At 48.1% G+C, this 121896-nt stretch overlaps 3 protein-coding genes across 5 annotated transcripts in view; all 3 read left to right on the plus strand.

Moving 5' to 3' along the window:
- Nucleotides 1–2826, plus strand: part of TNNC2 (troponin C2, fast skeletal type) — a 16581-nt gene extending 13755 nt beyond the window's left edge. For both annotated transcript variants that reach the window (XM_078877811.1, XM_078877810.1), the window contains one exon: nt 2572–2826. In XM_078877811.1, coding sequence (XP_078733937.1) covers nt 2572–2609 — 38 coding nt within the window. In that variant the 3' untranslated portion in view covers nt 2610–2826. The remainder of the gene's footprint in view (nt 1–2571) is intronic.
- Nucleotides 2827–39098: 36272 nt separating this feature from the next.
- TMEM141 (transmembrane protein 141) lies at nt 39099–84449 on the plus strand. Its single transcript, XM_078877812.1, has 5 exons — nt 39099–39317; nt 44450–44516; nt 50901–50984; nt 82564–82671; nt 83024–84449. The coding sequence occupies exons 1-5, from the start codon at nt 39264–39266 to the stop codon at nt 83113–83115; spliced, it is 405 nt and encodes a 134-aa protein (XP_078733938.1). The 5' UTR covers nt 39099–39263; the 3' UTR covers nt 83116–84449.
- A 4839-nt stretch (nt 84450–89288) lies between these two features.
- LOC144948528 (uncharacterized) lies at nt 89289–118617 on the plus strand. Of its 2 annotated transcripts, XM_078878102.1 has the most exons (11): nt 89289–89476; nt 90494–90613; nt 93385–95086; nt 96552–96643; nt 97375–97515; nt 97745–97831; nt 100329–100483; nt 105564–105718; nt 108750–108880; nt 111353–111436; nt 117598–118615. In XM_078878102.1, the coding sequence occupies exons 1-11, from the start codon at nt 89318–89320 to the stop codon at nt 117643–117645; spliced, it is 2874 nt and encodes a 957-aa protein (XP_078734228.1). In that variant the 5' UTR covers nt 89289–89317; the 3' UTR covers nt 117646–118615. The 2 variants fall into 2 exon arrangements, with proteins under 2 accessions (XP_078734228.1, XP_078734229.1); XM_078878103.1 differs by lacking the exon at nt 108750–108880 and having other exon boundaries at nt 117598–118617.
- The last annotated feature ends 3279 nt before the right edge of the window (nt 118618–121896 follow it).

Genomic DNA, 121896 nt, shown 5'->3' on the forward strand with positions numbered 1-121896 from the left:
GGAGTTATGGGGACCCCTGGGGGTTACATGGAAATGTCCCAGGGGGTACGTGAGGTGATTTATAAATGTGTGAAATATCATACATGAGAGTCATTGGTGAATAATCACGTTGTATGATTCTGCCGAAATAAAATAACTACGATAACATTAAAATCCATATGGAAAACCTAGAACGATATAATAACTCGTTGATCGTAACCAATGTGGTTTCCATGAGTAACCGGCGAACGCGAATGACGTGCAAAGCGTCCGTTGAATCTTGTATTCGATTGCAGTTATTTGCTAGTTAGGATACGTCACAAAATAGGCAATTGGTAAAAATATTGATGTTCATTATTCATACATGTATTTCTTAGAACCATATTGGGTCAGGCAAGGGAGGTACACCCGGTTGAAACAACAAGGGGGGGGGGGTACAAATGTAGCCAAACAATGTTGTGAAGCACCGCTTGAGATGAAGAGCTACTGATAGGGGCTCTCCACTACTGTCACCAGCTGCTGGGCCACAGGAAGTGGTTGTAGGGACTCCGCACGAAATCCTCGGGTCCCAATGAAATTTACAGAGACTCCTCTACTTACAAACAGTCGACTTACGAACTTTCAGAGATACGGACAAACTTGTCCGTATGTCCAGTTGCCTGTTCAGACCGAGAGTCGTAAGCCCAACCGCCATGCAATAGATGGCAGTGGTTGCTCGGTGTCAAGCACACTGAAAGGTTTACTAAGGTGTCGGCAGCTATTCACGATGCTATTGCCTGTTACAAGTTGATTTATGAAGAGAAGAAGAGAGCAACTGTGTAAACATATCTGGGTACGTTTTTCAAGAGAGGAAACACGACCACCAAAGGGAATTAGCATCTACATCTGCAGAACATAAAGAGCCAGTGCATTCTACATCTGCAGAACGTGAAGGACCAGTGGCATCTGCATCTGCAGAACGTGAAAAACCAGTGCATTCTACATCTGCAGAACGTGAAGAACCAGTGGCATCTACATCTGCAGAACGTGAAGAACCAGTGCATTCTACATCTGCAGAACGTGAAGAACCAGTGGCATCTATATATGCAGAACGTGAAGAACCAGTGGCATCTACATCTGCAGAACGTGAAGAACCAGTGGCATCTACATCTGCAGAACATAAAGAGCCAGTGGCATCTACATCAACAAGAGATGATACAACTTTAAAAGCCATTCACCGTGTTAAATTTACATGCCAAACAACATGCTTGTAATCAACAGGAGTAAAGTTGGACTTACGAACAAATCAGTGACGTGCGGTGAGGTCAATGGCTGGTGAAGCACTGGCGAGTGTCAGAGCCAGATTCAGATACTGAGGGGGCGTGGGCCTCACGGAGGGGGCGTGGCCTCATTGAGGGGCATGTCCTCACTGAGGGGGACGTGTCTAACACGCCCCCCTCAGTGAGGCAGATGTGATAGCTGCCTCCCCTGGTGCTTTTTCATTGCAGTTTCATGACGAGACCAGCGAGCCTAAATATCTTTATACACATACGTGAAATAAGTTGCCTGGAGTATGGAAGACGAGGACATGAAATGAAGGGGTCTACAAACATTACATTGGTGACATACTGAGATAGTAACAGGCACGCGCTTATTGCCCGCGCTCCATCCAGTTACTGAGGGGTTGTGCAATCAGAGGGGGGCTGAGCTCGTCGCTGCCTCACCTCTCGTCTCTTCCTGTGTTTGCAGCGGAGCTCTGCAAATTTGGCGATTTTGACTATAAAAAGAAATTACATTTATAACACAGATCAGTCGAAAAATCTTAATATTTATTTGATTTGATTTTTTTTTTTTTACTTTTAGTCGTAGCTATTTTCATTGGAGTATGACAGGTGAGGCTCTGCCTCCCCTGCCTCCCCTGACCGCATGTCCCTGGAACAAATCGACTTATTAATAGACCTCTGGAACCTACAATCAATAACATTTGACAGGCCTTTAAAGAATATACATTTTAGATATATTTCGCCTAGGAAAAAAATCATTTGAGATGGAACATCTTGATTGCAAGAGTGTCAAGGGTTGTTGATGGACACATGCGATACAAAGACACAACTCCCCCCATATAGCCTTAGCGGACTGTTGGGGCAAGTGAAATTCGCAAGTAGCACCTATGAAGGCCGGCACGGCACACAAAGGGGGTAGGTGGAGAGCACCACGCCCGGCCGCCTTTGTCTCCCCAGTGGCGATGTTTACACATCACATACGATGCAAACACGTGTGACACATACACACAACTTTAGCTGAAAGTTGGCCTCCCCACGCCATGGCCATCGGGAGGAACGTTCGGCTCTGGTCAGTGCGGGTTAACAAAGGGACTCCAGGACAAGTTCACACATCACTTGCCACCAATGTTAGCCACCACTCTACCCAAATTAACCACTTCAATTAAATGTATGTATGTATGTTGAACTTCTTTCGCACCGTGCTAATCGGAGGTTACGGGGGAAAGACAACAAACCAAACACAAAAGACAGTTCTAAATAAATTAGTTTTCAATCGAGATTATTTAAAAGTGCAAATAACGGCGTGTGATGTCGTCCTTGTGTTTTGCAGAGTTCCTCAAGATGATGGAGGGCATCTCGGTACCTTAAGGGAACCACCAGCCGGCACTCCTCCTGCCCACCACCACACCCACTCAGCAGCACCAGTGACTATGGTTCCACAATTTTACCTGCTTTTTCTATATATTTTTTGGGGGATTTTACACGAGTTACATCTCAGCTACTGCTGCTGGTGTCATGGCACAGTTGCGAATGTCCTGTCCTGGCCTCATGTTTCATTGACGACAGATTTCGGAAAAATAAAAACGTTGCACCACCTCCAGTGTCTCTGCCATGTCTTTCTCTTGACTAGACACAGCCACAGGCCTAAACGCCCCAAGCTGTGGAGATGAGCAGTTCACGAGTCATTAGATGCCACACTGTATCATGGTTTTGGTGGGACAGATCAACTCTTCAATCTTGATTTGAAGCTTTTGTGACTGCAGGAATCCATACTCTTTGGTTTTTTGGGTGAAGTCATGTAGGTATAAAAAATAATAGATCACCACGTTTTGATCGCAACACAAGCAACCGTCTTCAGGTGAAATAGAGGGGGAATCTGCTGAAGCAGGCTGTTTATAAAGGTTTAGAGATGGGTGGGGCAGCTAATGTTAATGTAGCAGCGAGCAGGAGCATGCCAGTAGGAGAGAGAAATTTGCTTGTAAATGTAAGCTCGGCAAGGGCCGAGCTCGGCCAGGACCCGGAAATTTGCTTGTAAATGTAAGTGTAAGCTCGGCAAGGGCCGAGCTCGGCCAGGGCCCAAAAATTTGCTTGTAAATGTAAGTGTAAGCTCGGCAAGGGCCGAGCTCGGCCAGGGCCCGGAAACCTGCTTGTAAATGTAAATATAAGCTCGGCAAGGGCCGAGCTCGGCCAGGGCCCGGAAACCTGCTTGTAAATGTAAGTGTAAGCTCGGCAAGGGCCGAGCTCGGCCAGGGCCCGGATATTTGAGAGTCGGCTAATATTGGCAGGTAAGAAGGGAACATCAAAGCAGTTAATACTTTACCTGATTTATCACGTCCTTCCAATGATTGCTTAATTTGTCATTGGTTGAAGGTCTGTGTTTATGAATCTGGATGGCTTCATGGGCAAATCTTTGATGGTAGCCCGAAGGTTTGCAGAGTACCTTGGTCTCGGAAAAGACAATATCGTGTGAGCCCACCGCGTTCAAACAGTGATCAGCCACGGCAGATGGTATTGGTTCTGCCGTGTTTCAAATCTGCCTTGTGTTCACGAACACGGTCCGAGACATGTCGTTTCGTTTCCCCAATGTAACTGCTACTGCAGACACAACTTAGTTTGTAGACACCAGGGTATTGCATGTCAAGAATCACATATTTCACAGATGGGATCAAATCACGGATTTTGTGTACTGTGTTGAATCGAACCTGGATCTTGTGTTTGTTCAAAATTTTGGAAATATTTTTGGTAATCCCTGCTATGTATGGCAAGGTGATGGTTTTGATTGGGTCCTCAGATGGTTCTTTACCCATGGTTGGGGATACAGCTTTGCGGATTGTGCCATCCGAATATCCATTCATCTTGAGGGCTTGGCATACGTGCTCCAGTTCACTGGATAAGTGGTGCTGGTCGGAGATGCAACGGGCCCTATGGTGTAGTGTTTGATGAGGGAATTCTTTTGGGCTGGATGGTGGTGGGAATCAGGCTTTAGATAGGAATCCATGTGGGTGGCTTTCCTGTCGACAGTGTCCCAACGAGCCATCAGGTCTCTTCTCGATCAAAACATCGAGGAATGGTAGCTTGCTATCATTTTCCACTTCCATGGTGAATTTGATTGATGAGTGTATGGAATTGATGTGTTTGAAAAATTGGTTCAGTGCTGGCAGGCCATGTGGCCAGATGACGAACGTGTCATCTACGTATCTCTTCCACAAGGAAGGTGGATGTCAGGATGGCATCTGTCTCAAATTTCTCCATGAAAACATTTGCTACCACTGGCGATAAGGGAGAACCCATTGGAGTACCCTCATTTTGTTTGTAGAATGTACCATTCCAGGTGAAGTAATTGTTGGTAAGGCAATGCCTCACCAAAGTTGGTACATCAGGATTCAGTCCCTGTTGGACCTAGTCTTCAATTATTGCAATGGTGTCAGGTAGACAGCGAGACTACATCGAAACTGACAAGCAAATAATCTGGAGACAGTAAGATGTCCTTGATTAGAGAAACCAAGTGAGCTGAGTTAAGTACAGCTGAGGTGGTCGGGCCAGTGTGTAGGTGGGTGAGTTAATGGTGGAGACGATAGAATGGAGCGGGGTACCTTCTTTATGATTTTTTGGAAGGCCATAAAATCTGGGTAGTCCAGCAGCCGAAGGTTTTAGAGAGAGCTGCTTGGTCGGTTCGGTTAGAGAAGTCGAATTAGTGATGATATTGTTGGTTTTCATAGCCAGATGGTTGATAGGATCTCTATTGATTTTGTTATAGCTGCCATCATTAAGAAGGTCCTGAATGTTGTTGTTGTAAGTGGTTTTATCCATGATGACAGTGGAATTGCACTTGTCGGCTGAGAGGATGACAATGTCATCTCTCTTTTTCAATTGAGCGAGTTCAAAACGCTCATCCTTGCAGATGTTACTAATGGGTTTCTTAGCATTTTTTAGGATAGAAGTGATTTCAGATCTTGCAACGTCTGCCGGGATGTGTCCCAAACCTTTGAGGGATACGTCGACCTGGGCAATGGTATCATCCACTGGGATGTGTTTTGGGGTGACTGCGAAATTTAACCCTTTAACTAGTACAACTTTTAAGCTGTCGGAAATTGGGCTGTTACTCTGATTGATAACAATCTTGTTAACATCTAACTTTTTAATGTTTGGTTCTGGTTTCTTTTTTGACAGGAGGTTGAATTTAGCAATGAGGCTAACTTTGCATTTGGTTGACATTGAAGTAGCTGAGGAAACTGTCATGTTATCTACGTGTTCTCAATCAGATGTGGACATTTTATCTGTTAATGATAAGTATGATTGTAAGAGAGTCTTGTCTAAATTATCAAGTTCAAATCGGTCTTATTCTCTCTGAGATTAAGGCTAGGCTAGCCCTAAGCAAGATCCGATTAGCGTTAGGAGAAGTGACAGCAGCAGCTGTGAGTGTAAAGGCGATCGGTATTATCTTGGTGTCGTGGCATCTCTTCAGATCAGGTGATCCTTCTTGTCTCACAGTCTGTTAAAAGATCTAACAGTTGTGTGGAAACCCTCCCTGTAGAGACTGTTCAATCTTGATTTGAAGCTTTCGTGACAGCAGGAATCCATACTCTTTGGTTCTTTCGGTAAAGTCACGTAGGTAGAAAAAATAATAGATCACCACGTTTCGATCGCAACACAAGCAACCATCTTCAGGTGAAAAAAGGGGGAATCTGCTGAGCCAGGCTGTTTATAAAAGTTTAGAGATGGGCGGGGCAGCTAATGTTAATGTAGGAACGAGCAGGAGAGTGCGAGTAGGAGAGATACAATTTCTTGTAAATATAAGCTCGGCGAGGGCTGAGCTCGGCTAGGGCCCGAAAATGTACTGGTAAATGTAAATGTAAGCTCGGCGAGGGCAGTGCTCAGCCAGGGCCCGGAAATTTGCTTGTAATTGTAATGCGAGCATAAGCGGGGTTTCGCTGCTCGGCTCTGGGCCAATCATACGGCCCGGGGTATTGGGGGCGGGCCCAGTATGGGGGCGTATGTGAAGGTCCGCCGCCCACCTCCGGTCCAATCGGATGCGAGAAGAGCAGGGGCGGAGCCTAAGGGCGGAGCCAGCGGGGCGCTATGCGGAGGTCGGGATCTGGAAGGTTAGGTGAAGGGCGTGGTGAGAGGGTGGAGACAGGATCACGTGGTGAGGGGAATATAGGTGGGATCCGGAAGAGGCTCCAGGTCAGTTGGTGGAGTCATGGAGCAGGACCACGTTGGGTGGCCGAAGGGTACCTGCGCCATCAGCCACGTGGAGACGCTTCTAGCCAACAGTGTGCGGGAGCGGGGAGCGGTGCGACTGATGAAAGGGGCGCGCGGGGCGCGCGCAAGGAGCAGCCGATCCGCTGTTGGGACCAGTGGAGTGCGAGCGTCAAACGAGAATAAAGAGAGAGAGACGGAGACACAGCAGTGTGTCGGCGAAGTCCTTTATTACATAATGATGGCAGCTATACTAAAATCAATAGAGATCCTACCAACCGCCTGGCTATGAAAACCAACAATATCATCAGTAATTCGACTTCTCTAATCGAACCGACCAAGCAGCTTTCTCTAAAACCTTCAGCTGCTAGACCACCCAGATTTTATGGCCTTCCAAAAATCCATAAAGAAGGTACCCTACTCCGTCCTATTATCTCCACCATTAACTCACCCACCTACAAACTGGCCCGATTGCTGTCTGAGACCCTGCTTCCTTTAACGGGCAAGGCTATCTCAGCTGTACTTAAATCAGCTCACTTGGTTTCTCAAATCAAGGACATCTCACTGTCTCCTGATGATTTGCTTGTTAGTTTTGATGTTATCTCCTTGTTCACCAAGGTACCTGTACCTGACACCATTGCAATCATTGAAGACTTGGTCCAACATGGACTGAATCCAGATGTACCAACTTTGGTAAGGCAGTGCCTTACCAACACTTACTTCACCTGGAATGGTACATTCTACAAACAAAATGAGGGTACCCCAATGAGTTCTCCCTTATCGCCAGTAGTAGCAAATGTTTTCATGGATAATTTTGAGACAGATGCCATCCAGACACCCACCCTACGTCCTTTCTTGTGGAACAGATACATAGATGACACGTTCGTCATTTGGCCACATGGCCTGCAAGCACTGAACCAATTTTTCAACCACATCAATTCCATACACCCATCCATCAAATTCACCATGAAAGTGGAAAATTATGGCAAGCTACCATTCCTGGATGTTTTGATCGAGAAGAGACCTGATGGCTCATTGGGACACTGTCTACAAGAAAGCCACCCACACGGATTCCTATCTAAAGCCTGATTCCCACCACCATCCAGCCCAGAAGAATTCCCTCATCAAAACACTACACCATAGGGCCCGTTGCATCTCCGACCAGCACCACTTATCCAGTGAACTGGAGCACGTATGCCAAGCCCTCAAGATGAATGGATATTCGGATCACACAATCCGCAAAGCTGTATCCCCAACCATAGGGAGAGAACCATCTGAGGACCCAATCAAACCATCACCTTGCCATACATAGCAGAGGTTACCAAAAAGATTTCCAAAATCTTGAACAAACACAAGATTCAGGTTCGATCCAACACAGTACACAAAATCCGTGATTTGATCCCATCTGTGAAATATGTGATTCTTGACATGCAATACCCTGGTGTCTACAAACTAAGTTGTGTCTGCGATAGCAGTTACATTGGGGAAATGAAACGACATGTCTCGGACCGTGTTCGCGAACACAAGGCAATTTTGAAACACGGCAGAACTAATACCTCTGCCATGGCTGATCACTGTTTGAACGCGGGGGGCTCACACGATATTGTCTTTTCCAAGACCAAGGTACTCTGAAAACCTTTGGGCTACCATTAAAACATTTGTCCATGAAGCCATCCAAATTTATAAACACAGACATAACTTCAACCGAGAAGATGTATACAAATTAAGCAATCATTGGAAGAACGTGATCAACCCTTCAACGTGACTTTACCGAAAGACCCAAGAATATGAATACCTGCAGTCACGAAATCTTTAAATCGAAATTCAACCAGGTAAAGTTTTAACTGCTTTGATGTTCCCTTCCTACCTGCCCATATTAGCCAACTCTCAAATTTCCGGGCCCTAGCCGAGCTCGGCCCTTGCCTAGCTTACATATACACTTACAAGCAAATTCCCGAGTCCTGGCCGAGCTCGACCCTCGCTGAGCTTAAATTTACATTTACAAGCAGGTTTACGGGCCCTGGCCAAGCTCGGCCTTCGCCGAGCTTACATTTACAAGCAGATTTCTCTCTCCTACTCGCACTCTCCTGCTCGCTCCTACATTAACATTAGCTGACCCACCAATCTCGAAACCATTATAAACAGCCTGCCTCAGCATATTTCCCCTCTATTTCACCTGAAGACGGTTGCGTGTGTTGCGATCGAAACGTCGTGATCTATAATTTTTTCTACCTACGTGACTTTACCAAAATAACCACAGATCAACTCTTGTTTGCATTGTGGGAAACACGTCTTTTGTACGTATGTATGTATGTTGAACTTCTTTCGCACCGTACGTAGCCAACCATGTTAATCGGAGGTGCTGGGGAAGGGCAACAAACTAAATACAAAAAGCAGTTCTAAATAAACGAGTTTCAAATCTAGATTTCAAAGTGCATAGCTCCAGTGGCTTCCTAATTTCAGAAGGAAGAGCGTTCTCGCGCATCCGAAAGCGTGCGATGTAGTGAACATCTTTGTTCGATGGTTAGCCAAAAGCCACTGTTGCGAGGATGACCGGAGTTTGCGTGATGGTTTATGCTCCTTGACGAGATCAGCTAAGAATTGTGGTTACTTTGTGGAAAGCACTTTGTGTGTAATGAATGCGACATTATCTCTTGCTCTTGCGGGTATCCTGTTGCCCGGCTCTCTGACATTGACATGCTAATCTTCTCATTGGCACACCCCCGGTTGCTGGAGCCGTCTCACATTGACGTGCTAATCTCTTACATCTACATTTACGTAAAACATCCTTCTTTAGCTCCTCCCACTTCCCCTTGGGTTGCACCACCAAAAGCTTTATAAACTCTTGTTGCAGCAACTCTTTCTCCTACGACAGCAGTTCTCCTGCTGTGTTTCTTTCACCTGATGACGGTTGCTTGTGTTGCGATCGAAACGTCGTGATCTATTAATTGTCTATCTACGTGACTTTACTGAAAGAACCAAAGAGTATAATATATTTGTTCAGCAACCGGAAGCCAATTCAGCTCAGCGAGCACTGGACTGACATGGTCGGATCTTGCAGTATCCGTCACAACGTGTGCCAAAGTATTTTGTACATGCTGCAGCTTGGTAATGCAGCTTTCACCAGAGAGTCCAGCCGAAACGAATACCGGAATAGTAACCGTGAATCTTATTGAAATGAAACCGAACCCAAATTCATCACGCACTTTCAGATACGCTTCTGTGGCCATCTGGAACGCTCTTCTTTCCGATATTCGGAAATCAATGGAGCTATGCACTTTTAAATCATCATCTCGATTGACAGACTCATTTCTTTAGAACTGCTTTGTGTTTGGTTTGTTGTCCTTTGCCCCGCACGGTGTGAAAGAAGTTTAACGTACATATAAATTTAATTTGTCACGCTAAAATAAAAAAAGATTTTGGTTACCGGTTTAACCCAAAGGTTAATTAAACATATAACATTTTGTAGCTGCAGTCTTAAAAGTAGCAATTTCTGCAATCCCTCAACCATCTTGCCTGAATTGCATGAGGTCCGATCCCGATGCCTGAATATTTGGAGTTTGCATGTCTCTCTCCCCGTGGTCGTGTGGATTTTTCTCAGGGTCCTCCGTGTTTTCCTCAAAATTTAGAATCAATGTGCGTTTTGAGTATTTGGCTGCTATAAGTTTCCACGTGATGATACGCCGCTTCGCTGAGCTATCATATGTGGACAGGTCGCTTGAAAAAAAGTGCTTTAATATAGTTCAGTGGGGACTTACCTGGTAAAATAAAAATTAGTGTGTTAGTGTCACTGATGACACAGTTATAACCAATCACAGTCCCTCAGTCAGACAGGAGCTTTGTGCTCAGCCGTCAGCGGCAGAGAAAAAAGAACACTTTGTTGCAAATGAAAAAATTGCATTTCCGAAAAATACACAGTGTAAAATCCAGTAGCACTACTGCTGCTGGTGTTTGATACTGAACACTAACCAGGATTTTCTGATAACTGACATGCTCATGAAAGCAAGTGCGCACGAAAACTTAACTGTGAGTATTGTGACCTTTAAATCTTTGTATTAATACTGTCAGAGTGAGACTATCTTCTTCTAGGCCCAATGCACGGTGCTACTAATGAGCCAAGAATGTCTGTGTGTCCCGCGCGTGATGTCACTCCATATCGGCCAGCCAGCCCTCATTAATAATCATGAATAGGTGACGTCCTCCACATGAATATCCCCCTAATTAATAATCATGAGCGGGTGACGTCACTTCACATCGAACAGCCCCTCTCATTAATAATCATGAAGAGGTGACGTCTTCCAAATGGACATCCCCCCCCCCATTTATAATACTTATTGGGTGATGTCACTCCACATGGGGGGACAAGACGCCTCGTCCCCCCTCCTCATCGTCAACTTACAACCCTCACTACAAAGGCAGAACCCCCACGTCACGCAATCTCCGTAACGCTATTGAGACATAGAAGTAAAAAGGACGTCATGATGAACAAGGGATTATAACCTTTAAATGAAATAAGTCTGTGTCACCGCGGCCTTACAAATTGCACACGAATTGATGCAATGAATATCACGTCGTGGTCTGCTTTTTGCTTGCAAGTTTCAGATTTACTGAAATACACCCATCCTTGGACGGGCAAAAGGCTAGTATTATATATACAGTATATAGTTATAGCCTACATACATTATTGTCACAGGCGGAGTTTGACTTATATATCTGGGGGGGGGGGGCACGGGGTTCGCTTTGTCCCTCACATTATGAATTGCAGCTGCATATAATTATTTTATTTATTTTCATTATAATTGTAAATTACTGAAAATAAATTGTAAACTACTTATAATAAATTAATAAAGGTGTCCACCCATGATTATTGCATACGAGATTAAAAACGATCCTTAGTAGCTATTTCAGTAAAAGTGAGTCGGGAGAAAGGAGGGTGGGCCGACAGTCACTGTCTTGCATAGACATATTTATATTTATGCGATCTAACCCAAAAACCTCTTACGGATAATATTGGTCGCAGAGCCTCCTACTACTACGTGTTAATGTTGCGTGATAACCTCACCCTGCTCTGTCCATTTGTCACTCACGTCTTTGGACATATCACTCCCGGTCTGGCTCAGTTTCCCTATCTCTGCTGTCTCTCTTCTCCTCGAGAAGCTAGGCCTTTAATCTGAAATATAACTAAAACCTCCAGTCCGGTACTCTGTCGACTCCAGTCCGTTCAGGATGCAGCTGCTCGGCATCTGACCCCGTTGGGGTGCTGAGATGTTATCTCTCTCACCTGGTATGCAAGAAGTCATGGTTTCAATCCCGGACCCTGACGAAGCTCAAGTCCATGGCCAGCGATCTATGGCCCTTTGCCTCCATGGCACCCGCACAGTGGAACTCTCTGCAGAAGGCTGTCAGGGAGTCCAGTTCGTTTGAGATCTTCAAGTCCCACCTGAAGGCATTTCTCTTTTCAAATACATTTTGTCTTTTAACTCAGCCACTTCTTACCCAACCTCATTGTCATTGATGTAAAGCACCTTGAGGTTCTATTATTAAATCATATCAGAATTGGTTTCCTATGACATCGTCATCATCATCATCATCCTGCACCGTTATTAGGAACCGATATTACAATTCGTAAAGGTAGATATATCCTCCATAAGAGAATTCTAGAATCCTGGCCAATGAAAAATACCAATGGGTAATGGCAGTGTAATTTAGATCATGAGGAGCTTGGTGATGAGGGATGTAAAGAGGCGAGGGATATGGGTAGGGGCTGTTATATTCTTGCCTATAGCAAATTGGGAGAGGACACTCCTCAGCCACCTAATCATGGCCAAGAAACACGGATGGCAGCAGTCACGGGTTATAAGCTCATTTTAGATTGGCATAAAAAATGGGCGCCACGAGTTTCCATCGTCGGTGGGAGGGGTCATTGCACCCCAATGGATAGCTACCGCCCGCCTCAAGCTGGGCAGCCCCCAGCCAATAAGGTGCTTTCCCGCCACGGATCACCTGCTCCAATGGGTACTTGGAGCTTATGGTTCATCACCAGACAAGTGGGCTGCAACACCTGCACCAGACAAAAGAAAAACAAAAGGAAATAAGGTTCCAGCCATTCATTTTTCAAGCTGGAATGTACGTACAGTGTGTTCTGGACTCTCCGAAGGTCTATTGCAGATTGAGGACATCCGCAAGACTGCAGTTATCGACAGGGAGCTGGCGAGACTCCATGTGGATATTGCAGCACTGCAGGAGACCCGGTTTGCTGGCAGTGGCGAACCCAACACCGTGTTGGCCAGGCAACACGGTGTTGGGTTCGCCATCAAAAACACACTCCTTGGCATGATAGAACCACCAACCGCAGGCTCCAAACGGATTCTGCTCATGAGACTGCTCACTGCTTCTGGCCATGTAAACATCCTGAGTGTCTTCGCCCCAACACTCTACTCACCTCCGGAGATTCATGACCAGTTCTATGAAGAGCTTAACAATATTATTCGCAAAATCCCCAGCTCTGAGCACATGTTTCTGTTGGGAGACTTCAATGCAAGGGTTGGGCTGACCACGACGCGTGCCCCGCATGCCTTGGCTATCACGGCATCGGAAAGATGAATGCCAGTGGCCAAAGACTACTGGAGCTTTGCTCATACCACAATCTCTGGATCACAAACTCATTATTTTTCACAAAACCATACCATAAAGTATCATGGAGACATTCCAAGGTCTCTTAATTGGCACCAACTGGATCTCGTCATCACCCGACGAGTCCTCCTAAACTCAGTACTCATCACACGCAGCTACCACAGTGCAGTCTGTGACACCGATCACTCGCTGGTATCCAGCAAGGTCCGACTATGCCCCAAAAAGATACACCGCCTCAAACAAAAGCGCTACCTACGCATCAACTCTGCCAAGACCTCCCTCCCGGAGCTCACTCAATTATTCCAACACAGCCTTGAGCAGTCCCTACACGACACACCAGATGGAAGCATGGAGACAAAGTGGCCCTACATCAGAGACGCCATCTTCAATGCAGCCATCAATACCTTTGGCAAGCAGACAAGGCAGAACACAGACTGGTTTGAGGAACACCTGGCTATATTGGAACCCATCCTCCAAGCCAAGCGCATGGCGCTCCTGAAGTACAAGCAAGTCCCAAGTACAGGATCATTAAGGGCTCTGAAAGCTGCCGGCAGTGCTACTCAAATGACTGCCAGATGCTGCGCCAACAACTACTGGCTGAACCTCAGCAGTAGGATCCAACTCTCCTCTGACACTGGTAATATCCATGCCATGTATGAAGGCATCAAGACAGCCTTTGGTCCAAACATCAGGAAGACTGCCTCCCTGAAATCCAGCACAGGGGCCATCATCACTGATAAACAAGAGCAAATGGCCAGGTGGGTAGAGCACTACTGAGAGCTCTACTCACGAGACAACGGTGTTTCAGAAGCTGCCCTTGCTGCTGTAAAGCCCCTACCAATGATACATGAACTGGACAATGTTTCAACCTTGAATGAACTTGACAACGCCATCAACTCACTAGCCAGCAGCTAGTCCCCGGGACAGGACGGCATCACACCTGAGGTACTGAAATGTGCGAAACCCGCCATCGTCACAAACTCCAATAACTTGTCTGCCAGTGCTGGGAAGAAGGAGCAGTGTCTTAAGACATGAGATACTCCAACATCATCACCCTAAATACAAACAAAGGTGACCGTGGGGACTGAAATAACTACCGCGGCATCTCCCTACTGAGCATCGTGGGAAAAACCTTTGCCCGTGTGGTCCTCAGCAGGTTACAGTTACTAGCTGAAAGGACGTATCCTGAGGCTCAGTGTGGCTTCAGAGCAGGAAGGTCCACAAATGACATGCTCTTCTCCTTGCGTCAGCTACAGGAGAAATGTCGAGAACGCCCCTGTACTTGGCATTCATTGATCTTACAAAAGCCTTTGACCTCATCAGTAGGGGAGGCCTCTTCAAACTCCTCAAAGTGATCGGCTGCCCACCGAAGCTGCTGGCAGTCATCTCCTCTTTCCATGACAACATGAAAGGAACAATACAGCACAGCGGCACCACCTCAAAGTAATTTTCCATACTCAGCGGTGTAAAGCAGGGGTGCGTGCTTGCCCCAACACTGTTTGGCATCGTTTTCTCACTTATGCTCACACATGCCTTTGGGACAGCAGAAGAGGGAGTCTTTCTCCATACAAGGCCTGATGGCAAACTCTTCAACCTTGGCCGTCTCAGATCCAAAACCAAAGTCCGCAAAGTCCTCATCAGAGAACTCCTATTCGCTGATGATGCGCGCTGACAGCTCACACAGAATAAGGTCTGCAGACACTCATCGACCTTGCCAATGCCTGTGTAGTGGTGATACGCGCTGGCAGGAGGGATCGTGAAGCAGCGCGTGGTGATTGGTTACATCGAGTGGGTGCTCACATCGCGGTCCGCATAGGCTCCGCCCCCTCGGGAGCGGAGGGCTATGTAAGGCGATGCGCGCGGGCACTCGGGGAGTTGGTAACCGAAGACAGAAGACGGAGGAAGAGATAGGCCCTGGGACCCCTAGCCCCGCTGCCCTTGTAAGGGCCGGGGTTCTGAGAGGCTCAGAGGCGAGGCCTTGGGATTCACGGTCCGACGCCCTTGTAAGGGCTCGGGCTGTGTAGCCCAGTGGTCGAGACCCGTGGTCTGATAAGAGGGGTCTGATAGTTCCCCGTGGGGTGAGCGTAGCCAGAGAGCCTGAGTCGAGGCAGAGTTAGGTGCGCGTACCCCACGGGGAAGACGGAGTGCGTGGCCGAGTCAGGCACGTGTGACATAGGTGTTATCTCGGTTGGGACTGTTACGTGTGCAACCATTGTGAATAAAGAGTGCTGCCCCGTCAACTCGTCTCCCGCCATTATTGAAGATATTACAACTGGCGTCAGAAGTGAACCTGTCTTCAAGTCATGGATACAAGGAAGACTCATCGGACTCATGAGCGTGACCGGGAGGACGACCACGACGATTCGGGGCAGCGAGCATCGGGAGGAGAGGAGGAGGAGATGCCGACGCCGCAGGACCCTTCACGGGCGCCCGACGATCCGCTGGGGTCCAACACCGGACTCCGCGATGCACACTCTCATCTGGCGGAGCTGCTACTTGCCGCGGCGTCCATCCTGGCGGAGATCACCGCGTCAGGAGGAGGAAGGACGTCGACGGACGTCGAGAGGGGTCGCGTGGGAGATTCCCGCCAAAATGTGCTGCGCGCCAAGGACTTTCAAAATGGCGCCATTTTTACCGAGCCGCCGTCATTTGGCGGGAATCGCGAGCAACACGTGACCGGGGACCTCCACTCTCTGCCGCTCACGTCATCAGCGTGCGCTGCGGGCGGCCATCAACCGCCCGTGATAGGGGCCACCATTTCCCATACCGACGGCGTGGCGCGGGAAAATCACCTGTCGGAGGACGACATGGTTTTTCAGCAGCGACTTCCCGCGCTGACGGCCTTCAAAGCCGAAGGGGGTGACTGGGGCGCCTTCCAGCAGAGATTCCTCGCCCATCAGGAAATGTCGGGGTGGTCCGACGCTACGGCGCTACGGGCACTGCCTGCGATGCTGGACGACAATGCGCTCGCGGCCTTCAGGTCCGCCCCGAGGTCGGCCCGCTCCACGCTCAAGGCCGCGCTGGGCCTCATGGCCAAGGTGTATGGTCCACCCTCCGCCTGCCACCACCAATTCTACGGGCGACGGAAGGGGGACACGGAGACAGCGCTCGCATACCGCACAGCGCTGCTGGCTCTCGCGGACGCTGCCTTCCCTCGCATGGACGAGGAGGGGCAGGACGCCATGTTATTGGAACAGCTGCTGACGCTGGCTCAGGACCTGGGGGTCCCCATCAACACGGCGGACGAGGTGGACGTTTGTTCGTTGCGAGTTGCAACGAGCATCCAGGCACATGAGGTCCTAAAACGGAAACAGGTGGTCGTCTGCGCTTCTGCCGCGGTCTCAGCTCCTGCCCCGGTGGACACCGAACCTCAAGTCAGCCGCCCACGGGAGGAGGCATTCGCTACAGCGCGACCGGGGGATTGGAGGTCGGGGGGTCGTTCGCCTCTGCGATCGACCCGCAAGCTGGAGCAACCGAGACCTGTGACGTCCCTTGTCACGTGCTACAACTGCGGCCTTCGCGGCCACGTGGCGTCCGGGTGCCGCGCTCCACGTCAGCGCGCCGCGGGACCTCGACTGGACGACGACCAAGGCCCCAAGTTGTCCCAACTACCCCCGGCAAGTCGCGGCACTACATATGCTCGGTCTGCATACACGTCACACATAGGCCGCCGCTTCGCGGCTGAGGAGGTGCGCATGGGGGCCGGGGGTTCGGTTCGGAAAGGGGGGTTCGTACGCGGGCCGGGAGAAATTGAATGGTCCGAGTTGGGCCACAGGATGGTGGCCGCGTCGGCCGGGGCGTCTGTGGTTACGGGATTTATAGACGGTATCGATGTCAGGGTGCTGGTGGACACGGGCGCATCAGCAACTATCATCTCTGACCTTATTTACAACATTCTCCCCGTCCAATGTCGGCCTCTGCTCCCGGTAGACGCGCCATGTTACGCGGCGAATGGGGGCTCGTTGGGCATTGTCGGCCAGATTCGGGCGAGCAATTGTATAGGGGATATTAAATTATCGGGACCTGTTTTGGTCTCTTCTTCCCTTGCGGTTCCATGTCTGTTGGGTACAGACTTTTTGGCTAAGATGCCCATTAAAATTCTTGTTGATCAAGGTTGTATCGAGCTGCCATCGGGTCGCCGTATTTCCTTTTTGTCTAACCCTACTAAATTGTGGACAGCTTGTGCGACGGTCCAAGCGCTAGCGACCCATACGGTGCACGTACCCCCGGGTTCGCAGATGTTGGTACCCCTCCGGTTGCGGAAGCCATTGGGTAGGGAGACTGCGGGGCAGGGCGTGCTTTTGGGTCCGTCGAACAGAGCTGTGGGGGGTCTGGACTTGGCGGTGGCTCAGACGTTGGTACGGGCTGACGGGGACCCGTTTGTCACGGTTTTGAACGCGGGTTCGCGGCCGGCCGTTATTCCGCAGGGCACCGTGCTTGCTCACGCGGCACCGCTCCCTACGGAAGAGTGGCTTATTGCGCACGTTGATCCCATCCCGGCGCAGAAATCTCAATCAGGGGATGACCTGCAGTGGGTGGACTCGCTGTGTGTGGGCTCCAGTCATTTGTCGAGTGTGCAATTGGGTGCACTGCGCGCTCTGCTGATCGAATTTTCAGATGTGTTCAGCAGGCACAAATATGATATTGGGTGCACGGACCTGTTACGCCACCACATTGAAATGTGTGACGCGTTCAATCGGCCGTCAATGACATGCTAACCGCCGACATCATTTCGCCCTCATCCAGTCCGTGGGGAGCACCCATCGTTCTGGTTAAAAAACAAGACGGGTCCTTGCGGTTTTGCGTTGATTTCCATCGCCTTAATAAGATCTCCGTGGCTGATGCGTATCCGCTCCCCAGAATGGATGAGTCTCTGGATGCGTTAGCTGGGGCGCGGTATTTTTCGACGCTAGACTTACTGTCGGGATTCTGGCAATTGCCACTCGACGAGGAGTCAAAACCTAAGACCGCATTCCGGACTCCTGTGGGCCTGTTCCAGTTTAATCGGTTGCCCATGGGACTCCATTCTGCTCCCGCGATGTTTCAGCGCCTTATGGAATTGGTTCTGTCAGGTCTGCAATGGTGCCACCTGCTTCGGGAATCCGTACGGTACTTAGGCCACATTGTCGACTCTTCGGGGATGTCCACCGATCCCGCGACGACAAACTGCGTCAGTTCATGGCCGACGCCCACGTCGGTTACTGAGGTCTGCAGTTTCATTGGGTTTGCTTCCTACTACCGTCGATTCGTTGAGCATTTTGCCACCATAGCCAAACCCTTGCATGCTCTGATGGCCAAAGGGGTCAGGTTTCGCTGGGGGCCAGAGGAGGAGGCCGCATTCTGCTCCCTTCGGGACGCCTTGGTGGGTGCCCCGCCCTTGTGTTACCCTGATTTTACGAGACCCTTCCTGCTGGATACGGATGCTAGTAACACAGGCATTGGGGGGGTGCTCTCACAGGTGGTCGGGGGAGTCGAACGGGTGGTCGCCTACGGTAGCAGGGTTTTATCGCCAGCTGAACAGCGCTACTGTGTGACCCGTCGCGAGTTACTGGCTATTGTTTTTTTCGTACAACAATTTAGACCGTATCTCTACGGCCGTCATTTTACGGTCCGTACTGACCATGCGGCACTTCAGTACGCATTGCGGGTCGCCCAACCCTCGGGCCAATTGTCACGGTGGTTGGAGGTCCTCCAGGACTATCAATTTACGACCACTTACTGTAAGGGGTTGCGCCACACCAACGCGGATGCCCTGTCGCGATTGTCGCCTCGTTCCGAATGTGCGTGTTTTATGGGGTCGGCGCGCTGTAAACCGCATGTCGCTGTCCCCGAGGGTGAGTTGGTCGCGGCCGCGAATGCACCGCTGGTCGATGTTCCCACTACTCTTGCGGGCGGGGACTCGCTACTTTCACTGTCTCTCGTTGAGTGGGGCCGACTCCAGATGGCTGACAGCTCCCTACTTGCGTTGCGTCATAGGGTGGGGGGTCCCGAGGAGGGTCAGAAGGGAGCCGGCTCCTGGCTGCTTAAACAGGGCCTGCTAATGAGATGGGACAATATGTCCCGGCGGCACGCACTTGTCGTGCCCTCCGCTATGCGGGGCAAAGTTGTTCTGGCCGCACACGAACGCCTCTTGCATCTGGGAGTAAACAAAATGCTCGCTCTGCTCCAGCGGGACTATTATTGGCCGGGCATGGGGAGCGATGTGGTCAACATACTGAAGGGGTGTGTGGGCTGCGCTCAACGGAAACCACCGCCCGTTGCGCCTAATCCGCCGCTACAGTCCATTCAGGTCTCGCGCAGGAACGAGCTCGTTGCGCTAGATATCTTGGGGCCTTTTCCGGTGACGCCTAGGAGTAACAAGTACCTGCTGGTTGGTGTGGAATACTTCACTCGGTGGCCTATGGCGTAGCCACTTGCCAACCAGTCGGCGGCGGCCGTGGTGGACGCCTTTGTCCAGGGCTACGTCTTGGACAAAGGTGCTCCCGAACGCTTGCTGACCGACCAGGGGAATAATTTTTCGAGCAAATTGCTGCATGAGGTGTGCGACCTTTTGGGTACTAAAAAGGTGCGTACCTCCCCGTACCACCCACAGACTGATGGGATGGTGGAGCGACTCCACAGAACTATAACTTCCATGTTGTGCCAGCAGGTGTGCGAGGCACAGGTTGACTGGGGACTTGTAGGTCCCGGGTGTCCTCGCCGCGTACAGGATGGCCCCCCATGCAGCTACGGGATTTTCCCCATTTTATCTGATGTACGGTCGGGAGGCCGATCCGCCCATGGAGACCCAGCTGGGGCTTTCCGTGCCGCGGCCTAATTCCAAGTTGGCCGACTATATTAAATTTAACATTGCGAAACTGGCCGAGGCACGGGAGGCTGCACGGCTGAATTCGAGGTCTCGCCAAATCGCTAACGAGCGTTTGCGTGCACGGAAGGTGTACGTGCACGATTGGAAACCGGGCGATAGGGCCTGGCTGCACTGCCCTCATGCGCCGTTGGCTACGTCTCCTAAATTACTGAGGCCGTGGCGGGGACCCGTGGAGGTCGTGCGGGTTGCACGACCCCAGTGTGTTCAGATAAAATGGGGAAAGCGCCGTTGGTACGTTCACCCCTCCCGGCTGAAACCATTCTCGCCACCATATGGCCTTCCTTTATGTCATGAGGACCGAGCATGTGATGTGACCGGCGACTCGGGGGGGGAAATGTCTCCGCCTGATCCTCACATGTCTTCGCCTGATCCGCTCCCAGGTGTCTCGGAAATGACGGCTGCCGACCGGCGGCGACCGGATCCCCAAGTCACGGGCGGTTCTTCCAGGCCTGCTCCATGCCTCCCGGGGCTGCCGGAGCCACCAGTCGATCGACAACGTCCCGTCCCGTACGACGGACCGGCCAGACGGACTCGCGCTAGGTCGCGCCACTTTTCATGACTGAATAAATGAGGGGGGGGTGCGGGACGGTTCGGCCGGATCGTCTCGTCACAGCATTCCCCGTCCGTCCGACCGCTCTATTGTTCCGTTCAAGGGGCGAGCGGGGGGGGGGGGGAGGACCAGGGGGTCAAGGAGACTCTGGACACGTCGGTCTTACAAAAAAGAAAAAATATATATTTTTATTGAGTTACTCGTCGGTTTGTAAATAGGTTGCTTGTTATTACTGATTAATGTTCGCGGTTATTGTGTTGTGTTGCGTTGTGTTGTGTTACGTTGTGTTCATGTTATGGGGCGCACATGTGGAGTGGGGTTTGTTTAGCAGCCGGGCCGGCTGCGAGCTATGTATGATGTAGTGGTGATACGCGCTGGCAGGAGGGATCGTGAGGCAGCGCGTGGTGATTGGTTACATCGAGTGGGTGCTCACATCGCGGTCCGCATAGGCTCCGCCCCCTCGGGAGCGGAGGGCTATGTAAGGCAATGCGCGCGGGCACTCGGGGAGTTGGTAACCGGTGAAGACAGAAGACGGAGGAAGAGATAGGCCCTGGGACCCCTAGCCCCGCTGCCCTTGTAAGGGCCGGGGTTCTGAGAGGCTCAGAGGCGAGGCCTTGGGATTCACGGTCCGACGCCCTTGTAAGGGCTCAGGCTGTGTAGCCCAGTGGTCGAGACCCGTGGTCTGATAAGAGGGGTCTGATAGTTCCCCGTGGGGAGAGCGTAGCCGGAGAGCCTGAGTCGAGGCAGAGATAGGCACGCGTACCCTACGGGAGAGACTGAGTGCGGCCCGAGCCGAGGGCGCGTAGGGGTCTGATATCTCCCCGTGGGGAGAGCGTAGCCAGAGAGCCTGAGTCGAGGCAGAGTTAGGTGCGCGTACCCCACGGGGAAGACGGAGTGCGTGGCCGAGTCAGGCACGTGTGACATAGGTGTTATCTCGGTTGGGACTGTTACGTGTGCAACCGTTGTGAATAAAGAGTGCTGCCCCGTCAACTTGTCTCCCGCCGTTATTGAAGATATTACACCTGCAACAACTTTGGCCTGGCAATCAGTCTGAAAAAGACCAATGTTATAGGCCAGGATGTCAGAGACACCCTTTCCATAAACATTGGCAGCTACACCCTGGAAGCCGTTCAGGACTTCACCTACTTAAGTTCCACCATCACCTGCAATTTGTCCCTTGTCACAGATTTACAAGCGCATTGAGAAGGCTTCTACAGCTATGTTCAGGTTGACCAAAAGAGTGTGGGAGACAATTCCCTCACGCTCAACACCAAAGTACAGGTGTACCGGGCCTGTGTCCTTAGCACCCTCCTCTATGGGTCTGAGTCTTGGGCAACATACGCCCATCAAGAACATCGGCTAAACACATTCCACCTCTGATGTCTCAGCCACATCCTCGGTATCAGATGGCAAGATCACATTCCCAACACTTCAGTCTTCAACTTGGCCAACATTCCTAGCATGTAGTCTCTACTCAGTCATAGGCGCCTGAGATGGCTTGAACACGTGTGCCACATGCAGGATGGCAGAATACCCAAGGATGTCTTGTACGGTGAACTGGCATCAGGCACACGGGCCACTGGTCGCCCAGTCCTGCGCTTCAAAGATTTTTGTAAACGGGACATGAAGAGCTGCGACATCAACCCAAATGACTGGGAGAAAAGTGCCCGGGACCGGCTCAGCTGGCAGCAGGCTGTGAAAACAGGCCTCATGAGAGGCGAGGAGAAAATACACACTGCTTGGCAGACCAAGAGGGAGCGACGTAAAAAAAAAGCATTAAATATCTCTGGAGCTGCCACCGCATTCACTTGCAATTGCTGTGGCAAGGATTGCCACTCAAGGATTGGCCTACTAAGTCATTCTAGGCCAGGGGTGGGCAAACTTTTTCACTCGCGGGCCACAATGGGTTCTAAAATTTGACAGAGGGACCGGGCCAGGAACAGATGGATGGAGTGTTTGTGTGAACTAATATAAATGACATGTGAAAATCATTACATGAAAGGATTTGGCCTTTAACAGGTAGCAAAGCATTTATTTGCAAGGAAATTTAACAAACTGCACGAAAATGAACAATACAAAAAATGTCGTAACGTGACTGATGAAACATCATAAAAACATCTGAGGCCTGCCCCCAAACCAATTACCTCACTTGAACTTCTTTATTATCTACATTAACAGGTTAGAGCAGCCACGCAGGCTATGTGATGGAGATATGGCTCCAACCTCGCTGCAGCAACAGATAATCACTTTCAGTTTCAGTGGGAACAGTGTTGTTGATCTCCCATTTTTGCCAGTGCATCCAAGTCTGGGGTTATTTTGGTTGTGGCAAATCTCAGGATAGATCTGAGGTGCTGATCCGTTAACTTTGATCTGTGACGGGCTTTGTTGGCGTTCATGACACTGAATGTCTGCTCACACACATAAGTCGAGCCAAACAAAGTCAGTATCTTCTGTGCAGTCCTCCGGAGGTTTGGAAACGTGGCTCTGTTAAGTGAAGCATAAAAGTCATTCAGTTTAACAGAGTTGAACTTCTCCTTTAGGACGGAGTCAGACTGAAGATCTATCAGTTCCATCTGCAGCTCCTGTGGTGCTGTTTCAGGGTCTTGTGACAGGGGACAGGACACCAACTGAAGTGACTGTTCAATGTTTTCGAAATCAGAGAACCTACGGCAGAATTCTCCGTGCAGGTCCTCAAGCGATTTGCTGTATTTTTTTGCGTTTCGCGGTGCCTCTTCCTGCATGGCAAGTGTGGGGAAATGAGCGAAAGATTTGTTCGCAATTTGTCCGGAGAACAAAGTGAGCTTGGATTTGAAGGCTTTCAGATGTTTGTACATGTCGTGAACAAACTGATCTTTCCCCTGCAGTTTCACATTCAGCTCATTCATGTGTAGGGGTGTTAGAGAGAGAGCCCGTTATGCATGGCAGCTTATGGCAAACAAACACAGTGGGCGGGGCTACGTGAGTGCACGGGGAGGTGCTCTCTACGACGTCCGCGCCAGGCACCCCGGGGGGGCCCCACCCCTCAGCGGGGGGTTGGGTATAGAAGGGGATGTATCGGAGGGCTCGGGGTTCTGGTGAAGCTAACCAGTGAAGACTGAAGACGTCTTAGCTAGAGCCCTGGACTCCCCTGGTTCGCCGTCCTTATCAGGGCCGAACAGGACCGAGCCAGCGGCGTGGTCCCGAGATCCAGAGCCGGTGCTCTTGTCAGCGCTGGTCTGGGACTCAGGGTACCGGGCCCGACTTACCAGTGTCGGGCCAGATAGCCTCCCCTAGCCCGTTAGAGGAGGACTAGGAGGCAGGCTAGGAAGTAGCTAGTGCGTGTATCCCCAGCTAGCCGGGTGAGGGGGCCGACACCCCCTCTAGTGTTGTATGCCAGAACCGTGCTGTGTGAATAAAACCCGTGTGCCTCCAGTTCCGGCGTCCAAGAGTCGTGAACTCTATTACATCTGGTGTCAGAAGTAAAGATCTATGAACATGGACACGCGCCGGACAGCTCGAGTCAGGGTACCGGAGGGGGAGGACACCGTTGCAGTCGGGGAGCCCGGGATGGCTGAAGAAAACACGGAGCAGTCGGGGTCGGATGCGTCCACACCGCAGCAACAGGAGAATGGAGAGCCGTCGACAGAGGGGCTGAGGCAGGCGCACGCTAAGCTGGCGGAGCTGCTGTACGCCGCTGCCGCCATGCTGGACCAGATCACACAGTTGGGGGCTGCTGGACCGCCACGGGGCGACGGCAGCTGGCGACCACAGCGCCTTCCCGCCATTTCGACGGAGCACCACTTTGAAAATCCCGCCATCGCCGCAGCTGCTGTTGAGGGCGTGGCCGGGTTGAGCATCGAGTCCAACGGCGGGCATACAGTACCTGCTGCGTCATCACCAACGGACGGCACGTCACCACGGGTGCAACCGGCGATGCCATCGGTTGTTCGAGCCGTGGCACAGCCGGGTGGGGGAGACGGAGCCGCGGCACAGCCGGGTGGGGGAGACGGAGCCGCGGCACAGCCGGGGGAGTGCGACCTGCCGCGGCAGCCGCTGCGTTACATCAGCGGCTACCTCCACTCAAAAAATTTGTGGGCGAGGAAAGCGACTGGGGCGGCTTCCAGCGGCGCTTCCTCGCTCACCAGGAAATGGCGCAGTGGACGGACGCCGAGGCTCTCCGCGCGCTGCCGGCACTCCTCGACAGCGACGCCCTTGCCACTCTAACATCAGCACCGAAGGAGAGGCGCTCCACGCTGCAGATGGCGATGCAGCTGCTGGCTGCGGTCTACGGTCCGCCGTCGGACTGTCGCCAACTCTTTTACGATCGCCAGCAGGGGGCAAAGGAGTCGCCCTGGCGTACCGCACAAGCCTCCTGGCACTGGCGAAGGCGGCCTTTCCACGGATGGACATCGAAGGTGTCGACGCCATGGTCACGGAAAAGATACTCCTGCTGGCGGACGACTTGGATATCGTCATCGTCGCACAAGACGACGCGGAGATGTGCTCCCTCCAAGTGGCACGACTCCTCCACGCAAACCTGCTCGCGCAACGACGGAAGGCCAGCAAGGCGGCGAGCGGGCGTGCCGTGGCTGCAGCCACCCTCCCGGCGGAAGAGATTTGCGCCATCGACCATCAACGGCAGCAGGGAGCGGGAGTACGGGCGGACCGGGGCGGTTCGGGCCATCTCGACCATCCATCGTCTTCGCCAGCGCTCCCGCGCTGTTACAACTGCGGCATCCGGGGCCATGTCGCCTCGGGGTGCCGCTCTCCTCGGCAGCAGGGGACGACACCTCGACGGGACGCCGGCCCTCTTCCCAAGCTCCGTCATCATAACCCGGCGAGTCGCGGCACCCCTCATGTTTGGCCCACGCACACGCCCGTCACACACTCAAACACCGCAGCGAATGGGGGGTCGATATCGCGCACCATCGCACCAACACGCACCACTTTGGGTACTCATATCGAACCCAGCCAGTGGTCCGTGTTGGCCCATCGTATTGTAGCCGCATCATCGGGGTCGTCTGCCGTTGTGGGGCACATCGACGGGGTTGAGGTGCGCATCCTGGTCGATACGGGAGCATCGGCGACCATTATTTCAGAATTGATTTACAATATTCTCCCTGTCCAGAGCCGTCATTTGATGCCCGTTAACGTGCCATTCTATGCTGCTAATGGGGGCTCACTTGGCATCATTGGACAAATTCGAGCCAAAATTTGTATTGGGGATATTAAATTGTCTGGGCCGATTTTTGTTTCCTCCTCGCTGGCGGTTCCGTGCCTGCTGGGGACGGACTTCCTGGCCAAAATGCCGATTAGGATATTAATCGACCAGGGATGCATTGAGCTCCCATCGGGCCGACGCATGGCGTTTCTGCCATCCCCCGTTACGAGTCGGGCGGCGTTCGCGACGGTGCCGGCGTTCGTAGATAGAACGGTGCGCGTTCCTCCGGGGGCACAAATGTTGATTCCTTTGAAACTTCGGCGGCCCTTCGCTAAGGGCATTGGGGCCCAGGGGGTTCTGCTGGGGCCGTCTAGGGCCGGGGTTAGTGGACCTCATTTACTTCCGGCCCAGACCAAAGTAAGAGGGGACGGAGACCCCTTCATCGCGGTCCTCAATGTGGGCTCGCAGACGGTGGTGGTCCCACAGGGGACTGTGCTTGCTCACGCAACGCCGGTGCCCTGTGAGGAACCCGTCGCGAATCACGTGAGCGCTGTCCCTGCGCCGCGACCACATTCGGACAGCGATGAAGGGTGGCTCGAGGCGCTTTGTGCGGGATCGACGGACCTGTCAAATTCAGAGTGTTAACAGCTTAAAACACTACTGCGGGAATTTTCCGACGTTTTCAGTCGGGACAAATACGATTTGGGCTGCACTCATCTGCTGCGTCACCATATTGATACGGGTGACAGCGCGCCAATACGCCAGAATCCTTTTCGGTTAAGTCCCGCCGAAAAGGACCATGTCAAATCGGCTGTTGATGACATGTTAGCCGCCGACATCATTTCTCCTTCCACCAGCCCTTGGGGAGCGCCGATCGTCCTAGTTAAGAAACAGGACGGCTCGTTGCGGTTTTGCGTTGATTTTCGGTGCCTTAACAAAATTTCGGTGGCCGACGCATACCCGCTCCCACGGATGGACGAATCGCTTGACGCCTTGGCGGGAGCGCGATTCTTCTCCACATTGGATTTACTTTCGGGATTCTGGCAGCTTCCTCTGGACGATGATTCAAAGCCTAAAACTGCTTTCCATACACCGCACGGCCTGTTCCAATTCAACCGGTTGCCGATGGGACTCCACTCAGCGCCGGCAACTTTCCAGCGTTTGATGGAATTAGTTTTGGCTGGATTGCAATGGGACTCGTGCTTGATTTATTTGGATGACGTTATCGTCTTTAGTAAAACATTTGACGAACATCTCCAGAGGTTGCGGGCGGTTTTCCAAAAGATGCGGGCTGCTAATTTGAAATTCAAACCCCAAAAATGTCATCTGTTACGCGAATCGGTGCGTTATTTGGGACACATCGTGGGACGCTCAGGTATTGCTACCGATCCCGCCAAAACGCAGTGCGTCAGCTCCTGGCCGACTCCCACCTCGGTGGGAGAGGTCAGGAGTTTCATTGGCTTCGCGTCCTATTACCGACGGTTTGTCGCGGATTTTGCGACGATTGCGAAACCCCTACACGCTTTAACGTCAAAAGGGGTTCGGTTCCACTGGGGACAGGAGGAGGAGGCTGCTTTCCGCTCCCTTCGGGACGCTCTGGTGAAAGCTCCTCCCTTGGTTTACCCCGATTTTTCTAAGCCCTTTTTGCTTGACACCGATGCGAGCAACACGGGTATTGGGGGCGTACTTTCCCAGGTGGTTGACGGCGTGGAACGGGTGGTCGCGTACGGTAGTCGGGTGTTGTCTCCTGCGGAGCAAAGATATTGTGTCACCCGTCGGGAACTGTTGGCAATTGTCTATTTCATCCAACAGTATCGCCCATATCTGTACGGTCGGCATTTTACCGTCCGCACAGATCATGCGGCACTACAGTACGCCCTGCGAGTTCAACAATCATCGGGACAATTGTCTCGATGGTTGGAGATTCTCCAGGACTTTGATTTTGAAACCACCTACCGTAAGGGCGTTCGCCACACCAATGCGGACGCTCTGTCGCGCATGCCAACCACCTTTGAATGTGCATGCCTCCTGGGGTCTGGACGTTGCAGGCCTCCGGGGGACATATCGGTTCCGGTCTTGGCGGCCGCCGACGACGACGAAACATTGATTACTAATTCGATCGCACAACAGGGAAAAGATTCCCTGTTGGGGTTGCCCGTCACTGAATGGGGGCGCCTCCAGATGGAGGATACCTCCCTCCTCGGGTGGCGTCGTCGCGTCGGGGGTGCTGCGCGGGGGAGTGGTGATGCCGATGCATGGGAGATGGTGCAAGGTCTGCTGATGCATTGGGACGGGAAATCCCATCGACACCGGCTGATGGTCCCTTCTGGGTTGCGGGGCAAGGTGGTGTGGGCCGCTCACGAGCGCCTCCTACACCTGGAGACCCAAAAGACCCTCACCTTGCTCCAACTTGATTTTTTTTGGCCAGGCATGACGAGGGATGTCGGGGATTTATTGGGGTCATGCCCTCGGTGCTCGCAACGAAAACCGCCGGCACGGGAGTCTAACCCACCCTTGCAATCAATCAAAGTGTCCAGAATAAATGAGCTTGTCGCGCTGGATATTTTGGGCCCATTCCCCGCCACCCCCAGGGGCAATAGATATTTGTTGACTGGTGTGGAGTATTTTACGCGCTGGCCTATGGCCTGGCCCCTTGCCAATCAGTCGGCAGCAGCCATCGTGGAGGCCTTTGTTCAGGGATATGTCCTGGACAAAGATGCTCCGGAGCGGCTGCTGACCGACCAGGGCAGAAATTTTTCCGGCAAACTACTCCAACAAGTCTGTGAGCTCCTGGGCACGAAGAAAATTCGTACCTCCCCGTATCACCCGCAAACTGACGGGATGGTCGAGCGTCTGCATCGCACCATCACGTCAATGTTGTCACACCAGGTTTTGGACTCACAGACCGATTGGGACCTGCAAATTCAAGGGGTCTTGGCGGCATACCGAATGGCCCCCCATGCAGCTACGGGATTTTCCCCCTTCTACCTCATGTACGGCCGCGAACCTGACCCGCCTGTTCGTGCCCAGCTGCAGATCCCCGCGCCGCAGAGTAAAACTAAATTGGCTGACCATGTAAAATTTAATCTGGCCAAATTAACTGAGGCACGGGATGCTGCCATGCAAAACTCTGACCGCCGTCAGAAAGCGAATGAGCGGCTCAGACTGGGTCGGGCGCACATGCTGCAGTGGAAGCCGGGGGACAAGGCATGGTTGCACTGTCCCCAGGTGCCACTTGCTACCTCCTCTAAGCTGGTGCGGCAGTGGCGGGGCCCTGTGGAGGTGGTCGAGGTTTTGCGACCGCAGTGCGTGCGCATCAAATGGGGGAAGCGGCGGTGGTCCGTGCACCCCTCTAGATTAAAACCCTTCGTTGCGGTACACATCCCCACTTCACACACGCGTGGCCAAACATGTGGGGGGTCGACCGACTCACTGGGTCCGTCTCCGTCGCTCTCACCTAACGCCTTGCCGGCTGTGCCACCTCCAGGTGCATCAGGAGTGACGGGCTCACGCCCGATCACTCCTCCTGGGGATGCCAAGGGTCACGCGGCGTCGGATGAGGACTCACTCCGAGACGGACAGTTGCCACCTGACGGTCCGCCACCCGGGGTCACCCCGTGTGAGGGGCCCGCTGCAAGGACGCGCGCTAAAATACGCAGACTGTTGTGAGGCCGGAAGATGTGTACATAGGTTGTGTTCATTGTGTGTTGTGTGGGTGGTGTGTTCCCGGCTCATTGGATGTACATATGTTGGGTTCGCCATGTGGTGTGTGTGTGGTGGGTTCCCTGCAAATTGTATATAGGCTGTTTTTACGGAATTCGTATTTATTCGGGGGGGGGGGGGTGCGTCGGGTTGTTTTCTCTTCTCGCTGTTGCGTTCTTGTTGTGTTCTTGTTGTTGTTCTTGTTATTGTTGAAAAATAGTGAGGCACACGCACGGTCAGGGGGTAAATGCGCTTTTATTGTCATTTTTTTTTGTATGTTGGCAGCCGGGACGGCTGCAAGCTATGCGGGGGGCGGGTGATGTAGGGGTGTTAGAGAGAGAGCCCGTTATGCATGGCAGCTTATGGCAAACAAACACAGTGGGCGGGGCTACGTGAGTGCACGGGGAGGTGCTCTCTACGACGTCCGCGCCAGGCACCCCGGGGGGGCCCCACCCCTCAGCGGGGGGTTGGGTATAAAAGGGGATGTATCGGAGGGCTCGGGGTTCTGGTGAAGCTAACCAGTGAAGACTGAAGACGTCTTAGCTAGAGCCCTGGACTCCCCTGGTTCGCCGTCCTTATCAGGGCCGAACAGGACCGAGCCAGCGGCGTGGTCCCGAGATCCAGAGCCGGTGCTCTTGTCAGCGCTGGTCTGGGACTCAGGGTACCGGGCCCGACTTACCAGTGTCGGGCCAGATAGCCTCCCCTAGCCCGTTAGAGGAGGACTAGGAGGCAGGCTAGGAAGTAGCTAGCGCGTGTATCCCCAGCTAGCCGGGTGAGGGGGCCGACACCCCCTCTAGTGTTGTATGCCAGAACCGTGCTGTGTGAATAAAACCCGTGTGCCTCCAGCTCCGGCGTCCAAGAGTCGTGAACTCTATTACACATGTGTGAAAATATGTCCACAGCCAGTGGCGGCTCCTGCAAAATCTCTCAGGGGGGGCAAATGTCTGGATGATTGATAAGGATAAGGTCCACCCATGCAATGGATAAATTAACAGCTTAAGCATGTAAAGGCAACTTCACTTCTTTAATATTAATGAAAAATAAAGTGACTCTTACAATACATCTTGTTTGTTTCTATACTCACTATTAAAACAAACCACTCAAGTTTCTTTTATTAAAGATTCCACTAGGTGGCGACAAATTATATTGTTGGATGAAACGTGCTTACGTATGATGACGTAAGCACGTATGATGACGTAAGCACGTTAGGGCGAGCCCTCCCGGAAGCCATAGAGAATGCATTGCAGCGCCCCCGTTCGAAAAAAAACATCTTTGAATGTAAGTCTATGGGACCACTCGGGGCGATTCTCAGCTGGAGGGAAATCGCACAAAAAGAGGCGGTACTCCACAGAACGTAGCATGACGCTGATTGGACTATATCCAGAGGCACAGTGACGGCTAGCGTGACTCTGTGGTTGAATGACATTGGTGGTGCGTCGCCCAATCGCCCTAATGAAGAAACCGCCCCTGTCCACAGCAAATGCAAAGTCACTAGGCCAGTTCTGGTCGCTTTGCTCAGGGAATTCGTCAGATTTCCCCATCAACTCCAAAAATGCGATCATGTCCTCTTTCAGCTCCCACACTCGTTGTAACACTTTCCCCAAACTTAACCAGCGGACACGAGAGTGGTACAGCAAGTCCTGATGATCCGCATCAGTTTCCTCCAGGAACGTAATAAACTGACGGTGCTGAAGTCCCCTTGCCCGTATAAAGTTCATACGATTTACGACTGGATTCACGACATGATTAAGCTGCAATACAGACTTACACAGGGATTCCTGATGGATGATTCAGTGAAGGAAAATAAGATCCTGGACAGGGTTTTCCTCTTTCACTTTATCCTGGATTCTTTTCAGCAGCCCAACATTTTTTCCAGTTAAATTTGGCGATCCATCCGTTGTGACATTGACAAGTTTACTCCGAGGTAGCGTCATTCTTTCGATGACAGCAGATACCTGGTTATACAAGTCCTCTCCCCGCGTTGTTCCTTTCAGGGACTCCATGGTCAAAAACTCCTCTGTTATCGCAAAACTGTCATCAATGCCTCGGATAAAAATAAGGAGCTGAGCAGTGCATTTTACGTCCGTACTTTCATTCAGTGCTAGTGAATATAATTCAAAGGAATCAGACTTTTTGTTTAATTGACTGGCTATATTTTTATCAATCAGTTCCACATGGCGAGTCACAGTCCTGCGTGATAAACTGACTTTTTCAAATTTGCTTTTGATCTCCGGACACAAGATGTCTGCTGTCTGTACCATGTATTCTTTTTCAAACTTGCCTTCGGAGAAAGTGGTAATGAGTGGTAATGTTGGTGAGAAGAAGTTTTAAAGAAAATTTAAATCGAAGTGAAAAAGGAAATAATTGAAAAGTTTGTATAATTAATGATTTTTCAAACTTTAATTATGTTTTCTGTGCTTAAAACTCTTTAAAAAAACTGTGGGGTCTATAACGGACTCGTGAAATTCGGAGAGAACTCGGAGTTAAGTTTTGTTTGTTTTGTTGAATTACACAAAGTGCGCCATCTAATAGGGAGATCTGGGCTTACAGGAGGAAGGTAAAATTTAATTTAATAATAATATTTGGACAAGTTCGGCGGGCCGGATTAAAAAGCCCAATGGGCTGTATACGGCCCGCGGGCCGTATTCTTTCCCAATGTCTGTTCTAGGCGCTGCAAACCCTACAGCTGACCTCGTAAGGTGCAAAACAATTGTCTCTCGAGGCACGCAGGCCAATGGTAGCAGCAGCAATATGTTCAGGAGCTAAACGCCAAGAGGGCTTTAATGAGAGAGTTCATGCTATTTTGCTATTCCTCTATTGAAGAAGCGCAGACAACAGTGGTTTATTATGGTCAAGAAAAATGGCGGCAGCGTGACGGCAGCGTGTGAGTGGCTCTGCATGAGTGTGAATGAGTGTGAACTGTGTGAGAATGTGAGTGTGTGTGGGAGTGGAGACGTGTGTGAGGGTGGGCCGTGTGTGAGAGGGAGACGTGATTTTTTTTTAGATCGCTGTTGTTGTTGAGATCGCTGTTGTCCCGTGTGTGGTGGGGAGCGCGCGTGGTGCGCGCATGTGTGTGTCACCCAGCAGTGTCGACGGCGTCGGTGATGGGTGTGTGTACGTGTGGTGGGTGTGTGTACGTGTGGTGAGTGTGTGTACGTGTGGTGAATGTGTGTACGCGTGGTGAGTGTGTGTGCGTGTGGTGAGTGTGTGTGCACACACACGGCTCAGGGGCGCCGGGCTAAGCGCGGGGACCACCACCACAACCACGGCCACCACCGCAGCAGCACTAACCACAACCACTCACACCACCACCACAACAACAATAACGACCGCAGCCACCCACACCAACAACAGCCGCCCACACCACGTCGGGGCCTGCGTCGAGGCCTGCGTCGGGGCTTCCGTCGCGGGCCCAGGCCTACGTCGAGGCCTACGTCGGGGCCTACGCCGGGGCTTGCGTCGGGGCCTACTTCGACGCCTACGTCGAGGCCTGCCTCGAGGCCTACTTCGAGGCCTACGGCGAGGCCTACTTCGAGGAGGCCTACTTCGAGGGGGTCTACGTCGAGGCCTACGTGGAGGCCTACGTGGAGGGCGCTCGTCAAACGGGAGAGAAACCGTACATGTGCGACGAGTGCGGCAAGACATTACTCACCCTCGGTCTACCTGCACGTTTACACGTGTGTGTTTAACTGTTGTGGTTCTTTGTTATTTTAAAGATGGCAGTTCTGCTGTGTATTTTACTGTTGTCCCTCCCGGCCATATCTAGTGCCAAACACAACTCCACCACTGGCAGTCCTCGTTATTTCGAGTCCATAGTTGATGTTCCATTTGCCACTACACCTGCTAGTGAAACAGCTTATAGCCACTTCTACACTCCATCATTGTATCCTTTTAAACCCTATCTCTGTCCTATTACTTCACCAGCACTCCTTCCTAACTTCATTCTGCTCTTAAAAATGCCACCATACGTAAGCAGCTGCTATTCGTCCAAGGTTCGTCGCTCTTCATTCACAGAAAATATTTGTGCAAACAATTAATTCTACTTTTCTTACTTCTGGGAGGTATTGAGCTTCACCCTGGCCCAAATGTAAATAACTCATTTAATTCTGTAGATTTTTCTGGCAGAAAAGATATTGGTGTTCTACATGTCAACATCAGAGGGCTTGTGATTAAATTAAGTCAACTAAAACTAGAAGTGGCAAATCTGGACCCGGACATTTTCTGCCTTACAGAAACATTTCTCACTCCGGCCATCAATGACTTGCAGATTACGATTGACAACTACAACATTTTTCGACTTGACCGAGGGTCTAAAGGAGGTGGAATTGCCATATATGTTCGTAGTACTATTGCATGTTCACCAACTCATTCCTTGTTAAAGAAACATTGCTTTGAAGGTCTGGCTCTCAGAATGACTCTCCCTAAAAATCAACAGATATTGGTAGTATGCTGCTATAGACCGCCTAGTGGTTAGGATGTTGAAGCTGGGAACGTACTGAGGGAGCTTCTTGGGGGCCTTCCTAAAGGTGAAATCATTTTAATGGGTGATCTCAATTGGAATTGGCTAAACCTGCCGGCCGTGGCCACAGATTTTGCAGATGAATTTAACCTATTTCAATTAATAAATGTCCCCACAAGACCCAACCTAAAAAACCCGGGACAGTCATCTCTGCTTGACGTCCTATTAACAAATGCCCCTCACAATTTCGCGCTGACTGGTGTTCTGGGTAATAACCTTAGTGATCACTCCTTCATATTTGGGGTGAGATCATCAGCCAGACAGAAAGCGCTCCCTAAATTGGTTGAGAAGCACTCCATGAGACACTTCAGCATTCAGGCATTTACTATGATGTGCTTCACTCGGACATTGACAAGGTCTGTGATATCCCCAACCTGACTACGGCTTGGGAGACCTTCAGGTACACGTTTCTCCAAATTCTTAACAAACATGTTGGTTATATTTAAAACTAAAGGCAACTGCCCACCATGGTTTGATCCCTTGATTACTAAGCTCATGAAAACTAGGGACAAGGCTTGGGCATGGGCTCAGAAAAGTAATTTGGTCCATGACTGGCTAGAATACAGGATTTTAAGGAATAGATGCGTCAAAAAAATACGGCATGCAAAAAATGCATACTTTTCCTTCACTCTCCTGGAATCACATGGAAATGCCAGGATCTTCTGGAAAACAATCAAAAGTATCGAAAAGGCATCTAACACAGATAATCTGCCCGTTGAGCTTAACCGAAATGGGGAATATTTTTCAGAGCCCCATAAAATAGTTGACAATTTTAACCTTCATTTTTCTGAAGCTGGTGACCTTTTTGATAATGTATTGGGAGTCACCCCTGCGCATGCAAATTCCTACACCCCTGTCCAAACATTAAACGAATTTAGTTTCCAGCCAATCCACGAAAGTAATGTTCTGAAACAACTGTCCTACCTCAAAGGGTCCTCCTCTACGGGAGCAGATAGTATTTCCGTCTTTGCTCTGCTAACTGTTGGTCACCTAATATACAAACGTACTAGCATAAGTACCCGGCGTTGCCCGGGTGAAAAATATATTTCTTAATAACCTTACATATATACACAGATGGGCTGCTACCCCTGCCCCCCCCCCCCCCCCCAGGCACGATCTCCTCGGCCGCTGTGCAGTAATATGTACGGCCTATAGTGTGGTGGGGTGTCGAGGCCTAGTACCGTGCAGAGCCTCCGGCCTCGCCTAGATTGCCCACCCGGCTGAGGCTGGGTACCGGGGCCGTTACCCTCCCCCCCCCCACGCTACAATAATACTGTCTAATCGCTATAATTTTATAATCTACCGACCCTATAATAGTAATTGCACACATTGTGGTGGGGGGGGAGTGAAGAGGACGTGAAACTTTGATGAATTTACCTCAGAGTCGCGTGTTAATGCGTGCGCATATTTTTCACGGGAATTAAAAATGGCGTCCACCCCGCAGCGAATGCGTCGCTACCCGTTGCCAGGGGCAACCGCCGTCCAATGAAACTGCGTATGGTCCGGCGACACACAGACAGACAGACAGATTTGCGATTTTATATATATAGATAGCCCATATTTTCAACCTGCCCATCAAAGAAGTGTAATAAGAGCCTATGTCAGATTCACGTGGTGATCGGCTTTGCCGGTTCCGCTTTACAGCCAATGGGGGGAGAGCCTGGGAGCATGGCCCCGGCGTGATCACGGGATGTCAGCTAGATGATTGGTTTCGTTGGTCTTGGCCTCAGCCAATGGGAAGACAAGTCGGGGGCGTGGTCCCGGGAGTTGATGGGGGATCTGGAACATTCGGCGCAGGCTATTGAGGATTGGCTGGAGTGTACCACGTGACCCAGGCATTAAATAAGGGGAGAGAGGAGAGACACGGGGTCAGACACGGAACTAAGAGAGGGAGAGGCCACGCGCGAGTGGGGCTCCGGGTGCCACGTGGTGGTGGGTCTCTGGTGACTGCCCGCTTCCCGTTGCCTGCCAGCAACGGGGAGTGTTTGTGAACCGCAAAGGAAGTGAAATAAAAGGACCGATTCTACAAGCCGTCTCCAGCGTGTTATTACAGAAGCATCAATACCTCTAGAATGGAAACATTCCTATGTTCGTCCACTTCACAAAGGGGGCCCTAAAGATGATCCAAATAACTACCGACCTATCTCAATTTTGTCCCCTTTGATGAAAATTTTTGAAAAATTATTGAACTACCAAATCAGCAGTTTCCTGTCCGACAACAATCTATTACATCAAAAACAATCTGGGTTCCGAAAAAAATACAGCACCACATCTGCTGCATTAGACTCTCTGAATCACATTTACAGTAGCCTTGATAATAAGCAGTACTACGCCAGTCTTTTTATTGACTTGTCCAAAGCCTTTGATACAGTCGACCACAACACCCTGCTTAGTAAACTAAGTTGCCTCCGTTTTTCCAAACACGCAGTAGAATGGTTAAAAATGTACCTCTCTTTTCGCACCCAAACTACTCACAGATGGTTGGAGGTCAAACAGTGTTAAGATAACAAAAGGGGTTCCACAGGGTTCAATCCTCGGCCCCCTCTTGTTCTCTCTTTATGTCAATGAATTGGGCACTGACCTGGATCCTTCCAGGGTAAATCTTTTTGCAGATGACACGATACTGATTACTGCTGGCTGCTCTCCGGGTGACGTGATTGCTAAACTCCAGGGTGATTTCAACAAACTACAACATCAGCTAGTTGCTCTTAAACTAGTCCTGAATACCTCCAAAACCAAGGTGCTATGCTTCTCACCGGGACTAAAGCAGGACGTTATTTTTCCCCAATTACATTCCTTAAATAATTATCAAATAGAGCAAGTCAAGATCTGTAAGTATCTTGGGGTCATTCTTGATTCAAAACTGAAATTTGAAGATCACATTGATTATATTGGTAAAAAGACAAAAATAAAAATTGGTTTTCTGTATCGACACAAGCACTGCTTCCCCCCTATGTTCCGTTTGGAATTGATAAAAGCTACCATACTGCCTCTACTTGATTACTGTGACATCGTGTATAAATCAGCCCCAAGTACTGTACTGAAGAAGCTTGACTCAATGTATCATTCGGCCTTAAGATTTGCATTGAACTGCCCATATAGGACTCACCACTGTGATCTCTACATTGGGTCAAACCTAACATCTCTCAATGTTTGACGGCTTGTGCATCAGATCTTATTTATTCATGATGTACTTACAAAAAAATCCGCAGATTACCTGCTGGATCTCCTCTCTGTTTCAAAGAACAAATTTGACCTAAGGTCTTCGCTCATTTACCAGCTTCACATTCCCTATTGCCGTACAAATACTGGAGGAAGGGCCTTTGCTATTGATGCCCCCAGGGTCTGGAATGCTATTGCCAATAAACTGCAACTTGAATCACTACCTATGAGATCTTCACTCAAAACTGCTCTAGAGGAGTTGTACACCCCTAGCTGCCACTGCAATTTAGTGGCCTAAAATACAATGTTTCGCTCCGGTTGATCGCTGCAAAGTATGCAAAGTATGATCTGTGTTTTGATTTAGTGCGCTGATCTTAAAGGTGCATTGAAAAATGTTGATACTCTGACTGATGCTCCTACTGTTGTGGAGTGACTCATGCAGCCAGCTATGGCTGCAGAGTTTGGTAGTACATGTTGTTTACGTCGTTTATTGTGAAAATTCGGTCACAGTTCCTATGACCACTGTTTCATTGCTTTTATGGCTTTATTTTGGTGATTTTCGAAAAAATTTTTGGTTTGGCCATGTTTTTTTGTTGTAGTACAGAGTTAGACTGATGGCCTTAATCTAAGTTGTCTTGTGGTTGTTGTTGTTTGACTTGCATCCCACTGGGATATTTGCACAGGGTTGGTGTACGGTGATTTTTTTCTGCAATATTTTGCTGTCTTTTCTTGGATTTTCTGTTTGCACATAGTCACTTTAAGATGTTTTCATGTTTTTGTTTGTTGCGGTTGCACCCGATTTAAGAGCCGAATGGCTCACAGGGCTATTACCTAATAAATGAACTTTGAACTTTGAATTGCATGGCCACAATCGCACACTGTGACTTGTCTTTAATTTTCCAATCATGAAGGCAATGTGCTCATCCACCTTTTGATGTTCCGATGCAGTCGATGGTTATAGACAATGCTCTTAGAGAAGTAAAGTCATAGCCAGGAGGTGTGATGAATGTTTATAGGTCTTGAATGAGGTGTTTATTCTGGAAATTTGCCTCTTCGCCAGTGTTCTTCCGGGTCTGGCTGAGAGTCAATGACGGTGACGGGACAAGCCGCAGGGTGGGAGATCCGGGGCATGTGTTGGCAGCGAGGAGATACTGTTGAGATCTTCATTGATGGGTAGGAGGTTGTTGTTGTTAATGTAAAAATAAAACGTTTAAACTCCTTTGGAGTCTGCATCTCTCTGGAGAGGCGGCCGTAGAGGATGGCGTTTTCAGTCATTGAGACGAGGTGTCATGAAGGCGGTGGATGATGGCCTCCGCGATAGCTGGAATGAAGGAGATGTCGCACAGATCGAGGTATGGGGACCTGTATATATCAGAGTGAAAGCTCTGGGTAAATGACAGCTACGAGGTTTATCACTCTCTTGTACTGTCAGTGAAATGTCAGAGTTTAAACTTAAACTAAACTATTTTTCTTTTACTAGGTAAGGCCCACTGAGCTATATAGTTATTTTCAGAAGCGACCTGGCCATCACATTTGATAGCTCAACGAAGTGGCTTATCATGTGGAAATGTACAGCAGCCAAATACTCTAAACGCGCGTTGATTTTAAACGTGGAAGGAAACAAATCCACGCGACCACGGGGAGAGAGACACGCAAACTCCAAATATGCAGCAGGTGTCAGGTTCGAGATTGAACTCACGACCTCCTGTATACCAGGCGTGGTAATTAACATCTCGCCACTGGTGCCCAAATAATGTAAGTCCACTGTAATCTGCGCTAATTCGATGGAGGAGGAACAACAACATTCTACTAACTCTCTTCCCGGAGCCTTTTCGTAGCGAGCAGACCTCAAACATTGACATTTGGCTCCTGAACGTACAGGTTCAGTATTGCCATACACAATTGTTTGTTCTTGTAACTTCCTGACCCCGTGCCCCAACTGGACATCTTGCGACAGAGAATTTCGTATATCATCGAATTCCACCTCGACTTTAAACACAACATTTGGTACAGTATTTGCTTTCTCTGAACTCTGCCTCCGAAGTTTGGAGGAAACTCCTCCGTGTTGGCATCGTCTCCGCGCCTCCCACGTGCCTCCATCTCTCCCGTCACGGCTGCCGGCAGCGACCGTGCGAGTGATTGGAGCTGCGTGCGCGTCTCACACTCCCCAAGGCAGTACCGACAACAGTACCGACAGTGCTCGTGGCGGCGCAGGTGACAACTTCACTCGCTACCGTCGTCACTGAGCGATGGTGAGCATCGGGCTGGCTCGAGTGGACGACTCCGTCGCGGGAAGGCACCCGGTAAGGGCCAAACTGATGCGCGCCGGGCGGGAAGTCCCTATACCCCTGCCTGCAGGTCTGCGAACGGCTCTGGGAGGTGCATGGATATAGCGACTTCCCGCCCACTGTCGCGGTAGTAGTATTTGTTGTTTCGTAGTAATAATAACAACTAATACCACTGCTACGACCGTTCGTTGGTTATTCGCTGCTATGTTGGTTCTCCGTGAGCCTCTGGCGTTCGCTTACAGTCGTACTCACGAGAAGTGATCACCCCAGGTTCGTAGCGCAGCGCGCTAACTGCTCACTCGCATTTCCACTCACACACTCACCCGCACTGCCACTCACTCACTTCCACGTCCACTCACTCACTTCCACGTCCACTCACTCACCCCCACTTCCACTCACTCACCCCCACTTCCACTCACTCACCCCCACTTCCACTCACTCACCCGCACGTCCACTCACTCACTCACTCACCCGCACTGCCACTCACTCACTCACTCACCCGCACTGCCACTCACTCACCCGCACGTCCACTCACTCACCCGCGCTTCCACTCACTCACCCGCACTGCCACTCATTCATTCACCCGCACGTCCACTCACTCACCCGCGCTTCCACTCACTCACCCCCACTTCCACTCACTCACCCTCAATTCCACTCACCCTCACTTCCACTCACCCCTACTCCCACTCACCCCCACTCCCACTCACCCTCACTTCCACTCACCCTCACTCCCACTCACCCCCACTCCCACTCACCCCCACTCCCACTCACCCCCACTTCCACTCACCCTCACTTCCACTCACCCCCACTCACCCTCACTTCCACTCACCCCCAATCCCACTCACCCCCACTTCCACTCACCCTCACTTCCACTCACCCTCACTTCCACTCACCCCCACTTCCACTCCCACTCACTCCCACTCACCCTCACTTCCACTCACCCTCACTTCCACTCACCCTCACGTCCACCCGCCCCCACTTCCACTCACCCTCACTTCCACTCACCCCCACTTCCACTCACCCCCACTCCCACTCACCCCGACTTCCACTCACCCCCACTTCCACTCACCCCCACTTTCACTCACCCCCACTCACCCCGACTTCCACTCACCCCCACTCCCACTCACCCCCACTCCCACTCACCCCCACTTTCACTCACCCCCACTCACCCCGACTTCCACTCACCCCCACTCCCACTCACTCCCACTCACCCTCACTTCCACTCACTCCCACTCACCCCCACTTCCACTCACCCGCACTGCCACTCACTCACTCACTCACCCGCACTGCCACTCACTCACTCACCCGCATGTCCACTCACTCACTCACCCGCACTTTCACTCACTCACTCACTCACCCCCACTTCCACTCACCCCCACTTCCACCCACCCTCACTTCCACTCACCCCCACTCCCACTCACTCACTAACTCACTTCCACTCACCCCCACTTCCATTCACCCCCACTCCCACTCACCCCCACTCCCACTCACCTTCACTTCCACTCACCCCCCTTCTGCTCACCCTCACTTCCACTCACCCACACTTCCACTCACCCTCACTCCCACTCACCTCCACTCACCCTCACTTCCACTCACCCGCACTTCCACTCACCCCGACTTCCACTCACCCCGACTTCCACTCACCCCCACTTCCACTCACCCCCATGTCCATTCACCCCCACTTCCACTCACCCCCACTTCCACTCATCCCGACTTCCACTCACCTCCACTTGCACTCACCTCCACTTCCACTCACCCCGACTTCCACTCACCCCCACTCACCCTCACTCCCACTCACCCCCACTCCCACTCACCCCCACTTCCACTCACCCTCACGTCCACCCGCCCCCACTTCCACTCACCCCCACTTCCACTCACCCCCACTCCCACTCACCCCGACTTCCACTCACCCCCACTCCCACTCACCCCCACTCCCACTCACCCCGACTTCCACTCACCCCCACTTCCACTCACCCCCACTTTCACTCACCCCGACTTCCACTCACCCCCACTCCCACTCACCCCCACTCCCACTCACCCCCACTCCCACTCACCCCCACTCCCACTCACCCCCACTTTCACTCACCCCCACTCACCCCGACTTCCACTCACCCCCACTCCCACTCACTCCCACTCACCCTCACTTCCACTCACCCTCACTCCCACTCACCCCCACTTCCACTCACCTGCACTGCCACTCACTCACTCACCCACACTGCCACTCACTCACTCACCCGGTTGTCCACTCACTCACTCACTCACCCGCACTTCCACTCACTCACTCACTCACCCCCACTTCCACTCACCCCCACTTCCACCCACCCTCACTTCCACTCACCCCCACTCCCACTCACTCACTAACTCACTTCCACTCACCCCCACTTCCATTCACCCCCACTCCCACTCACCCCCACTCCCACTCACCTTCACTTCCACTCACCCCCCTTCTGCTCACCCTCACTTCCACTCACCCACACTTACACTCACCCTCACTCCCACTCACCTCCACTCACCCTCACTTCCACTCACCCGCACTTCCACTCACCCCGACTTCCACTCACCCCGACTTCCACTCACCCCGACTTCCACTCACCCCCACTTCCACTCACCCCCACGTCCATTCACCCCCACTTCCACTCACCCCCACTTCCACTCATCCCGACTTCCACTCACCTCCACTTGCACTCACCTCCACTTACACTCACCCCGACTTCCACTCACCCCCACTCACCCTCACTCCCACTCACCCCCACTCCCACTCACCCCCACTCCCACTCACCCTCACTCCCACTCACCCCCACTCCCACTCACTCCCACTCACTCACTAACTAACTAACTTCCACTCACCCCCACTTCCACTCACCCCCACTCCCACTCACCCCCACTCCCACTCACCCCCACTTCCACTCACCTCCACTCACCTCCACTTACACTCACTCCCACTCACCCCGACTTCCACTCACCCCGACCTCCACTCACCTCCACTTGCACTCACCCCCACTCCCACTCACCCCGACTTCCACTCACCCTCACTCCCACTCACCCCCACTCACCCCACTCCCACTCACCCTCACTCCCACTCACCCGCACTTCCACTCACTCCCACTTCCACTCAACCTCACTTACACTCACCCTCACACTCACCCTCACTCCCACTCACTCACTAACTCACTTCCACTCACCCCGACTTCCACTCACCCCCACTCCCACTCACCCCCACTCCCACTCACCCCCACTTCCACTCACCTCCACTCACCTCCACTTACACTCACCCCCACTCACCCCGACTTGCAATCACCCCACTTCCACTCACCTCCACTTGCACTCACCCCCACTCCCACTCACCCCGACTTCCAATCACCCCCAGTCCCACTCACACCCACTCACCCTCCCACTCACCCCCACTTCCACTCACCCCCACTCACTCCCACTCACCCCCACTCCCACTCACCCCCACTCCCACTCACCACCACTCCCACTCACCCTCACTTCCACTCACCCCCACTCCCACTCACCCTCACTCCCACTCACCCTCACTTCCACTCACCCTCACTCCCACTCACCCCGACTTCCACTCACCCCGACTTCCACTCACCCCGACTTCTCTTCCTGCTTCTCCATTTGTACGGCTCCACTCTGGAGTTCCCTGCCATCTCGTTTCCCAGGCTCTTATAATAATGTTTTTCAAAAAAAAAAAGCAACCTGAACGCGTATACAATTGAAACATTGATCCTGCCGTTTGTTGGTGGCTAATTTATGTTTTGGGCCTATGCTCAGCAACTGGTTTAAAACTAGAACTGGCAGCTCAGGGCTCCCATCCCCGGATGATCCACCAACCCTCCATTCTAATCCCTGGGTTAAAGCGGTGCAACATCCACAAAGCATAGCACGTGTGGGAAGTGATGACTCATGCTGAGAATGTGTCTCTCTGCTCTACAGCAGAACTATGCAGTGTGTGAGTGTGCTTTATTAACCCAAGCAAGACACTACTGGTTCAAGCAAGCCTGACTCTGCTGATGAGACAATGCATGTTGAAACCGGTCCAGAGTTTGCTTCAATTGAACCTATGCTCATTTAATTGTCCACTCCCAAATGATCGTGTGGCCGATGGGATGTGTGAACAAATATTCTCAATTTTTTATGTGTAGGGTTTGGGAAGGAGCCGCGTTGTTCACTTATGCATTTGCTCCTTTGCTTGAGGGAACTGGATCGCAGAAGGGGAGAGAGCCCGCACCTCCGATTAGCACGGTTGGCTACGTACGGTGCGAAAGAAGTTCAACATACATACCTACACAGATACTTCATAATGCTGTGAACATAAAGAACAAATGCACTGCGTTCAAATGTAGAATGAGAGATAGTAAGCACTATGAAAAGTATGTTAAGTATCTTAAAACGAGCAATTGGAACCCTGATCGTTATTGATAGCCATAAATTATGGAAATTTCACCTTCCCTTGGCAGGAATTAGTTTCAAGTTTCATTTATTAGGTATAGCCCTGTGAGCCATTCGGCTCTTGAATCGGGTGCAACCGCAACAAACAAAAAACAAAAACATGAACAAGAAAACATCTTAAAGTTACTATGTGACTATGTGCAAACAGAAAATCCAAGAAAAGACAGCAAAATATTGCAGAAAAAGCACCATTGAGCTGGGCGTCGTGTGATCCAATGCTTTGGAGGCAAAGGTTGGTGGATCGCACAGATGTGCGAAGTCACTGAGCTGCGAGGTGGCCACAAGCTGCCAGTACAGAAAGTGGGTTCATGAACTGGTCTGTGAGAAGATTTTAGTCTTATACCTATCCTATTGGACAGTAGACACACGATCTCCAAGACCTACCCTAGCCGTTTCCCACCATGTGGCCTCGTCTTTCCCTCGGTCTCCAGACTCCCAAGTCTGCCTCGGCTATCAGCCCCCCCCCCATCCAGGATGCACCATGTCCCACCCAGCGCCTTATAAAATCTATAGCACTTATCAGCCCCGTCTTCCAGCATGCAAGCGCGGAGTTGTTACTTCCCACACCTCTTATTAGCACGGTTGGCTACGTACAGCGCGAAAGAAGTTCAACATATGCACGTACATTTCTACGACTACAATGCAGTTCTTAACCTTGTCATCACTTTTGTCATCACTGTTATTGTACCCAGGGTCTGCAGTCATACTCTGCCTGCACCTCGTTCGCACTGATGAAAGGGACCGCGGTGCTTGTGCTGGGTAAGGCCCCATGCCATGTGGCCCATCTCTTCACCTGGAGCTAATTTACACAGTCGTTTTGGGACACTTCCAGTCCAGATATTTAATATAGTGGCAATTACATTACAGAATGTCTGCTTTCTCAAGAAAGGGATGGGGAACAATTGGCCTGACTCACCTAATATGTGCTTGGCTCTTCAAAAAATAAAGCCAGGGCCATTGCCCCAAAACTTGACCTGCTATATATATTATTTGAAAGCCACAGTGTTATTGATGAACGTGTTGAGTTTTTGTTTGTGCTTTGTGCACCGAATAATTTGTTAATAATAATAATAAGTTAGATTGGGTAGGCCACTGAGAGACAGAAAGAGTAGCACATGGATCGTAGAACAAACACAAATGAGAGATGTAATTTTAACTAATGCTGTAAATAAGTGCTTGGGCAGGACACGCTCTAGAAGGCATGGCCGGTGGTTGACGCGTGATGGTTCAATGCCAGTTGAGTGAGAGAACACACCCGAGAGGATGTTCACCGTGGAGATGGAGTGATGAAATTCGCTCTTGTTCAGGTGCCAGATGGATCGTTACATCGCAGGACCATAACAGATGGTCATCGGTTGGGGAGGCCTTCACCCAGCAGTGGATCAATCATGGCTGATTAAATGAGCTTGAGGTTTATTCTTTGAAAAAGGCCGATATGCCACGGATTTATTAAGGATGCTCAACTCAACTACATTGTTTCAATAGTAATTACAGTGGTCCATCAGTTAACAATATTAATTGGTTCCACAAAAACCATCGTTAATTGAAATTATTGTTTATTGAATATCGGAAATACATGTTAAAGGCTTAATTTCTTCCAAGACGATCGAAAGTTGACCTTTTCCACCCTAAAAACATGGTTTATAATATTTAAACACGCAATTTAAATAAATAAACGTTATAACAGTATATTAAAGCATTAATAGAAAACATGGATACATAATGAATAAATAAAGCAGGGGTGTCCAAACTTTTGCAAAGAGGGCCAAATTTGATAAAGTGAAGATGCCCGGGGGCCAATAGTTCCTTCCGACATTTTTACCACAAAAGTTACGTGAAAACGCACACTGTTATAAAAAAATTATCATTGTCACAATTACCTTTATTTTTCAAATGACAATGTAAGCCACTCAACTCTAAAAACACAATTCTGCCTTTCATTCAGTCAGATAACATTGAACATGAGTTAAATATATTTGCCTCATGAACATTTTAAACTGGAGTTATAAGTAATGCAAAGTGGTCTGTTATCATTAAACTTTAAAACAAGTGAATTTTGCCCTTGTCTTTTACAAGATCTTTCAGAAAGCAAGAGTTTGTGTCACATCTACAGGTACATAACATCAACAGTTATAACCAAATCTCATTCAAGAGTTTAATAAAACAAGTGCCATAAGTCCAAGTGCATTAGTGTGCTTTAGGCTTTTCACTGTTAATAGTGACAGATGTTACCGTTCAAAACCCTCAATTTCAGATTGATCAAGGAACAGATAACTTGCTGACACTAATGAGAAGGGTGATACTGAGATCTAGATTTCAGTAAAGAGACCAGGTCTGGCTTGAGGGCAGTGGTTGAGATGCGAAAAATGCCACGCAAGTGGGAGTCACTCATCCTTGACCTCAATCGGTTCTTGTTTAAGTTCATGACTGAGAATGTTTGCTCACACAAATATGTGGAGCCGAATAAGCTCACCATTTTCTTAGCGAATGACCGCATTTCTGGAAACCTGCTTTTGTCCAGCTGCCGGTAAAAGTTAACAAGAGAACACTGCTGGTGTTTCCCGCGGCACTCATCGTCAAACTGCAGCTCAATGAGCTCCAGCTGCAGCTGTGGAGGAGCATCATCAGGGTCCACGGAGAAGGGGGAAGAGAAAAGCAACATGTCATTTTCAATAACTGCAAAGTTCCGATAGCATTTGTTAAATTCCACATAAAGTGATGCAATAGCTGTTGCATAACTCTTCATTTGCGCACCGATGTTGTCCTGTGGGAAACTGTCAATGACCTCTTTCAAAGCTGGGAAGTGCGCGGTGCAGGGCTCTGTTTGGGACAAGTGTTTTTGGAAAAGTTGCAGTTTGGTTTCAAAGGCCTTGATGTGAGCATATAGCTGGCTCACCACTGCATCTTTCCCTTGAAGATTAACATTCAGCGCATTCAGATGCTTCGTTATGTCAACCAAAAAGCCAGATTTGCCAGCCATACAGGATCGGACATTTCTTCCATTGGTTGTCTCTTCTCACCCAAAAAATGTCCAATTTCCTCTTTGAGAGAGAAAAATCGCTGGCGTGCGGACTCCCGACTTAGCGACCTCACATCGTTGTGATATATTACGTCACCATATTCAGCCTGGCTGTCACGCAATAACTGCTGAAACTGTCGGTGGTATAGAGCTTTAGAGCAAATAGAATTGATTGCCTTTGCCACTGGTTTCATAACATCCTCAAATTTGAGATGTTTGGCGCAGAGAGCTTTCTGGTGAATGATACAGTGAAGTTTAATAGCGTTGCCTGCTTCTTCGCTGACTTTATTGAAGATCAGTGTGGACAATCCACTTCGCTCACCAGCCATGGCAAGCGCACCATCGGTAATGATCCCAGAAACTTTACTCCATGGTAGTTTCATATCATCAACAGCTTCACAAACAGAAACGAATACATCTGTTCCTCTGGTTTTCCCTTTAAGGCTTTTGAGGTCAAGCAGCTCCTCTGTCACGTTCATGTTGTCATCAACTCCTCTTAAAAAAATAAGTATTTGTGCAGTGTCAGATGCATTGGTGCTTTCATCGCAGGCTAATGAGAAATAATCAAAAGCCACTCCCCTGTCCCCCAGTTGTCTCTGAATATCTGACGATATGTCCTCAACTCTCCGTGCCACAGTGTTGCGTGCCAGGCAAACATTAATAAATTCTTGCTTCTTCTCGGGGCAAATGTTCTCCACCATTTTCATGACACAGTCTTTGATAAACGCACCTTCAGTAAAAGGTTTGCCATGTTTAGCTATTAACATGGCCACTTCGTAGCTGGCTTTGGTGATGTTTTCCTTTGACTCACAGGCCGGCGTGAAGAATCGCTGTTGGAATGCCAGAGCAGCTTTAAGTTGCTTTACTTTTTCAGCGTGGTCACTCCCTGTTAGCTTGTCGTATGTTGTAGCATGTTTAGTCTCGTAGTGCCTCTTTACGTTGAAATCCTTAAACAAGGCAACCGTCTCTTTACAAATTAGACAAACACAATTTCCTCGATTTCCAGTGAAGAAGTATTGTAATTCCCACCACTCCTGAAAGCGGCAGCCCTCACTGTCAACTTTTCTCTTTTTATTTGCAGTCGCCATGGCAGAAATGATTCGAGAAGGGTTCGCGGCACGGATGCAGAGCCAGAGAGCATTAGAATGGTGCTGCCACCATGTGGCGGAACGAGGAATTACATCTTTAAAGTTTTACGATTTATTTATTCTGACAGAGCTAGCGAGCCATAAATAACACATTATAAGACCGAAGCTGCGGGCCGTATGAAATCTGACCGCGGGCCGGACTTTCGACATGCCTGAAATAAAGCATAACAAGGTGCATAAATAGAGCGTAAAAAAATGTCTTACCTTCAGCTAAGAAGATGGATGGCTTAGGTCTACTGAGTCCACTTAGGAGTGCTCTGATTGGCCGAAATTGGCATCTGCGTGATATTGTAAATATCGTTAATCGAAAATGTTGCGTTAATAGAAACAATGGGACCCTATGGAAGACAGATCGTTAATCAATGGCATCGTAAACCGGAGACCACTATATTATTTATTCACTTAAAGCTTTCGTGACTGCAGGAATTCATATTCTTTGGGTCTTTCGGTAAAGCCACGTAGATAGAAAAAATAATAACAATATATCGATGTTTCGATCGCAACACAAGCAATCGTCATTACCTGCTGACGTCATATCCTGAAGACGATTGCTTGTGTTGCGATCGAAACGTCATGATATTGTTGTTATTTTTATTATTATTTTTTATCTACGTGGCTTTACCGAAAGACCCAAAGAACACTGTATTATTACTTCGTATTTTACAGGGATTTGTGTTGCACCTTCTCACGTGACTTTTATGTAGTGAGGAACTTTTTCAAAAAACTATTTCGAGCCTCTTTAAGAGCACATAATACGGTCCATTTCAGAAATTCCCTTCACACACACGAGCCGTTGGCCACTGCAGGAAGCTGAAAGTCTCGACGTAGGATTGTGGAAAGTTATGTTTTATTAGCAGCAACACGTAAACAATACGCTACAAAACCGGTAACCAGTTTGCCGCACGTATAAAGATGTCTCCATCAATAACCATAACTGGACTTGCCATCCAGAGGTTCTATCTCCCAGCGAGGCAGTTGGAATATAGGGGTAAGATTCTTAAATCCCCCCACCAATTTCCATCCAGCAACATAAATGGATACACTGCAGTTAGTTGATCGGCAGGTCGCGTGTGGTAGGGTAAAGTGTTGGTACTCACACCGCTTTCCAACACGGCTCGTCAGTGTGGAAGAGTAGGCCAAGTACCCTCTCAAGCTCCTTCTAGTGGAGGCCCTTCTTGCAGCAGTGGCATAAGCTATTGTATGGCTGCAATTTGACCTTTTATTTACCCACATTATTTATCTCGAGTCATGCCGCTGTACCCTTTGTATATTCGCACGTGTCATTCATCGCATTACGAATATTCCGCTGGATTAAATTTCCAGTTCCTGACTTTCAGAATTGGTAACTGATTCTGAAAATGGTTACCAGGTATTGTTTGACAATTCCAACTGTCTCGTACTTACCCTATGGCCAGAGTGCTGACCGCAAGGAAATTTTGCACACAAAAGTTGCAGAAATCCATTGCTTAGTTCATGCTTGGTTTGTGCCTATTACAGAAGGAAGTTGGGATTGTGGTCTGGGATGTGTAGACCTAATGGACTAATATCTTTGTTGTGATAACTTCTTTTGTTGTTTGTGTTTCTTTTGTTTTGGTGCCATTTCTTCATTTGTTTATTCATTTTAGAATTTGCTTGGTAGTAGTAGGGTTTTCATTTGCTTGGTCGCGGCTGTATATGAGATTTCGTCCTGATATATAATTAATGTACAGCGTTATGGGATGCTATTTGCATGAATGACACTCTCTAAAATGAAAGTATTAATAAAGACCAAAACTGGAGGATTTCTCCATAACTCTGGCTGTCGCCTGATGAGGCTGGTGGTAATTACCATGGAAACGTCGTAGTTGAATTGTTAACGTTGTGGGTTTACTCTTCAACACACCGGTGTGCTGAACTAGTAACGAATTGGCATGTTTTGTTTATGTGACAAACCTTACTAATTGGCTGTGTCAGGTGGTTGCGGGTTTAATGGCATGCATATTCTTAGGTTTTTTCGGTAAAGTCACGTAGGTAAAAAATTAAAATTAATAAAAGTAAAATAAAATGAAAATCACGACGTTTCAGAGGCAACACAAGCTTCCGTCTTCAGGTGGAACTGTCACAGCACGATAGCTGTATCAAATGAGAGAAATTCCAAGAACACAGTATTTGTATATACTGTATACTGGTTGAGGGTGGGAGGAGCCAAGGTAGGCCCTGAATATTATTTTTGTGAGGTTCGGTGCGGCTGAAGCACGCTGTTAGGAATGAGCCTTTGTTGTGTAAACTAGGTGCGGATGATGTAAAGGTGCATGTCAGGAATGCAGCGATTTCAGCCGCACCACCTCTACATGACAATAGGCTCAGTCAACCATTCTACACAACAAAGACTAATTTCCTGGCAGCGATTTAAGCGCACCACCTCTACATAATAATAGGCTCAGTCAACCATTCTACACAACAAAGACTCATTTCCTGGCAGCGATTTCAGCCACATCATCTCTACATAACAAAAAGGCTCAGTCCCTTTAACATGCACCTTTACATCATCCGCACCTAGTTTACACAACAAAGGCTCATTCCTAACAGCGTGCTTCAGCCGCACCGAACCTCACAAAAATAATATTCAGGGCCTACCTTGGCTCCTCCCACCCTCAACCAGTATATATACAAATACTGTGTTCTTGGAATTTCTCTCACTTGATACAGCTATCATGCTGTGACAGTTCCACCTGAAGACGGAAGCTTTTGTTGCCTCTGAAACGTCATGATTTTTATTTTATTTTTATTTTACTTTTATTAATTTAAAAATTTTACCTACGTGACTTTACCGAAAAAACCTAAGAATATGAATCCTTGCAGTCACGAAAGCTTCAAATCTAGAATTAACGACATGCATTTATATTTACGCGACATAACCCAAAATACCTCTTATGGATATTTGTTGTGAAAACCTGCTACGTGTTAAACTGAAAGCATTATTATTGTTATGTGTAGGCACCCCGGCGATGGTTTTTCTACAGAGCCTGCTGAAAAAGCGCCTGCCCTACGGCTTCCAGTGGAACATCTTAACTTCCGTGTGTATGTGACACACAGCCACTGCATTATTCATCACAGCACACAGGACGGCTATGCGTTGGGCTATGTTACAGCACAGCATTGTAACAAAATGGAACTACAACTGCACCAGAGTAGGATGCTTCACATTTGTCCAGCTTTTCAGCCCTTACCTTCTCACCCTCTTAACCACAATAGACATATTTGAGACCATCCACAGCTTGGGAGTGGGAAATCAGGAAGTAAGGTGGCCACAAAACCTGCTCTTATCTTTCAATTAGCACGAGCTCTATATAAAAAAAATGACATTGCATAGTAAACCCTCACTATGTGCGAGTTGCTAAATGTAGGCTCATTCTTTATTCGCAAGCGTGCCAGACTCTGGTATTCCTGATGATACTATGTCGTGTTAGACCACCGACACCGGGGAGGTGCGTGCAGAGTGTTGTTACGTTTGAAATGGTCTGCAAAAATCTGGCACGTCCTCTCGGCTGTCCGCTTAGTCCTCAAGTCTCGCAGTAATCCCGCTCTGATCTCGCTTTTGTGCATTTTTACTTTATACATTTTGGTATAAATAAATCGACTGTGAGGTTCATGAAAAAGATTGGCGAGTGCTCTCCAGAGTGTTAAATGATAACAACTGTGCGTTGCTAGCAAACACCTGCATCTCCCAAGGAGTCATCCACCTGAAATCCTTGGAATTACAAACACCTCAATCATTGTCAAATCACCATCCTCAAAGGAAATAAAAAAAAAACACATTGCTCTTTATAATGTATTATGGATTTATTGTCGTCATTGTTTTGCTAAATATTTACCATTTCCCACCTATGTTCACTCGTACCTAGATCGAAAACCCATTTCTCCTATTGGAACAATGTTTCTGCATTTGCGAATTTTACAATTGCGAGCAATTTCAAGAATGTAACCCACACGTACAACAAAGTTTCTAACAATACCAGTACCAGATTTGAGTGCAAATCGATTATTGCCACCCGACACACACACACTAATTCCCAGACTGCTTGGGTCAAACCCAGACTGGTGGTGTAATGATCGAGTTCCAGTCGTCGAATCACAGTCTGGACTTTATTTACACACGCGCGTATCTCAAACGCAATTCACAACCGTTTTCCGAAATCACTTAAATATATCTAAATGTGATAACGCTAACTATACGTGATGTGTGTGGCGAGATGTTAACTACCTCGCCTGGTATACAAGAGGTTGTGGGTTCGATTCCGACCCTGACACCTGTATATTTGGAGTTTGCATGGTCACGTAGATTTTTCTCCAGGTCCTCCAGTTTTTCCCTCTACATTAAGAATAAACATCAAGCGTTTAGAGTATTTGGCTGCTGTAAATATCCACGTGATGATAACCCACTTCTTGAGAAATCTTTCGTGATAGCTAGTGTCTCTGCCTCGCTGTGCGCTGCGTTGCACCGCTAGCTGAGTAGTTAACCTCGCGTCCAATAAACCCTCAGAGCCAGGATGAACGTCCGACTCCAAACGTCATTGATTGAATTTAACGAGGTAAAACTGGTAAGAAAACAGCACAGATACAGCATCTGTTAATACCCGGAAACACCAACACAATGAATGAACACCACAGCATCATAACATTGTCTTAGATAACATGTTTCTAAACAATAGATCCTGGATGGACCAGGCCCCTACATTACCACTGAATAACTATACAAGAGCATAAGCTGCTGTGTTACATAAAGGCACATCGTGTATTCATCACACTGCACCCCAAATGTACAGTATTACACATAACACTAAATTCTGGATGAGATATTTTGTCATCCTTGCTCTCAGGATCGCAATATAGTTACTTGGGTACAAATTTGACTCGACTTATTAAATTACAAGTAACATTCACAATAAGGAAAGTTACAGGCTTCGTTGTTAACTAGGCCTCGTATTTATCATAACAATTTAACAGCATTATAAAGGCATTTACATCATTATAACGGTCATTCTAACATTATAACAGTATGGCCAATATTATAAGAACATAAACGAACTTACAGACAATGCTTCTTAAAGTCCCATAATGGACAATTGCGGCTGGCTTCACTGGAACGTGATGTGTGCCGCCATCTTGAATTATGTGTGTAATGGCCGACACCCGCGTGGTTGAGCGGGAATCTTAAATCGCAACTTCCTGGTCACGTGACCAAAATTAGCATCAAAAACAGGAAATTCCTGTGTACATACGCCCCCCCCCCCATCTGCCGTGAGGCAAAACCCCTGCCGTGAGGCAGAACACTCCCCGTCTGGTATCTAAGATATGCCACCATTTATTTCCTATCTAAACAAATGCATAACAACTTCAACGGGTCAACTTATTTATCCATATCTTTGCGAGAGAGAAGTAGTACTGTCTCGACTATGGGCCTGACCAAAGTTCTTGCGACACCTTGCTTCGCAATCATAACCTAGACTTTTCTAACTTTTCCATCGGCGCTTGGAATCGACTTGAGGATACGGCCCATTGGCCACTCATTCCGTTTGGCTTGGTTGTCCTTCAGTAGGACGAGGTCGCCTTCTTGGATGTCTGGTCTGTTAGACTGCCACTTGTTGCGCACTTGGAGTGTCTCAAGGTACTTGTTTTTCCAGCGATGCCAGAACATGTTCGCAAAGCTCTGCACTTGTCTCCATTGACGTCTGTAGAGGTCTGCAGTGCTGGCCTCCTCGGTAAGTGCTGTGAGCACGTCTGTCTTCTGGGTAAGAAGTGTAGCAGGAGTCAAGATGAATGGTGACTCCGGGTCGGTTGAGACTGGGATCAGGGGTCTTGAATTAATTATGGCTGAGACCTCGGCCATAAGAGTGGTCAAGACCTCGTGAGAGAGCCGCGTGGACCCGACATCACATAGCATGGAGTCGAGAATGCGTCGAGCAATCCCGATCATGCGTTCCCAGGCTCCACCCATATGCGAAGAGTGAGGAGGATTGAAGATCCATTTACAGCCTTGGTCACAAAGGTATTTCCTGACAGAATCATCTTCGACATTCTCCGTATTGATCTTAAGCTCTTTACATGCTCCAGTGAAATTGGTTCCACAATCAGAACGGAGTTGCTTGGCTGGCCCTCTGATGGCGAATAATCTCCAGAGTGCATTTATAAAGATCGAAGAGTCCATGGACTCGATGACTTAGATGTGCACTAATCGTGTACTCATACAGGTGAACAGCACTGCCCAACGTTTGCTGTTCGCGAGCCCTCCTCTGGTGCGGCAGGAGATGACTGTCCATGGTCTGAACACGTCGATCTCTACAGAGGTGAAGGGAGGTTCCACACTGAGTCGATCAGCTGGGAGGTCTGCCATTTTCTGTTCTTCCTGTTTTCCACGTAGCTTGCGACACCTGATAAACTTGTGGATTGTGCTTGCGATGCACCTCTTTGCTCCAACGATCCACAGCCCTGCAGATCGGATTGCTCCTTCTGTAAAGTGCCGACCTTGGTGCTTTACCTTCTCGTGGTAGTGGCGCACAAGTAAAATTGCGATGTGGCTCTGGCTTGGGATTATGATGGGGTTTCGTTCATTCTCATCTAATTTTGCATTCCCTAGCCGACCACGGATCCTGAGCAAGTCGTCTTTGTCCATTCTGGGGTTTAGCTTTCTGAGGGTGCTGACCCTAGGAAGGCCTTCTCCCTTGTTGATGGCCTTGATCTCACTTGCATAAGCTGCCTGTTGCACACAGCGGAAGATTGATTTCCTTGCTCTGGAAAGCTCGTCTTCAGTGCGTGGCACTGTGCAGTGATGCCATCCATTGCAGCTACCAGTGGTGTCTCTCATCGGGCGATGGAAGCAGTCTGCGATATGTATTAGATGTGCTATCGCTCCCACGAGCGTTGTCCATTTCGAGAAATGTTCAAAATGGTGTGGACTCGGTGAACTTCTTGGTCGCACATTTGTTACGAAAGTTGTCACTTGATGACGAATCTCCTTATCTGATTCGGGCTCTATGAGTCCAAAGGTCTCTTTGGTAGTACATGGGCCACCGTCACGTCGTAAGAGGAACGCTGGACCCGTCGGCCAGATTGTTTGCTTCAGCAGAAATGCAGGGACAGACCTAGTTACGAGATCTGGTGGATTCTGGTCAGTTGGAACATAATTCCATTGCTCCGGCTGCGTCGATCTCCTGATGCGTTCCACCTGGTTGCTGATGTAGGTGTAGAACCTTCTGGTTTAGTTGTTTATGTAGCCTAGTACGACCTTACTGTCTGTGTAGAACTTGACCGCGTCCAGTTTGACGTCCAATTCGTCTAAGATCAGTTCCGACCACCTCTGTAGCAAGAACGGCTCCACACAGCTCGAGCCTTGGGATGGTATGTTCCGGTTGTGGGGCCAGTTTGGCTTTGCCCAATATGAACCCAACATGCTGGATCTATTCTGCGCTTGTGGTTTTTAGGTAAGCTACGGCTGCTACGGTCATCATAGAAGCATCTGCAAACACATGTAACTCCTTCCGTTGGGTTACGGAAAGGGATGTGGGCGTGTAGGAACGTGGAATCTGCAGCTGCTCAAGTGCCTCTAAGGAATTTCTCCAAGTTTCCCATTCTTGTCGCCGTTCCTCCGGCAACGGGCTATCGCAGTCTTGTGTATCAGCACAAAGGTCTCTGAGTATCCAACGGCCTTGAATGGTGACCGGCGCTACAAATCCTAGTGGATCGTACAGGCTGTTTACCATCGACAAGATGCCACGTCGCGTGTAAGGTTTCTCTCCAATTGATACTCAGAACGTGAACGTATCCGCTTTCAGGTCCCAACTCAGTCCAAGGCAGCGTTGGATTGGTGGTGTATTGACGTTAAGGTCCAAGTCTTTCAAGTCTTTTGAACGATCGTCTGAAGGAAACGCTTTTATCACTTCTGCGCTGCTGGACGCTATCTTGTGAAGTCTCAGTTGCTAACATTCCTTGCGTCCTTTGGAGCAGATCGATGGCTTCTGAGGCCGTGGGCATTGATTTAAGTGCATCGTCAACGTAGAAATCTCGCTCTACAAATCGCTTGGCGTCTTTCCCAAATTCCCCTTCTCCTGCCTGCGCGGTCCTCCTAAGTCCATAGGTGGCTACCACTGGGGATGGGCTGTTGCCGAAGACATGCACCTTCATTCTGTATTCAACAATTCGATAATCGACGTTGTTATTGCGGTACCACAGAAACCTGAGGTAATTTCTGTCATCTTCTCGGACAATGAAACAGTGGAACATTTGTTGAATGTCGGCTGTTACGGCGATTGACTCCTTTCTGAAACGGGTGAGTAACCCTAGGAGACTGTTGTTCAAGTCCGGTCCGGTGAGCATTACGTTGTTCAAGGAAATGCCCTTAAATTGAGCACTGGAATCGAACACCACTCTGATCTGATCCGGCTTCTTTGGGTGATACACGCTAAAGATTGGTAAGTACCAGCATTCCTGTCCTTCTTCTAGAGGAGGAGCTGCTTCAGCGTGACCGCTGTCAAATATGTTTTTCATGAAGGACACAAAATGATTCTTCATCTCTGGTCTCTTGTCCAAGGTGCGGCGCAGTGAGTTGAGCCGTGAGAGGGCTTGCTCTCTATTGTTGGGTAGCCGGCATCTGGTATTACGAAATGGCAGAGGGGCAACCCAACTGTTTGACTCATCTTGGAAGAACTCTCTGTCCATTATTTTCAAGAATTCTTTATCCTCTAGCGATGGAGCAGGTTTGTCGTCGTCCTTCGTTGTCACGAACACCGTATGTCCAACATCATCTTTCAGCATAGAGGTTTCTTCGTCGGCCTGCATGATACAGCCTTGACTTCTATCGTCGAATTTCTCTTTCAGCGTAAAGTGGTTGGGGCACGGTTTGAAGAGCGACGTACGTCCATTCGTGAGTACACTCGTTCTGAATGTGCTAATGTGGTCTGGTTTGTGTGTTCCATCGAGACAAACATCACCTACGATGACCCATCCTAGGTCAAGTCTCTGGGCGTAGGGAGCGTCGTGAGGTCCGTTGCGTTGATCACGAACCTTCTGGACTCTCAGCATGTCCCTGCCAAGCAGAAGTAAAATCTGTGCCACGTGATCCAATGGCGGGATGAATTCTGCTATGGGTTTCAGGTGTGGGTGGTGACATGCGACTTCGGGCATGGAAATCTCACTCCTGTCGTCCGGTATCTCATTGCACTCTGTCACCGTAGGAAGGGCTAGCTTCATGGTGCTATCCATGGTTTCCACCATGAGGCCGCTCGCTCTTCTTCCCGCTGTCTCCATCAGTCCTGAGCATGTTCTGAGCGTGTATGGAAAGGAATTCCCACTAACGCTTAGCTGATCAAAGAACTCTGACCTTGCCAAAGACTTGTTGCTCTGGTCGTCCATTATGGCGTACATCCTTACTGCCCTTTCAGGATGTTCTTTGGGATACACTCGGACGAGGCATATCTTTGAGCAAGATCTTCCTTTGAAGCCTTCTCCGCAGACTTCTGTGCATTTGGTTGTGATTGAGGAAGTGAGTGCGGCGGTCTCGCCTTGCTCCCCACCGTGCTCTGCTTTGGGATCGGAAGCCTTAGTGCCACTGGGTTTCGAGTAAAATGTGTGCAGAGCAGTTGCGTATTTGTCGCTGCCACATTCCTCGCACTTGATATCTGCCTTGCAATTCCTTGCAAGGTGGTTTGTAGAAGCACAGCATTTAAAGCACACTTCAAATTCTTTCAGAATGTTCTTCCGCTCTTCCAATGGCTTCCTCCTGAACTCACGGCATTTCTGGAGGGAGTGGGGTTTATCATGCAATGGGCATTGCTTCTCTGGATCCTCTATCTTTTTCTTTGTGGTGGTTGCCTGGATGGAGTTTGCGAATTTCGTAGGAGAGACCTCAGTCTTGTTTACGGAAATTAGCACTCTCGCTGTTCCTCGTTTCGCCATTGCTCTTTCCATTTTTGGGAGATCTGGACTGGAAATCCCCGTGGTGCCAAACATGAAACTCGGGTCATTTCTGGTCTTAGCCAGGTTGCGGATAAACTTTGAGAAAAAAGAGAATGGGGGGAATGCAACCTGATGCTCTGACTTGTATCTTGAACCCGCTGTTCTCCATTTTTCCTGCACGTCAAATGGCAATTTCTCTACGATGGGGTTCACGCCATGGTAGGTATTCAAGAAAATGAGACCTGGTAACTAGGGGTCAACCTGGGCTGATTCAAGCTCCATCAAAAGATCTCCAAGCTCTCGTAACCTTTTATTGTCCCTACCAGAGATTTTTGGAAAGTTCTGCAACTTCTTGAAGAGAGCCTTCTCAATAGTTTCTGGGCTACCATAGCACTCCTCGAGCCTCTCCCACACCGCATGCAGGCTTGAGGCGGGGTCGTCAATGTTTGCTGACCGGATCCTCTTTGCGTACTCTGTAGATTCATTTCCTAACCATTTCACTAACAGGTCGAGTTCTTCACTTGCAGAGATGTCTGCATTTCGGATTACATTCCTGAAGGTAGATATCCAGGCTCGATAGTTCTCAGAGTGGTCATCAAACTTAACGAGTCCTGTGTTGTTTAGTTCGCGGTGAGCCAGGTACCTAGCAATGTCGCCTAGTCCTGCTGATCCAGGGTGTGTCCATACTGGCACTTGTGAGGTGGCATTATTGGTTGTATTGCCTTGCATGCCGTCATTTGCGATGGCGTTGGACTGTGGGCCCAAAGGGTTTCGATCACGTTGGTTTCATCCCTTTATGTGACTGTCTGGAATGTGGGTCTGACCTGATGCATCCACGTCTGACTCCTCGTGTGCAACGCTGAGTCGGCGACTAACTGCCAGGGCAGGATATGCATTTCCACCATTCCCGTAGACAGCATTCATGTTCATTCGGTGTGGAGATGGCAATGCCTGAACGTCCACCCTTTGTTCAGTATCGTTTGGTGGAGGAGCATTGATGCATTGTTCAGACCAGTCTAAAATATTTTTTCTGGTGAGTTGATCACGGTCCTTGACAGGTATCTGAGTGCCAAACTCACTCCAATTCTCTTCCTTATCCAGGTTGGCTGCTGCTTCGAGCACCTCTGCCTGGGCCCTTGCAGCAGCTGCTTCCTTTTTGAGTTGTAGGGTGCTTAACTTAGCATCCAGCTCAATTTTCTTCCGTGTGGCAGTAGCCACTAATATACTCTCTTGCTCTCGTGCGGTAGCAGTTGCTAGTATGCTCTCTTGCTCTGCTTTCTTCCGTGCGGCAGCAGTTGCTATGCTTGCTTTGTCTTGTATGCGGGCCTTTTCAATTAGCATGGCTTCCTCTTCAGCCATGTAGGCGATACAGGCTCTTGCTGCTTCTGCTGCTGCACGTGCCTGAGCTGCTGCTATACTAGTAGATGATATATGTGAGTGTGCTGAGCCTTTAGATCTTGTGGTGGACATGGATGAGACAGAGTGCTGAGATCGTGTCTCTCTTAAGCCCTCCACACGGTCCATTGCATCTTGTATCACTGCCTGCACATTATCATCGAGCAGTTCAAGGAAGTGCTCTTGCGTGCACACTCCCTCAATGCCCTCATCTGTTTTCACCTTCATCAGGAGGGAGAAATATTTATTTGCCAGCAGCTTGTAGCTTGAGCTGCTCACCTTCACACGCTGGATGGCCCGCTGAATTGAGGCCACTGTGTCTGAGGCGTTTGAAGCTTCAGATATATCTGCTACAACCTGGTCCCATGCCCTTTGTATCCTGGCATCAAGGTCTTGCTTCTCAGCATCATAGCTTTCCAATGCCCGCTGTGTCAGCCTGACCTCTCTTTGGGGCCTTGAACTCCCTTGGTCCTCTTGAGGCAGGATGGGAAGTCCTGGATTGCTTAGATCACTTTCTTCAGCATCTCTCCCTGCTGAATTATGGCTTTCCATGCTGTGATGCTTGCACCACAATATCTAATGTAGACTTGTTGCAGAGCCAGTTGCCCGAGAGCTCCTTGCTTGCTGCAGGCTGACTGCTTGAGAGCTCCTTGCTTTCTGCAGGCTGACTGGGAGCTTCAAGAAGAGTGTCTTTTTACTGTCTCTGCCTCGCTGTGTGCTGCGTTGCACCGCTAGCTGAGTAGTTAACCTCGCGCCCAATAAACCCTCAGAGCCAGGATGAACGTCCGACTCCAAACGTCATTTATTGAATTTAACGAGGTAAAACTGGTAAGAAAACAGCACAGATACAGCATCTGTTAATACCCGGAAACACCAACACAATGAATGAACACCACAGCATCATAACATTGTCTTAGATAACATGTTTCTAAACAATAGATCCTGGATGGACCAGGCCCCTACATTACCACTGAATAACTATACAAGAGTATAAGCTGCTATGTTACATAAATGCACATCGTGTATTCATCACACTGCACCCCAAATGTACAGTATTACACATAACACTAAATTGTGGATGAGATATTTTGTCATCCTTGCTCTCAGGATCGCAATATAGTTACTTGGGTACAAGTTTGACTCGACTTATTAAATTACCAGTAACATTCACAATAAGGAAAGTTGCAGGCTTCGTTGTTAACTAGGCCTCGTATTTATCATAACAATTTAACAGCATTATAAAGGCATTTACATCATTATAACGGTCATTCTAACATTATAACAGTATGGCCAATATTATAAGAACATAAACGAACTTACAGACAATGCTTTTTAAAGTCCACAATGGACAATTGCGGCTGGCTTCACTGGGACGCGATGTGTGCCGCCATCTTGAATTATGTGTGTAATGGCCGACGCCCGCGTGGTTGAGCGGGAATCTTAAATCGCAACTTCCTGGTCACATGACCAAAATTAGCATCAAAAACAGGAAATTCCTGTGTACATACGCCCCCCCTCCCCCCCCATATGCCGTGAGGCAAAACCCCTGCCGTGAGGCAGAACAGCTAGGTCGCTTCTAAAAAAAGAGCTATATAGCTCAGCACACCTTACAGTAATAGTGTCTATAATTTGCACTGTTAACTAACCTAGTGTACCAACCTCCACCCCCCGCCTCTCGGCTTCACTGTCCCGCATGCCCTCATGTGACAGTGCCCGTTCCCGTGGCCACCCCTCTTTTGACAGCGCCCTTCCCCGTGGCCGCCTCTTTTGTGGCAGCGCCCATCCCCGTGGCCATCCCTCTTGTGTCAGTGCCCGTCCCCATGTCCTTCTTGCGTCAGCACCAATCCCCGTGGCCGCCCTCTCCACGCCCAGCGCCCACCGCCGCTTCTCTCACTCCAGCGCATACCCTCGCTCACTGTCCACCATTCCCGTTCATACTACCTCCCCTCCATTCATTATTGCCATTGCTTTTAAGCCTGCACCTTTAAATGGGGGGTTGTTTAACGGGGCTATTCGGTACTGCAAAAAAAAACTGAACGCATTTGTCAATATCATTATGGCCGTTAAAGGAACAATATAATAGGTGACGTTTCGGGCATTGGCCCTCCTTCATAGTACATAGAGAGGCCAGAGTGTGGATTATAGTTGGAGACTGCACTTTGCACCACAGTGCCTAAGGAGAATTAAATGAATAAAAAAATTGTCATGACCTTTTAAATTGGCATGTGAATAGTTACCTAAGGAGTATTGAGTAACAGATAGACCCTTGAATAATCAACATGTGTTACTACTAAATAAACGAATATATTGAAAGTAAAATAAAATGTTGCTGACACATTGCACTGTGGGAGGGCTTGTTCTAGTGAGCAGAAAATTAACCCGTAAAAACAAAGTTTTTCACTATAAATCCTTTATATGCGTGGCGGCTAGAGTCCTCGTCCTCTGGCTTGAGATGGCTGCCACCTATGGGTCATATGATTGCCTGCCACCATTAAGCAATTGGTAATTAAATATAATTTATTTTTTACTAAAAAGTGTAAAATTTTGGAAAACATTTTTCACGAAAATAAATTGTCACGCACAACGAGTCTGTGTGCAAAATGTCAGCTCGATTGGATCACGGGAAGTGGGTTAAAAAACGACCGAAAGATTTGCACGGTCGTAAGTGCGCAAGCAAGCAAGCAAGTGAACGTAATATAAAGGATTTAAAAAGCAAGCAATTCAGCTGTCCTACATTCCTGAGGCCGAGAAGTCTAAGAAAATGAAATGTGAGGTAAACATATATGAAACTAAAGTAAATACAATGTAACTAAAAAGACATAGCGCCAAATAATAAAGCTGTGTTTTAGGCGAAGGTTAGGGTGTTCATTCAGTCCTGCAAGCAGCCGTCCTCAGGTGAAGAACAGGGCTGTCGGAAAAACAGTGTCCTAATGAACATTGCTAAGCTTGGCAGCATATTTTTAAGCTGGGTCAGAGGAGGAGAGAGCCTTGACAAAGGAGTTTACATATCAACAGAGGAATTTAGCATATTGATGAAAAATGCAGATATGGGATTAGTCACTACTTGCGGAATGCGTAGGTGGTGGGGGGGTCTCAAAGTCATATTATGCTAGTATATTATGTAGGATTAGCAGGACGTGATAAACCATTTCGGGTCCTGATGGATTGTGTTCATGTTTACGGTGACTTTCAGACCGCATTACATTCGCTGGCATTGACTATATAGCTTTTGTTTTCTCTTCACGGATCGGAGTCTTTGCTCCGCTGCAAGTTTCCATTCACCACTCTCCCATTGACATATGTCTTTGCTTTCTCTTAGTACCATCACGCGACTGTCAATGGTATGGCGTATAGTAGATTGTATAATAATAAATAGTATAATAATGTAATGTTTAATAGATGTTTAATAGAATGTATAATATATAGTATCATAATTGTATAGTGAATATTCAGCTGTGTGGTATACATTAGGGTTTATATTACAATATTACAATGTACAGTCTAAGGTATAGGGTAGTGTATAGTAACGCAGTGTATAATTCAATGTTGGGGTTTGTCTATGGCAGTGCATAGTACGGTGTCAACATAGAAGTGTAATGTATATTGTTAGTAGCTCAGCTTATTGGAGAGTATATTGAGTTTATTGATTATATTGATGTAGTTTATATTTAAGTCTTTTATCAGTTTACTATATGGTAGTCATTATATAGTTTAGTGTATACCCAGTTACTTAATGTTAATAGCTCAGCCTATTGGATAGTATATTGAGTACATTGATTATATTGATGTAGTTTATATTTAGTTTTTTCACATCGGTGTATTATATGGTAGTCGGGCATTTGCAGTTCTTTAGAAACTCCTCCTTTTTTGTTGCCCACATAATGCACGAGCTTGATACGCGGTGGTTTGGCTGCTGCAGTTCTGTACTATTTTAAAATTTACCTCCCTTTATTACTGCTAATCCTATTTCCCTCCCTTTATCACTGCTAATCCTACATAATATACTAGTGTAGGGCTCTATGGGAACCTCATTTGCCAGTAAAAATATGATAATTGGTTTTTTACCCTTCTATCTGGCAACAAAACTGACACCTTTTTACAAGGAGTCATGTTTGCATAGACCGCAATACCTGCAGTCATAATACAAACAAAAGAACATAACTCTGATAATGTGCACTGTCCTTGAAGTTGATTGGTCCACACCCGAGACAGCTTTCCTTAGAGCCTAGTCTCACATGGGTTGGACCAGATGACGCCAAAAGGCGCACAACTCAAAGACAATGCACCATCAGAGTATGAGAGCTCGGGGCAAGCATCTACACTATGGGAACCTCATTTGCCAGTAAAAATATGATAATTGGTTTTTTACCCTTCTATCTGGCAACAAAACTGACACCTTTTTACAAGGAGTCATGTTTGCATAGACCGCAATACCTGCAGTCATAATACAAACAAAAGAACATAACTCTGATAATGTGCACTGTCCTTGAAGTTGATTGGTCCACACCCGAGACAGCTTTCCTTAGAGCCTAGTCTCACATGGGTTGGACCAGATGACGCCAAAAGGCGCACAACTCAAAGACAATGCACCATCATACTCTGATGGTGCATTGTCTTTGAGTTGTGCGCCTTTTGGCGTCATCTGGTCCAACCCATGTGAGACTAGGCTCTAAGGAAAGCTGTCTCGGGTGTGGACCAATCAACTTCAAGGACAGTGCACATTATCAGAGTTATGTTCTTTTGTTTGTATTATGACTGCAGGTATTGCGGTCTATGCAAACATGACTCCTTGTAAAAAGGTGTCAGTTTTGTTGCCAGATAGAAGGGTAAAAAACCAATTATCATATTTTTACTGGCAAATGAGGTTCCCATAGTGTAGATGCTTGCCCCGAGCTCTCATACTCTGATGGTGCATTGTCTTTGAGTTGTGCGCCTTTTGGCGTCATCTGGTCCAACCCATGTGAGACTAGGCTCTAAGGAAAGCTGTCTCGGGTGTGGACCAATCAACTTCAAGGACAGTGCACATTATCAGAGTTATGCTCTTTTGTTTGTATTATGACTGCAGGTATTGCGGTCTATGCAAACATGACTCCTTGTAAAAAGGTGTCAGTTTTGTTGCCAGATAGAAGGGTAAAAAACCAATTATCATAGTGTAGGGCTGTTACGGAGGGGCTGTATGGGTAGGGCTGTATGCATGGGATCACACGGGAAACAAGCACAGGGGGCGGGGCTCCGTGAGTGCTAACAGGGAGGTGCCCGCAACGACGTCCGCACCGGGCAGCCTGGGGGGTGGCCCGGGGTTGTGATCCTCTGAGGGGTATAAAGGGGGATGAGCCGGAGAGATCGGGGCTCAGTATTAGGATGGAGAAGGAAGACTGAAGACCGTCTAGCTAGAAGCCCTGGACTCACCTGAGACGCCGCCCTTGTCAGGGCCGCGCAGGACCGAGCCAGTGGCGTGGTCCCGCGACCCAGAGTCAGTCTCTGGGACTCCGGGTACCGTAGGCCGGCTAACCAGTGTCGGCCCAGACAGCCTCCCCTAGCCCAGTAACTGGAGGACTACGAGGCAGATCAGGATAGCTAGCGAAGTATCCCCAGCTATCCGGGTGAGGGGGCCGATACCCCCTCTAGTGCTGTCCTGTTCTGACCGCTTACACGAATAAACATACGTGTGCCTCAACCTTGGTGTCAAGCGTCTTCAACGGTACTTCAACTGGTGTCAGAACATCTATGAACAATGGACACGCGCCGGACAGCTCGAGCCGGAGTACCACAAGGGGAGGACGACGCTGAAATTGTCGAGCCGAGACAGCTCAACAAGATATCGTGCAGCCGGAGCCGGACGCATTCTTACCGGGGCATCACGATGAAGAGGAGCTGCCGTCAGAAGGACTGAGGCTGGCGCACGCAAGGCTGGCGGAGCTGCTTTATGCAGCTGCCGCCACGCTTGAAAACATCACGCGCCTGGGGGCTGGTGGACCACCACGGGGCGAGGGCAACCGACGTCCGGTGCGCCTTCCCGCCATTTCGACAGATTCAAAGTTTGAATCTCCCGCCTTCGCCGCGGCAGCTGCGGAGGGCGTGGCCGGGCTCTACCTGGGGTCCGACATCGCTCTCGCTGGGGCAGCCGCGTCATCGCCGGAGGGAGCGTCATCACGGCTGCGACAGGCGATCCCATCTGCCGTTCGCGCCGAAGCACTGCCGAATTCCGGGGACAGCAGCCTGCAGACTTCCACGACGAACGCTGTGCTGCAACAACGGCTGCCTCCGCTTAAGGAGTTCGTTGCTGCGGAGGGCGACTGGGGCGGCTTCCAGAGACGCTTCATCGCCCATCAAGAGATGGCCAAGTGGTCGGACGCTGAAGCTCTCTGCGCGCTGCCAGCGCTCCTCGACAGCGATGCACTCGCTGCTCTCACGTCGGCGCCGAGGGAGGAGCGCTCCACGTTACGGATGGCGCTGCAGCTGCTGGCCGGGGTCTACGGGCCTTCAGCTGAGTGCAGACAGCAGTTCTACGATCGCCAGCGGGGGGAAAAGGAGTCGCCCCTGGCGTACAGAACGAGTCTCCTGGCGCTGGCGAAGACGGCCTTCCCCCGTATGGATGAAGACGGCGTAGACGCGATGGTCACGGAGAAGATTCTCCTGTTAGCTGACGACTTGGACATCGCCGTCGTTGCGCAAGAAGACAAGGAGATGACTTCTCTCCAAGCTGCGCGGCTCCTCCACGCCAACTTGCTGTCGCTGCGACGGAGAGCCAGCAGGGCGAGGGCTGGGCGTACGGTGGCTGCAGCCACCCTTCCGACGGAGGAGCTTTACGCCGTCGACCGTCGACGGCAGCAGGCGACGGGAGCACGGTCGGGCCGGGACGAGTCAAGCCGCCTCGACCGTCCGTCATCTCCGCCGGCGCTCCCGCGCTGCTTCAACTGCGGCGTCCGGGGCCATGTCGCCTCGGGATGCCGCTCTCCTCGACAGCGCGGGACGACGCCTCGACGGGACGCCGGTCCTCCTCCTTCCAAGCTCCACCAACATAACCCGGCGAGTCGCGGCACCCCACATGTTTGGCCCAAGCACACACCCGTTACACACTCGCACACCGCAACGAACGGGGGGCCGACATTGCGCTGCGACGGGCAAACACGCATCACTGCGGGGACTCGAATCGAACCCGGGCAGTGGTCCGTGTTAGCCCATCGTGTTATGGCCGCGTCGTCGGGGTCGTCGGCTGTGGTGGGACACATTGACGGGGTAGAGGTACGCATCCTGGTCGATACGGGGGCATCGGCGACTATCATTTCCGAACTAATTTACAATATTCTACCTGTCCAGAGCCGTCCTTTACTGCTGGTCAACGTTCCATTCTATGCCGCTAACGGAGGCTCTCTTGGCATCATTGGACAGATTCGGGCGCAAATTTGTATCGGGGACATCAAATTATCGGGGCCTATTTTTGTTTCCTCCTCGCTGGCGGTTCCGTGCCTGCTGGGGACGGACTTCTTGGCCAAAATGCCGATCCGTATTTAGATCGACCAAGGATGTATTGAGCTTCCGTCGGGACGACGTATGGCGTTCCTGCCTTCCCCTGCTACGGCTCGAACGGCGTGCGCAACAGTCCCGGCGTTCGTCGTTAACACCGTTCGTGTGCCGCCGGGAGCTGAAATGTTAGTGCCTCTGAAACTTCGTCGGCCTTTCGCTAAGGGCGTTGGGGACCGGGGTATTGTGCTGGGACCGTCTAGGGCCGGGGTTAGTGGACCTCATTTGATTCCGGCCCAGACCGTCGTTAGAGGGGACGGGGACCCTTTCATCGCGGTCCTCAATGTGGGGTCGCAGACAGTGGTGGTTCCTCAAGGGACGGTGCTCGCTCACGCGACGCCGGTGCCCTGCGAGGAACCTACCGCGAACCACGTTGACACTGCTTCCCGGGCGCACCCACATTCGGACAGCGATGAAGGGTGGCTCGACGCGCTTTGCGCGGGATCGACGGACCTATCAAATTCAGAGCGCCAACAGCTTAGAACGCTACTCAGGGAATTTTCCGACGTCTTCAGTCGGAATAAATACGATTTGGGTTGCACTAATCTGCTGCGTCACCATATTGACACGGGTGACAGCGCGCCAATACGCCAAAATCCGTTTCGGTTAAGTCCCGCCGAAAAGGACCATGTCAAATCGGCTATTGATGACATGTTAGCCGCCGACATCATTTCTCCCTCCACCAGCCCTTGGGGAGCGCCGATCGTCCTGGTTAAAAAGCAGGACGGTTCGTTGCGGTTTTGCGTGGATTTTCGGCGCCTTAACAAAATTTCGGTTGCCGACGCATACCCGCTCCCACGGATGGACGAATCGCTGGACGCCTTGGCGGGAGCGCGATTCTTCTCCACACTAGATTTACTTTCGGGATTCTGGCAGCTGCCTCTGGACGATGATTCAAAGCCCAAAACTGCGTTCCGTACACCGCACGGCTTGTTCCAATTTAACCGGTTGCCGATGGGCTTACACTCAGCGCCGGCAACTTTCCAGCGTTTGATGGAATTGGTTTTGGCTGGATTACAATGGGAGTCGTGTTTGATTTATTTGGACGACGTTATTGTCTTTGGAAAAACTTTTGACGAACATCTCCAGAGGTTGCGGGCAGTTTTCCTAAAGATGCGGGCTGCTAATTTGAAATTTAAGCCCCAAAAATGCCATTTGTTACGTGATTCGGTGCGTTATTTGGGGCACATCGTGGGGCGCTCAGGTATTGCTACCGATCCCGCCAAAACGCAGTGTGTCAGCTCCTGGCCGACTCCCACCTCGGTGGGAGAGGTCAGGAGTTTTATTGGCTTCGCGTCGTATTATCGACGCTTCGTCGCTAATTTTGCGACGATTGCCAAACCCCTACACGCTTTAACATCTAAAGGGGTTCGGTTCCACTGGGGTCAGGATGAGGAAGCTGCTTTCTGCTCCCTTCGGGACGCCTTAGTGAAAGCTCCTCCCTTGATTTACCCAGATTTTTCGAGACCGTTTTTGCTCGACACCGATGCGAGCAACACGGGTATTGGGGGCGTGCTTTCCCAGGTGGTTGACGGCGTGGAACGGGTGGTTGCGTACGGCAGTCGGGTGTTGTTTCCAGCGGAGCAACGATATTGTGTCACCCGTAGGGAACTGTTGGCAATTGTCCATTTCATCCAACAGTATCGCCCATATCTGTACGGTCGGCATTTCACCGTTCGCACAGATCATGCGGCACTGCAGTACGCCCTGAGGGTTCAACAGCCATCGGGACAATTGTCCCGATGGTTGGAGGTCCTCCAGGAGTTCGATTTCGAAACCACCTACCGTAAGGGCGTTCGCCACACCAACGCAGACGCTCTGTCACGGATGCCAACCGCCTCCGAATGCGCATGCCTCCTGGGGTCATGGCGTTGCAAGCCAGCAGGGGACATGATGGTTCCGGTCCTGGCGGCCGCCGCCAATGACGAAACATTGGTCACCGATGATATCGCGGAACAGGGGAAAGATTCCCTGCTTGGGTTGCCCGTTAATGAATGGGGGCGCCTCCAAATGGAGGATACCTCCCTCCTCGCGTTGCGTCGTCGCGCCGGGGAGAGGGGGCGGGAGACGGGTGATGCCGACACTTGGGGGATGCACGCAGGGTTGCTCATGCATTGGGACAGCAAATCCCACCGTCACCGGCTGGTGGTCCCTTCGGGATTACGGGGTAAGGTGGTGTGGGCTGCTCATGAGCGCCTCCTCCACCTGGGTACCCAGAAAACCCTCGCCTTGCTCCAGCTTGATTTTTTTTGGCCGGGCATGACAAGGGATGTCGCTGATCTGTTGGCAGCATGCCCTCGGTGTGCGCAGCGCAAACCACCGGCAAGGGAGTCAAACCCGCCCTTGCAGTCCATCCAGGTCTCCAGAGTAAACGAACTGGTCGCGCTGGACATTCTGGGGCCATTCCCCGCCACCCCCAGGGGAAATAGATATTTGCTTACTGGGGTGGAATACTTTACGCGCTGGCCTATGGCCTGGCCCCTGGCAAATCAGTCGGCAGCAGCCATCGTGGACGCCTTTGTCCAAGGTTACGTCATGGACAAAGGTGCTCCGGAGCGGCTGCTGACCGACCAGGGTAGAAATTTTTCCGGAAAACTCCTAAAACAAGTCTGTGATCTCCTAGGAACGAAAAAAATTCGAACCTTTCCCTATCACCCGCAAACGGACGGGATGGTCGAGCGTCTGCATCGCACCATCACGTCTATGTTGTCGCAGCAGGTTTCGGACTCACAGACTGATTGGGACTTACAAATTCAAGGGGTTCTAGCGGCATACAGATTGGCTCCCCATGCTGCGACGGGATTTTCACCCTTCTTTCTTATGTATGGCCGCGAACCCGACCCACCTGTTCGGGCACAGCTGCAGATCCCCGCGCCGCTGGGTAAAACTAAATTGGACGAACACGTTAAATTTAACCTTGACAAACTGACTGAGGCGCGGGATGCTGCGAGGCTAAATTCTGACAGGCGTCAAAAGGCGAACGAGCGCCTCAGACTGGCTCGCGCGCACGTGCTGCAGTGGAAGCCGGGGGACAGGGCATGGCTGCACTGTCCCCAGGTACCACTCGCGACCTCCTCAAAACTCGTGCGCCCGTGGCGGGGCCCCGTCGAGGTTGTCGAGGTTTTGAGGCCTCAGTGCGTTCGTATCAAATGGGGGAGGCGCCGGTGGTTTGTACACCCCTCTAGGCTAAAACCGTTTGTTGCGGTGCGAGGCCCCACTCCACACACGCAGGGCCAAGCATGTGGGGGGTCGACCGACTCGGAGGGTCCGTCGCTGCTCTCGCCTGATGTGTTGCCGGCTGTCCCGCCCCCAGGTGCACCGGGAATGACGGGCTCACGCCCTACAACCCACACGGGTGATGCCGACGGTCGCGCGACTTCAATCGCGACCTCATCTCGAAAGGGACAGCCGCCACCGGATGGTCCGCCGTCCGGGGTTGCCCCGTGTGATGGGCCTGCGGCAAGGACGCGCGCTAAAATGCGCAGACTCTTATGATATACAAAAGGAAGAAAAAAAAAATTCTTATTTTCCTTCACGTGTCATGGTTACTGTGTGCTGCGTCGGTGGTGTGCTCCTGGCACACTGTGTGTGTTGTGTTGTGTGTGTGCTGGGGGTTCCTGGCGATTTGTATACACGTTGGGTTACGGAATTCGTATTTATTTGGGGGGGGTGCGTTGGGTTATTTTCCCTTCGGGGTTTTTAGGGTTTTTATTGTTGTTATTGTTGTTCTCTTCTCGTTATGGTTGAAAAAATTGAGGCACACGCGGGCTCAAGGGGTTAATATACCTTTATTGGAATTGTTGCAGCCGGGACGGCTGCGAGCTGTGTAGGGGTGTTGTATATGTTGGAGTTATGAAATTTTGATGAAAATAATAAAATGTAATAATTTTCCGAAAAATGCGCAAATCGCATTAATTGTGTTAATGTGTGTATTGCTATGCATAAATTATGATAATGCGTGTGATTATATGCATAAATTATGATAATCGCGGAGATAATCGTAGTAATTTATGCGGATGCTTGCGATGATGTTAATGTGAGCAGTTGTGGTAATTAGGCTCAGCTTCGTTTATCCAGAGTTATGTCAATCAGGATAACACGATGATCAATGATTAAACGTTTACCGATTATCCTAGTGTGTGTTATGATATTTAGGTCTCCATTTTCATATCTCATCACAGGATACAGTTATCAAGAATAAGATGGTTTTGCATGGACTTGGAAAGAAGCACTCGAACAGTTGGTGTTAAGCAATTTTATTCTAACAAGCATGTGACATTCTATCATGCAGGTCGAACATGCGTCAATAATTCATGAATAACCAAACTCTTATGCATTTGCGATATCATGCGTTCGATTAATATGAATAACTAAAATCCTTATGCAATTACGAGACTATGCATTTGACTAAAATGAATGAATAAACACTTATGCATTTGCGAGAACAACTCAAAACTCTTATGCATTTAACGAACTGAATGACTAAAAACCCTCCTAACAACCAGGCATCTCCTTAGTTCGTTTTGGTATCGATCACAATCGGCGACTGGCCGAGTTTGAAACCAAGCATGACACACTTCATTTTGCGGTAATAAAAATCACTTATTATACCCAAGAGGCGAAAGTATATGTCAATAGATTCATCGGCAAGTGTGAAATTCTTTTAACGGAAGGTTGGAGTCAATGGTGGGTGAGGCGTGTTGCGGGAGAGCGAATTTGGCTCGGTTTTAATTAATTCTTCCACGAGACTCTAAGACAAAGAAAACTGGTTTGACAAGATTTTCTCTCTTTGTGCACGGTCGATTCGCAATGAGGATTTCGAGGGTTTTAGTTTGCATCGACGAATCTATTGGTCGTTTATGCGATAAGAGAAACAAAAAAAACAAGAAAAAAAACTTCACCCTCTTATAACCGACGGATTCTTAATTACTCAGAGGGCCACGATTCCTTACGGCCAGCTGGTGTTCAAACTTTATAATTAGTCTTCTGATGATTGTCTAGGGTTGGTCCCATTGTGAGAGAGGTGGATTGTCTCTTGGATAAATTCTTGCATGCCCCGCGGGAAGTAGGTGTGTGCGTGTGTGTGTATGTGCTTCCTGGAGGTTGTGAGTGGGGGAGGTGATACGACCCTGGTTCACAGATTCCTCTCGCCCGTGCGGGTTGCAGCCGCGACTTTTCTCCGCAGGGAGGTGAGCGGCGGCGCTTGGCGGCGCTTGGCGGCCCTCGGTAGCTGACGGCGCGGTGGCGCGTTCTTTGTAGCTGACGGCGCGGTGTCGCGCTCTCGGTAGCTGACGGCGCGGTGGCGCGCTCTTGTAGCTGACGGCGCGTTGGCGCGCTCTCGTAGCTGACGGCGCGGTGACGCGCTCTCGTAGCTGACGGCGCGGTGGCGCGCTATCGGTAGCTGACGGCGCGGTGACACGCTCTTGTAGCTGACGGCGTGGTGGCGCGCTATCGGTAGCTGACGGCGCGGTGGCACGCTCTTGTAGCTGACGGCGCGGTGGCGCGATCTCGGTAGCTGACGGCGCGGTGGCACGCTCTTGTAGCTGACGGCGCGGTGGCGCGATCTCGGTAGCTGACGGCGCGGTGGCGCGCTCTTGTAGCTGACGGCGCGGTGGCTCGCTCTTTCTCTCCACTGCTGGATGACGAGTCGGTTCTCGTTGGTTGTCGCTCTGGCGATGAACGATGCTTTCGTTCGTTGCTGGTATTGACGTTGGGTTGAAGTTGTTGGCTCGAGAGTGATAGCTGGAATCTCCGTCCGTTTCACTCGCAGCTCGGCGGCTCAGTGTAGTAATTCTTCTTAGGTGGTGCAGACCTCAGCTTGTCAATGCACGTCGCTACCCCGCGAACATCGTCATTTTGGATGACGGAAGAGCTCCTTCGTTGTTGGCGACGAGATGAGATGGGGGGCCTGAGCCCCGGTGAGAGAGATGGAGGCCGGAGCCCCGGTGAGGATCTGTTTGGTGGGGCCCGTGGCCCGGACGAAGTGATGGGGCCAGAGGCCCTGACGATGTGTGATGGGTCAGAGGCCCTGACGATCTGTGATGGGGCCAGAGGCCCTGACGATCTGTGTTGAATGGATTTTTTTTTGGCTTATATCGAGAATATCCACTCAGTTTCCCGAGTTGTTCAAAGTCTGTCATAAAACCTTCTTGTGGGTGGGGCCATCTGCATCCGTGTGTGTGTGTGTCCGTCCGTGTGTTTCGCGTGCGTGTTTGTCCGTGTGTTTATTAGCTTTGAAGACACAGCTGTGTGTCGTTCTGGAAGGGGGGGGGGGGCTCGTGACGGCGCCAACGAAGATATCCATTAGCCAGACCGATGATTCGCGTCGAGTTATATATATATAAAAGAGATATTCGAATCCATGTTTTTGTTACTGAATAATATTTGTCGCGACAACCTACGCGTTAAGCGAGCTTAATTATTTCCGCCCTCGCTCGGGGATCATATCTTTTGTCTCACACAGCTTAAGTTGTTTTGGTTTGGAAGTTGAAATGCGACTTATTCCATTATGCCCCAGTTATGCCGAAACCGTGTTCCCGATGTTTCATCGTGACCCGATCTCTCATGGAGATGTTATTCCTTGCGTGTGCAATTTTTGCTGTCCGTGTTGTGGGAAGACAAAGACGGTTGTTTCCACGGTGGAAGCACCCGGCGCATGCGCTTATTTATTTATTTCCCAGAGCGTGTTAATTTCCTTTGGGCCCTTGCCCGGGAGTTTTATTGGGTCGTTTCCTCGCTTTTGGGCTTGCGTGTGGTGATCCTCTCGGAAAGACAAAGACGGTCGTGTTGCTGCTTCCCCTGGGTCGTTGTGTTTGGTTAATTTTGAGAGCCTTATTCGCCGTTAGCTCCTAGGATATTCACTTTAATTCCGTACTTATTATTTGACTTCTTGTGATTATTTAATCTGCTATCCCGGCTAGGAATTTTGTTTTGGAGCGAAATAGATGCCATAATTGTTCTTCGATGCTTCGGCCCGGCCGTGTAGAAATTCTTTAAAGGTAAATAATGTCAGTATTTAATTAACAATGATGAGTCGCGATTTTGGTGCAGACTGTAGTCTGCTTTCCAATTGGAGTGAGGATGGATACTGTTTGCTTAATCTTCATGGCTAAGTTTACTTGTGCATCTAACATGGTTCAAAGACCCGTGTGTGCTTTTTGTCGTCAATGCTGTTTCTTTGTTAAAAACATAACCATCTCTTCCTCCGCGGTGCCCGGCCCTGCAAGGTTTTTTTTACGAGAGGGTGTCATTTCGACCCTCTGCCTGCCATTCCCCCCTCCCTTGTTCCTCCTGTGTGAAATTCGGGGAGTTTTTATGATCTTGATTACCCTTCTTTCATGCCCTCTTTCCTTTGAAATGAGGTGTGCGCACATCTGTGTTAGTGTGTGGGGGCCTCTGTGGGAGTGTGGGGGCGTGTTCGTTCCCACGTTGCCGCGTCTATTAAAAAAAATGATATTATCTATGTTGGCAGAATAATTCAAAAAAATTTTTAATTTTAAATATTAAAAAGGGGGGCATATACACAACAGTCCACCCTTTTGAAAATTATCAGGGGTCGATTTGGCCACTGGCGAATTTTCAAACAAAGTAATGCCCCCTTTTTATGTCATGCATCCCATCAGCCGCCCTTACTCTCGGCGGTTATTTCTTACAACGCGCGTGCACGTATTACAATCTTAATCTGGTTACATCTGAATTAGCAAAGGAAATAACAACCGTTAACATCGATATTGCGTTACATTGGTTCTCGTAGATCATAATTCCGACGAATATTCATTTTTGTTTTTGCTTAACATGGTTACATTTGAATTAAGCAAGGAAAATAACAACACGTTAAAACATCGATATCATCAGTTACATGGTTCTCATACATCATAATTCCGACGAATTTCATCTTTGTTTTTGTTAAATCCTGGGAAACGCTAGGTAGCGGTTTCGAACGCATTTATGCGTTACCTTCCTCATGTTGCCTGGTTTACCACTTATCACTTTGATAATTCGATCACGGTTTTCGGGTTCGTTTTTGTAATTTCCTCTCTCACTCTCTCGCGTCGTGGGAGTGTGTGGTGAAAAATTGTGCTGTACATAATCAGAATTCGCGCACACAACCCACTTTGACACTTGGTTCGTGGCATTCGCTCTCTCTGCGATTACATGCACATTTGCCGAGTTTGTGTGTCGATTTAATTCTGTCCCTCGTAATGTTGCCCTCTTTGTTTTTACGAGTGTGTTAGATTTTAACACCATTCCCGATATGTCATGAACATTCGTCTCCATTTTAGCACTCCGATCCACATACATTTTGGTTTCCCTTGGATATTTTCCATTCAAAGGCTCACGCCTGCGCTCCTCAGGGCGTGTCTCTGTGTTCTCTCTTTGTACTGTCCGATCACGCTTCAATGCAACCCTGTCCTTGTATTCGATCCGCGCGTCATTTACGGGAGCACTGTCCGCGTTTTTGCCCGCCCTGTCACTTGCAGCCTGCCTGTATTTCTCATTGAGCTCTGGGTTTAACACCTCGGCGGGTGGGGCGCGTGTTGGCCGCTCGCTCGCGCTCACTGTGGGTTGTTTATCATGTATTTGGACCGCATTCTGTGTTATTCCTCTATTCCCTCCTGGTATAGCCGGTGGAGGAATTGGTCGGAATTGGATTGATTGTGTTTGACCTCCCATCCTACGATTCTTCTGCATGTTCGCATCCATACCTCCGCGGTTTGTGTAACACCTTCCCGCTAGGTGGTTATCTTGCCATCTCTGTGCGTAATTTGAACCTTGTGTGTGTCGTGGCATGGGGTGTTGATATGGTTCTGTTCTGAACCTCTCCCTCCTACGATTCTCGTACATTTTTGGCCCAGTGTTTTTCCCATTTGGGTGCCAAATTTTTTCTGGATTGTTAATTCGCCATCTCTGTGGGTGATTTTGACCTTGTGTGTGTCGTGGCATGGGGTGTTGGTATGGTTCTGTTCTGAACCTCCCCCTCCTGCGATTCCTCTGAATGTTCGGCTTTGTGCCGCTCTCATTCTCGTGCCAACCTCTCTCTGGTTTATTTTGCCACAGGTACGTGTGTGTTTGCTCTTCTAGGCATTGTGGGACTGCTCGGTGATTTTTATTCCTCTCTGAGAGGCTGGGTTCCTTATCCCTCTCCCTGTGTTCTGGATCCGAATTCTGATTCTTAGCTCTGTATAACCATGCCATGTACGCCTTGCTCTCTATGCGGCGTAAGGATGCGGTTTCTGGATTCAAAACCATTCTCACCCTTTCTGTAATCTCTGGGCTCAAGGATTCAAAAAACATAATTTTGAACATTTTATCTCCTTCGTGGTATTGATTCACATCGCCTGCGTAATACGCTCTTTTAAATTGTACGAGGTAGTCACGTGGATCTTGGTCCATGCCCTGGGTCATCGATTTTACAGCATAAAACCCCTCAGTGAGTGTCGAATATTCTCCAAACTTCCGAATCACTGCCAGGCTCAGTTGTTTAAAATCATTTCTAACCTTGTGTGGTAGTGACTTTACCCATGGGATAGAATCTTTATGTAAGGTCCGTTTCAACAAACTCGCTTTTTCATCCCGTCTCCTCAGCCCTCTAATCATTGCCTCCTCTTCTACTGTTGCGATATGTGTGTGGATATCCATAGTCTTATTGTGGGGGTCAAAATCGGGAATTCTGACTAGAGCCTTGTCCATCAATTTAAGGGTTTTACTGTTGAATAAGTATTCCGAAAGTTGATCGCCGTCAGCGTCATCATCAAACAAGTTATCATCAGGCAATCTGTCACTTTTATCTGTTCTGTGTGGGGCGTGATTAAGCGGTGTGCATTTTCTGTGTGCGCGCCCAGTGCGGTGTCGCTCGTGTTGCCATTTCCCTTCAGTTTTTGCCTCTGCCCTTAGTGGAGCATGTCCAGTCGACTTTACTTTAACATTTTGCTTCCCTCTATCTGTGAAGTTGTCAATCTCACATGTTTTTGTTTGCATATGTATCTCTCCATCCCTTCTCTCGAATTGTGAGGGTTTCTGTTTGTCAAGGATTTTTTGTTCGATATCCATAATTTTTTTGCGATTAGTCCCTGGACTCTGTCCACGTACCCAAGAGTGTGATTTAATGTTACTTCCATATTTATTCTGTGGATCCACGTCTGTGAGTTTCGCTGGTGTCGCGAGCCCTGATTTCTCCTCCCTTACGATGGTGTGGGGACATTTTTCCTCGTTTATTAGAGACGATTTCTCTCCCGTTTCCTTTCCAAATTTTTCTTTATTCCACCATCCCTGTCTGTATGCCTGTGTGAGAAGACATGAGTCCTGTCCTGCCTTCTCTGCAGTTTCTGCATCGTGTTCGCCTTCGTTACCTTTTATCCAGTCAATTAGTTTCCCCCGAGGTGTGTTCGTGTTATCGATACAGCTCCCTTCCCATATGTCTCTCTGACTGTACTGCTTTGTAACAGATTGGTCGGTACGTTTTAATACGAGCTCCCCGTATCCCGTAACCCATTCAAAAATTATTCTTAATCCTAACATCTTAGGTATGGCGGAAGTTACTTTGACATTCCTTTTCAGAGTACTTATAAAACAATTATCTCACAGAGTGTGGTCAGTTTGACTCGAGCTATCCTGTTATTTTCCGATTCAGTGTGCGTACCTCTAACACCATTTATCACAGGATACAATCGGTTCGATATGATTTATCTAAATTCCACTGTCTTTGTTTCAACTTGCTATTCTGGGTTTTAACCTTAGAGGGCGTTTTTTTTTTGTTTTACGCCCGTTTACAATCACAATGCAATGTTTGGTCACGATATTCTGGTTAACACGAAGTGATTCATTCCATCATCCATGCAAAACACTGTCTGTGAGAGATCCCGGACGAGCCACCCATTATGTTCTATGTGTCGGGTTATGAAATTTTGATGAAAATAATAAAAATTAATAATTTTCCGAAAAATGTGCAAATCGCATTAATTATGTTAATGTGTGTATTAACATGCATAAATTATGATAATGCGTGTAATGATATGCATAAATTATGATGGTGTGAGTAATTGTATGCATAAATTATGATAATCGCGGAGATAATCGTAGTAATTTATGCGGATGCTTGCGATGATGTTAATGTGAGCAGTTGTGGTAATTAGGCTCAGCTTCGTTTATCCAGAGTTATGTCAATCAGGATAACACGATGATCATTGATTAAACGTTTACCGATTATCCTAGTGTGTGTTATGATATTTAGGTCTCCATTTTCATATCTCATCACAGGATACAGTTATCAAAAATAAGATGGTTTTGCATGGACTTGGAAAGAAGCACTCGAACAGTTGGTGTTAAGCAATTTTATTCTAACAAGCATGTGACATTCTATCATGCAGGTCAAACATGCGTCAATAATTCATGAATAACCAAACCCCTATGCATTTGCGATATCATGCGTTCGATTAATATGAATAACTAAAATCCTTATGCAATTACGAGACGATGCATTTGACTAAAATGAATGAATAAACACTTATGCATTTACTAAATTGAATAACTCAAAACTCTTATACATTTTCGATATTGTGCATTCGACTAATATGGATAACTAAAATTCTTATGCAATTACGAGATTAAGCATTGACTAAAATGAATGAATAAACACTTATGCATTTGCGAGAACAACTCAAAACTCTTATGCATTTAACGAACTGAATGACTAAAAAAAAAAACCTCCTAACAACCAGGCATCTCATTAGTTCATTTTTGTATCGATCACAATCGGCGACTGGCCGAGTTTGAAAACAAGCATGACACACTTCATTTTGCGGTAATAACAGCACTTATTGTATCCCAGAGGCGAAGGTCTATGTGAGGGCGGGTGTGGGGAGAGCGAGTCTGATTTTTTAAATTAATTCTTCCGCGAGACTCTAAGACAAAGAAAACTGGTTTGACAAGATTTTCTCTCTTTGTGCACGGTCGATTCGCAATGAGGATTTCGAGGGTTTTAGTTTGCATCGACGAATCTATTGGTCGTTTAAGCGATAAGAGAAACAAAAAAAACAAGAAAAAAAACTTCACCCTCTTATAACCGACGGATTCTTAATTACTCAGAGGGCCACGATTCCTTACGGCCAGCTGGTGTTCAAACTTTATAATTAGTCTTCTGATGATTGTCTAGGGTTGGTCCCATTGTGAGAGAGGTGGATTGTCTCTTGGATAAATTCTTGCATGCCCCGCGGGAAGTAGGTGTGTGCGTGTGTGTGTATGTGCTTCCTGGAGGTTGTGAGTGGGGGAGGTGATACGACCCTGGTTCGCAGATTCCTCTCGCCCGTGCGGGTTGCAGCCGCGACTTTCTCCGCAGGGAGGTGAGCGGCGGCGCTTGGCGGCGCTTGGCGGCCCTCGGTAGCTGACGGCGCGGTGGCGCGTTCTTTGTAGCTGACGGCGCGGTGTCGCGTTCTTTGTAGCTGACGGCGCGGTGTCGCGCTCTCAGTAGCTGACGGCGCGGTGGCGCGCTATCGGTAGCTGACGGCGCGGTGGCACGCTCTTGTAGCTGACGGCGCGGTGGCGCGATCTCGGTAGCTGACGGCGCGGTGGCGCGCTCTTGTAGCTGACGGCGCGGTGGCGCGATCTCGGTAGCTGACGGCGCGGTGGCGCGCTCTTGTAGCTGACGGCGCGGTGGCTCGCTCTTTCTCTCCACTGCTGGATGACGAGTCGGTTCTCGTTGGTTGTCGCTCTGGCGATGAACGATGCTTTCGTTCGTTGCTGGTATTGACGTTGGGTTGAAGTTGTTGGCTCGAGAGTGATAGCTGGAATCTCCGTCCGTTTCACTCGCAGCTCGGCGGCTCAGTGTAGTAATTCTTCTTAGGTGGTGCAGACCTCAGCTTGTCAATGCACGTCGCTACCCCGCGAACATCGTCATTTTGGATGACGGAAGAGCTCCTTCGTTGTTGGCGACGAGATGAGATGGGGGGCCTGAGCCCCGGTGAGAGAGATGGAGGCCGGAGCCCCGGTGAGGATCTGTTTGGTGGGGCCCGTGGCCCGGACGAAGTGATGGGGCCAGAGGCCCTGACGATGTGTGATGGGGCCAGAGGCCCTGACGATCTGTGTTGAATGGATTTTTTTTTTGGCTTATATCGAGAATATCCACTCAGTTTCCCGAGTTGTTCAAAGTCTGTCATAAAACCTTCTTGTGGGTGGGGCCATCTGCATCCGTGTGTATGTGTGTGTCCGTCCATGTGTTTCGCGTGCGTGTTTGTCCGTGTGTTTATTAGCTTTGAAGACACAGCTATGTGTCGTTCTGGAAGGGGGGGGGGGGCTCGTGACGGCGCCAACGAAGATATCCATTAGCCAGACCGATGATTCGCGTCGAGTTATATATATAAAAGAGATATTCGAATCCATGTTTTTGTTACTGAATAATATTTGTCGCGACAACCTACGCGTTAAGCGAGCTTAATTATTTCCGCCCTCGCTCGGGGATCATATCTTTTGTCTCACACAGCTTAAGTTGTTTTGGTTTGGAAGTTGAAATGCGACTTTTCCATTATGCCCCAGTTATGCCGAAACCGTGTTCCCGATGTTTCATCGTGACCCGATCTCTCATGGAGATGTTATTCCTTGCGTGTGCAATTTTTGCTGTCCGTGTTGTGGGAAGACAAAGACGGTTGTTTCCACGGTGGAAGCACCCGGCGCATGCGCTTATTTATTTATTTCCCAGAGCGTGTTAATTTCCTTTGAGCCATTGCCCGGGAGTTTTATTGGTCTCATTTCCTTGCTTTTGTGCCTGCGTGTGGAGATCCTCTCGGAAAGACAAAGACGGTCGTGTTGCTGCTTCCCCTGGGTCGTTGTGTTTGGTTAATTTTGAGAGCCTTATTCGCCGTTAGCTCCTAGGATATTCACTTTAATTCCGTACTTATTATTTGACTTCTTGTGATTATTTAATCTGCTATCCCGGCTAGGAATTTTGTTTTGGAGCGAAATATATGCCATAATTGTTCTTCGATGCTTCGGCCCGGCCGTGTAGAAATTCTTTAAAGGTAAATAATGTCAGTATTTAATTAACAATGATGAGTCGCGATTTTGGTGCAGACTGTAGTCTGCTTTCCAATTGGAGTGAGGATGGATACTGTTTGCTTAATCTTCATGGCTAAGTTTACTTGTGCATCTAACATGGTTCAAAGACCCGTGTGTGCTTTTTGTCGTCAATGCTGTTTCTTTGTTAAAAACATAACCATCTCTTCCTCCGCGGTGCCCGGCCCTGCAAGGTTTTTTTTACGAGAGGGTGTCATTTCGACCCTCTGCCTGCCATTCCCCCCTCCCTTGTTCCTCCTGTGTGAAATTTGGGGAGTTTTTATGATCTTGATTACCCTTCTTTCATGCCCTCTTTCCTTTGAAATGAGGTGTGCGCACATCTGTGTTTGTGTGTGGGGGCCTCTGTGGGAGTTTGGGGGCGTGTTCGTTCCCACGTTGCCGCGTCTATTAAAAAAAATGATATTATCTATGTTGGCAGAATAATTCTAAAAAAAATTTAATTTTAAATATTAAAAAGGGGGGCATATACACAACAGGGGGGGGGTGATGTAGGGCTGTTACGGAGGGGCTGTATGGGTAGGGCTGTATGCATGGGATCACACGGGAAACAAGCACAGGGGGCGGGGCTCCGTGAGTGCTAACAGGGAGGTGCCCGCAACGACGTCCGCACCGGGCAGCCTGGGGGGTGGCCCGGGGTTGTGATCCTCTGAGGGGTATAAAGGGGGATGAGCCGGAGAGATCGGGGCTCAGTATTAGGATGGAGAAGGAAGACTGAAGACCGTCTAGCTAGAAGCCCTGGACTCACCTGAGACGCCGCCCTTGTCAGGGCCGCGCAGGACCGAGCCAGTGGCGTGGTCCCGCGACCCAGAGTCAGTCTCTGGGACTCCGGGTACCGTAGGCCGGCTAACCAGTGTCGGCCCAGACAGCCTCCCCTAGCCCAGTAACTGGAGGACTACGAGGCAGATCAGGATAGCTAGCGAAGTATCCCCAGCTATCCGGGTGAGGGGGCCGATACCCCCTCTAGTGCTGTCCTGTTCTGACCGCTTACACGAATAAACATACGTGTGCCTCAACCTTGGTGTCAAGCGTCTTCAACGGTACTTCACTAGCATAATATAACTTTGAGACCCCCCACCACCTACACATTCCACAAGTAGTGACTAATCCCATATTTGTCATCAATATGCTAAATTCATCTGTTGATATGTAAACTCCTTTGTCAAGGCTCTCTCATTATCCGACCCAGCTTAAAAATACGCTGCTAAGCTTAGCAATGTTCATTAGGTCGCTGTCTTTCCGACAGCCCTGTTCTTCACCTGAGGACGGCTGCTTGCGTTGTGGCCGAAACGTCGTGAGAATTTTATCTTATTATGTTTTCTTTTCATTATTTTATTATTTCCCTTATACGTGACTTTACCGAAAGAACTAAGAATATGAATCCATGCAGTCACGAAAGCTTTAAATCGAAATTTAAGCTGGGAGGTTGAATTGAGCGAGTGATACAGAGGCAGAACATGCGTGTCGTGCGTTGACCTCACATCTGGTTCTGGAATTGGTCCCAGCTCTGTATGGCTCTGAGTATGTGGCCCAGTGTGGCACTAAGCACGTGGCTCTAAGTATGTGCTTGCAAGCGTAGTTTGAGAAGGAAGCCCAAGGACCATGGTCTGGGATTAAAATGTTCTAACCACACTGCCTGAACAGCCCTGGTGGGTCCAATGGGTTTGGGGTCGAGCCCTGCGCCATGGCAATGACCGCTCTCCGTCATGTCCCCCCGTGCCTCGTGCAGTGGTCAGCTCGGTCGTCAGTTACAGCATCACCCGCAGGGAGGTGGGAAAGTGTGGAGAAAACTGGATTCGCTTTGAGAAGGGAGAGCTGCCACAAGATCTGACAGACGGTAACGGCGATGATCGTGCACATTTACAATCACTGCTTTTTTTCATGTTGCAGAGACTGTACCGGATTGTCTGCTTATTTATTAAATTGCGGTTTTCCACAATGCCGTTCATGATATTTTGTACTACTAGTAGTATTGTTGGAAACCTGTGTTTTTTCCTATGCATCTTGATGATCTCAGTATATAGAACGAGCGGCCTCGGTTTGGGGAGGGGGTGTGAGGCGCGATACGGGGAATGTTGAGAACCAATGAGACGTTTCCAAAATGATGCAGCAGCAACGACAGCGTGAAACGTTTGTAATTCACTGTTTTGCGCCATTTCCTCCGTCCCCTCGGTATGTTTCCCCCTCAGCCGTGGAGCGGCCGGAGGGAGCGTCCCCGTCCGCGGGTTCTGAACATGAGACGGCCCCCGGACGCACCAAGTACGGCGACGTCCTCGAGTAAGAAGTGTCTGGGTGCTGAGCACGAGCAGCCGGGGAGGGGAGAGGGGATGGCGACAGCCATGGGAAGAGGAAGAGTTCGTCACCAGGAACGAAGCTGCGAGCGGCGTGCCCGGAGAATTTAATATCGTGCAGCATCGGGAAGGAACTTCAAACGTTCGTGCTTAAAGGCCCTGAAGTAAAATAAAAAAAATTACATATCTGTCAACCCCTTATCAGTGCTACCTTATTACAGACCAATTCATATATTATTGGTCACCCCGTGCCCTTATACATCTCAACGTTCATCCTACAAAGTCCCATCAAAAGGGAGAAACAGACATTTTTTTTGCCCGTATTGAAACGGATGTACGCCGTATGGACCTGAAAACTAAATTTCCCTGTACATTAATACGGGTAAACCATATAGGTTGACAGGTATGTAATGAGGTTTTTTGGTGTTGGAAATTCTATCTGTTGTGAAACTGATGCCGAATAGGGATTAGTCATTGGGACCCCTTTTTTATTGCTGCACTACTGCACCACCAGTTGTTTTTATTGATGCACTACTGCACCACCAGTTTAAAATAAAATAAAAACTCAGGAAAAATCTAAATGAGTCTACAGAGCTCCTTCTTCGAATATGGGTTCTGCACCAAATTGTTGGGCGTTTGTACACAGGGGGAGACAGAAGAGTAGAAACGCCATGGATGAGAAAACACCCGCGCAATCACCACATACAAATCAGAACATCGCTTGCTACCATCATTCCAACCAATCACATAGTTGTTGCATGAAGTATAGCTTCATCACGGCTATTTGCGTGTTTGTTTCAAGTTTGGGGATGAACAAAGGTATGATTTAAACACTGTAACACTCTTGAGTGGTGTACCATCCCCTTCATGGCAATGTATGCATTTTACCATGAAAAAATACCTTAAATTATGACAGTACTTAGCGCCACTGTTCTGTGTAATTCATCCAATGTGCTGATCTGCATTGAACAGTAAACGTGCCCGTACCGTCGTAACACATACCGTGTCAACCCATACGGTTTACCCGTATTCTTGCGCAGGGAAATTGAATTTTCAGCTACATATAGCATACAGCCGTTTTAATACGGGCAAAAAATGTTTGTCTATTTGTGTTTCTCTCTTGTGATGGGACTTTTTAGGATGAACGTTGAGATTTATAAGGGCACGGGGTGACCAATAAGGTCTGAATTGGTCTGTAATAAGGTAGGAACTGATAAGGGGTTATGAGAACATTTTATACATATGAAGTATTGGAAATGACGGCAGGAAACTCCTTTGACGGGAACACACTTCTTTTATTAAATCTTGACTTGTAACGATACAACGCGTGGCCTCTCTTCTTCACAGTACGGTCACCATACAACGGTACAACTCGTGACCTCTTCTCTCCCGTAGATTCTGTGCTGCTGACTCTCTGTGCCTCGTGTAGACTCCGCGCCTCTGCTACACTCTTCTCTCGTCTCGTGTAGACTTTACGCCTCCGCTACACTCTTCACTCGTCTCGTGTAGACTTTACACATCTGGCTACACACTCTTCAGTACCCGTCTCGTGTAGACCTTACATCTCCGGCTACACACTCTTCAGTACCTATCTCGTGTAGACCTTATCCTCTCTCTGGCTACACCGTATGCATTACTCGGCTCGTGTAGACCTTACACTCTCTCTGGCTACACCGTATGCATTACTCGGCTCGTGTAGACCTTACACTCTCTCTGGCTACACACTGTACATTACTCGGCTCGTGTAGACCTTCCTCTGTCTCTGGCTACACCTTGTACATTACTCTCCATTACTCTCCATTACTCTCCTCTCCGGGCTCTATCTCTGCACCTTCGTCTTCATTCCTAGATGGTTCCACTTCTCCCCCCTACTCCTCTGTGCATCACCTTATATATCCCTTCCTCCCGGGAGACGGAGCGGATGCGGACCTCAACGTCGGCACCGCTCCTCAGTTACCCAATCACCACGCGCTATCTCTACGATCCGTTTCCGCCCAGCGCGTGTTTCCACTCCTCGACCAATCACACCGCGCTGCCACCCGATCACTCCCTCTCAGCGCGTCACCGGCACACAGCCAATCAGCAGCACTACCCCCACCCGCGCGCTGACGCCTGCTCCTCCCCGTCAGCGCGCGTCACCACACACACACACACGTACATACGCGCTGGCACACGACGTATACCCCCAGCGCGTATCACCACTACACATATGTAGTGGGTTCAACTGAGTCGCAGACATAGACTCTCGAGGCAGCGTATTTATTTAGTTCCAACACATGGGGTAACTTCCCCTTAACAGAATAACAACCTTCGGTGGTGACCACCTGGCTAACTACACTAGTTACCACGTAACTGTTACTATGGACCTGGGACCAACAGCATCTGCCCGGGTCCACGTGCTAGAAGACTCGTAGAACGGAGATCGTAGACGAAGGGTTATTTTCCCAGGATGAACAACCCCGGTCCCTCTCAGGACTCGGCTTGTATTCTCTGTGGCGTGGCCAGCTCCGCCCTTGGCCACGTCCACCTTCCAGAACCATCGGGAAGGACCTGGGTCCCAATCACGTGACCCCCCTAGCCCCCTCTTGGGGGCCCCTCTCTCATCTTAACCGGTCACGTGTCCTCCCGGGTCAACCAGAGTGCCATGGCCTCACACGACCATCCCCTTTGGACGGCACCCACACACCGTGTCCTGTAGGGCTGGCACTACACCCACAGCATGGTGACATCCAGCGATGTCACTACACATATGTAGTGTGTTATACGGAGGCACACACTGGAGTTGGAGGCAACACGTTTATTTAACGACCCAACAGGGCTGACTACATAAACGTACACTGGTTCTACATTTAGGTGATAACTACACGGTTAACTAGACCACAACGGGGTAACTACATAACCGGGTCAGTCAGTAACACGCTACCTGACCCACGATGCCGAGCGTAACATCAAAGACCGAAGACCGAGGATCGAAGATCGAAGAGACATAGCACCAACAGGTTCCATTTCAACAAAGAGCCCAGACCCCTCTCGGGACTGCCCCTTTATGCTCCTGAGCGTGGCCTGGCTCCGCCCTCGACCACGCCCCCTTCTAGATCCGACTCGAAGGTTCTGGCCCATATCACGTATCCCTCAAGCCACCTTTCGACCCCCTTGCAACCCTGCCCCGGCCACGTCCACTCTGGGTTCACACAGAGTACCACGTCCTCACTTGCTCTCTCTCTGACCCTCACCAGAACTATGGCCCCTAGGGCCCGCTTCCATGCCATATTCGCTCTGGTGCCAGAGAGAGACTCAAGACGTACATTTCCACTCTTGTGACAGTCGCTGGCGCTAAGCACCATATTAACTCCATATAAGTCACTACACATAGTTGAAAATTTCACTGACATACGACACAAGTTCAGAACAAAGAAATCACTCGCTACGCCCCTTGGCGAACATTCTGCCACAAAATATCCGCAAAGACGTGCAAACTGAAAGTTAATTTACGTTTTTTCTTGCCAAAAAAAACCTACACATCAACCATACCTGTCAACCCATATGGTTTACCCCGTATTCTTGTACAGGGAAATTGAGTTTTCAGGTCCATATGGTGCACAGCCGTTTCAATACGGGAAAAAAATCTATGTTTTGTGTTTTTTCTCTTGTGATGGGACTTTGTAGGATGCTCTTTGAGATGTATAAGGGCAAGGGGTGACCAATAAGGTCTGAATTGGTCTGTCATAAGGTAGGCACTGATCAGGTATGGTAATAATCCGAATCGATGTGGGGAGGGGGGTACCTCCAGTCGGCGGCGCTACGCACAGGTTCATCCAGATTGTGTTGGGACCATCGCGGTGTGCCGCGAGTTATTGGGGGGAAAGAGCCAATGTGACTCCGTTGATCCACTCTAAGATCGCGGATCACAGGGGAGGCATGGCACATAACGAGCATCTGGAAAAAAGTGGATTATTTTCTCACAAATGGAGTAGCTCTGCAATGTGGGTCTATGTTGAAGAATTGTCATTGTTTTACCTGACATCCAAGTATAAAACATGCAAAAATAATTTATTACTCAACAGATCAAAAGTCAGCAAAGCTACTCTTCGATTTAAATGAGATTAGATTTAAAATAAAAAAAAACAAGCATTATAAAAAATCTGCAACGTTTTTTTACCTGCGGCTCTGCTCGTCTCTCTAAATGAAGAAAAATAAATGGTTCTTCGTTACAAGCACTCGGGAATCTGTACGTATGGGTGAAGTAAGGGGCCGTCCATAGATAACGTCACGCACCTGGGGGGGGGGGGGGGGTGTCAGACATTTGTGACGATGTGTGACGAGGGGGGGGGGTTGAGAAATGTGACGTCACATCAAAATGCGCAACTTTAAATAAATATAGACAACACGTTCTACTTAATTAGACTTTTTAATACATGTTTTCTCCTTTAAATAAATGTTTTCTCCTGTTTGGGGGGGGGGGGGAGAGCTTTGTGACGTCATATTTGAGGGGGGTCTGACTTTTTGCGACGTCGTGTGCCGAGGGGGGAGTCAAAAATCGTACAAAATCGCGTGACGTCAGTTATGGACGGCCCCTAAGCATCATGCTGTTAGGTTGAAGAGGCTCAGAGACTCACACCTGTCAACCCATACGGTTTACCCGTATTCTTGTACAGTATAGGGAGTGTTCAGGTCCATACGACGTACAGCCGTTTCAATAGGGCAAACAAATAGTCAATTTGGTTGAGTTTCTCCCTTGTGATGGGACTTTGTAGGATGAACGTTGATATTGTTTCAGGGCATGGGGTAACCAATAAGGTCTGAATTAGACTGTAATAAGGTAGGGAAGTGATAAGGGGTTGACAGGTATGGACTGTGGCAGTAGCTTGAAGGCGTCAATGTCAAACACATTTTGGCATCTACCAACTAGGACCCCGGTGGTATTGCACAGCAGGGTTTTGTCAAATCTGTAATTTCTTGAGCATTATGTTTTGATGGAGATGGCCAAACATCTCAATAGGACTAGGACTACGGAGCTTGGGCAATCGTTGACGCCGGATCTAGCTGTCTTCCCGCTCGTCTGCAGTTCCCCGTTAATGAAACACGCTATGTACGGTGCAAATAAAAATGTATCCCCTCGTATGCATAGGATTTCGCCACGTATAATAGAGGTTTTTTTGGGTTATATCGCGTAAATGTGTCGTTAAAACCCGCCAGCACCCGACACAGCCAACTTGTAAGGGTTGTCACATAAACATAACATGCCAATTCGTCACTAGCACAGCACACCGGTGTGTTGGAGAGCCAAGCCACATTTACAATCTGAGTACGACGTTTTGCCAGTAATTACAACTAGCTTCATCATGATTAATGTTGTGGCTTGGCTCTTCAACACACCGATGTGCTGTACTCGGGTGGTGGCGGGTTTTAACGACACAATTACATATATTTACGCGATCTAACTTAAAAAAAACCTCAAGTATATTGGTCGCGAAAGCCTACGTGTTAAATTTATCCACAAACTTAAAATTGATCGAATTCTCACAAGGCAATGGTCAGTCGATAGAAATATCTTCGGTAACAGAGACAAAGATCCCCCGTGTAGCCTTAACAGACTGTTGGGGCAAGTGCTGTTAGTAGCGAGTAGCAGCGGCGCATATGAAGGCCGGCGTTGTGGCACACGAGGGGTGGGTGGTCTAGCAACACGCCCGCCCGGCCGCCTTTGTCTCCCTAGAGTGGCACACCTGTCAACCTCTTATCAGTGCCTACTTTATTACAGACCGTATTGGTCACCCCGTGCCCTTATAAATCTCAACGTTCCTCCTACAAAGTCCCATCATAACGGAAAAACACACATTTTGTCTGCCCGTATTGAAACGGCTGTACGCAGGAATACGGGGTAAACCGTATGGGTTGACAGCTATGGAGTGGCGACGTTTAGATACACGCACCAAGCACTCATCTGAGGCTGAGTCGACCTACATAGGGGGGCCAGGGACCCATTCAGATAATCGTCGCAACCGCTTTTGGTGGCAGTGAGCGGGCAATGGAACTCGGCTCGCCGCCGCCGCGCTAACTGTTGCGCCACCGCTCCCCACGTGGGAAAAAAACGAACTACATCGGATGCGCCGATTGGCCGAGCCGAGCATCGTCCCACGATAGAACCGAGCCGGTGATTGGCCGTAGGCGAGGGCTTGCGGGGGGGGGGTCGCGATGGCCGCTCTCTTGGACTCTGGCAGCAGCGGTGGTGGCGGCGGCGATAATGACGACGCCACAGCGGAGTCTGCGCGAGATGTGGACGAGGAGGGTGAAGAAGAAGAGGAGAAGGGAGAGTACGAGGTGGAGAGCATCGTGGACACCAGGACCTTCGAGGTGCGCCCGACCCTGACGCCTGCTGTATAGTTGGAGTTTGCGTGTCTCTCTCTCCCCCCGCGGACGCGTGGATTTTTCTCAGGTCCCCCCTCCACATTTATGTATTTACACGCGATGAGCCCACTTCGTTAAGCTATCCTGTTGTGGCCGGGACGCTTCTTAAAAAGAGCTACGATATATAGCTCAGCGGGGCCCTTACCTGGTACAGTACAATAAAACAAAGTTTATAGTTGTAATTTTTGTTGAGAACGCCCGCCAGGCGCTCCCCGCAGAGACACGCGCAGCGACTGATAACTGTCCTGAGTCGTCTTGGTTCTTTCGGTAAAGTCACGTAGAAGGGAAATAATAAAATAATAAAACATTTAACATAATAATCATAATATTTCCCTTCTACGTGACTTTACCGAAAGAACCAAGAAGATGAATCCCTGCAGTCACGAAAGCTTTAAATCGAAATTTAACTGTCCTGAGGTTGCGGATTTGCCCCTTTTGGGGCAAATCGCGACGCTGAAGTCGTCATATCCATCGTTGGGGTCATGAGTGTTTTTTTGCGAGTGTTCTCCCGCGCCAGCTGGGACACAGCAATTTGTTCAGGAGATGTTGGCATGTAATGCCAATGTCGAGGTCTGCTGAGTGGGTTTCAGCAGAGAGAGTGCCGTTTTGTTGATCCTCCGTTGAAGGATTGCAGACTAAAGTGCAGTAGTTTTACTGTGTGGTCCATAATTTGGGTGGCATGGCCACAGTCTCGCTACGGTTACACATATTTAATGTACCTTTGTGTGAGGCTGTGGTTCTCTTAATATGGGTCTCTCTATCTCAGTGCATCTCCGAGTCTGTATCTCTTATGAGTCTCCATGTCATCTCTGTACGTGTGGGTTTAATATATGGTCCGTAGTTTGGGTTGCAACGGTGTGATTATTGACACGACCAGGGTTGCGTGCGTGCGGTGTCATCGTTTTGATGAGGATTTCATTGTAATCTTGGGTGACTTGTGCGGCGTGATGGACTGTGTGACAGGGCGAGCAGCAGTTTCGCGTTCGCTGGCGTGGCTACTCGCCCGAGGAGGATACGTGGGAGCCCAAGGAGAACCTCGGGGGCTGCGAGGAGCTCCTGCAGCAGTTCTACCACAACAGGAAGGTGCGACCCAACGCCTCGGCCTGCATGGACAAGCAGAGTGGTGTCTATGGGACCGTTTTGACAGTATCAAAAGGTCCCATAGATATGATTGTTCAACCCGAGCTATTAATACAGTACTTGCATTGCCGTTGTACTGTCCGCCTTTTGGCGTTCTGTGGTCCAACACTGGTGAGACAAGGCCATAAAAAACGCCGTCTCTGGTGTAGGCCAATCAGTTTCAAAAACGATGCTTATGTTATCAGAGCGTGTTTGCGTATTTTTCCGCAAGTACGTGTGGTTAATGCAGATTTAATGGCATGTATTATTGTCAGAAAGGATAAAGCCTATTCTTATTTTTTTCATCAAAACACAACGTATGTCACCTTGTACTGACTTATGGGAAACATTGCTTCATTACAGTTTTTGAGAACAGGCCCAAATACTTAAAATGGCCAGAGACAAACGGCACAAAGTTGTAATAGATAAGCGTTAACATATATTTGTTTAATTGTCTGAACTTAGTGTGAGGGGAATAAACGATGGGACGATATTCTAACGTGGATTAGTGCAAGGGAAGAAGCAGAAAGATAAGTATTTTGACCTGCAGGTGTGGCAGCTGGGTGGTTGAGTTGAGTTGAGTTGTGATCTGCAGTATTGCGGTTGAACACACGCATTGTGGATGAGACAAAACAGTCGGTATGGGAGACCGCGTTCTCAACATGCGTGGAGGAACAGTAACCACGGTATTAGCAATAGAAGAGTGACGACGAAGCGGCTGACCACCGGTGATCATGTGATTGGAGTGAGTCTGAATGCTGGATCGTCAATCACCCTGACTGCTGCTTTACGGTGAATTCCATCGAGTAGAGCGAGGGGGGAACTGGGTGCTGCACTCCAGGTATGATAGCAGGATTTCCAACTTTTGGTAGAGTATGAAACAATATGTGATGGTTTACAAACCCGGCACTCGGATGGTTTGCACCGGTGCCGTTTTTGATTCTTAAAATCAGGAATTACCAGTGGCTGTACTCTACATGTACAGTACTGTACATTTGCACAATACTGTACATTTGTATATCCACTATTAAGTTGATGTACAGTACTGGCTATTAAGTGGATGTTAAAGACCAGAACACTTTTCCATTTGTAACAGTATGTCATTGTAATCTTGATTTGAAGCTTTCATGACTGCAGGAATCTATACTCTTTGGGTCTTTCGGTAAAGTCACGTAGGTAGAAAAAATAATAGATCACGACGTTTCGATCGCAACAGATATTCTCTTGATCAGATATTCTCTTGATGCCTGAATCATTCTCTTGAGAAGCCCCCAATCATGCAAAAAAGAGAAATCCGACTGGAATGACGATAGCCTTTTCAGCCTACGATAACACGAATTTACAGTGTTCTCAAAGATAATTGGGAGCAGAATAATGAACAACCTAGAGGCAAAGCAAACATGGGGGTGAGCAGGGTTTTATAATCGTGTCAACCACCGGCAACCACATGCAGACTAAAATCATATTCTTAGACAGACCAATGAATGTCAATTACCATTGTGCCTGCCCTTTGTAGACTACTAGCTTTACTACCCGGCTTTGCCCGGGACTTGGATTCTTGTCTTGGATTCATTTAATATTCCTTCATATTTCAGTGGAAAACCCTGAAAAAGATTGATGCTTGCAAGAAAGAAAAAATCCGAAACAAATCAATTTAACTAAATTGGATGTTTTTCACTCAAGGAAATGCCCTTAGAAGTTCCAGACAGCATAAGCTGTGCAAATTTAATGACGTCAGAGCTCAGCGTTCGAGAGTTTTTGCTGCTTCACACAAACAGGGCTTGCGGGGGGGGTGAAAATAGTCGCGTTGACTTAGAAAATTGAGACTGCTATGCCGCGCATTTGTGCGGGATACACGGCCTACGCGGAGGGTGAGGGGAATGCGTGACGTCAGCAGGCACACTGCGTAACGCTGCCGCATGCGGGTGACATCACAGATGTGACATCACGGCTCACTTGCCGTGCAAAATATATGCATTATTGCGCCCCCCCGCCCCCCAAAATACAAATCTCTATTTTTATACTTTTTGCATTGTGTATAGTCTGGAAGCTACCCACATGCCAAATTTCAAGTTTGTTGCATGTCGGGAAGTATGCTAAACATTTCGAACAGAAACACATATTAACAAATTTCCCTTTTTTCTATATATAGATGAAAAATCATTTAATGTAGTCATTCATCCACGCTGTCATAAAAAAGGTGCAAGTAAAACATTTAGAAGTAATATCGTTTTTTTACTCAAATTGGAAGAGCCACACTAAGACTTTAAGAAAAAGTATCAACATATTAAACGGGTAGTCAGACTAGTTGAGACGTTTACCGAGGTTAATCACTGGCAACATTACAATAAATTACAGCAGTGGAACTCGTTGTGGAGCCCATGGAGTTACAATGATGAATATAACATAGCAAGAGTCCCACTATTGTAAAGCCTTCTCGTGGGAGAATTTTACAGTGGTGGATATTGCAAACTAACCCATCGGTGACTCCAAAAGGAAAGTACCTTATGCCTAGGTTAATATCGTTTGAACCAAAATCTGACTGTTCTTTATAATTTGGCAATATTTTGTATTTTTCAGTTTATAAACGTAAAGTTTGTTTTAGATGTGAGTGTTTGAGGGTAATTCATCTTGTAAATTATTAGTGCAAGTCTCGTGGGTGTTTGTGTCATGTGTTGTTGTATTTCCTGTTGACTTTACAATGGCATCTTTATGAAGTTCTTGTATTTTTCCAGGCCCTAAAGTTGCACTCTGCCAACGACTCTGTGACGTTGAGCCATAAGAAAGAAAATAAATCTGAGAAAAAAAATGAAACGTTGGCATCGCCAGGCAAATCTCATCAGCAGAAGAAAAGGAAGAAGAAGAAGAAAGAAAAGAGTGGCGAGAAGGCCAAGCTGAGAGACGAGCAGAGCAGCACAGACCAAACATCGGCCAGCAAGTCCAAATCGGCGCGGAAGCACCACCATAAGTCGGAGCGCCGCCACAAATCGGAGAAACGCAGCAAATCCAAGCACCGCCATCATATGTCACAGCCAGAGGGCGACTCCCGGAAGCATTGCGAGAATACAGAACCAGCAAAGAAGTCTGCAGTGGTGAGGGAGAAGCAACTTGAAAGGCTTTGTCCAAGCCCTGAGGAGGAAAAAAGTGATTTCTCATCAATGCATCACTCTAACCACAATACCAATTCCAAGAAAGCCATGGAAATCGAAGCTACCTGTGCTGTTGTGAAAATCGAAAGATTGTCTGACAATGAAGAATATTTAAAATCCTACCAAAGCGATAAACAACGCAACAACAACCTCCCTGGCATGAGGAACGTCTCGGTCAAGGTGGAACTAGATTGGGAGGGCTCTGTGACCTCTGACACTGGGAGTGTCATTCATCACAGTGGCGGGATGCCGAACGTGTATAGCCAGGAGACCGCTTGTGAAGGAGGGCTTCAAAATCAAGTTGTTGGTTTGATGTCAACAGCTTCTAAATATTCAGGTATAAGTCCCAAATATATGCAATCAAAATATAAAAAAACACAAAAACTAATAGTTGGATGCAGAAAACTGGTAGTGCTGGTGTATAGGTTAAAATTATCTGCTGTTGAAGGAAACAAGCCAAGTGAAAAACCTAATATTTCAGTGCCGAGCGAGTATGAAAGTGTGCAGGCTGGGGTCAGCAAGGTGCCTGTGAAGAGTCTGTGTGGTGAAAAATTGGCCGACTCGAAATGTCTACCAAATAAAGAAAACCTTGAAGACGGGAAAATAAAACCGAAAAAAAGAAAAATGAGTCCAGATGTTACCAACTCTGTTGAGAGTGATCCTGAATTGCACAAAAAGAGACACAAGCATAAACACAAACACAAAGCACAATATTCCATTGAGCCGAAGAAGAGCAAGAAGGTGAGCTCCGCTGATACGGTTTGTGAAATGGAAGTGGACGTCACTCAGCAGGAACTAGCAGATGAAACCCCGGGGGTAAAATACTCTTCGGATGAAAATAAAGCTTTGCATGGAGCTTGTGGAAGTTCACTGCAGAAGCTTCAGGAGTCACTTAACCTCGACTTGATTCATAACGATGAGATGTCCTCTTCAGAGGAGTCCATTCTTAAAAACCTGGGAGAAAATCCTCCCTCGGGGACAGCGATGCCGTCGCCGCCGCCTTTAGACGGAGTGACCTGCGACACCAAAACGCAAGCGCTGAAGTCTGTCCCCACGGCAGCGAAGCAGCAGCAGCAGCTGCCCGCTGACTCAAAGCCACGCTCGTCGGACTCCAGTCTGCTCAACGATGTCATCGGGGACCTCCCGATGCGCCCGTGCGAGCCAAAGGCCCGGCCTCGCGAGGAGATGACCTTTGACTGCCTCAGCCTGGAGCAGCTGAGGCGACGGCTTTTCGAGGAGTGTGTGAATGCCGCTGCGATGGCGCCATGCGACGCGAGCGGAGTAGTCGGTAACTGCCTCCTGCACAGCGTCCCCACAGCCCGGTCCCCCCGCGGTGTGTGCGTGTGTACCTATTGTCCACGGTGAGCAGTGGTTAGCGTGCTGCGATATGAACCCAGCGACCCGAGTTCAATTCTCGCCCATGGCCAACATCAGTTACGAAATATCTGAACCGGTCCTGGGTCTTACCATTATCAACTAAACTTCAAACGAGTACTTGGTGCGGTGTGTAAACATCACCAATGGGGAGCCAAAGGCGGCCAAATGTAGTGTTGGCCACTCATGTGCCGTGCCAGCCTTAATAGGTGCTCGCTGATATAATTTACCCCCAGTCTGGATGGCCATACGGGGATCTTTGCTGGGGTCATTTACAAGTAACCTGGTAACAGACGCACAGAAACACATCTTCAACAGCAGCACAAAGCAGTAATCCCAGCATGTGCTTCACATTAAGATGAGATGAGCAAAATACTAAAGTCTTGCTATGGAATTGCCTCTTCAGCCAAAATGCTTGAATTTGTTTATTTTTGCTGCCCTTAAATCGTGTAGAATTTGACTACAGTGTAGGGGGGGCCTTATTCCTGATGCTGTGTGTGCAAAAATCTAGGTTGATGACTAATTTCTTTAGAACTGCTTTTTATGTTGAATTGATTGTCCTTCCTCCGCATCTCCTATTTAACACGGTTGGCTATGTACAGTTCAAAAGAAGTAAAAATAAATGTGTTACTGTATGCAGCACTGCACGTGCAGCACGTGTGTGTGGGGTCTGAACTACTGAGTGGTGGTGTGCAAGTAACTCCACTAAGTGGTGCTGTGGTGGGTGGGGTGTGTGTTTGAAACATTCAGGCTGGCCTGCCTAAGACCCATCTTGAGTTTAACCAGACTGGATTGTGTAAGAATCTCACCTATCCTTGAAAGATCTGGACAGTCCCATCAGTGTGCTCCTCCAGAAAGTTAGGTTGCGTTGGGTGGGTCATGTAACCTGCATGGCAAGCGCCTTCTGTTTGGCCAGATACATGAGGATTAACGGGCATGGCATGGGCGAGAGAAGAGATGGACTGATGTAGTACAGAAAGATGTGGAGCTGATTGTACTTGCCGATGACTGGTACCAGCAGTATCAAGATGAAGGTTTGGGAAGGATGCATCTCTGTAGTTTCAGCAACAATGGAGGGTGGAGGAGCGACACTCACAACAACAAGCAGGGTGCTAAAACACAGGAAGTTGGCACAGGTGGGAGCACAGTTGGTGCATCTGCCAGTCATTTCAGTCTGTTAACCCATAGCACCTTGGTCTGTTCCATGACCTCCTGTCAGCAAGCCTTCGACACTTCACGTGGCCTCAAAGTGTGCAGATCGCATGACACAAGCGCTATGGTGATGTCGCCACCATTTAGTGGCGGACGGCAGTTGTGTGTGGTGAGTGATGTGTGTGTGTGGTGAGTGATGTGTGTGTTTTGTGCGTTGGTGACTGTAGGCATGGGGGAGCTTCGCGAGGCTGTGCGCACTGGCGACATGCACACTGTGCGGGCCGCACTCACCACGCAGCTCCACCAAGTCGACCATGAGGTTTGTGACCTACATCTCAGCTGGCGTTGCCACCTTTCACAAAGGCCAAATCCAAAATATTTCTCAGTGTAGGTCTTTTGAACCTCTCCAGTATGCAAGTAAAGTTAAATACAATACTGGTATCAGATCTTGGTACAAAGCAGTTCTTGCCACCTGATCCCAGTTTTTGCTAAGGTACAAAATCGCATGTTTTAGACACCTGTTCCCATAGCTTTGTCGGTGTCCGTGGTTTTGATGCACATTTCTTTGTGTGCAATGCAACTGCTCAATCTAATCGGGATGTTCCATTATGCCTGAAAACGATACACCAAAACCTTGCCCGTCGCGGGGGTTACATTTTTCAAAAGAGCCGCAATCGGTAAATACGCAAACGGCGCACTTTTGGCGTCATCTGGTCCAACACCATGTGAGACTAGGCTCTAAGGAAAGCTGTCTCGGGTGTGGACCAATCAACTTCAAGGACAGTGCATACATTATCAGAGTTATGTTTTTTTTTGCATTATGACTGCAGATATTGTGGTCTATGCAAACATGACTCCTTGTAAAAAAAGGTGTCAGTTTTGTTGCCAGATAAAAGGGTAAAAAACCAATTATCATATTTTTTACTGGCAAATGAGGTTCCAATGAGGTATGGTGTACTCAAAAACATTGTCCCAATATCGAGAGCAAGACGCTCCTCGGAAATGACGAGTGTCTCAGGTGTGGTGGTAGTGACGTTGCGCTGTGCACAGGACGGGACCGGCATGACGTTGGTGATGCTGGCTGCTGCATTTGGACACTTGGACATCCTCCGGTTGCTCATTCGCAGTGGGGCCAATGTAAATGCACGGCAGAAAAACGGCAGCACGGCTTTAATCTACGCAGCTGAGAAGGTACTACGGTTATAATCCACACAGCCGAGAAGTTACCATGGCTTTAATTCACGCAGCAGGGAAGTTACCACAGCTTCAAACCATGCAGCCGAGAAGTTACCATAGCGGGGATCTAGAGTTTGGGAAATTTGTCGAGACATTGTGTGTAATTATAGTCAACTGGCATGTTTTATTAATTAATGTTTGAGCCTCTCTTAATTTTTGCTGTCAATGCGTGGTGTCTCGACAGAATCATCTGAGCACTTTGGCTTTGCTACTGGAGAATGGAGCCCGCGTGAACCTCCAGCAAAACAATGGGGAGACGGCTTTATCGAAGGTGGGCGCTTACTATGTGAAATCTCCATATTCATTCACCGCTGGAACATTCTTGACCCGTCCTGGTATGATGTGCTTCCTAACATGTCAGATTATCACTCTTCTGTCGTGACCACCATGGTTACCGTTCCCGTGAACTTCACTCGTTGATCCCCCCCACCCGTGTTGAGGACTCGGTCTACCAGACACTGACCGTTTAATCTCATCCACACTGTTCAATCACCACACTGCATGTGACAACATTACACTGACTCACACACTCGCCCACTTACGCATTGGTCAAACTACTCACTTTTTGCTTCTTCCCTCGCACTGCTCCAATTTGGAATCCTAACCCATTGTCTCTTCCCCAGCATATATAATGATTGCTGAATGCAATACATATGTGAACTTCTTATCTATTCTACGTTCAACAATGCTCTTTAATGCAAGATCCTGCTGAAAGGAGACTTAGTGAGGCTTCCCTGGGTAAATAAATCAAATTGTAGATGTTAAGGATGTAATGACATACAAAAAATAAATGAACATTTATTTTTTATTATTATTTTACACAAAGGCAGAGGGCAAATTTGTATTCACCATGCAATTGTTCTACATCTTATCTCTTGTCTGTGGACCATGTAAAGATCTGTTCACGACAGACAGGGAGCCAAACCGGTTGGTTTTCTGGTGCGGCTGGTCAGCATTGGTTTTTCCCATGCCTTTAAGTCACCAATGCCAATCCCAGCTTGGGCTGGACACCTGTGCAAAAAGCTTCAATGCTCATCAGGTTGTTCCAGTTTCAATAAAATGTCTTGTCAGTCACCACTACTCTTTGGTTCTTTCGGTAAAGTCACGTATAAAGATAAAATAATAAATTAAATAATAGCATACGACGTTTCGATTGCAACACAAGCAATCATCATCAGGTATAAATGAAATAGCAACAAAAATCTAACCAGAAAACTATAGACAGACATATAAGCAGACAGATATCACCAAGATACATAGAGAGTAACACATAGGCACAGAGAGGGAGATCGTCTCTGTGGCGAGGCCTTAAATAGACAGAGGGGGGCGGGGGTGGAGAGAGGGAGGGGTTAGAGAAAAAATTAACATGTCAATGAGTACGGCGACACGTGGTAAAGTACGCAAGCTTGAACATTAGGAGAGAGGGAGAAAGAACACACTAAATTAAATAACCTAGCAAAATATCGAAATGTTATGTAATACAACACAGAGTCGGTCAACACACAATTAACGCATAGCCTGGTCGATTACGTATTTCAAAGATTGCTAAGTTAGAATTTAAGTGTGAAAATTCCAAAGAGAGACAAAACATATAACGAAAGGAACGGAGACACACAGACAGAGCAGAACATAAGAACGATAAAAAACGAGTGGAGACATTTTTATGTGATGAGCTACTTGGTTGAGCTATAATTTTTTGGTCAGGTCTCTTCTGAAAAAGAGCTACAGTAGAACCTCTAGTCACGAACGCTTCTGACCACGACCAAATCGGGTTCCGACCAAAAAAATGCACTATTTTTTTAAATCTGGTCACGAACACATACTCGGGTGGCGATCAAACGCGGCCTCGGCCGATTTCCCCTTCCACGCCATTTTTTTGTAAGCGACAAATTTCCTGTTGTTTGTTTCGGTCAGTGTAGTCATACCCCTCCCCCCTCATTCAAGCCGTAATTTAGAGAGCGAAAGCGCTGAGTACGTAAATCGCTAACATAAGAACCCGTTAATCTCTTCTCGCATCATTCATATGATGATGCGGTGAAGTAAATGTTCATACGATATTACGGTGAATGCTTCTAAAAATAATACTGTACCCATATATTACTGTTAACTTACTTTCAATAAAAACATGAATTGCTCATACGAATATTCTCTCTCTCAGAATCGACCGACTGATGTAGCAGACGAAACAATCATCTTGTTGAACAATTCTAAACCTTGACGCAGCAATGATAGTTTTCTCTGTTGTTCAAGGTTTTCTCAGTGTTATGCAATGTTTTTACATTTAGTTTACTGTTACACTGTGAATTCTATGGCATAATTAACTATTTTTGTGCTTAAAAATCTTTAAAAAACAATATTTATATACAGTTCGTAGGAGTTTGGAACGGATTAATCGTATTTACATACAATCCAATGGGGAAATTAGGTTCGAGTAAAGATCAAATCTGGTTGCGACCAAAGTAAAGTTATGGAACAAATTATGGTCCTGACCAGAGGTTCTACTGTACATAGCTCAGTGGGCCTCACCTGGTAAAATAAAAGTTTTTTTAATTAGTTCTTTTATGTTTGTATATTTGAACCGTTTTTATCTGGTAACCACATTAATTCATTTGGGTTTTCATTCCAGAGCATAAAACACATTTTGATGTTTTGTTTCCGGATATGTGGCGGTTAATACTGGTTTTGTGTTCTGTTTTTTTGGTTTTATTTGACCCTCTGATGTAATTGTGTTCCCTCCTTGGTGTTGTGTTGTATTGTGAATGAGACAGGCCTGCAAGAGGGGCGACGTGGAGATGGTCCGGTTGTTGCTGGACAACTTTGCTGACTGCAGTGCGATGTTGGTGCAGCAGAGCGCAACCCAAGCTCATCAAAAACTGTACTCCAACCAGATTATTTCTGAGATGATTGCCAACAACAGACAATTGTAAGTGACTCTTCACACTCCAACCGGGCCAAGTGACTCACTGGTAGAGCACCTCCTATTAGCACGGTTGGCTACGTACAGTGCAAAATAAGTTCTGCGTACATACAGAGTACAGCGGCGTTCTTGATTAATACAGTGGCGTTCTTAATTCATATGGAGAGATATGTGGTCTGTTGGACAAACTGGATCCTTAGAGGTTATGAGAAGCTGAATTTCTCATGGCTCAGTCAAGATTCCTCAGTGTGGTAGCCAAGTTTTAACGTGGAAATATACCCATAATGTGAAGAAGTCTGCACGCCTGCATGTAAGGGTTTCAATAATTATAAAATTATTTTATGTGGAACCGTATCTATTGGCATATTATTTGAGAATAACCTAGCTGAGCCTAAGTCCTTTTTAGTGGGGTTCCATTCGTGCTAGTTTGGCTTGAGAACCCAAAAAAAAACCCTCCAAGAATATAAGTGAATACCACTAAAAAGTTCCCACAGAAGTGTATGAACCCACTTACTGGATTCAAATCTTCTGGCCACCTTAAAGCCCACTGTCTGGAAGATTTATGAAAATGTACATGATCCATCAATCCCTGACTCCAAACCGATGAGATCCTGGATTCAATCCAAGTTTCGGCCACCTGATTAAACCCATGTTTTCGAGTTTAGTAAGTTGATACTCTCAGTGTAATTGCTGCAGATGACAACAATGCAGGTCACAACAATACACTCGCTCACCAACTCACACGCTCACCACACTGCAGGTCAAAGCATTTCATTTTCTGATTCTGTCCACACTCTGCCCCAGTACGAAGAAATGCAAAGATAATTGTTTTGACCTGCAGTGTATGGCATAATCGTCGATTACATGTAATTCACACTTGATAACAAGGAACTAAATATTCACAATGTACCTTTTACAATTTAATTACACCAAAACCATTAGTGGACAGTTTAGTCCGAACCACTTGCCATCGCCAATCGAATAGATGGTGGAAGTCTTGCGCTTCACTGCATGGGAAAGGCCAAAGATTTTTCCTGATTGTTTGGAAGTATTTATTTTATTTTTATTTGCGCAATGAATATAAACTAAGTGTGCAGAATGAGAGGAGACAGAGCCATAGCATGTGCAACTATATGTATGTATGTTGAACTTCTTTCTCACCTTACGTAGCCAACTGCGATAATCGGAGGTGTGGGTGAAGGACAACAAACTAAACACACAGCAGTTCTAAAGAAATTAATTTTCAATATAGACTGTTACAGCTTGAGTAACAGTGTCCCATTTTTTCTGTATTCAGTGAATACTGAGTGATATTGACTGTATAAATGCAAACCTTGTGTTCTCTTAAAAATAACATATACAGTGGTACCTTGGAAATGTTGTTAATTCGTTATAGAAGGTAGGACTTTTACCGAAAATGACATATACCAAACGAATTTTTCCCATAAGAAATAAAGTGAAAGGAAATAATCCGTTCCAGAGTATAAGAAATGATATTTTATATGGCATATTATACATTAATGGGGTTTCGATTTAAAGCTTTCGTGACTGCAGGGATTCATCTTCTTGGTTCTTTCGGTAAAGTCACGTAGAAGGGAAGTAATAAAATAATAAAAATAAAACATAATAAAAACATTTATTTTATTTTATGAAATTCTCAGGATAGATCTGAGGTGCTGATCCGTTAACTTTGATCTGTGACGGGCTTTGTAGGCGTTCATGACGCTGAATGTCTGCTCACACACATAAGTCGAGCCAAACAAAGTCAGTATCTTCTGTGCAGTCCTCCGGAGGTTTGGAAACGTGGCTCTTAAGTGAAGCATAAAAGTCATTCAGTTTAACAGAGTTGAACTTCTCCTTTAGGATGGAGTCAGACTGAAGATCTATCAGTTCCAACTGCAGCTCCTGTGGTGCTGTTTCAGGGTCTTGTGACAGGGGACAGGACACCAGCTGAAGTGACTGTTCAATGTTTTCGAAATCAGAGAACCTACGGCAGAATTCTCCGTGCAGGTCCTCAAGCGATTTGCTGTATTTTTTTGCGTTTCGCGGTGCCTCTTCCTGCATGGCAAGTATGTGGAAATGAGCGAAAGATTTGTTCGCAATTTGTCCGGAGAACAAAGTGAGCTTGGATTTGTAGGCTTTCACATGTTTGTACATGTTGTGAACAAACTGATTTTTCCCCTGCAGTTTCACATTCAGCTCATTCATGTGTGAAAATATGTCCACAGCAAACGCAAAGTCACTAAGCCAGTTCTTGTCGCTTTGCTCAGGGAATTCGTCAGATTTCCCCATCAACTCCAAAAATGCGATGGTGTCCTCTTTCAGCTCCCAAACTCGTTGTAACACTTTCCCCAAACTTAACCAGCGGACACGAGAGTGGTACAGCAAGTCCTGATGATCCGCATCAGTTTCCTCCAGGAACGTAATAAACTGACGGTGCTGAAGTCCCCTTGCTCGTATAAAGTTCACAAGTTTCACGACTGGATTCACGACATGATTAAGCTGCAATACAGACTTACACAGGGATTCCTGATGGATGATGCAGTGAAGGAAAATAAGATCCTGGACAGGGTCTTTCACTTTATCCTGGATTCTTTTCAGCAGCCCAGTTAAATTTGGCGATCCATCCGTTGTGACATTAACAAGTTTACTCCGAGGTAGCGTCATTCTTTCGATGACAGCAGATACCTGGTTATACAAGTCCTCTCCCCGCGTTGTTCCTTTCAGGGACTCCATGGTCAAAAACTCCTCTGTTATCGCAAAAACTGTCGTCAGTGCCTCGGATAAAAATGAGGAGCTGAGCAGTGTATTTTACGTCCGTACTTTCATCCAGTGCTAGTGAATATAATTCAAAGGAATCAGACTTTTTGTTTAATTGACTGGCTATATTTTTATCAATCAGTTCCACACAGCGAGTCACAGTCCTGCGTGATAAACTGACTTTTTCAAATTTGCTTTTGATCTCCGGACACAAGATGTCTGCTGTCTGTACCATGTATTCTTTTACAAACTTGCCTTCGGAGAAAGTGGTAATGAGTGGTAATGTTGGTGAGAAGTTTTTAAAGAAAATTTAAATCGAAGTGAAGAAGGAAATTATTGAAAAGTTTGTATAATTAATGATTTTTAAAACTTTAATTATGTTTTCTGTGCTTAAAACTCTTGAAAAAACTGTGGGGTCTAGAACGGACTGTCATCGCATACACCCCGTGGGCGGGTGTGTTACCAGCCCTAGCGGGGCTTGATGAGTGCTGGGTTAGCGTAGGCACCACGCATAGCGTGTAGTGCGAGCTCCCACCAGGGGGAGTGGGAGAGTGTTAGCCCATGGGCAGGGTTGCCCCGGGCCATGGCACTCTGGTTGACCCCGTAGACACGTGATCCGGAGTGTCCACAGAGAGGCCCACTGGTGGTGGGGGGGGGCTAGGGGGTGATCACGTGTCGGGGGAGAGCTCTCGAGAGGGATGGAGAGGGAGCTAGAACGATCGAAGGTGGGCGGGGCCAAGGGCGGAGCGGCCCCGACCCGGGGGGGATATAAGATGGGTCCCTGAAAGGGACCGGGGTCGCTGCATTCTACAAACTGAAGCTTCATGTCTACAAGCTGGAAGCTCTGTCCTACGAGGCATCAACACGTGGTCGGGGACCCGAGTGAGGGTCTGACCCTTCGTAGCTATACCTCCTACGTATAGAGTAGTTAGCTGGGTGGTCAACATCCTAGGCTGTATTTGGTGAAGGGGCAGTTACTCCTTTGTGTTAGCGGGTTGATGTTACAATAAAAAGTGTTGCCTCTAAAGAGCAACGTCTGCGACTCAGTTTGACCCACTACAGTAGTATCAACGGACTATAGGAGTAACTACCGACTCTATAGTAGTAACTGCACATATTGGGGTGGGGGGGGAGAAGAGGACATCACACTGTGAAGAATTTACCTCAGCGTTGTGTTTTTTTTGCATTTTGAACGCGAATAAAAATTTCTCACCACCCCCCCCCCCCCACTGAGTCAGCGTTCTCGCGCATGCGCAGATGCGTGATTTGACGCCGCCCTCTGCGTATAAAAGGAATAAATTGTTAATTCAACTACTTCTAACTTGACGGATGGGAAATACGAATAGCGCTTTTTTGTCCCAGGGCATATAGCGTGGTATCTGGGTACTTTTTCGATACGTAATCCCCACAGTTTGTCAGTTAAAATCGTCACAAGGTACTCACGCAGACAGACAGACACACAGACAAAAAATTACTTTTATAGGTAAGATGTCTCTATATTTTGATTTAAAGCTTTCGTGACTGCAGGGATTCATATTCTTGGTTCTTTCGGTAAAGAACCAATAATATTGTCCGTATATGTGTCATTGCGTGCTTCCTACCTGCCCTCTTGCTTGCGTGATGCATTTAGAGAGGATCAATCTGTATGCATATCTCGTTTTCTTTTTAGTTTTTGACCTGACACCCTGACACCCTTATAAGCGAGACCTTCCAACTCTGCACGTTATCCTGGTTAAATATTTAAATAGCACAGAAGAGTGCGTCCAAGGGAATGTATTCCCAGTATCACACAGCAGATAAGTACATCACTTTAGAATTGCGAGTGCACATAAGCAAGTTGTGTCCCGGTGTTCTAATCAGGTGTGTATTTATTCCCACAAGCCCTCCAGGCTTATCCTGAATTCCAGATTCCTCAAGTCTGGCTTTGAAAAGTGGTTGTGTTATTGAGTGAAAATAAATAAATGAGTCTACCTGGTGCATAAAGACATCTCAGCGGGGTAAGAAACAGCCTGGGATTCTCCCAAACATGTGGTCTTTTCCACATGCGTTGGAGCAGGATGTCTGGAGATAATCTATGTGAACGAGGGGATAAACCCTTCCTCCTAAGATGTTCTCTTGTCAAAACACTAACGTGAGATGAAGACACCTTTTTTGTAGTCTGCAAAGTTCGTGAAGATACAAGGAAATTCGCACTGGACGCCAGCCTGAATGCACAGCGAGGACCCTTGACTTTGTGAATATCGCATGTAGCGCCGTGTTTTGTCCGAGCGGCGCTCGCCCCGAATGTAGAGCGGGAGGGGGTGTGCGTGTGGCATGTGGCGTGCAGGCTCAGCGGTGCAGCGTTGGACAAAATCCAGGAGTACTTTGAGGAGGATGTGAAGCTGCTAGATCCGCTGTTCCCCATGACGTGCCACCGAGTGGGTGACGGCTGTGAATGCAGCGTGCAGTTCGAGTACGAGCCAGCCGACGACCCCCCGGCAGGTGAGCGCCCCTCTGCCACTTGCATGCACCGAGAAGACTAATTTCTCTGGACGTAACGAAGGATCGGGGAGACTTCGGAGGAGATGCAAAATAACCGTAAGTAGCATCATTGTTGTCGCGGAGAATTAAACTAAACACAAACTAAACAATTTTTAATTTACCAGGTAAGGTCCTCTGAGCTGTATAGGTCTTTTTTAGAAGCGACCTGGCCACAAATGATAGCTAATTTAAGTGGCTTATCATGTGGAGGGAAAAACCGGAGGACCCAGAGAAAAATCCACACGACCATGGAGAGAGATAGAGACACACGCAAACTCCAAATACACGGCCCAGCGGTAGCGTGTTTGCCACGCTTGTTGCAGAGGTTCGCAATTCGAGCCCGACAACTGACCCGGTAAACACTACTGTCTAATAACCATTAAAATACTGTGTACTGTTTGCGTCACAGTGGACGTTAAAGGTCTCGTGCTGTCATTAGAAAGATTGGGCGTCTTGGTTAAAATTTTCCAAAATATACATTTCCGAAAATTGCTCATTTGGGATTACATATGGCAATCATCGTCCCCAACTGGCAGACCAATGCCCACTTGCAGGCCAGTGTTGAGTCACATTTTATAGCACAGGTGTAGTGAGTTCTCAGCGAGACAGACGACGTAGTTGAGGCACACTCGTTTATTTAACCAAAGGCGGTAACAACACTTGAAGGGGTAACGGCCCCTTCACCCGTACTCAATGGGAAACACCCCTAGCACTATTCCCTGACTGTCTTATTCCCAGTCCTCCACTACGAGTGCTAGGGGAGGCTATCTGATCCGGCCCTGGTCAAGCACAGATCCTGGCACCCAGCCAACCAGACCGTGCTCTTACAAGAGCAGCGGTCCTGGAGCTCTTGGGCCCGCGCCACTGGCTTGCCCTGCTCGGCCCTGACAAGGACAGCGAGCCAGGGGAGTTCCAGGGCCTTTTCTGCCGGTCTTCCGTCTTCACTGGTAAAGCTTCAAGCACTGGCCTGGAGCCCTCTGGCTCCCCGCCTTTTATAGGAATCCTCTCCCAGGGGTGAGGCTTTGGGGGATCACAGCGCCACCCATGGCCCCCCAGGGTTAACCGATGCGGACGTGGGTGTAGACACCCGTGTGTGGGTGCAGACACCCTTGTGTTTCTGTCTGCCTTTCTCCCCGTAACAACCCCTACACAGGGATGGCTGCTATTGGGGGTCCCCTTGGTATGTTTGAGATGAGATGTGATGCAAGGTGCTTTGAGTTGCCACGCATTTAAGCAAATGGCATATGGAAGCAAATAAAAATATACAAGTAATGAAAAAAGCAAATAATACGCCTCCATCCCATATTGGTCCTGAAACACAAAAAATGTGTGTCCACATACCATTGAGGACATAGCTTTACAGGAGTGCATTTTTACAGCAGCATTGGTTTAATGCCAGCAAACTGTACTGGTTTTGACATGGTGTCTAAAATCATCAACTCAAACCAAACTTTACCTAAATAGCACAATTCGTGCAAAGAATGAAATACAAAGTGCTTTGCAGGACAATGAAGGGATTGCCGCAATGTAAACAAGAAGAATTATATTTAAAAATTACATCACGTTATAATGAACTAAAAGTGTAATAAAATACATAAAAAGCACGTAATAAAAGCATCCAAATTAAAAAGCAATCTAAAAAGATCCATTATAGAGTTTTTTGGGTTAGATCACGTAAATATATAAATGTGTCATTGGTAGAGCTATTTTAATAAACACTAGACAGGAAGGACAAGTTCAAAAGGGCTCGCATCATGCACATGCATAATGTACGTTGCCTCAATATTCCCATCCCAACATTGTGCAAGAGCGCAGAAGGGTGGTCAACACATCTACGCCTCTATATAAGGAATGAAACAGTAAGACTTCTCAAATCTGGCTGTCGCCTGATGAAGCTAGTTGTAATTACTGGCTAAACGTCGTACTCAGTTTGTGAATGTTGTGACTTGGCTCTCCAACACACCGGTGTGCTGTACTAGTGACGAATTGGCATGTTCTGTTTACGTGACAACCCTTACTAGTTGGCTGTGTCGGGTGGTGGCGGGTTTTAACTACATATATTTACGTGATCTAACCCAAAAACCTCTTATGGATGATATTGGTCGCGAAAGCCTACGTGTTCAACTAAAAAGGTATGTTAGAAGATTTTTGTTTAAAAACATTCACTGATTCTGATGCCCTCAGATCTTCAGGCAGGCCGTTCCAAAGGCAATGACCATACAAGCTAAAGGCTGCCTACTCATAAGTCTGGGTCCTGGCCTTTGGCACAACCAAGAGATCAGTGCCAGAGGACCTGAGGGGATCTACTTGGTTCATACCTTAAAAATATGTCAGACATGTAGTCAGGTGCCAGCAGAGGTGACAGCTTCTCATTGCTCAGTGTCACATGGACTTCAGCACTGAATTTTACAGTAGTTGCAATGGGAGCCCCAGCATCATGTAAATGGTGGCTAATTATGTTAAAGATGTGCATGCATTGATTGAAGACTGTGTCAAACTCTGTGCAGTAAAACAGTGATTCAGGTTATGATGAAATATAAGTAACAATAAACAAGCAGATTATTTGACTTCACCTATCTGTTCCTTCACATGAACATAAAGTATTTTTTACACATCCCGTTAACCACACGGCCTTCTGGAAGAACATACATTTGGCAGCATTGGTTTAACACAAGCAAAACTGAACCTGTTTTAATATTCTGTCTGGTCAGTAGAGCCATTTATTGTGTGTGGTGTATTGTATAGTGTCGAACTAGGACCCATATCTAGCAGAGAGCCCTTGCTGATAAGTAGCTCTCATTTCACCAGCATTGGTTGAACCGAACATGACTGCTGATGACACCTTAACGTTGAAACCGTACCAGAGTCTGCTTGTGTTGAACCGTAGTTTCAGAGTTATACCCCCGAGACTGTTTGTGAATGAGTGTCTCGCCATTCTGGTTGACAACTCCGTGTGTGTGCACGTGTGCATGCGTGTGTGCGTGTTACGCAGGCTCGAGCACGCTGCTTTTCCTGGTGCACTCCTCTACACAGGGCTGTGAGCGCATTGCATGCCGCCTCACCGGGGTTTGTGCCGTGCAGGCAGTGGTCCTGAACCAGCACTACCAGCTGCCTCTCTTCCTGGTGAGCACAACACCAATCAAGGGGAGTGCAAGGTGCAGCACGGTGGTGAGATGTTATCTCCCTCGCCTGATAGGCAGAAGGGCGTACCTTCTATCCTGACCGTTATGCCTGTGTATTTGGAGTTTCTTGATTTGAAGGTTTCGTGACTGCAGGAATCCATACTCTCTGGTTCTTTCGGTAAAGTCACGTAGATAGAAAAAATAATAAAAGAACACGACGTTTCGGTCACAACACTAGCGTCCGTCATTAGGTGAGAAAGAATGATCTGCTGTTGTGGCTTTATACAGGGCTTTGTAGAGTTGGAGACAGCATGTCCATGAGGACATGCTAATTTCTCCAGTGCCCACCCGTCCCATGAGGAAATGCTAATTTATCCAGCCCCCACCCATCCCTGCACGCCACAAACCCCTCCCCCCTCTCCCCCCATGAACTCCTGCAGCCACGACTCTCCAAAGCTCCCCACCACCCGTGCCTGTATAAAGCCACAACAGCAGATCATTCTTTCTCACCTGATGACGGACGCTTGTGTTGCGACCGAAACGTCGTGTTCTTTTATTTTTATTTCTATCTACGTGACTTTACCGAAAGAACCAGAGAGGATTTGGAGTTTGCATTGTTCTCCGCGTGGTTGCATGGATTTTTCTCCGAGTTCTCTGGTTTTGCACTGCACAATTTAAAAACATGCATTTAGGTTATGTGGCTACTATCAATTCTGATATATGATGATGATGATGTAAGCCACTTTGATACCCTGTCATGTGTACCCAGGTCGACTGAACAAGAGTTAATAGCTCAATGGGCTTTACGTGGTAAAAAAAATTGTTTAAATAAAATAGTTTTAACCTCTCTGAATATTAGCGGCGCGGGTGGCTGCAGGCATCGTGTGAACCCGTTACTCATGATGCAAATTCACCGTGAGCCACATTCTATTTGCTGCTGGGTAAAGGTATCCCCACTTCATTACCATCAGGTAATATGCACTGATTTAAGCACGTGTAGTGTGGTAAAATACACGGTGTGCACTGTTGGCCGAGGGCAGGCAGGTGCGCGTGTGCAACGTGCACGGGTAAACCTCCACCTCAAGGGGAGAATCGGGTGCAGACAGGGTCGGCCTGGGGTTGCACGCTGACACGGAGTGTTGCCAGGGAGACGTGCGATAAGGGGTGATTGATGGCTTGACAGGCTCCAGCTTGTCTGGCCCTAAAGAGACACAAGGGAGGACCTGGACAATTGGGAGGGGGATATAAGGAGGCGCGGGGGTTCGTGTTGCGAAGACGTCTCGCCGCTGCCGGGAACGGACCTCAATCCTCACAAGTCGCCGGGCGGGTGATGGTTGATCCCCCCCGCCCGGGTCGGACGAGTGAGTGGGTCTGAGGGAACGTAGGCTGCGGGAGCGCTGCTGTGTGCGAAGCCTTGAGTGCGGAGCTCCTGAGAGCAAATGCTACTGTGTGCAAAGCCTTGAGTGCTGAGCTGCCGAGAAGGAGGGCTGCTGTGTGCAGGTTAGCAAGGTGTAGCATAGATAAGAGTGGGAATTGATTAACACAAGTAACCGTAGCGACATTGATAGGAGTCCCTACAACTGGTGCAAGAATAGGCTAATAAAGTGTAAGCAGGTGACCTGTTACAACGTGTCAATCTGAGTGATTTTACAAGACACTATACATGTCTTTCACCACATTGTTGCTTTTCATTATGAAATTCATTTTTCCAAATGTACTCCAACATCGAGACCCCATCAGCACCGCCACCATCGCTACCGCCACCACCAACATCACCGCGGCCACCACCATCACTACTGCCACCTCCATCGCTGTATGTAAAATGTGTGTTGAGTGTGTATCTGCACGTGTTTGTGCATGGGTATCTCCGTCGCCTCTATTTCTCATCATCTCCGTATGTACCGGTGTGAACTGTATAACCGTAGCTTGCTCTCTCTATCTCCGTGTCTGTGTCCATCATGTGTACTGCACATGGGCAGCACACCGACTGACACGGAGGCACATAAGCACACCTGCCACGTTCTTACAACATTATCAGTTCAGTGAAGTGCAATTCCTATTTTTTGTGGAAAAGGAAGATCTTCACAGCAAAATTGTCCTCTTATCCATTGGTAATCCGTGGATCTTGGCACGTTTTCCTGGCATGTACTTTGGGAATTTCATCTAATTATCTGAGATATCCTTTACAGATGAGAGGAGTTCATAGGTAAAGGCACCCTATTATTTCCGATTATCATTGTTTTTTTCCCCCTTGGATAAATGTGGTAAGTTTATGGGATCTGCTATGTTCACTGTGAATAAGGGGCTATCCCCTGTACATTGTAGTCATTTTGTTTCAAATGCCTTACGATTATATCAACTGACAATGGGTCAAGGTCACGTGGACATGAAGCGGTGGTGCAGTGGCTATCACATTGCGCGATAAACCCAACAATTTGTGTTTGATTCTTGGCGATTTCCTCTGTGCCTGCAGAAAAACAACTTCGTATTTTCATTCAACCCGGTGCCAGGCACGAACTCGCTCCTCGTCCGTTTCTCCACATCTCCTGCGCTGAAGGTAACAATCCACACAATGAAGCAACACTGCCCCTAGTAACGCTCATTTAGAAGAGAGTCGTGTATGAGTAACCAAACTCAATGGGACATCATGGATCTCAACTTTAGCTTAGAAAGTTTAGTTTTAAACTATGATGGTATGTATTTTTTTGTTTCTAAGCTCTTGCCTAAAGCCCCAAGACGTCAAGCGGTCAACAATAAATAGCACTATAAAAGTTGAAATGAGGGTGAAAATGCTTCTTGAATTCAGCAAGGTCCAGAGCTTTGGAAAAGAGATGATGGGAGATAATTCCATGTAGGGGAAGATCACAAGACATTAGTCCACTTTGTGTTATCAAAATCTCCAATTCATTTTTTACAATCAATTTTATTTGACTGATGAAGTTTAGATAATTTGCCATTATAAAAATTTGAGACAGATGCCATCCAGGCATCCACTCTACGTCCATCTTTGTGGAAGAGGTACGTAGATGACACGTTCGTCATCTGGCCACATGGCCGACCAGCTCTGAACCAATTCCTCAACCACATCAATTCCATACACCCAGCCATCAAATTCACCATGGAGGTGGAAAAGGATGGCAAGTTACCATTCTTGGATGTTTTAATGGAAAAGAGAGCAGATGGCTCTATGGGACACTGTCTACAGGAAAGCCACCCACACGGATGCCTACCTAAAACCTGACTCCCATCACCATCCATCCCAGAAGAATTCCCTCATCATAACTCTACACCATAGAGTTCTATGTATATCCAACCGTCATCACCTAGCCAGTGAACTGGAACACGTACACCAAGCTCTCTAGATGAATGGATATTCGGACCACACAATTCGTAAAGCTATCACCCCAACCGTTGGGAAAGAACCCTCTGAGGACCACATCAAAACCATCACCTTGCCATACATAGCAGGGGTCACTAAAAAGATTTCCAAAATCATTAGCAAACACAAAATCCAGGTTCGATTTAACACCGTACATAAAATTTGTGATCTGATCCCATCTGTGAACGATGTGATCCCTGACATGCAATACTCCGACGTCTATAAACTAAGCTGTGTTTGCGGCAGTAGTTACATTGGGGAAACTAAGCGACATGTCTCGGACCGTGTTCGTGAACATAAGGTAGATCTGAAACATGGTAGGACTAATACCTCGGCCGTGGCTGATCATTGTTTTAATGCGGTGGGCTCACACTAAATTGATTTCTTTAAGACGAAGGTACTTTGCAAGCCCACTGGCTATCAACAAAGATTCGTTCATGAAGCCCTCCATTTCTATAGACACAGACACAATTTCAACCGAGAAGTTGGGTACAAACTGAGCAATCATTGGAAGGACGTTATTAACCAGTTTAAGTCATAACTGGCTGTGATGTTTCCATCCTACCTTCCAATGTTCGTAGTTATTTTCGACTCTCTGGTTTTACATTAACAGATTAAATGTCTTTACATTAACAGGTTAAATTTCTCACTAACACAGCCACCGTTATATTCTTGGTTCTTTCGGTAAAGTCACGTAGAAGGGAAACAATAAAGTAATAAAAATATAAAACAATAAAATTATCATGGCGTTTCGATTGCAACACAAGCAATTATCATCAGGTGTGAAAACCACAGCAAGAAAATGTTTAAAAAGTGGCGTTCTTTTTATTAATGTTAGCACCACGGACAGCGACTTGGCAGTTGTTCAGATGGACGAGTCCATCTATGTTCGGAAAAGAGGAGGGGGGAGAGGAAGAGAATTGAAAGCGGTATGAAAGTCACCGAATCTTTCATGGTAGCCATCTGTTCATGAGGCTATCTACAGATTCAAATACAGAGACAATTTCAACCGAGAAGATGGATTTTGGCTTAGTAATCATTGGAAGGATTTGATCAACCATTTCGGGTCTTTATTGATTGTGTTCACGCTTACGGTGACTTTCAGACCGCTTTCCATTCTCTTCCTCTCTCCCCTCCTCTTTTCTGAACATAGATGGACTCGTCCATCTGAACAACTGCCAAGTTGCTGTTCGTGGTGCTAACGTTAAGAAAAAAACGCCACTTTTTAAAAAAATTCTTGCTGTGGTTTTCACACCTGATGATAATTGCTTGTGTTGCAATCGAAACGCCGTGATAATTGTATTGTTTTATATTTTTATTATTTTATTGTTTCCCTTCTACGTGACTTTACCGAAAGAACCAAGAATATGAATCCCTGCAGTCACAAAAGCTTTAAATCAAAATTTACAGCCACCGTTGCTCGTTTTCCTCGATGTGGCGGTAGCTCTGCAATCTTACATTGACATGCTAATCGCTCACAATACAATGGCCACCTCTGCAGCTTCGTCGTCGTGGAGGTAACTCTCCGATCTTACATTTACATGCAAATTTCTCACTTTAACATCACTAGCCCCGCCCACTTCGCTTATGACCCTTGGGCTACACCCATTTTAATCCTTTAAAACATCCTGCCGCAGCAGCTTTCCTGCTATTTTTTCTCCTGATGACGATTGCTTGTGTTGCGATCGAAACGTCGTGGTTTTTTGTTATTTTCTTTGAACCTATATACTCTTAATTTTGGAGCTTTCGTGACTGCAGGAATTATTCTTTGGTTCTTTCGGTAAAGTCACGTATAAAGATAAAATTATAAATTAAATAATAGCATACTACGACGTTTCAATTGCAACACAAGCAATCATCATCAGGTATAAAAGAAATAGCAACAAAAATCTAACCAGAAAACTATAGACAGACATATAAGCAGACAGATATCACAAAGATACACAGAGAGAGAACACGTATCGGCACAGAGAGAGGTCGTCTCTGTGACGAGGCCTTAAATATAGAGAGGGGGCGGGGGCGGAAAGAGGGAGGGGGCAGAGAAAAAATTAGCATGTCAATGAGTGGACGACGACGTGGTACGGTACGCAAGCTTGAAAATTAGGAGAAAGACACACTAAAATTAAATAACCTAGTAAAATATCGAAATGTAATGTAATGCAACACAGAGAGTCAGTCAACACACAATTAACGCATAGCCTGGTTGATTACGTTAGAATTTAAGTGTGAAAATTCCAAAGAGAGGACACAGGCAGAGAGAGAAAACGATAAGCTTAAAACTTCCCTGTAGAAGTGGTTCAATCTTAATTTTGGAGCTTTCGTGACTGCAGGAATTATTCTTTGGTTCTTTCGGTAAAGTCACGTAGAAAGATAAAATAATAAATTAAATAATAGCATACTACGACGTTTTGAGTGTGTCTTTCTCCTAATTTTCAAGCTTGCGTACCGTACCAAGTCGTCGTCCACTCATTGACATGCTAATTTTTTCTCTGCCCCCTCCCTCTCTCCGCCCCCGCCCCCTCTCTATATTTAAGGCCTCGTCACAGAGACGACCTCTCTCTTTGTGCCGATACGTGTTCTCTCTCTGTGTATCTTTGTGATATCTGTCTGCTTGTATGTCTGTCTATAGTTTTCTTTTATACCTGATGATGATTGCTTGTGTTGCAATCGAAACGTCGTAGTATGCTATTATTAAATTTATTATTTTATCTTTATACGTGACTTTACCGAAAGAACCAAAGAATAACCTATATACTATTTAAGGATACGACACAGAGGCATTGGGTCTCTGTGTGTCTATGTTGTGTCTCTCTCTGTCTCTTTCTGTGTGTATCTGTGTTGTCTCTCTCTGCTTGTGTGTCTCCGTGTCTGTGTTTCTTCTCTCTCTAAAATTTAGTTCTACCTGATGACGACTGCTTATGTTGCAATCGAAAAGTCGTATTCTATTTAATTTATTTACTATCTACTTGACTTTACTGAAAGAATCAAAGAGTACTATCTACGTGTCTTTACCAAAAGACCCAAGAATATGAATTTGTCATTCGGAGTTCAGGTCTGTCGTGGCTCTTGTGCAAAGTAACCCTACAATGGTAACTAGTACTCAAAATGTGCACAGATAGTGTTATGAGGGGAGGTTACTAAAGTCGAGTCGACCATGGTGCCATGGTGGCGAGATGTTAACTATCTCGCCTAGTATGAAGGAGGTCGTGGGTTCGATGCCGATCCTGAGGCCTGTATATTTAGAGTTTACATGTTCTCCCAATGGTCATGTGGATTTTTCTCCAGTTTTTCCCTCCACATTTAGAAGAAACATGCGTTTAGAGTTTGGGTGCTATACATTTACACGTGATAAGCCACTTGGTTGAGCTGTCATTTGTGATAGCCAGGTCACTTCAGAAAAATAGCTATACAACAAAACCTTGGATTGCGAGCATAATTTGTTCCGGAAACGTGTTTGTAATCCAAATCACTCGTATATCAAAGTGAATTTCCCCATAAGAAATAATGGAAACTCAGATGATTCGTTCCACAACCCAAAAATATTCATATAAAAATGATTCATACAAAATACCTTTTTATATTTTTATTATTTAAATTTAATATAAAGTAATCAAATGTATTAATTAAATGTAATCGTGGCTGGTGTGAGGGAGACGAGAGATAGGAGGAGAGGAGGGTTATTGTGTAGGACGACTTTCACTGTCACTAACGGAATCACTGCCATCTGTTGGCTCATTGGAATCTTTTTCTTTTTGTGCGACTTTAACAAGGAACCTATCCAATAACACTTGCTTTTGCCTCCTTTTGAGGAGGCAAAAGGCATTGTTGCAGTACAGTTAATAAAGAACAGTCACTACACTTGGATACAAAATTTAAAAAATGCTTTACGCACACACATGTGGTCACAACACTATCGTAAACAGTATAAGCTCGCACGGATGTTGACCATACGAGTGAGGCACGCCGACTGAGGCCGAGCATGGGAGACGATTACCCACAATCCCATACTCTTAGTTCTTTCGGTAAAGTCACGTAGGTAAAAAATGAAATTAAAATTAATTAAAAAAAAAACAATAAAATCAAGACGTTTCGGAGGCAACACAAGCTTCCGTCTTCAGGTGAAACTGTCACAGCAAAATATCTGTATCAAGTGAAGAGAAGTCCCACAATCCCGCAGCGAGAGAGAGACAAGAACCATCGGCTCAGTTGTGATCACGTGACGCTCTGCAGACAAAGCGTATACGTACTACTCGTATTGCAAGACCTCACTCGTTTATCAAGTTCATATTTATTTTAAAAAATTGCTTGTCTTGCAAAACACTCGCAGACCAAGTTACTCGCAATCCAAGGTTTTATTGTATAGCCCATTGGGCCGTATCAGGGAAAATGAAAATAAAACCTATAAATAGATTGTAGTGGCGCACGGCTGTCATCCATGTGAGGCTTGGCACCCGAAACAGCTGTGGCTGGCTTATTCATGTGGAGTGCGGCTTACGACAAGTACAACCACCACGGGGCATTTAGCCTTCTCGCTACACGCAAGTCTCTGGATTCCCGGGAGCTCGTGAAATTCTTCAGAAACCATGGTGGTTCATGCAGCAAGACAAACCCCGGTTGGAAGCTCGCTGGGGCCACTTTCCTACCGCACGGGCACGCCCCCCAATTTGCCATTTTGTGCGAGACAACTGAAGCCCGTGTGCAGAAGAGCATGAAGGTAAAGCCGCCGACAAACGGTTTGTTATATGTTCACGATGTTAGTCATAGGGGACCCTACAAAGGCTTCCGGTATGAAAATTACCTTGCCTGAATGAGGAATTTGTAGATGATCCCACGGTCTCATAAAAGGATCTAGTCTCTGCCCTAAAGCCCCAAAAAGAATCCCAATTGACACAATTACAGATGGTCCCCGATTTTATGTTTCTTTTGTCATTCACTTTGTCTGGTTTGCTTAAACGCATTACATTGTGGAGCAGGTGAACGTGATGTAGTGCAGCAGGCCAATGATGGTGTGTGGTGGTGTGTGATGATTGTGCAGTAGGTGAACGTGAGGGGGTGCAGCAGGTCAATTATTGTGTGGGTGCAGCAGATGAACATGGTGTGTGGTGGTGTGTGATGTGTGCAGAAGGTGAACGTGATGGTGTGTGGTGATATTTGGTTGATCAGTGCAGCAGATGAACGTGATTGTCTATGCTGCAGGTCAATGATGGTGTGTGGTACTGGTGCAGCAGGTGAACGTGATGCTTTGTGGTTGTGTATGGTGGCGAGTGCAGCAGTTTAACGTGATGGTGTGTGGAGCTGGTGAACGTGATGGTGTGTGATGGTGTGTGATGGTTGTGCAGCAGGTGAACGTGATGGTGTGTGCTCACGCCGTGTCTCTCAACGGCTAAGCAGCCACAGAGAAGGAGCGCTCTGCCATCCCTCGGTAGCATTCTCCGCGTGAAGACCCGGGGGCGGCCTGGGTGATGCAGCGCCGAGCACTCGCTCCACTGCTGCTGCTACTGCACCATCACCACACTTCACATTCATTTACAACCGTGAGAGCCGTGCAAGGGAGGTCCTGCTCGCACAGTCCATGGGTGTTTCACATTTTAGCTATCATGATCCAGTCATAATCCAGCATCTGGGCGACCTTGTTTATAAAACTGCCGCATGTTTACTGTGTTACGTGAATTGCATAAACTTGTGCATTTTAACTATTTAACGATTACAGATGTGAGCAAAGTAGTGATGTACAATTTCTTGATTCTGTAACTGCAAACACCCATGGTGATTTGGCTATAATTCCTTCACCGTAGTCATATTTTATTAGATTTACAGCTAAATGTTACTGTTGTGAATTTGAATTTCCCAGTGTGCTGGGCATGCATTTAACTGCTAACCACATTTTATTTGTTAAACCCATGCCACCATGATTGGAGTTTTGTCACGTAAACAAAATTGTTAACGATGTTATTGCCCACTTTTTTATAACAATTGGAGCAATGTATCTTATGGTTTTTCTTTCATATGCAACAGATGTAAATCGCCATCGTGCTTGCTTAATGTAACAGTAATATTTCAATAAATAATAGATTGTTTTCCCAAAAATTATTTTTATACAAAGTAATTTTTACACCTTTGTCCATCCATTCCTAGATGAAGGCCACCTCCACTCCGTGTCAGTTCGCAGTTGTTTGATCGCACTTTGGCGGCAGGGTGGCTCAGTGGCGACACTCGTGCCTCAGTAACAAGATCCTGGGGTTTGGGTTAGATCGCGTAAATATAAATGCGTCGTTAAACCCGCCACCACCCGAAACAGCCAATTAGTAAGGTTTGTCACGTAAACAAAACGGTGCCAATTACTTACTAGTTCAGCACACCGGTGTGTTGGAGAGTAAACAGCATTGTGAACGATTTCCCTCTGGTTTCTTCCCATAACTCAAGAATATACAATGTAACTGGCATTGACCAGATATTCTAATGCTGAGAAATTTGCAAATTACACAATTGGTGTCTTTCCCCTGCAGACACTACATATATATACATATGTAGTGTCTTTAAAAATCATTCGGACGGACACGTAACAAGTCACCTGCTTACACTTTTATTAACCTACTAGTGGTAAGTACCCAGCGTTGCCTGGGCGAAAAAGACAGACACACACATCGACTTACACTTTCAATGTACATGAGTTTAGCGGAAGAAGCAAGGAACAAAAATATTATTTGTCAGCACAAACATTGTAATATTTTCCAGGTGATTATTTTAAAAATAGGTTTCTATCAACGTGATTTTGACACAATAACAAATATATCAACGCAGAACAAGGTATAAATAAATGTTGAGTTGTGAGCACAAATGAAAATGTGAATATTTGCAAGGTGATTATTAAAATACCAGGTTTGTCTGTATATGAGTTAAGTAAAATAAGCAAGGAATAGAAACAGTTGTCTGAACACACATAAATGTACATTAATTGTGTCATTCAGTTAAGTCACGTAGATAGAAAAAAATTAAGTGTAAAAAATATCAATACAACTGGCATTCGGCACTAAGTGGCGGTGATGTCACCACGACGCTTGTAGCAGGCTATGTGCACCTTGAGGCCACGAAGTGTCGAACGCCCGTTGGCAGGAGGTGACGGGGCAGACCCAGATGCGACAGGTTGATTGAGACGACTGGCTGATGCACCACCTGTGCCCCCCACTGTGCCAACTTGCTGTGCTTTAGCCACCCGGCGCTCCGCCCGTTGTTGTGAGCGTCGCTCCTCCGCCCTCCGTTGTTGGAGGACGACTGCCTCCAACTGGCCAGTAGCGTCCTTCATGAGCCTCCTCCACAGAGGCCGATCTGTACAGCACTGGTAGCAGTCCTCGGCAAGTCCACTCAGCTCCACATCCTTTTGTACCACATCACTCCATCTCTTCTCTAGCCTGTGCCGCGCCCGTTTAGACCCGACGATCCGGCCGAACAAAAGCTGTTTAGGCATACGGTGGCTGGACATGCGGGCTACATGGGCCAGCCAACGCAGCCTTGCATGCCGGAGCTCACTGATGCGACTTTTCCACATCTTTAAAGGATTTGTGAACTCACAATCCAGCCTGGTTGGACCCAGGATGGATCGAAGGCAGGCCAGCCTAAATGTTTCTAACCGGCGAAGATGTTCCATTAGGGGGGTCCACGTTTCGCAGGCTTAGAGAAGGGAGGGAATGACTGTGACCGAGAAGACCTGAAGCTTCCACACAGCGTTACGCAACCGATGAAAAGATAATGCCGCACGACTGATTCGGAGTGAGACCTCTGCTGTTAAACCGGAGCCAGTCATGAGCACACTGTCCAGGTATGGGCAACGGTACACTCTCCACCCCATCACCAATTGGGAGTTGTGGAGTGTCCGATGGTACAAAATACCCAAGCAGGTGCTTAGTACTGATAGGAAACTCCTGGTTACACCAGCCCACAGGGGATTATTCTGTCCGTCCGTCCGTCGTGCATCCAAAAATGGGAAGGGTGGGGCTTGGTGGAGAGGGGAGGGTGGGGAGGGGCTGGGTGGAGAGGGGCTGGGTCACCCCGTGGTGCCCTTGTAAAACTCAACGTTTAACCTCCTCACGCCGGCTTGTGCCCGCCCTCACAGTCGGGCATATTTGCGGAATACACCACGCCGCCATTGACCCTGGCCATTGGCCGAGCAACCCAATGTTCCTACCAGCTCCCTCCACAGGAATGTGTTGGTGGGGCTGATGGCAAGGTCCCACTTCTTAGTGGCAAGCTCCCAGGTTCAGCAGCAGCGTCTCCAACTCCTCGTCCGAGTGAGCAGCAATTACCAGATCATTGGCATACATAACATGGTTGAGCAATAGGGAGCCATCCCTTGACCTCACCCGGGCATCTATCAGCCTCCCATTGTATATGTGTAGTGGGTTTAACGAGACTTGTACGACGTCGTCGGAGGCACACTTATTTATCCACTCTATACAGGCCAAGGTATACAACACTCGAAGGGGTATTGGCCCCTTCACCCGTCTAACAGGGAGATCCCACGATCTCTATCCCGGCTAGTCTACTCCCAGGTCCTCCACTACAGAGCTAGGGGAGGCTAGCTGATCCAGCTCTGGCCAAGCTGGGATTACGGCACCCTGAGTCCCCAGACCGGCTCTTATAAGAACATCGGCTCTGGGCTCTCTGGGCCACGCCACTGGCTTGCCCTGGTCGGTCCTTAGAAGGACGGCGATCCAGGGGAGTCCCAAGGGCCTATCTAGCCGGTCTTCCTTCTTCACTGGTTTAAGCTAAACACTGAACCCCGAGCCCACCGGCTCACCGCCTTATATAGCAACTCCCCCCTCGAGGGGTGGGGCCGTGGGGGATCACAGCGCCGTTTCAGCCCCCAGGCTAAACGATGCGGACGTGGATGTAAGCATCCTTCCGCGTGCGGGCATAACCACCCCGGGTGTGTTTGTTCGTCCTTCCGTAACACCTCTACATCTGTACCGGATGAAAATTCCTCTCGTACAGCTATTGAAGGCTTCACAAACTACGTGTTAAAAATAGATGTAAAATAATATGGGAGCCAGAGGACATCCCTGTCACACCCCAAGGTGTAGAGGGAATGGCTCTGACTGACGGCCATATAGTTTGACGCGGGGCCGCTCACCATAATGAAGGTCCTTAAGGATCGTGAGCAAAGGGTGAGGGGCTCCGAAAGCATGAAGAACAACCCAGAGGCCAGGCCTACTGATGGTATCATAGGCTTTGACCAGGTCAATAAAGCACACACATTCAGACACGCAAATAAATGGACTTACACTGACTCACATGGAGCGATGCACACAAAGCGACTAACACAAACACATGGACTCACACGCATAGACATCCACTTTAGATACACACACATGGAGTTACACACATATATCGACGTAGACACATACAGCGACTCCCACACACACACATAGATTCACACAGAGACATACGTGGACTCACGCACACATTGACGTAAAAACACAGATGCACTTACACACACACACATATCGACTAAGACACACACGCATCGACTTACACACATAGACTCACACATACATAGACTGACGCACATATATGGACTCTGACACACAGACATCTACTTTAGAAACACACACATGGATGAACACACATATCGACTCACACAC

Source organism: Lampetra fluviatilis, chromosome 49 (assembly GCF_964198595.1).
Source record: "Lampetra fluviatilis chromosome 49, kcLamFluv1.1, whole genome shotgun sequence".
NCBI lineage: Eukaryota > Metazoa > Chordata > Hyperoartia > Petromyzontiformes > Petromyzontidae > Lampetra > Lampetra fluviatilis.

Bases quoted from the DNA above. Each gene is read 5' to 3' on its own strand.
- TMEM141 (XM_078877812.1), top strand. From the start codon at position 39,264: ATGGTGAGCATCGGGCTGGCTCGAGTGGACGACTCCGTCGCGGGAAGG. The intron at 50,985-82,563 runs GTATGTGACACA...TGCCTCGTGCAG, and splicing joins GAACATCTTAACTTCCGTGT to TGGTCAGCTCGGTCGTCAGT. The intron at 82,672-83,023 runs GTAACGGCGATG...TTTCCCCCTCAG, and splicing joins GCCACAAGATCTGACAGACG to CCGTGGAGCGGCCGGAGGGA.
- LOC144948528 (XM_078878102.1), top strand. From the start codon at position 89,318: ATGGCCGCTCTCTTGGACTCTGGCAGCAGCGGTGGTGGCGGCGGCGAT. The intron at 97,516-97,744 runs GTACTACGGTTA...GTGTCTCGACAG, and splicing joins TAATCTACGCAGCTGAGAAG to AATCATCTGAGCACTTTGGC. The intron at 97,832-100,328 runs GTGGGCGCTTAC...TGAATGAGACAG, and splicing joins GGGAGACGGCTTTATCGAAG to GCCTGCAAGAGGGGCGACGT.